The sequence below is a fragment of the Mixophyes fleayi genome, chromosome 12 (assembly GCF_038048845.1).
Source record: "Mixophyes fleayi isolate aMixFle1 chromosome 12, aMixFle1.hap1, whole genome shotgun sequence".
NCBI classification, from domain to species: Eukaryota; Metazoa; Chordata; class Amphibia; order Anura; family Limnodynastidae; genus Mixophyes; species Mixophyes fleayi.
The window spans coordinates 79,967,531-80,111,227 of NC_134413.1; the positions used below are offsets into that span (position 1 = coordinate 79,967,531).

At 46.4% G+C, this 143,697-nt stretch overlaps 9 protein-coding genes across 15 annotated transcripts in view; 5 read left to right on the plus strand and 4 right to left on the minus strand.

Moving 5' to 3' along the window:
- Positions 1-3,767: 3,767 nt before the first annotated feature.
- Positions 3,768-7,431, plus strand: PMF1 (polyamine modulated factor 1). Its single transcript, XM_075192076.1, has 5 exons — positions 3,768-3,980; positions 5,341-5,446; positions 5,925-6,025; positions 6,458-6,653; positions 7,054-7,431. Exons 1-5 carry the CDS (start codon positions 3,814-3,816, stop codon positions 7,114-7,116), a joined length of 633 nt encoding a protein of 210 aa, XP_075048177.1. The 5' UTR covers positions 3,768-3,813; the 3' UTR covers positions 7,117-7,431.
- Positions 7,432-15,280: 7,849 nt separating this feature from the next.
- Positions 15,281-18,722, plus strand: BGLAP (bone gamma-carboxyglutamate protein). The gene is made up of 4 exons (XM_075192197.1): positions 15,281-15,565; positions 16,087-16,128; positions 17,252-17,318; positions 18,082-18,722. The coding sequence occupies exons 1-4, from the start codon at positions 15,505-15,507 to the stop codon at positions 18,212-18,214; spliced, it is 303 nt and encodes a 100-aa protein (XP_075048298.1). The 5' UTR covers positions 15,281-15,504; the 3' UTR covers positions 18,215-18,722.
- A 2,128-nt stretch (positions 18,723-20,850) lies between these two features.
- PAQR6 (progestin and adipoQ receptor family member 6) lies at positions 20,851-42,870 on the minus strand. Of its 3 annotated transcripts, XM_075192723.1 has the most exons (9): positions 39,110-39,235; positions 34,682-34,819; positions 33,257-33,403; positions 30,336-30,463; positions 26,414-26,619; positions 25,632-25,758; positions 25,366-25,462; positions 25,052-25,196; positions 20,851-24,362 (listed from the first exon to the last, which is right to left on the minus strand). In XM_075192723.1, the coding sequence occupies exons 3-9, from the start codon at positions 33,305-33,307 to the stop codon at positions 24,091-24,093; spliced, it is 1,026 nt and encodes a 341-aa protein (XP_075048824.1). In that variant the 5' UTR covers positions 33,308-33,403; positions 34,682-34,819; positions 39,110-39,235; the 3' UTR covers positions 20,851-24,090. The 3 variants fall into 3 exon arrangements, with proteins under 3 accessions (XP_075048824.1, XP_075048825.1, XP_075048823.1); XM_075192724.1 differs by lacking the exons at positions 34,682-34,819; positions 39,110-39,235 and adding an exon at positions 42,670-42,870; XM_075192722.1 differs by lacking the exon at positions 34,682-34,819 and having other exon boundaries at positions 39,110-39,255.
- A 1,255-nt stretch (positions 42,871-44,125) lies between these two features.
- On the minus strand, positions 44,126-60,404 carry SMG5 (SMG5 nonsense mediated mRNA decay factor). 2 transcript variants are annotated; one of them, XM_075192735.1, is made up of 22 exons: positions 60,250-60,402; positions 57,367-57,465; positions 56,660-56,783; positions 56,115-56,271; positions 55,532-55,621; positions 54,961-55,050; positions 54,589-54,667; positions 52,558-52,683; positions 52,322-52,390; positions 51,789-51,997; positions 51,538-51,669; positions 50,206-50,862; positions 49,869-50,038; positions 49,685-49,760; positions 49,398-49,573; positions 48,927-49,085; positions 48,036-48,095; positions 47,571-47,730; positions 47,249-47,339; positions 47,084-47,158; positions 46,112-46,250; positions 44,126-44,801 (listed from the first exon to the last, which is right to left on the minus strand). In XM_075192735.1, the coding sequence occupies exons 1-22, from the start codon at positions 60,312-60,314 to the stop codon at positions 44,718-44,720; spliced, it is 3,087 nt and encodes a 1,028-aa protein (XP_075048836.1). In that variant the 5' UTR covers positions 60,315-60,402; the 3' UTR covers positions 44,126-44,717. The 2 variants fall into 2 exon arrangements, with proteins under 2 accessions (XP_075048836.1, XP_075048837.1); XM_075192736.1 differs by lacking the exons at positions 44,126-44,801; positions 46,112-46,250; positions 47,084-47,158; ... (1 more) ...; positions 47,571-47,730; positions 48,036-48,095 and adding an exon at positions 48,160-48,423 and having other exon boundaries at positions 60,250-60,404.
- Positions 60,405-67,845: 7,441 nt separating this feature from the next.
- Positions 67,846-74,258, plus strand: TMEM79 (transmembrane protein 79). 2 transcript variants are annotated; one of them, XM_075191791.1, is made up of 4 exons: positions 67,846-67,976; positions 69,906-71,132; positions 71,787-72,000; positions 73,192-74,258. In XM_075191791.1, exons 2-4 carry the CDS (start codon positions 70,073-70,075, stop codon positions 73,358-73,360), a joined length of 1,443 nt encoding a protein of 480 aa, XP_075047892.1. In that variant the 5' UTR covers positions 67,846-67,976; positions 69,906-70,072; the 3' UTR covers positions 73,361-74,258. The 2 variants fall into 2 exon arrangements, with proteins under 2 accessions (XP_075047892.1, XP_075047893.1); XM_075191792.1 differs by lacking the exon at positions 67,846-67,976 and adding an exon at positions 68,133-68,369.
- A 15,861-nt stretch (positions 74,259-90,119) lies between these two features.
- Positions 90,120-95,843, minus strand: GLMP (glycosylated lysosomal membrane protein). Its single transcript, XM_075192680.1, has 6 exons — positions 95,694-95,843; positions 94,197-94,454; positions 93,683-93,886; positions 93,316-93,534; positions 92,476-92,753; positions 90,120-91,595 (listed from the first exon to the last, which is right to left on the minus strand). The coding sequence occupies exons 1-6, from the start codon at positions 95,784-95,786 to the stop codon at positions 91,427-91,429; spliced, it is 1,221 nt and encodes a 406-aa protein (XP_075048781.1). The 5' UTR covers positions 95,787-95,843; the 3' UTR covers positions 90,120-91,426.
- A 1,327-nt stretch (positions 95,844-97,170) lies between these two features.
- On the minus strand, positions 97,171-103,668 carry CCT3 (chaperonin containing TCP1 subunit 3). Its single transcript, XM_075192679.1, has 14 exons — positions 103,520-103,668; positions 101,795-101,856; positions 101,662-101,712; positions 101,476-101,538; positions 100,814-100,910; positions 100,615-100,732; positions 100,257-100,443; positions 99,990-100,139; positions 99,423-99,555; positions 99,121-99,202; positions 98,853-99,033; positions 98,431-98,676; positions 98,214-98,345; positions 97,171-97,531 (listed from the first exon to the last, which is right to left on the minus strand). The coding sequence occupies exons 1-14, from the start codon at positions 103,545-103,547 to the stop codon at positions 97,427-97,429; spliced, it is 1,635 nt and encodes a 544-aa protein (XP_075048780.1). The 5' UTR covers positions 103,548-103,668; the 3' UTR covers positions 97,171-97,426.
- Positions 103,669-118,951: 15,283 nt separating this feature from the next.
- On the plus strand, positions 118,952-122,980 carry SSR2 (signal sequence receptor subunit 2). Its single transcript, XM_075191750.1, has 6 exons — positions 118,952-119,051; positions 119,947-120,101; positions 121,042-121,140; positions 121,797-121,905; positions 122,175-122,252; positions 122,340-122,980. The coding sequence occupies exons 2-6, from the start codon at positions 119,947-119,949 to the stop codon at positions 122,448-122,450; spliced, it is 552 nt and encodes a 183-aa protein (XP_075047851.1). The 5' UTR covers positions 118,952-119,051; the 3' UTR covers positions 122,451-122,980.
- Positions 122,981-126,921: 3,941 nt separating this feature from the next.
- ARHGEF2 (Rho/Rac guanine nucleotide exchange factor 2) overlaps positions 126,922-143,697 on the plus strand; it is a 111,114-nt gene continuing 94,338 nt past the window's right edge. For all 3 annotated transcript variants that reach the window (XM_075193570.1, XM_075193573.1, XM_075193572.1), the window contains exon 1: positions 126,922-127,155. The gene's annotated coding sequence lies outside the window, so the exon portion shown is untranslated. The remainder of the gene's footprint in view (positions 127,156-143,697) is intronic.

Consider the following 143,697-nt stretch of genomic DNA (forward strand, 5'->3'; position numbering starts at 1 on the left):
TTATGGGACAGGTGGTTCTTTGAGTGTAGTGATGAGAATACAAACCTCACAATTTCTTACAAGAGGCACCAGCCCTGCTATACATTAACTAGCGATCCTCTGACAGAGCTATTTTGCAGTCAAAACAGTACACCAATATCCAGAGGGGGGGTAAAAGATTTTTCATTGACATTATTTTTTTAACTTTTATCCATTAAAAATAAGGTCTACCAAAAGAGATTTTGTTTACAATGGCGACCAACTTACAACCAGTACACTTTACAGTAATTTATTTAAGCTGAAGTTTTATAGCACACACAAAGTAGTTATTCAGTGAGAATTTATTTTTTTTTGTTTTTTAAGGGACACTAACCTCAAAAAATATCTGTGCCCAATTGTGTTTAGGTATATGAGTATATGCTAGACACAATTTTATCTTATCCCTCTGTGTGGCTTGCGTCGGGGATCCCTGACTCCTCACCCCCCCCCCCCCCCCCCCCCCCCCCCCCCCCATAGCAGGTAAGTACTCTCGGGGTGTTGACAACCCTTGAAATCTGGACTACTGGAGTTGGCCAAACCTTGATCTATTCTAGATTATCTTGTATAGTAGCCTGAGCGATACATTTCTGCAGTTTTATTCTATATTTTAAGTACAGTAACAATCACATCTTGGGATTCTTAGTAGAGACATATGGCAACAAATGAGCGAACACTCTTTCATCCCATTAGAGCTCATCATAGTCCCTAGGTCCACATATGTTAGAATACCCTCTCATTAAAGTAGGGCTCATAATGTTTAGCGTGTTTTAGTGCTCTTAACATTTGCCCGACTCATATAAAGACCTCTTTTAATGACTTCACAAGTGTCCTCATAGTATATACAAGCCCGCCACCCTGAGACCAACCATTTTCATCTAACAAAAGATGTCCATGATTGGTCTGGAGAGGAAATTATCCAATCCTCATTGGTTACTGTCATCAGCCACTGAGAAATTAGTTGGGTTTCAGCCCTCGATTTTCACTTAAGAAGTGTCAGATGGATAACATATTAAAATAAGACCACTCTTCGTGTGTCAGGAACCCCTCCAGCCAGTACAACAACACCCGGAGTCTGCTCTGACAGTCTGGTGTTCACTGGAGCCCCTAGTGGTGGGGACAGACTTGGCCGCAGACTACAGAGGGTCGTGTGATGTGTACCAGCTGTGGAGAACCCAGGAGCAGAGGGTAATGGCAGACAGCGAATCCAGGTCAGGGGTCACTTGCGAGATAGAATCGTCAGAAAACACGCCAGGGGTCGGGGTCACGAGCAAATCAGCAGAAACGAACGTACGAGCCAAAAGGTCAAGGGCACAGGCAAAAAGACAAATCCAGAGTACAGACAGGGGTCATACACGGCAAACAGAGGTCCAAAGGTTTAACACCAACAGTACAGCAGCAGGCAGCAACACAGGGGTCTGGAAGCTACAACCGGCAGGGAGGCTCAGCCCTCCCTGCCTTAAATACTACCAGCAGCCAATCAGATCCTGGCTCTGAAGTATACACAGCCCCCTGCATATGTTTAAATTATCTTTATTAACTAGCCCGCAGGCTAGTGGGGCTGATGTGCGCACGCGCCCGGCTTTCTTTCATTGCGGCGCTGAAGAGGATGCGTCCGACCGTTGCCTTGGCAACGGCTGGATGTGACGTCCCCGGTCGTTAAGGTGACGGCCGGGGAGCCCAGGAGACAAATCGCGGCGGCGGTGAGTACCGCCGCGGCTCGTAACATTGTGTCCCTTGGAGGTATTTAGAATAACTGATTCACTATTAGGACAACAGCAATGAACATAATGCAGCCTACTTTGGGTGGTCTACACCAACCTTGAACAAACGTGGAGATGGCTGCAGAAGCCAAATGTGGTAAATTGTTATTAGAGACGAAAGATCCAGTGTAGGAGGAAATTCCAAAATGAAAGCTGCTCCTTCTGAAAAACTGGGAAAAGCAGTTAATTATTCCATATAATTCATGAGGAATCCGTAAGGACAAGATATGGGAAGAGGATGAAAAGAGTGGTCTTTGAGGTCAATCAATGAGGAAGACAAAAGTAGTGAGAGAATTAATGAGGGGCATAGCCAGACTTTGGAGATACACCGAGAAGATCCTTCCAGATTCCAAGCAATACAACGAAAGCTCCAGAAACTCAATCCAGATAATTGGTCTAGCCGTGAAGGTATAAAACACTGATTGTCATCAAGGAGTTGACCCCACACTGCGGTTCTTTACAAACAAGTCACCAGGTTCCTAGGCGGACGATGATGGAACACTCTTTCATCATAGTTGATCTCATCAATGTTAGGATCTTCTAAGAGGCATTTTATGTGTCCCATACCTTTAAAACAAGTCTGTACTGAACACTGCCTGACAATCCAGTCTTATAGTGACAAACTAAGGATAATTACAGGGATATAAAAGATGTTTCATCGGGATGAGTGAGGAGAAATGTCAGCATAAAATTATGTTAGACTGAAGTTCTAGAATATCAGGATATTCCGGAATGAAAGTTGCTTCATGACATCGGTCATTCAAAGAAATTTGGAAATCAGGAAGAGGAACCTGCACTGCCAATTTTAAATATCGGGGAAAGTGATTACACAGTTAAGGATTCCAAGGAAGAAAAATCGAGATCATCAAGGAATGGATAATGGTCAACATTGACCTATTTTTTTTGGTCAGTCCTTAATTCAGGAGTTCCCCGATCTTTGCTTATAAACGTTCTAAAAATCTTAAGAATACATTAGTTTGAAATGGCTTCTGGATAAGTATGTTCTAAAATGTGAATCTTAGGTTAGCTAATGCTGCTATAGTGAGGTAGATTGGGGGGGGGCACATATTGGTTATTAGAATGCTCTCTGTGTTGTATATACTGTATGTCACTAGGATGCTCTGTATTGTATATCGGTCATTAGGGCGCTCTCTGTATTGTATATCGGTCAGTAGGACGCTCTCTGTATTGTATATCGGTCACTAGGACGCTCTCTGTATTGTATATCGGTCATTAGGATGCTCTCTGTATTGTATATCGGTCATTAGGATTCTCTCTGTATTGTATATCGGTCACTAGGACGCTCTCTGTATTGTATATCGGTCATTAGGACGCTCTCTGTATTGTATATCGGTCATTAGGACACTCTCTGTATTGTATATCGGTCACTAGGACGCTCTCTGTATTGTATATCGGTCACTAGGACGCTCTCTGTATTGTATATCGGTCACTAGGACGCTCTCTGTATTGTATATCGGTCACTAGGACGCTCTCTGTATTGTATATCGGTCACTAGGACGCTCTCTGTATTGTACATCGGTCACATGACGCTCTCTGTACGGTAGTTCGGCCATGAGGATGCTCTCTATTATATAGACGTCACTAGAAGTCTGTTTTTAATATATTTATTAGACTATGTAAAACCAGTCCACATTAGTCAAAGTGCCCCCCCCCAAAAAAAATAATAATTAAATGAGTATCTTTAATTTTAAGCATTTTGATGGCCAATGGATCAATATAACTTATATTTACCATACAATCCCACATAAAGAGTAAAGTAATAATAATAATGAACTATTAAATTCAGGTTAGTAAAAACAATGATGACTTTGGTGTCACTCACACACTAATATATATATTATACTGTGTGAGGAGAATGTGAAATTATTATATATAATTTATTCCAGTCAGAGAGACTATAAGTGACAAGCCAGGGGGCGGGGAATATGATAGACGGGCCGAACAACCAATAAGAATACAGAACGCGGTGGCGGGAAGAAGTTGGGCGTGGTCTGTAAGGAGGAGACCGGACAAGATGGAAGCGGAGGCCAAAGCCTCTTCTTCGGCTATTGCTGGTGCCTCTGGGACGGCGGCGGCGGCCGAGCAGCAGCCCGGCCCGGCTGCAGCCGAGTTCCCCGGGCGGCTCCTCATCTTCAACACGCTGGTGGATAAGTTCCTGGAAGGGCTGATGGAGGCGGGAAGGTGAGGTGGTACCCAGCGTCCTGATTGGATGACGCTTCCTCCTCAGTCACTGCAGTGTGATTGGATGCGCTTTCACCCGTCTGTATAATGTGATTGGCTGTGCGGGCGTTGTCAGTATTAGGTGATTGGCTGTGCATAGAGCATGTGTAACTTAATTGGCTGGACGTAGAATCAGTGTGTGATGTGATTGGCTGCTTGTGTTGTGTACCCAGAATAGGTCCAACAGCTGACAATCTAATTGTTCCCTCACTGAAGTTGCACAATGTGTGTGTGTATATATAAAATATTTAATAAAAATATATATAATTTTATTTATAAAAATACTTTTTTCTTTTTGGTTAACTGAAGTGAATTTAATTCTGTAGGGCAGTCAATTGGTTAATCATACTGAAATAAAATATATTTATGTTTTATGGGTACTATTAATGTGAAAAAAAAATTATTCCATCCATGGTTATTCTCATGGAAATATAGCTGTGCCTGAAATGAATAAGACACATGCCGTGTGTCATCCCTGAGATTCGTCCACATACGTGTGCGTGCCCCTCTTACTATAGCGGCACAGGTGTGCGTGCCCCTCGCCAGCTCTCAAGTCTGTACCCGGCAGATCACAGAAGGAAGCCCAAAAATTTCAATATTCATCATCATCATCACCATTTATTTATATAGCGCCACTGATTCCGTAGCGCTGTACAGAGAACTCATTCACATCAGTTCCTGCCCCATTGAAGCTCACAGTCTAAATTCCCTAATATAGACACACACAGACAGACTAGGGTCACTTTTAATAGCAGCCAATTAACCTACCAGTATGTTTTTGGAGTGTGGGAGGAAACCGGAGCACCCGGAGGAAACCCACGCAAACATAGGGAGAACATACAAACACCACACAGATAAGGCCATGGTCGGGAATTGAACTCATGACCCCAGTGCTGTGAGGCAGAAGTACTAACCACTGAGCCACCGTGCTGCCCCAATATTGTGCCAGTATGGCCAAAAAAAATGTACAAATTGGTCAATTAAATTGGCACACGTGTGGCCAGCATTATGGAGGTCTATAATATACATGAAGTAACCGAAGTTATATAGCGGTCCCGGTTTATGACAACAACTTAAGACGCAGCTGGTGTTTATAGTGACGAGGGGTAGAATAAAGAGGACAACGGCAGCATTTTACATGGCCTTACATACAACAACGATTGTATTTGTGTAGGTCCAATGCACAGTCCCAAGCTAATCCGCTGGGGAAGCAAGAAATAATCAGATCGGCCCAGATGGTACAATTCCCTGAAGTTTCATATATTTGCTATGGCGTCAAATTAACGCCTCACTTCTTTATATCTTGATGTCCCCTCTACAGTTACCAGCGATTCGCTCGGTGTTACCAGAAGTTCTACAAGATCCAACCGGAAATCACCCGCAGTATCTACAACCAATTCGTGTCCCAGCTGCATTCATCCATTAAGGTAAATTGACTCGGAGTAGGGTCTAGTAGGGAGTTGGATTAGGAGTCTTATGCATGGACAACTTCTTGTTGACCACCGATGGGTGGTCTCTCTACGACGAGGAGAAGTTGTTGACCGAGGATTCAGGGGGTGCGAGGGAGAGATGCTTCCTCATTTGAGAAGGAAATCCTAAAATGGCATTGCTATGACCACAGGAGGACCTCCCATGGCAGAGGGCAGGATCTGCTTACCTACTAATAAACATTCGTTAGTCACCATTGTAACTTCTACCAGAAATTAATGACCTTGAGCAATACTTGTAATGGCAGGACTGAGGCATACTGCACCTATTACATTGGTGGACTGCGTTCTTATGGCTAACGGTCAAGCCCTCAGAATGGCTGCGATGCAATGTAGGGGTGTCGTACTTGGGGGGAGGGGGGGGGGGAATCGGCCATGGGGCTGCAGCTAACCTATCAATCTGTTCCTTTCTCTCTAGTCAGAGATTCAAGAAATTCAGGATGAGGGGAACCTGGAGGCACTCTTGGACTCGTTGGACAAGCTGCAAAAAGAGGCTGGAAGCAGAACGGACCTCCAGTGGTGAGTATCGCTATCCCGTATAAAATTAGTGCCGGATCGGGTGCCCTCCTCCAGTCTCTTGCGGAAACCAGGTTTTCGGTGACCAATTAAATGGTTAAAGGGTGGGCGATCGTTGTGATATAGCGGAAACCCGGTCATGTGAAGTCGCAGAGATTTCCTTTAGCCCCAGGGGGTGGGATTAGAATTATCAGAGCAGGGAAGAACCGATCCAGACTTCACCTGCAGCTCTATATTAACTGATCACCCTCCAGTCATTGAGTAGTTAAACGATACAAGCCGTACAAACAAGCAATTTGTATGACTACCACAGCGCCCCCTCCGGGTTCTAGGGAGAAGTGCAATAGAAAATAAAACTCAAGAGTTGGTTCAGTCACTGTCCGTGCTCCATAATTCAACACGCAGAAGGATGGATCTTATTCTCTCTATTGACAGGCGCCCCAGCGGGATTCCAGAGGAAGATCTGCGCAGCCACCTGGTGCCGTACCTCCTACAGCAGCGAGTGTACCTGCGCAGGCTCCTGAAGGAGAGGCGGCAGAGGAACGCCAAGCTGGCGCAGAGCGTGCTGGACGGGAGGAAGAGGATAGACGAGATGCAAAGAGAGATCGAGAGGAGACAACAGGCCTGGCAGGTGAATTGACAAATGCGCTTCGATGAGAATCCGTAACTGAGATTTGCCGCAGGCTTCCACCGATTCCTTAATTTATTAATGGCCGATTTAGAATACTCATCAATTAATCTCATGAATTGTTGAAAAACTCCAGATTTGTTTTCTAAAAAAAAATAATATATATGTGTGTGTGTGTGTGTTTCTCTCTTGTATTCTCAGACTTATTTTAGTATTGTCAGAATTTTATTGCAGGTCAGAACATATCTCACAGGCATCATTTAATGTTACAGAAGTACAATTATGACCAGGAATTATTTTGAGGCCCCTTTTAATGGATGTAAGAGAGTCCCGTTGTACAGTATGATTGTTTGCATGATTTCCAGATGGAATCTTACAGAATATCTATATTTTTCTGTTGTAGAAATTGTCTAAATCACAGAGAGATCTGATTGTCTCCATGCAAGAGTCGAGTGATGACATCTGAGGGTCATCGCTGTATCGATACACGGTCCCAATTCTCCAGGCGCAGAAGAGGCGTCTTCTACACCCGGTCTCCGTACGGAGAGGAGGATGTTACCTGAAACACAGAGACTCCTCTTCTTTCTTTGGGAAACTATAATTGTTAATACATTGGTTTGTTTACATTCCTTTTTTTTGCTAAATTCATTCTCCTTCTTTGCTATACATGTTCAGAGACTTCATTTTACAGGTGCATTGAGGTTTTATAAACTCCGCACAATGACGGGCCAAATGCACAATATTTTTTGTACATAATAAAAATCACGTTTTTGGATTTAAACCTTCTTTCTTCACTTCGTAAGTGTCTCCGCAACTTTTTCCACATTCCTAATGGGTATAGGGAAGAAAACCACTGTATTCTGTGCCGGATGCTATTGAGGAAGGGTCCGCTTATCCGGATTTAGATGGTGGTTCCTATGTTTAACGAAACGGCTAAACCGGCCATATATGGACTGTTCTTGATGCTAGCGCTGGATGATGTGATGCCACATACGTAGACATCGGGCTATTTATTCGGAAGATGACCATACACAGGCCATATCTACGTGCCCTATAGTGGTGCTATAATTTCTCTCTTTTAGGCTGCACCTCCTGTAATACCGTAGAGTGTGAAGCCAGCATTAGTGCTTTTTTTTTCTCTACAGAAGCCTCCGGTTGTCGGGACAGGTTGGTTCACAACAGCTAGTACGCCACAGGTTGCCTACTCCCGCCGGCTTGCTGGGATTTGTAGTTCTACACGCGGTGACGATGGTGTCGGATGAAATTACTGGCGTGGTGTGTGAATTTCCACGTCGACAATTCCAGTGGTGAAAATAATTTCTTCTGACTTTATCCTTATAACTCCTAGACATAAAAGGACTTGCATTTTAATTGTTATCCCTTTTAAAATAAGTGATATCTTGAAATAAGGGTTGCTGGGTGACAATTCAAACAATTGCGCTTAATTCTAAGGTGCTATTTTATATTCTCCCCGTAGAGCCAGAGTTAAAGTGCAGAATGACGGGTTAAACTGTGTACTGTGATATTTAAATATAGCATGTGTCTTTCAGCAGAATACATAAACATTTGGGAGGTTTGGGCTTGTTTACAGGCCTGGCTCAGAATCGCGGTCTCCTATGAACTCTTTCCCCTCCTAATTACACTTGCGGTGGAGAGATCCGGCCACAAACAGACTTCCACCGGTTTACAAAGTTGTCATCTGACCCTGGGACTCGTGGCCAAAATAGGAAACCTGCCCACAGCCAGAGAGTTAACTCTACGTATATCGGGAGCTTGGAAAATGAGTGTGTCTGTTGGCCACATTAATGTGACAGCAACTGAACTATACATGTTGAACTAATATACACTTTATGGACAAAAGTATTTGGCCACACCTGTTAATTATTGAATTGAGGTGTTTCAATCAGACCCGTTGCCAGAGATGTATAAAATCGAGCACCTAGCCATGCAGTCTCCATTTGCAAACATTTGTGATGCAAAATGGGCCGTTCTGAAGAGCTCAGTGACTTCAAGCGTGGTACTGTGATAGGACGCCATCTTTGTAATAAGACGGTTAGTGAAATTTCATCCCTGTTGGATATTCCACGGTCAACTGTCAGTGATAGAAAGCGTTTAGAAACAACAGCAACTCAGCCACTAAGCGGAAGACCACGTAAAATCACAGAGCGGGGTCAACGACTGCTAAGGCGCACGGTGCGTAAAAGTCGCCAACGCTCTGCTGATTCCATAGCTGAAGAGTTCCGAACTTCCACTGAATAATGTAAGCACAAAACCTGTGCGGCTGGAGCTTAATGGAATGAGTTTCAATGGCCGAGCAGCTGCATGCAAGCCTCACATCACCAAGACCAATGGCAAGGGTCGGATGGAGTGGTGTAAAGCACACCGACACTGGACTGTGGAGCAGTGGAAACGTGTTCTGTGGAGTGATGAATCACACTTCACTGTTTGGCAGTCAGATGGGCGAGTCTGGGTTTGGCGGATGCCAGGAGAACGTTACCTGACTGACTGCATTATGCCCACTGTAAAGTCTGGTGGAGGAGGGATAATGGTGTGGGTCTGTTTTTCAGAGTTTGGGCTAGGCCCCTTATCTCCAGTGAAGGGCAATCTTAATGCTTCAGCGTACTAAGTCATTTTGGACAATGCTATGCTTCCAACTTTGTGGCAACAGTTTGGTGAAGACCCTTTTCTATTCCAACATGACTGTGCCCCAGTGCACACAGCAAGGACTACAAAGACATGGTTTGATGAGTTCAGTGTGGAAGAACTTGACTGGCCTGCGCAGAACCCTGACCTCAACCTCATCGAACACCTTTGGGATGACTTGGAACGGAGATTGCGAGCCAGACCTCCTCGTCCAACATCAGTGTCTGACCTCATAAATGCTCTACAGAATGTATGGGCACAAATTCCCACAGAAACACTCCAACATCTTGTGGAAAACCTTCCAAGAAGAGTGGAAACTGTTAGCTCTGCAAAAGGGGGACCAACTCCATATTAAAGTATATGTATCTGAATACAATGTCATTACAGTCCCTGTTGGTGTAATGGTCAACCTCCAAATGCTTTTGTCCATATAGTTTATATGAAATAAATCTTATATACTGTGATCTGTACCTGTACACCATGTTGGACTCCTCTCCCAGGCTGCCTTTGGAAATGTTTGATCTTCTATTAATTGGAGGATCTCTAAGACACGGTGGAGTTCCCGCCTGCACACCCCGCTGGAATTGTTTTACGTTGGTGGGTTAGTTGTTTATGATAGAGGAGAGTAGAATAAAAAAAAATTAGATTAACCTGGAGCTGCCAATTGATTTTTACACAAGATACGGCACGCAAATGGACTTGTGCCCGAAGATGTGAGTGAGTTCTCTGTACAGCGCTGCGGAATCAGTGGCGCTATATAAATAAATGATGATGATGATGAAATGTATGGATGCAAATGGTATGGCCTACAGAAACAATTCAGCATAAGGCGTGACGGAGGCAAGAGAGGAAGACGGAGAGTGGACCGACAGGAGCCCTACAGTCGATGACTCCGTTTTGCAAGAGCTTGCATTCTAAAGGGAGGGGGGGCGATGAGAGACAAAAGAAGGGAACGTGCAGAAGTCTGTAAGATATTGATGCTGCAGAAGCCTTAGCTCCAGATGGAGCAAAGGCCGATTTGGGCAACGTCCAAGATAGGAAAAGACTTTATGAGTGTTTAATTTGTGCAGGCAATCACAACTTCTATCCCCTAGAGTGTTTCTAAGATATAGTCAGATTCATTACTGGAAACAGACTCCGCTAATGATCAAAGCAATCCAAGTGTGGAGATTTAGGCCGATTAAAGCTATTGGAAAGTCGTAAAATGCGCATCACTGACTGCAACGTCAGCAAAGGGGATTAGAATCGCTTAACAACTGTGGGTGGGTGTTTATTGCCGGTCCGGATGCCTACATAGAAATGACAGACTTTGATTGTGCTCGGATACGTTTCCAGTAGAGAAGGGGCAGATAAGTTGCAGATCAGAATACTTACCTGGGGGCTGAACGAGAAACTGAAACTAGATTACAGGTAACATCAAAACAAATCCTGTCAACCTATTTTTCTTTTCCTACCCAGCCGGTGTGGGAAAAATGTATTACCTGCGTTCCCGAACGCCCAAGGGCCAGGTCTGCAAAGATTTAATTTGCAGATAAGGTTGAAAAATGTTACTGCAGCTAAACACAAAATGTATTTTTTCCCCTCTTCATGTCACGTTTTCAGCCTTTGTTGATTACTTGGAGACTATGGAGGCTCAACTATCCCATAAAACGCGTTGGCCACCACACTGTGCTCCAGGCGTTTGGAACGCAGCTGAGAAACACGTGTCTCTGGGCTCTTTACCCAGGTCACAGAGTCCGTCCAGCGGCGATTTCCACTTGAGGTCTGACCGCTCCCAGAGAGCGGAAGGCAGCAAGTGCGTATAATTCCAGAGGGCTGCTCGGTGGCTTTGTACCATGCCATTATACAGTCATAACTTCAGGACACTGAGATTTCTTAACCCCTTCCTGCACTTTCCAGTTAACGGACTCATCAGTGATGGCATCATAGGCTCTATTTAATCTAACGCTATGGGCCTGTTTTATGTAAATTCGTTTTGTGTAAAATCGCTTGCCCGGAAGCAAACCTTACGCCAGAGAACGCAGCAACGTCCTATTCATCTTTGAACAAAGGACCTTTTTCTGTCGGAGTGCCGGCTAAAATCTAGTCAAGCCCAGGTGTGCCAGTTGTGTATGTATGTATGTATGTGTGTGTGTGTATATATATATATATATATATATATATATAAGCACATACACATACAGAGCTGCCTAGAGAAATTCATGGCCCCAGTACAGCAACTCCATGGGTCCTCCCTTATAGTTAAGCATAGTTAAAAAAATGTGGCGACGGACAACATTTTTTTCCCATGCAAGTGGTCGTACAATTGGGGGCGTGGCAGTACATCATTGGGGGCGTGTCTAGCAGGTGAAAAGCACCAGGCCACCCTCTTACAGAAAAATGCATTACTCACACATGCCCCTTTGCTCAGCAGCTTTGCTCACATATGTCCCCTCTGCCCACATGCTTTAATCACACTCGCCCCCCCTCTGCCCAGCACCTTTAGTGACATTTGCCCCTCTCCAGCACCTTTAGTGACACATGCCCCCTCTCCAGCACCTTTAGTGACACATGCCCCTCTCCAGCACCTTTAGTGACACATGCCCCTCTCCAGCACCTTTAGTGACACATGCCCCCTCTCCAGCACCTTTAGTGACACATGCCCCTCTCCAGCACCTTTAGTGACACATGCCCCCTCTCCAGCACCTTTAGTGACACATGCCCCTCTCCATCACCTTTAGTGACACATGCCCCTCTCCAGCACACCTTCTTCTTACCTTATTCTCCACTGCACAGCATGGGAAGATATCCAGCAGCCCGCCGAGTACCATGTGACCACTGCAGTCACATGACCTGGCGTCTGAAGATACCTGAGCTGAAGGGGATTTAGCCACTACCGATCCCCCTGCACTCAATAAAAAAAATTTTTTAAAAAAATACTTTTAAAATATTTTTTTTAAAAAAAAAATTAGGTCTCCAGAGGGGACTCGGGCCACCAAGCAGGCCCAGGCAATTTGTAGCCGCCCCCTCCCCTCTCGGCGGCTATATATATATATATATATATATATATAATTATTTCTCATTTTATGAGGCTAATATCATATTAACAGTAAGGGACCAGCAAAAAAACATTTTGCCGCACAGTAGTGCCCCAGTCCACATCATACCTCATAATTGTGCCCCCAATTCATAGTATGCCTCATAGTTGTGCCCCCAATTCATACTTTGCCACAGTTGCCCCCAGAAACACATAATATGCCACAGTTGCCCCCAGAAACACATAATATGCCACAGTTGCCCCCAGAAACACATAAAATGCCACAGTTGCCCCCAGAAACACATAATATGCCACAGTTGCCCCCAGAAACACATAGTATGCCACAGTTGCCCCCAGAAACACATAATATGCCACAGTTGCCCCCAGAAACACATAATATGCCACAGTTGCCCCCAGAAACACATAATATGCCACAGTTGCCCCCAGAAACACATAGTATGCCACAGTTGCCTTCAGAAACACATAGTATGTCACAGTTGCCCCCAGAAACACATAGTATGCCACAGTTGCCCCCAGCAACACATAATATGCCACAGTTGCCCCAGAAACACATAATATGCCACAGTTGCCCCCAGAAACACATAGTATGCCACAGTTGCCCCCAGAAACACATAATATGCCACAGTTGCCCCCAGAAACACATAGTATGCCACAGTTGCCCCAGAAACACATAATATGCCACAGTTGCCCCCAGAAACACATAGTATGCCACAGTTGCCCCCAGAAACACAATATGCCACAGTTGCCCCCAGAAACACATAGTATGCCACAGTTGCCCCCAGAAACACATAGTATGCCACAGTTGCCCCCAGAAATACATAGTATGCCACAGTTGCCCCCAGAAATACATAGTATGCCACAGTTGCCCCAGAAACACATAATATGCCACAGTTGCCCCCAAAAACACATAGTATGCCACAGTTGCCCCCAGAAACACATAATATGCCACAGTTGCCCCCAGAAACACATAATATGCCACAGTTGCCCCCAGAAACATAATATGCCACAGTTGCCCCCAGAAACACATAGTATGCCAAAGTTGCCCCCAGAAACATAAAATGCCACAGTTGCCCCCAGAAACACATAAAATGCCATAGTTGCCCCCAGAAACATAATATGCCACAGTTGCCCCCAGAAACACATAATATGCCACAGTTGCCCCCAGAAACACATAATATGCCACAGTTGCCCCCAGAAACATATTGTATGCCACAGTTGCCTCAGAAACACATAATATGCCACAGTTGCCCCCAGAAACATATTGTATGCCACAGTTGCCCCCAGAAACACATAAAATGCCACAGTTGCCCCCAATACATTTTATGCCACAGTAATGTCCACAATACATTTTATGCCACAGTAATGTCCCCATTGACTCTTATGGCCTCAGAATTGCATAAAAAATTTTTTTAGGACACTAATAAATTAATAAAAAATTATATCATTTTATACTTACCTCTTCTAGCAGTGATCCGGTCCGCAAAGGTGCTTGGGAGGAACTGCGCAGGCGCAGCAGTTCAGCTCTACTCCGGCTGTCATTTAGAAAAGTCGGACAGCCGGCGTGCCAGGACTCAGGGGGCTGCGTGCCACCCCCCGCGGTTGCCGACCCCTGTCCTACGCTATCACGGGCGAAACGGAAATGAGCGTATGCACGTAGTCGATGTACAGTAAGGGCGTGCCAAGCTCGAGTGCACTGAGCAGGGTCCGATTCAAGCTTTGGGTATCTCTAGGGTACATGATTTTCAGTGGTATCACTTGCACCAGCTACAGGTCAGGTGTAAGTGCTGATGACTATTGATGACGGCTGTTTATACAGCTAGATCACGTGTTTGCATTTGATGTACAGTAGACATTTCTAACATCCTAATAATTGTATTTTTTTTAAAAAAATGCGGTTGCGTGCTTTGCCACTTGTGTTAAAAAACGCAAGTCAGGCGCAGAGTTTAAACGCCAGTGTGTAAACAGCTTCAGTGGCGCACACTGGGTCTCCCGGTAGGAGTAGAGCAAAGGCCATTGTTATCGGTCAGGCACTATCGTACCCTCCTGCGACTTTGTATCGGCTCTAATCGGGCGGATCATTATCAGGAAGGTTGGTAAGTGCGGATAGAAAATGAGTGTAGGAAAAAATCACCGTCTTCCGACCTCTGATCGAATCACGACGGAAGTCGCATGGCATTCGCCCTGGGGATCAACCTTTGTGTATAGCTGGTCGGTTTTTACTGTGCCGTAACCAGTAGGGGGCAGTGTTATCTCATAGTGTTCTCTATAGCCCAGACAATCTACGGCATGTATGATTAATGTGACACCGTGCATGCTGCCATATCTGCGCCGACTTTTCTGTTAACACAATACCTATGGTAAGAAAACAAGCCCGATGCCTGGTAATGAATTGAAATAGCTAAAATAACATTCATAGACTGTAATAGAACACTGCCCCCTAGAGGTAACAAAATTATGAATTGCAATTGCTGTACACTTCTAAAAAAAAATTTTTTACGAAGCACGTTTCAGACGAAGATCCACACATATATTCTGCTTTTGAAATATGTTTTTTTGGGGGGCTTTTTAAAAAGTTATGGACCTGATTCATCTGTGAACGCAACTTACGTTTAAAAAAACCTGCTCGTAACTTGTACGTCTGTATTCAAACACAAGCGGATCTGAAGATACCTTTACCATTTCAATCTGGGAATAAGTACGCGCTGGCTATAGGTGACTTGCCGTATGTAGGACAGAACATTGATATAAATTCAGAACGTGTCCGAAAAAAGCAAAAAAAGATTTCATAGAATTAATTTGCAACTCTTAATATTTATATAGAGTTTATTCAGCTAAAACTGTATAAGATCAGGTCCCAGCTACTTTGTAGTCTGCCACAGAAAGGGTTATTTTGCAACCCACTGATTTTTGGCTTAAGGGGTATTCTCTATTTTCAGTTTGCAATCTCAGACTGATATAACAACATGTATATCTTGTTCTCCGGTTGCCGGCTGGACAACAGAATTGTCGGGTAGGACAAACCCCTGGCGTGGAGCCTGGTCCCTCCCCGGTTGGAGGGGTATAGGGGGGTGCTGCCAGGTCTTGGGGTTTATATTGACGGTCTCGTAATAGGCGGATATAGATTGGGGACACGGAGCAGACACAGTTACTGCTGAGAAGACGAGAACCACAGCCATGAAACTGTTCATCCTCGCTGTTCTCCTGGGCATGGCCGTCCTGGTCTTGGGGCGCAGAGGTACGTAGATCACCCCTCAAATTTTGGGGGATCTCCTGCCATCGTCTCGTGTTATAAATGCTTGTGGACTCGTAGTTTTGTTGTCTTATTGAACATCGCCCGATTGGAAAAATGCATGTGTGTTTGTGAATGGTCTTATCACAATAGTCAAAAGATTGTATATTATATTATTATTATTATTTACTTTTATTTATATAGCCTCAGCATATTCTGCAGCACTTTACAATTATTAACTGGAATGAATGTAGATTGTAAGGATAGAGGAAGACACTTTGCGGTTTCCTATTCTACTATTCCCTCTTTATTGTCTGGACAGTATCTCATCTATTTGTTGCTTGTTTTCCACTGCCATATTTCCTTGAAAGTCTTATCATGCATTATAAACCAAAATGAAAAAAAAAACAACAATATTAAATTATAACGACACATACAGCAGGACAGAACAGACTTATATTTGGATATTTTTGTATATGATGATAGTTGGGTTATTAAATGACCTCATGATGTTTCTGGGTTTCCAGATCCTAATCGCAGCAACGTGGCGGAATCTCGCAGCTCTGAAGGTTGGTGCGGCCCACGTTCTTCCTGTCTTACTGTGCTCTGTAATACTCACTGGCTGCACAGACTTATATACAATATATAAATACATACAGGGCAAGAAAAGATACTGAGAATTACATCCAGTATATAGTAAAGGAGAAGTGGTACTGTGCAGTTATACATGCATACAGAATAAGAAGAGATACTGAGAATTACATCCAGTATACAGTACAGAAGAAGTAATACTGTGCAGTTATACATACAGAATAAAAAGAGATACTGAGAATTACACACAGTACAGGAGAAGTAGTACTGTACAGTTATACATACAGAATAAGAAGAGATACTGAGAATTACACACAGTACAGGAGAAGTAGTACTGTACAGTTATACATACAGAATAAGAAGAGATACTGAGAATTACACACAGTACAGAAGTAGTACTGTGCAGTTATACATATATACAGAATAAGCAGAGATACAGAGAATGACACACAGTACAGGAGAAGTAGTACTGTGCAGTTATACATACAGAATAAGCAGAAATATAGAGAATTACACACAGTACAGGAGAAGTAGTACTGTGCAGTTATACATACAGAATAAGCAGAGATACAGAGAATGACACACAGTACAGGAGAAGTAGTACTGTGCAGTTATACATACAGAATAAGCAGAGATATAGAGAATTACACACAGTACAGGAGAAGTAGTACTGTGCAGTTATACATACAGAATAAGAAGAGATACTGAGAATTACACACAGTACATGAGAAGTGGTACTGTGCAGTTATACATACAGAATAAGAAGAGATACTGAGAATTACACACTGTACATGAGAAGTGGTACTGTGCAGTTACACATACAGAATAATAAGAGATACTAAGAATTACACACAGTACAAGAGAAGTAGTATTGTGCAGTTATACATACATACAGAATAAGAGGAGATACTGAGAATTACACACAGCACAGGAGAAGTAGTACTGTGTAGTTTGCTGCACAGTGAAGGATCAGTGTATCTGAGAGGGTTTGCATGTTTAGAGCACAGGTGACTGAGCTCAGGGAGCAGATGGGTACTACTCAATACACACCCCGTCGTCTCTCACTGCTTCCCACTCACGCTGTCTCTCACCCTCCTGCAGCTTTCATCTCTAAACAAGAATCTGCCAACTTTGCCAGAAGACACCGACGCAGTAACATCCACAATCTGTAAGTAGCCCCCTCCCGGTATGAGACACCGTCCTGCATGATGAGACTGTAGAATAAACTATACTGTAATATCTGCTTGGCACACAGCCGGATCCATCGTCCCCCTATAGTCTGCATGGTGCATTCTGTGTACCCCGTGTGCATCCACAACCCCCCCTTTAAATCATCCCCGGGAAACCTGTGCGTCACCGGTGGAACCAATGGGTGGCGTGCTGAGACTTGTAGTTCCACATCAAGCCGCAGCTTGCCTGTCTCTGTGTGATCAACTATGTTTCCATATCGCGACAGAGAACTGAATATGTTTGACATGGTATTTAGGCTTTCTGCATGACTTAATGCTAGCCATTGCCCTCCGTAATTTGCCCGGTCATGATGTAGACTTAAAGACAAGAGACATAAGGGTATATTTACTAAACTGTGGGTTTGGAAAAGTGGAGATGTTGCCTATAGCAACCAATCAGATTCTAGCTGTCATTTTGCAGAATGCACTAAATAAATGATAACTAAAATCTGATTGGTTGCTATAGGCAACATCTACCCTTTTTCAAACCCGCAATTTAGTAAATCTAGCCCAATAAAGTGCTTTGGATAAAAATCACCCCATTTCTTCTGACATATCTTCCATTCTGACCCAGCCCCTGAAACTTTTACTGTTTTGTGAATGATGTCAGTGACTCTTTCATATCAGATAACCAGCATTTTAGTTGTGGTTGAGGACTGCGGTGTCGGTAAGGAGTGGTCGTGACCGTGTTTCTCCCTGCAGGGTATACGGCAATGTGGCCAGATCTCCCCTGGAGGCCCAGAGAGAGGTTTGCGAGTTGAACCCCAGCTGTGACGAGCTGGCCGACCACATCGGATTCCAGGAGGCCTACAGACGCTTCTACGGACCGGTCTGATGAGATGACGGACAGTCCTCCTCCCCCACGTTTGTCTACATCTCCGATATATACCTTACACTATGCTCCTTCTGCTCGCTGCACGTCTAAGAGACCGGTCCAGGCAGACGCTGGTTCTGTATCCAGCTCTGCACCGGTCGCTTCATTGTATGTGGTTATAGCTAAATAGTGAGATTACCTCAGGGGCAGAATTGCTTTGGGGGGGAACTGTTTTACGTTTATATTATAAAGCTAAGGTGTGAAATAACAGGGGCCCCGACTGCATGTGTTTATAGGGGGCCACAGGGGCCCGCACCCCCACGGAAATAGAACTAGATAACTTCATCTCATTATTGTATCCGTGCACTCGTTTCCGTGGCTCCAACCTCTTCTGCAGTAACCTCTCCCCCACGGGCAAGACCAATGTAGCGTTTTTATGTCAGTGATCTAATTCAGAAAGCTTTACAGACCTCCAGTTCCTTCTGCTGTGGGAATGACTATAGATTGCAATAAATGTCTGTTAATTTAATCTCCTGTTTCTTTTATTTTCCTTGTGAGTACACAGAGGAGAGGTTTCCTCTCTGATTGAAGTGTGTGGTGTTTATAGATTCATATTCCGTGAGTGTGTGTATTCCTGACAGATACATAGTGATATATTATACAGATTATTACTTTACTGACCTCTCTAGAGATCTGCAGAACATTGCTCTGTCCCATCTACCCCCTGACAGATACATAGTGATATATTCTGCAGATTATTACATTACTGACCTCTCTAGAGATCTGCAGAACATTGCTCTGTCCCATCTACCTCCTGACAGATACATAGTGATATATTCTGCAGATTATTACATTACTGACCTCTCTAGAGATCTGCAGAACATTACTCTGTCCCATCTACCCCCTGACAGATACATAGTGATATATTCTGCAGATTATTACATTACTGACCTCTCTAGAGATCTGCAGAACATTGCTCTGTCCCATCTACCCCCTGACAGATACATAGTGATATATTCTGCAGATTATTACATTACTGACCTCTCTAGAGATCTGCAGAACATTGCTCTGTCCCATCTACCTCCTGACAGATACATAGTGATATATTCTGCAGATTATTACATTACTGACCTCTCTAGAGATCTGCAGAACATTGCTCTGTCCCATCTACCCCCTGACAGATACATAGTGATATATTCTGCAGATTATTACATTACTGACCTCTCTAGAGATCTGCAGAACATTGCTCTGTCCCATCTACCCCCTGACAGATACATAGTGATATATTCTGCAGATTATTACATTACTGACCTCTCTTGAGATCTGCAGATCATTGCTCTGTCCCATCTACCTCCTGACAGATACATAGTGATATATTCTGCAGAGTATTACATTACTGACCTCTCTAGAGATCTGCAGAACATTGCTCTGTTCCATCTACCCCCTGACAGATACATAGTGATATATTCTGCAGAGTATTACATTACTGACCTCTCTAGAGATCTGCAGAACATTGCTCTGTCCCATCTACCCCCTGACAGATACATAGTGATATATTCTGCAGATTATTACATTACTGACCTCTCTAGAGATCTGCAGAACATTGCTCTGTCCCATCTACCCCCTGACAGATACATAGTGATATATTCTGCAGATTATTACATTACTGACCTCTCTAGAGATCTGCAGAACATTGCTCTGTCCCATCTACCCCCTGACAGATACATAGTGATATATTCTGCAGATTATTACATTACTGACCTCTCTAGAGATCTGCAGAACATTGCTCTGTCCCATCTACCCCCTGACAGATACATAGTGATATATTCTGCAGATTATTACATTACTGACCTCTCTTGAGATCTGCAGATCATTGCTCTGTCCCATCTACCTCCTGACAGATACATAGTGATATATTCTGCAGAGTATTACATTACTGACCTCTCTAGAGATCTGCAGAACATTGCTCTGTTCCATCTACCCCCTGACAGATACATAGTGATATATTCTGCAGAGTATTACATTACTGACCTCTCTAGAGATCTGCAGAACATTGCTCTGTCCCATCTACCCCCTGACAGATACATAGTGATATATTCTGCAGATTACTACATTACTGACCTCTCTAGAGATCTGCAGAACATTGCTCTGTTCCATCTACCCCCTGACAGATACATAGTGATATATTCTGCAGATTATTACAAATTGCCCCATCTAAGACTCCCGATTTTCTCTAAAAAATGTGGCTAAAACAAGTGTTTTAGGAGAAAAAACATACCATTTTATTGAAAGAAATGGTACTAAAGTGATAGTAGGTGGATGTGACTATTTCACAGTATGCCTCTTGAGCTTTCTCCCCCAGAAACGCTGAGGTAATCCTAGTTCGATGAGGCCTCTCCCAAGAGTGACTAATAGGCGCGCATTTTAAAATGCGCTGTGGGTTCCATAAAAGCGATTTACAATAAATGTGGTCCTAAATCTTACACAATTCCTTTGGGCATTAGGTCCATAAACTGCTATACTCAGTAACAGAAAGAAAATGGGTACAATTTAAAATTAAAATCGGATCATTATTGTCCATTACAAATAATGGCAAAAAATTTAGAAACTGATACAGAGGAAAGGGACACATTTAATAGCTATTTCATTATTTAGTAAAAACAAACCAAAATATTTGTATTTATTTATTTATGTTTTTTTACTAATAATCTCATTATGTTACAATTAAAAAAAAGCAGAAAAGGAGCAAGAGACGCTTTTGGAATGTACCCCTATAAATCCGTCTTTTGTAACAATCCCCGCTTATAAAAAGATAACTATTGTCACGTCAAATCACAAGGAAAAGAGGTTCGTTAAAAAAAGGTGTTAGTGCAATTAATAGAAAAACAAATGACATCGTTTATCAGAGCAGAAAAAAATAAAACAGTATTTTTTCTGGTTAGTATAAAAACAAAACAAAAAAATACATTCAATGGAGCTCAGTATGGTGAAGGCACAGAATTGAGATATTGATAATCTAACGGTAATAAGGCTCAATGCGCCTGCATCTAGAAAGCATATTTATTTAGCTTATATCGCCATCTTTTCTTCAGCTGGCCTTATTTCAAGAAAACCGGGTCAACCCTCTGCAGGTCAAAGGGTTAACGCACTTTTCCTTCCTGTAAGATTATTTTAAAAAGAAGCAGCAGTTTCAGGTAATCTGAAAATTCATCGTCCTGTAATTCAGCAGCAGCAACGCTTAGTCTAATAACTTCAGACAGAAATTAGCCTTAATAATGATACTGACAATACTCCATGCAATGCCTGAAGGCAGGTGGAGTATGGAAGTGTACAAGCATACTCCTTAACACTATAGATAGCAGCACCCATCATATAAACAACCTATCAAACCTCTAAGTCCTGTAAAAAAAAGATTTATCAGTAGTACTCTACTTTAACCACAAGATGGCGCCAGAGACTTTGCTGTTGACAGCCAAGGTCTTCTTAACTCTCGGTGCTGATGTGATCTGGGTGATTGTTCTTATAAAAGTTATTGCTGTATAGTGGAAGCACCAGTTTCTCCACGATTATGACCCCCTAGGTAGTGATCTATAATATACAACTGGGCTACCAAGATCAAAGGGGGTTCAGAAAAAAGGGAAGGCAGCTGTCTAGGGAGTAACAATACACGTGGGAACGGCTTTAGAGCTGAATATATTCAGCTCTGTTGTTACTTTAGAGTGTCAGGAGCAGATCTGCGGCTTTAATGTATGTATCTGACCCAGAGTCAGATAAACGGTGGGGCAAATGGGGATTCCCCCCCCCCCCAACAATTAAGTGGCCCCAAAGCGTCATAACACAAACTGACCTTCAATGCCCTATTTCTCAGTTGGTGACTACCTATAGATTGTAAGCTCTTATGAGCACACTCCCTTTATTTCAGAGCTTGTCAAGCCGCAGGCCAAGAACCCAAAACTAGGTAGACATATAATCTACGACGGGTCCCCGAGATCTTCATCTACAAAATTATTCTGTACTGCAAATGAATAAACTATGAATATTATTTTAATATATGTAAGTATCTACGCCATAAATGACGTGTATTATATTATATTTAACTTGCAGTCCCATGCTACCACCACTGAAGCTGGCTCCCATAGTCCCAGAACTTTAAAAGAAAAAGTCAAGTAGGAATTTGTTTTTTCGTTGCTGAAGCAGCTAAATCATTCGTGTACGCATAATAACTGGAAAAACATCATGAATCAATTAGGAACGCCACCAAAATTTTTAAAAAAATCCTCTTTCTAAATATCACCTTTACAAAGATCCGAAATCTCACGTGCAAATTTACATCTCCGTTCATCCGTAACTCTTGCTGTAACTCTCCACTGAAAGCGGGGCACCCCCGAGTCAGTGAAAGGGTTACTCTGAACCAGCCCCAGGCGGGATCTAGTCCACCCTCATGTTACAAAACGTTTTCCACATTGGCTTACGACATTCTTTGTCCTTGTGCTATACCCCACTCACCCCCCCCCCCCCCTCTTCCACCGGGTGGATTCATTGACATAAGTTTTTCCTTCCGTGATCGGTCTGGCATTTCGCTACTGCCCAAACAGCTGCTAAAGTCCACTAGGAACGCGTCAGCAGCTCAATATCCAATGTACCAAGTAATACGTAGCCTGCAACTCCATATGAAGTCATTACCGCCTCCCATTGACAATAATCCGCCCTTATTGTAATATATTCTACACTTCTGGACCATCAACAACTTTACGCAAAGTTACCGACGCCCCGAAGAACATACCTTCACCCCTCTAAATTTTACCGACTCACAAACCGGTAACTAAAACGCGCGAGGACATCTCGTCCTTTCAACTCAAGAACCAATTTCAGCTCCTTAGACATACACTGAGGTCATATATATTTTGTGTGTGCGTATAAACAACCCTGTATAACCCCCGCGCTGAGTAAGACTGCACACTTCCATATCTCTACGAGGAGTGGGGTTCGAGAACGGCAGACCACCAGTCTTCCTGTTGAAAATGGGATTAAGACTCAGACGAGCTTAAGCCCTGGATAGTTTACTGTATAAGCGCAAAGGGTAGGCACAGTGGCCGTTTTACTAAAGGGGCAAACGCGCAGTTTACCGGGGCCGTACTAGGCTTTCTAATATTGGATACTGGATTGGAGAGGTCCTAAAATGTCTCATATCTCACGCCCGCTGGTCTCCTAGACATATGAAACAACTTAAATAAACAATCAACCTAACACATAGGGGGTAGATTGACCAAACATTCTAAAAATTAAAAAGTGGAGGTGATACCCATTGCAACCAATCAGATTCTAGCTATCATTTCCTAGAATGTACTAGATAAATGAGAGCCTTGAATCTGATTGGCTGCTATGGGCAAAGCCTCCACTTTTTCCGTTTTAGAAGGTTTGATCAATCTACCCCCTAATCCTAGACCTTATATAACCCTAATATTAGCAGATCAGAGCCTTCACCTATCCCCCAGTGCTAACAGAGGTCTGATTTGGCCTTCCCGAATTCTAAAAAACGTAAAAACGGAATCCTCATACGGTATAATTTGCACTTCTGGTAAAGAAACTTTCCTTCATTTACGCTTTTGTGTGTCTTGATCTGCTACCTTGTTCCTATTGGAATAAATTTATACTTTACCCCTTGGGTTCTACAGACGGACACAAAGATTCCTTAATGTCTTACGACAGCCCTTGGTAAGCAGTAGATATACTCACTACTGCAAAAGTAAACAAATATTAGCCCTTTGTCCAGGTAGAATTGAGCTTGAGACCCAGGGTAGAGAGGGGGGAACCCTCCTATGGCTATTAATGCTGAGATGAACACTGGTCCTACAGACATTCCTTCTGCCGAGTTCATTGGTGGCCGAGCGGCACGGTCAATGCTCTTTGACCCTGGCCTCTCCGGGGATGTGGTTCTGGAGGATGGACTTGGCCCACGGAGACCACAGCAGGGCGACAGTGAAAAAACAGATGAGGACGAGGTTCCCGACCACTGAAGTGGACACAACCCCCAAGGTGTTGGCTAGAGAGTCGGCCTGGGAATGTGAGCCGAGCCAGGACTTCCGAGACGACCGGTCGGACAGCACGGCCTCTAGCTGGAAGTGCGTGCCGAGGACGGCGCAGATGTGGAACAGCTGGTGGCTGTGACCTACCAAGAGAAATGTCAGAAGATTACACAGTAACCGATTTTTATAAAGCTTTTCCTATTGAAAAAAAATCTTGCAATTTAGGAGAGGCATTGTCCAAAAGTGATAGAAGGGAAATTAGTTTGCAAACTGCATTTCCGTCTTCAGCCTGAAGATGGCACCGTATGCTCATATATTATATTATTCCCTATACAAATCAGAAATGCATCTTTAAAGGGGCTCCCCACCTTCAGGCGTCTTTTACTTAGTGCATTAAGTTTTGTTTCTATCTCCCGTCTAAGCTTTTCAGCCGTAACGAGAATGAATAATTCTGCCCGAACATATAAGGGGACGAAATAAGCAATATATTTAGCAAATGTTGCAGGAGAGTTCACACAAGCTAATAAATAAACTGAAGGTGGAACTGGGAAAATCTCTTTAAAGTCAAACTGACAGTCCATGTATAAGGAGACCACAGCGAGAGGAAGCCAGTAGGTGGTAATGATAATCCACCAAATATATAGTGTAGATACATTCCGTTTAAGCAACTGGATCTTTCCACTTTATTAATTGGGGGTTCGTCCGGGATCTGAACCCGGGAGTTGGTCACATGAACTGTGTAAATATGAGCTAATTGTATATAGTATGGTTGCTTATGGAGACATGTGATACTGTAAGTGATGTCACCAGGCATGCAAGGTTCTTAACGTACCAAAGTAGTCGAAGCGCCCAGGCGCCAGGCGCTCTGGCAGGTGAGAGGCGAAGAGGAAGCCGGTGAGGAGAGCGAAGAAAAGGTGGTAGAAATGGAGAGGGATGGCTTCGTTCCAGCTACAGTCCTCCCCGAAGCAGAATAGAAGCTGCAGAAAGAATGGACAGAGACGGTCATGTAATACACACTCTGCTCCCAACATTTAGACATCCGAAATTGGGACAAAATAAGACCTGCCCCCCCGATCTGCACAAACCCCGCCTTGGTCTGCTCGGAAACGCCTACTTTTGCATTAAACCCCTCCCACGACGACTCACCCGATAAATCAGAGGGATGTTGTCGAACACAAACGGGTGGACGAAGGCCACCGTGCGGAGGACTTTACTTAACAGCGGCCGGTCTACCTCCAGGAACCTGCAAATGAAGCGAATGAAATAAAATAAGGTTTTATACTCAAGGACCTATCTCCATCTATTTTACTGTTCATAGGCACAGAATGAATCGATAAACCCTAGATACCAAACGGTGGCTAAGAGTACGGTATATTAGGCGTAATATGGTTAAAATAATTATTTCTCCGTACCGGGAGTAGCAGGAAAGACCGGTGCAGATAAAGGTGTTAAATGCAGCGATGGGGATGTAATATCGATGCAGGGCGCTGTTTATCCAGCGATCCGGCATAACGTAGGCTCCGTAGGTGAAGGCACAGCCTGTAAAGGAAACACAATTATCAGTCCTCCAGGTCAGCCAATTACACATAATATACAGTCTACAGAACGAGAGAAGTAGTGCTGAGCAGTTACTATATACTGAGAATTACATCTGGCAGAAGTGGTAGTGTGCAGTTAATACAACTGTCCCTATAGATGGGATAGTCCTGATTTTTGTGGGAGGTGTCAACGTTCACCAACTGGTGCGTAAGGCACTCTGATCTTTTTTGTTGGGGGGATATAATGAATGTGGAGATAATAATCCCAGGCTGTAGGGGCACATTACGGTATTCCCAGGCTGTAGGGGCACAGCACAGTACATACCCAGGTGCAGGGGCACAGCACGGTATACCCAGGCTGTAGAGGCACAGCACGGTATACCCAGGCTGTAGGGGCACAGCACGGTATGCCCAGGCTGTAGAGGCACAGCACGGTATGCACAGGCTGCAGGAGCACAGCACAGTATTCCCAGGCTGTAGGGGCACACCACAGTACATACCCAGGTGCAGGGGCACAGCACGGTATACCCAGGCTGTAGAGGCACAGCACGGTATACCCAGGCTGTAGGGGCACAGCACGTATACCCAGGCTGTAGAGGTACAGCACAGTATATACCCAAGCTGGTGATATACAGGAAGTACAGCACAGTACATACCTAGGCTGTAGAGACTAAGGGCTCCATAGTCCAGGAAGTAGCAGATGTGGCGTGCGTGGGCAGACATGCTGCTGAAGGTGTGTGCGAAGCTGGAGGTGAAGGGGTACAGGCAGATGAGCATCATGTAAACTAAGAGGGGCCAGTTGTAGGACTCCCCGAAAAAATCCAGTGTGTAGGAGAGCAGCAGGAATCTCCAGAGGAAATACCTGGGGAGAGAGGACCATGGACAGCGTTTACTAATGTGTTCTGCAGTAGTCCTGACCACCGAGCCACCATCACCACTAATATAACAACTAGTACTGTATATAATCATCATTCACAGAGTATGGACACCAGTTATCAGTGCAGTATAACCTACCACCTGTAGATGGCAGTGTTGCTACAGCTGTTAATGGATGTGTATTTTTTTCAATAGACAGATCATTTATTCAGTGATATAATCAGACATCAAAGGTAATATAAGCACTACACTCCATAAAACAATTAGTAATTTAAAAAAAAAGGATACCTGTCTCTTAAACACAGTGGAGACTTTTATTTTCCAGGATTGATTGCATGAGAGTGCAGCCTATCCAGTCACTAGGAACCAGTGACATCACTGAGAGTGCAGCCTATCCAGTCACTAGGAACCAGTGACATCACTGAGAGTGCAGCCTATCCAGTCACTAGGAGCCAGTGACATCACTGAGAGTGCAGCCTATCCAGTCACTAGGGACCAGTGACATCACTGAGAGTGCAGCCTATCCATTCACTAGGAGCCAGTGACATCACTGAGAGTGCGGCCTATCCAGTCACTAGGGACCAGTGACATCACTGAGAGTGCAGCCTATCCAGTCACTAGGGACCAGTGACATCACTGAGAGTGCAGCCTATCCAGTCACTAGGAGCCAGTGACATCACTGAGAGTGCAGCCTATCCAGTCACTAGGGACCAGTGACATCACTGAGAGTGCAGCCTATCCAGTCACTAGGAACCAGTGACATCACAGAGTGCAGCCTATCCAGTCACTAGGAACCAGTGACATCACTGAGAGTGCAGCCTATCCAGTCACTAGGGACCAGTGACATCACCGAGAGTGCAGCCTATCCAGTCACTAGGAACCAGTGATATCACTGAGAGTGCAGCCTATCCAGTCACTAGGAACCAGTGACATCACTGAGAGTGCAGCCTATCCATTCACTAGGAGCCAGTGACATCACTGAGAGTGCAGCCTATCCAGTCATTAGGAGCCAGTGACATCACTGAGAGTGCAGCCTATCCAGTCACTAGGGACCAGTGACATCACCGAGAGTGCAGCCTATCCAGTCACTAGGAACCAGTGATATCACTGAGAGTGCAGCCTATCCAGTCACTAGGAACCAGTGACATCACTGAGAGTGCAGCCTATCCATTCACTAGGAGCCAGTGACATCACTGAGAGTGCAGCCTATCCAGTCACTAGGAGCCAGTGACATCACTGAGAGTGCAGCCTATCCAGTCACTAGGAGCCAGTGACATCACTGAGAGTGCAGCCTATCCAGTCACTAGGAACCAGTGACATCACTGAGAGTGCAGCCTATCCAGTCACTAGGAACCAGTGACATCACTGAGAGTGCAGCCTATCCAGTCACTAGGGACCAGTGACATCACTGAGAGTGCAGCCTATCCAGTCACTAGGGACCAGTGACATCACTGAGAGTGCAGCCTATCCAGTCACTAGGAACCAGTGACATCACAGAGTGCAGCCTATCCAGTCACTAGGAACCAGTGACATCACTGAGAGTGCAGCCTATCCATTCACTAGGACCAGTGACATCACTGAGAGTGCAGCCTATCCATTCACTAGGACCAGTGACATCACTGAGAGTGCAGCCTATCCAGTCACTAGGGACCAGTGACATCACCGAGAGTGCAGCCTATCCAGTCACTAGGAACCAGTGATATCACTGAGAGTGCAGCCTATCCAGTCACTAGGAACCAGTGACATCACTGAGAGTGCAGCCTATCCATTCACTAGGAGCCAGTGACATCACTGAGAGTGCAGCCTATCCAGTCATTAGGAGCCAGTGACATCACTGAGAGTGCAGCCTATCCAGTCACTAGGGACCAGTGACATCACCGAGAGTGCAGCCTATCCAGTCACTAGGAACCAGTGATATCACTGAGAGTGCAGCCTATCCAGTCACTAGGAACCAGTGACATCACTGAGAGTGCAGCCTATCCATTCACTAGGAGCCAGTGACATCACTGAGAGTGCAGCCTATCCAGTCACTAGGAGCCAGTGACATCACTGAGAGTGCAGCCTATCCAGTCACTAGGAGCCAGTGACATCACTGAGAGTGCAGCCTATCCAGTCACTAGGAACCAGTGACATCACTGAGAGTGCAGCCTATCCAGTCACTAGGAACCAGTGACATCACTGAGAGTGCAGCCTATCCAGTCACTAGGGACCAGTGACATCACTGAGAGTGCAGCCTATCCAGTCACTAGGAACCAGTGACATCACTGAGAGTGCAGCCTATCCAGTCACTAGGAACCAGTGACATCACTGAGAGTGCAGCCTATCCAGTCACTAGGGACCAGTGACATCACTGAGAGTGCAGCCTATCCAGTCACTAGGAACCAGTGACATCACTGAGAGTGCAGCCTATCCAGTCACTAGGAACCAGTGACATCACTGAGAGCGCAGCCTATCCAGTCACTAGGAGCCAGTGACATCACTGAGAGTGCAGCCTATCCAGTCACTAGGAGCCAGTGACATCACTGAGAGTGCAGCCTATCCAGTCACTAGGAACCAGTGACATCACTGAGAGTGCAGCCTATCCAGTCACTAGGAACCAGTGACATCACTGAGAGTGCAGCCTATCCAGTCACTAGGGACCAGTGACATCACTGAGAGTGCAGCCTATCCAGTCACTAGGGACCATTGACATCACTGAGAGTGCAGCCTATCCAGTCACTAGGGACCAGTGACATCACTGAGAGTGCAGCCTATCCAGTCACTAGGGACCAGTGACATCACTGAGAGTGCAGCCTATCCAGTCACTAGGAACCAGTGACATCACTGAGAGTGCAGCCTATCCAGTCACTAGGGACCAGTGACATCACTGAGAGTGCAGCCTATCCAGTCACTAGGAGCCAGTGACATCACTGCAGTCTGATGAATATTGCGTCATCCTCTACAATGGGCGACTCTCTCTGTGTTTAGGCGACAGACATGATGTAAAAGGTAGGATATTAGAAAACCATATAAGACATAGGTAACTGGTCTATATAACCATATAACAATCTGTTTTACTGCTCTATTCTACATTGGTTGTCTGCGAGGTTTCTAGTATCCCATTGATCATCTGATTACAGACTTCCCAGCTGTCCCTAATTTCTGTAGTCAGTCCCAGCTTTTCCAGGAAAATTTCTGTCCATTTTTCAATATTGGAACAAACACACAGAGAGATCCCCCAGCACACGGCTATAGCCAGCAACAGACCTGCCTTCTCTACTGGAGATAAAAATGCAAAAGTCTTAGTTGCACACATTTGCAGATGTATGTTAAAGCCTCCCTTCCAAGCACCTGCTCTGAGCCTATAAATTGATTGAGCAACTTCCACTTCTGCATTTTTCAATATTAACCATATACAATCCTCACCATTCACTATTATTCCACAGACTTTGTAAGTTAATACTCATTATAGCGTAGCATTTACCATGCAAATAAGCGCAGTATTATTACATGTCGTTATGACATGATTGGGTTATATCGCTCCGAGGTCCGTCAAGACGGTATCGGTCGCGTTTCTGTGCACAGACTCAGCAGTATTTTAGAATGTTGCCAACCTTATGGTTATAGTGTAATAATTCCTGATCTATTACCCACCAGTCCCCCGTCTACAGACCCTGCGGTCCTGAGGACTAAGTCGCACCTGGGCGGGTCTTCTCCACTCACCACGTGGGCAAAAAGTGGGTCCAAATGTTCACAGTCTCATTGGTCATTTGAAAGGAGCTGAGCAAACAGTCCAAGGCGGAGCTTTTGGGGTGCCGGTACCCCGACATGATCCCATCTTCCCAGAATACCTGATATTGAGGAAATGAAGTGTTAATCATGGGTAACTAAGATTGAAGTGCACATTTTCACGTGTAGAACAGATCTGTGTGAAGTTCAAAGTTATCAAGAGATCTGCAGATTATTACATTACTGACCTCTCTAGAGATCTGCAGAACATTACTCTGTCCCATCTACCCCCTGACAGATACATAGTGATATATTCTGCAGATTATTACATTACTGACCTCTCTAGAGATCTGCAGAACATTGCTCTGTCCCATCTACCCCCTGACAGATACATAGTGATATATTCTGCAGATTATTACATTACTGACCTCTCTAGAGATCTGCAGAACATTGCTCTATCCCATCTACCCCCTGACAGATACATAGCGATATATTCTGCAGATTATTACATTAATGACCTCTCTAGAGATCTGCAGAACATTGCTCTGTCCCATCTACCCCCTGACAGATACATAGTGATATATTCTGCAGATTATTACATTACTGACCTCTCTAGAGATCTGCAGAACATTGCTCTGTCCCATCTACCCCCTGACAGATACATAGTGATATATTCTGCAGATTATTACATTACTGACCTCTCTAGAGATCTGCAGAACATTGCTCTGTCCCATCTACCCCCTGACAGATACATAGTGATATATTCTGCAGATTATTACATTACTGACCTCTCTAGAGATCTGCAGAACATTACTCTGTCCCATCTACCCCCTGACAGATACATAGTGATATATTCTGCAGATTATTACATTACTGACCTCTCTAGAGATCTGCAGAACATTGCTCTGTCCCATCTACCCCCTGACAGATACATAGTGATATATTCTGCAGATTATTACATTACTGACCTCTCTAGAGATCTGCAGAACATTGCTCTATCCCATCTACCCCCTGACAGATACATAGCGATATATTCTGCAGATTATTACATTAATGACCTCTCTAGAGATCTGCAGAACATTACTCTGTCCCATCTACCCCCTGACAGATACATAGTGATATATTCTGCAGATTATTACATTACTGACCTCTCTAGAGATCTGCAGAACATTGCTCTGTCCCATCTACCCCCTGACAGATACATAGTGATATATTCTGCAGATTATTACATTACTGACCTCTCTAGAGATCTGCAGAACATTACTCTGTCCCATCTACCCCCTGACAGATACATAGTGATATATTCTGCAGATTATTACATTACTGACCTCTCTAGAGATCTGCAGAACATTGCTCTGTCCCATCTACCCCCTGACAGATACATAGTGATATATTCTGCAGATTATTACATTACTGACCTCTCTAGAGATCTGCAGAACATTGCTCTATCCCATCTACCCCCTGACAGATACATAGCGATATATTCTGCAGATTATTACATTAATGACCTCTCTAGAGATCTGCAGAACATTACTCTGTCCCATCTACCCCCTGACAGATACATAGTGATATATTCTGCAGATTATTACATTACTGACCTCTCTAGAGATCTGCAGAACATTGCTCTGTCCCATCTACCCCCTGACAGATACATAGTGATATATTCTGCAGATTATTACATTACTGACCTCTCTAGAGATCTGCAGAACATTACTCTGTCCCATCTACCCCCTGACAGATACATAGTGATATATTCTGCAGATTATTACATTACTGACCTCTCTAGAGATCTGCAGAACATTGCTCTGTCCCATCTACCCCCTGACAGATACATAGTGATATATTCTGCAGATTATTACATTACTGACCTCTCTAGAGATCTGCAGAACATTGCTCTATCCCATCTACCCCCTGACAGATACATAGCGATATATTCTGCAGATTATTACATTAATGACCTCTCTAGAGATCTGCAGAACATTGCTCTGTCCCATCTACCCCCTGACAGATACATAGTGATATATTCTGCAGATTATTACATTACTGACCTCTCTAGAGATCTGCAGAACATTGCTCTGTCCCATCTACCCCCTGACAGATACATAGTGATATATTCTGCAGATTATTACATTACTGACCTCTCTAGAGATCTGCAGAACATTGCTCTGTCCCATCTACCCCCTGACAGATACATAGTGATATATTCTGCAGATTATTACATTACTGACCTCTCTAGAGATCTGCAGAACATTGCTCTGTCCCATCTACCCCCTGACAGATACATAGTGATATATTCTGCAGATTATTACATTACTGACCTCTCTAGAGATCTGCAGAACATTACTCTGTCCCATCTACCCCCTGACAGATACATAGTGATATATTCTGCAGATTATTACATTACTGACCTCTCTGAAGATCTGCAGAACATTGCTCTGTCCCATCTACCCCCTGACAGATACATAGTGATATATTCTGCAGATTATTACATTACTGACCTCTCTAGAGATCTGCAGAACATTGCTCTGTCCCATCTACCCCCTGACAGATACATAGTGATATATTCTGCAGATTATTACATTACTGACCTCTCTAGAGATCTACAGAACATTGCTCTGTTCCATCTACCCCCTGACAGATACATAGTGATATATTCTGCAGATTATTACATTACTGACCTCTCTAGAGATCTGCAGAACATTTCAATACATTTTAAAGCATAGCCCGTATTGGATGGGCCTATTTCAGGGAAGGCCTGGATCTACGGCACTGTGATACAGCTTTGAGAACTATACTCTGCATTTCTCAGGATCACAATCTAGAAACACCCAGACTCCTGTCAGCCACAGACGTGAAGAAGACGCACTTGTTATAGGAGGATACCAGTGCCGGGGGAGAGGCACTAGGACACTTACCCGGGGCATCTGGTGAACGCTCAGGAGCTGGGGCAGTTTGATGGTGAGCATCTTGATGGCTGCTCAGCCGGGCTCAGGGATGTGGCCAGCCGATCCGATTCCCTCAAACCCCCAATACGGGCTCCTGCCCTTGACCACACATCCGCTCTGCAAAACAGGTTAACAGAAGAGGAAGTGAGACTACAAGACAGACAGTGAATGTCAGAGAGAGGGAGAGCGCATGGACACAGCATGACTGCCAATGGGTCTGGTCCTAGTAAGCTGCACAAACATTATTCCTCTTACATCCCTCACTGTCAGACACCCAAGTATGATATCCAGATGTTCTACGCTCTCTGATCCCAAGCCGCATCCACAGGGGGGGGGCGGGGGGACCTCTCATCTGCCGGACAGAATAAATACCCCCCCCTGTGATCTCTGTATAATTATATGCTATTTAAATATATACTGGTTTTATTTATCCTCTAAATATTCTGTATGGAAATTTAACTGAGCCGTGATCTCTCTTCCTTGTCCCATCTGAGGATATTTGTTGTGAGCGGCCATCTTGGTGCCTCAGCTGAGGAACATAGGAAGCGGCAATGGTTACCCGTGATGTAACAGCGCCCCTCGGTGGTCAGTTCCTTCAGAATGTTCACTTCTTCCCGAGGAGTAGAGTATAAGAGAACATCACTGTAGGGAAGTCCTATGGCTAGGTCAGTGCTTTGTACTAATCAGGGCTGTATGTAAGCATGAGGCACCTGACATGAGGGTAGAGGCATGAGGCACCTGACCCAAGGGAGGAGTCATGTTGGACCTGACCTGAGGGAGGAGTCACGTTGGATTCGACCTGAGGGAGGAGGCATGAGCACCTGACCTGCGGGAGGAGGCATGAGGCACCTGACCTGTGGGATGAGGCACCTGGCATGTGGGATGAGGCATGAGGCACCTGTCCTGTGGGAGGAGGCATGTGATCTGACCTGTTGGAGGAGGCATGAGGCACCTGACATGTGGGAGGAGGCATGAGGCACCTGACCTGTGGGAGGAGGCATGAGGCACCTGGCCTGTGGGAGAAGGCACAAGGCACCTGACCTGTGGGAGGAGTAATGTTGGTCCCGACCTGTGGGAGGAGGCATAAGGCACCTGGCCTGTGGGAGGAGGCATGAGGCACCTGACCTGTGGGAGGAGGCATGTTGGATCTGACCTGTGGGAGGAGGCATGAGGCACCTGGCCTGTGGGAGGAGGCATGAGCCACCTGACCTGTGGGAGGAGGCATGAGGTCCAGAGGTGGGTTCCTTGGAGCATCAGGGGACATCTGGGGTTTCTCCAGTGTAGAATGTAAAACTTCCCAGATGATTTCCTCTGCGCCCACAAAGAGGAACTACACCCATTATTGTACATTAAACTGTATCAGAAGTCAGTGTATTACATAACTACATAATATACCGGATATAACTGGTGTTTATTCTCCCCCACATCTGACCGGTGCCGTCTGTCCTATCTCAGTGCTGCCCGTTGCCACTGTTACAAAGCTGCCAAGAAGACGGTGAAACATCTTACTCTGCGTGAAAGGCTTGTAGTCTCCTAGGTAACACAAATTCACTGTACATACCGGCGGATTGACACAAACTACGCACTAGTATTCTTACTGCAAGTTTGAAAGAAAAATTACTGACATGCTATGCTTTGACTTTTGACCTTTTTGTCCCACATAGGCATGATTTTAGTCACTGACCTCAGAGCTTTTCGCTGTGTGTGATGGAGGAAGAAGAAAAATCTCCGCCATACATTTTATTTTTAATAAAGCTGCAGTCACAGTCTCATTTCAGTAGTTGCCAACATTTTTGCATGTTTCAAGGGACACAAACCCCAAATAGCCATCGATTTATGTTACCCCTCTGAGCAGATTATGCGCAAACACAGAGGGTCACACGCTTCCTGAATTCCGAATACGTCAGTCATATCCACTGCCTTTAACCCCTGTCCCATCTCTGTTATACAGAGGATTGTCACAAGTCAATAAGATTGACAGGAGCGCTCAGCCAAGAGATGCAGTAAATGGATCATGGGGAAGAGAAAGCAAATCGTGGAACTGTACTAAACAGTAAACTTTGCAGCCAGATTTACCAGCATGACCTTAGAAACTAGTCCTATAACAGGAACATGTATATATATCCCTCCTTTAATATATACATTAGAGAAAAGGGAAACTGGAAATATACATATGTATAGAAGGTTAGGGTCCATTTAAAGGGACACAATTTTGACAAATTGTTTTTAATCTTTTAGGCTATTTTGGAGCTGTTTTGTGTTATAAAAATAAAAGGTCAAGTTAACGTTTTTCTGTGTCATTGATTCGGAATAAAAACTGATGTAACTCCAAGAAAAAGGACATTTATCAACTGTAGACATTTAAAGAGACCTCATTTAAAAAACCAAACAATAAATCACCCTCTAAGGCAAGGTCCCCAAGTGAGCCCCCAGCGCCCCTGAATACCATGTACTTAAAATGACCACTAAATATTTATTAGAGGGGCTAATTAAGAGGGGTGGAGTGTTTTGCGAAACGCGTCATTTTGGCCAAACCACCTTCCGCCCATGACGCAATGCCACAATCACATCATTTCACCCTGAGGATGGGCCTAAATATGCAACGGTCTCCTAGTTATTACGTTGGTATTATCCAAGTGCGCAAGATTGCCTAAGAATGCCCCCAAGTAGAGGTAGAGACTGGCGTCCTGTTCTTCCCGACAGAAGAAGCGAATTAATTCACAGGTATGAGGTCTCTTATCCAGAAATAATTTTTCCAAAAAGTACCCCAGATGACCAAAATGAATTATGAATAATTGCTTTCGCTCGGTGATACTGTCGTACACACAGACACTGTTAGGAGCTCTGCTAAACAATTTAATAAGGACAGTCAAAAGTAAGGCTCATTTCGTGTCAGTAGATCGCTGTCAGGTTCCTCAACGTTCCACTGGGATGTAAGATGGTCAAATATATAATCAGTGCTAAATCTTACGGCCGCTAATTAATTCTCTTGCACCTCTCCACTATATCTGAGACTGTCGACCACTCACTCTTCATACAAAGATCTTCAGGACATTGTTCTCTCCAGGTTCTCATCCTACCTGTCAAACCTCTCCACCTCCTCTACCCTTGATACATCAGTAGGAGTAGTACAAGGCTCAGTCCTCAGATCTTCCCTATTTAGACCACTTCTACAGGAAATATAAAAGACGCTCCTACAGATTTCATAATCATTTGGATGATACCCAAATTTGTCAATCCTTTCCGGATCTCTCACCCTCTGTGTTGGCCCTGCGTTACTGGACGTCTCTCTGCCAGTTCATCTTGGCTGTCCTCTCGCCACCTCACTGAGCTAATTATATACCCACCAGCCAACTAAAGTTACCTACCTGACATCATTACAATAGCTCCTACCCCTTAAATTCTCCGCTTAGGGGTCAACCTTGACTCACACCTATCCTTTGTTCCCCACAATCACTCCTGTTACATACAGCTAAGAAACATTTCCAGATACGCACATATCTCACACAAGACACTGCAAAAACCTTTAATTCATGCCCTCATCCTCTCCCACATTGACTATTGCAACTCCCTCCTTACTGGTCTTCAACGAACCAGACTTTAACATCTAAAGTAAATTTTAAATGCAACATCGTTACTAGTTGTCCTTGCAAATGTCCTTCTACTGCGACTCCGCGCTGTCAGTCCCTACATTGGTTGCTGCAATTTACTAAATCCAATCTAAAATGCTTCCACTTAACCGGAGTGCTTGTGTTTTAATAAATCTCCCCCAATCTGCAATTTGCCCAGCTGCTTTCCTGCAGAGTCCTTTTAGGGGTTTTCTACGTCATTTTCTGGTGCAGTGCAGAAAACTGAGACTGGGAGGCAGGTTTAGTAGTTTCCAAGGCAACATGAATGCTATGTACAGATTAACACAGTGTGGGGCTTGGGTAGTGATGTCACTGCATAACTGACATGATGTGCTTTACTATTTAAGGCTTTTGTCCTAGTCTGATTGAGAGAGAAGACAATTTGGGATGTACCCATTTTTTTTTGGGGGGGGGGGGGGGGGGGCGCTAAGGTCCTCTTTAAGCTTCCCTTACCTGCAATAGTCCAAAAAGCCTATTAAATAATATTAAATAATATATATTAATTAATATTAATAATATTAAATAATTTTAGACATAACTGAGCGCACGTCGCCCCTTCTTAGGGTCCAAAGTGATCGTAATTTATCTCCGGATGACGCAGTCACCCGGCTGAACACCGAGTGGCAAGATCTGTCCAGTTCGGTGGCACACGTACCCTCCTGACTCATGTTTGGAGTTGTCACTTGTTAAGCTTAGTATTCCTTTAAGAAGAAGTAGGACAAGCAGAGTAAATGCTGATTTACTGCAGCCGATACAGGACGGGGCGTTCAGAAGTGCAGAGCAGCGCCTGGTACCAGATATTTAAGCGGTATGTTCCAGAGAGAGAGGCACTAAGAGGATATAATTATACAGAGAAGAGAAGGACATGAACTGGGAAAATCAGAACAGAGAGAGGAATGTTCTTACAAAGAGAAACTTTTTGTTACATATGTCATTAAAGTGATACTTTTGAAACTTTTTTTAATCTAAAGTAACAAAAAGGTTATAATAGAACTGATCACTTTAATCTATCAATAAATGCACTTTAGCCATGCTAAGGCTGATTAATTAAGGATGAACTCAAAGCTTCGCTGGACCAATCTCTGGGCACCCCCATTGATGAAAAATCATCCGCCCTTTTCGCCCTAGGCGAGATCCAAGGGGTAGATTTATCAAACCTTCAAAAAACGAAGAGTGGAGGTCTCAATCCCATAGCAACCAATCAGATCCCAGCTATCATGTTCTAGAACGCAACAGATAAATGACAGCTAGCACCTGATTGGCTGTTACGGGCGACGCCTCCACTTTTTCTTTGTGGAAGGTTTTGATAAATCTAAATTCTCTTCCTCCTTTTGCACAAAGCCACGTTCAGGCAATTTGCATATAACTGATAGAGATATAACCAGCAAGTACCGTCTTGTATACAGAAGCCATGTGGTCATGTTATGTATTAAATACACATTGTGACCCCTGGTGTATACACAGTATTATCCTGCCCTCCGCTGCAGACCAACGTATATACAGATATATGTGACAGCATGGGTGATGTGATCTAGTGATCCCAGTGGATCAGACCGAATCGCAAGCAGATCCGTTACTGCTGCTTAGAAACGGACAATAGAGACCCTGGCAGCTTGCGCCCGCTGGCCGGGGTTCAAATGGTGAATACATCTGCTGCCAGTCAGCAGGAACGTGGTAGAATCTGCGTCCGTCAGTAAGACAAAGTATAGGTCAGTAAAAAACAGAGAAATGTCAAAACCGAAGACGTTGAGGTTGTATCGGCTAGTAAACCCCTTTCCTAACCCCCATAATCTTCTTTTCTTCAGTCTAGGAGGAATTTTGGCCTGGCCAATGGAAGCAGCTGCACGTCAGTAAATTTCTTTGAAGTTGTCATTAAATAAAACTGTTGGCAACTAAGTACCCCATTCACCTGCCCACTACTAGCCTCCCCCCCCGTCCTCTCTGTACACACACAGCCAACAAACTGTCACTGGTGAAAGATGGAGCAAAAATAAACGGAATTAGGTAGTTAGAGTGCAAGCTCTTTGGGCCAGGTAGGCTGGGGTATGGGTGACGCATTGATTGCATCCCTGTAGTCACATGCTGGTATATACAGGTACACAGACAGCTACTGCAATAGGGAAAAATCCAGGCGAGCGACAGGGGGGAGTTAGTGCCATCCCAATGCCCGCAGGTAGCCCTCACCCCGACTGACCTGGTCCTGGTGGCTTCCACTGTCATGGGTCCCCCCTTGGCCGCCGGTTGCTCTGGGTGGTGCGGCTGGGTTAGGATGGGACTGAATAGATCTGTTTTCACTGACTGCTTTTTTCACTACATTCCTTGGCTGGGTTCCTGGACCACGGCCAGACCCCCCCTCCCCTCCTCTCTCTCTCTCTCTCTCTCTGTGTCTCTCCCTCCAGGCTGCTATTGGCCGACTGCTTGTAGTCAGGAGATCCGGACTCTAAGACAGTCCTTTGTATTGCCCTGAATCGCCCCCAGCACGGTGCCCCCTGTGTACACACCCACCATTGTGAGCCCCGCAGCCTCCAGTTCCATCCCCGGGGGCCAGCAAAATAAGATGTGACCCCAAACAGATTGTTTCCTCCCAGGGACATAGCTGTCCCCCCACCATATAGTGACACTGAGTATAACTGGCTCCTGACAGGGGGAAATTCTTAAATTCTTACCACAGAGCGACATAAAATACACTGCAATGTCTGTCCCATCTACTCCCTGACAGATACATAGTGATATATTCTGCAGATTATTACATTACTGACCTCTCTAGAGATCTGCAGAACATTGCTCTGTCCCATCTACCCCCTGACAGATACATAGTGATATATTCTGCAGATTATTACATTACTGACCTCTCTAGAGATCTGCAGAACATTGCTCTGTCCCATCTACCCCCTGACAGATACATAGTGATATATTCTGCAGATTATTACATTACTGACCTCTCTAGAGATCTGCAGAACATTGCTCTGTCCCATCTACTCCCTGACAGATACATAGTGATATATTCTGCAGATTATTACATTACTGACCTCTCTAGAGATCTGCAGAACATTGCTCTGTCCCATCTACCCCCTGACAGATACATAGTGATATATTCTGCAGATTATTACATTACTGACCTCTAGAGATCTGCAGAACATTACTCTGTCCCATCTACCCCCTGACAGATACATAGTGATATATTCTGCAGATTATTACATTACTGACCTCTCTAGAGATCTGCAGAACATTGCTCTGTTCCATCTACCCCCTGACAGATACATAGTGATTATTATATATGTTTATTAATGAACTAGTAATTGGGTCACTGATCCCAGGTCACTGCTTCTGGCTTGGAGACAGGAATACATTACAGGACAGTGTAAGTTCCGTCCCTTGCTCATGAGACAGAAGATCGGTCATTGTTCGGGGGGGGGGGCAGTAAAGTGGTCTTTGTGTTTGTATTTTCCGCGCCTCTTTCCTGCTGTCATAAACTCACGGCTCCGGCTGCAATCTCCCCCTCCATCTACCCATCTCGCTCACACAATACACAGTGTTGCTTAAACATTCTAAATATAAATACACAAAGAGTTTATATTTTTAACAGGCGACCAGGAAGCTGGGTCATACGTCTGCTCTTCTCACTAATGTATGATCAGTCACATGTGGTTATACTAATAAAAACATTTAATGACAACATGTAAAAGTGACAAACGTTTTCTTAGAGTTGCTCACTACACTGGTCCATAAGTTATTTTGTTTTTGTTTGTAGTATTATAACATTGATAATCAGCTTCTGTCACACAAAAGACTCCGGGTGCGGTGTCTACGGTGAAGTATTATATTCCTGTAGCGAGAGGCCTTCGCTGGAATGCGGGTGTGTGGGTTCGGGTTACGGGCACATTGTTTCACTATTTTCAAAGAGCACAAACCCACAAAGCTTTTGTTTCAGAGCCTGAGAGAGTTCAGATTCAGGCTTTTGTTAGATCCCTTTTCTAGCAGCGTATCTACCTGTGGACAGGTGCAGGAGAGGGGCTGAAATCAGTGGATCCCAAACTTTCCCAGTTCCAGGCACCCTTAGGGTCTCCGTCATTTTTTTCAAACCACCCACGGTGGCTAAGTGGTTAGCACTTCTGCCTTACAGCACTGGGGTCATGAGTTCGATTTCCGACCATGGCCTTATCTGTGAGGAGTTTGTATGTTCTCCCCGTGTTTGCGTGGGTTTCCTCCGGGTGCTCCGGTTTCCTCCCACACTCCAAAAACATACTGGTAGGTTAATTGTCAATGATGAATGCTTGTGCCTGTGTAGGGTGACTCCTAAACTCCTGAGTGGGGATAGACACCAGCATCTGCTTGGTTGGTGGTAACGCTTTGCCAGGACCCCTTGGCCTTTAATCCCCCTATTCGTCTGTCTAAAGCAGGCCAAGCCAACCTGTGGCTCTCCAGGTGTTGTGAAACTACAAGCCCCAGCATGCTCCAATAGCCACTAAATGAGTTGTAGTTTTACAACACCTACAGAGCCACTGGTCAAACTCTTACGTTTGAGAGAGATAAGCGAATATACAACGCAACTTCTTTTGTTCACCAGAAGACGCATTTGATGGGATAGAAAATCCAATACTTCTATAGGACAACTACCGAAATTACCCTCCGGAGTCTCCAATTTAATTTCCAAGTCTCTTCTCATGGAGGTCCTCTCACTTTACGGGGGCAATATAATCATGCGGTTATCAATAGTATAGCAGTAACCTACTGCAAATACAATTTGCCATTTAGTGTAACACACACACTTCTCTACTGATGTTGGAATAGAAATCACCAGAGGATACTTTTCTCATGTTATTCTGTACATAACAGAAGATCTCAAAGAGATCTCATCTCTAGTCTCTCATGGGGTTCTGCTTTAGTTATTTATAGTGGAATATTTTCTCACCGCATCCTGCTTCTATCATCTCTTCTGGTTGTTAACCTTATTCCATGTAAACGATGGAGACTAAGCACTGTATTGTTGAAGAATTTGGGTTCCTATAATAGGTAAGAGGTAGTTTTGAGCAAGAGAATAAAAAATGGACATCTTGGGACCTTAATTCCAGATCTGAACATCACCCTATAGCTATATCTAGGGTTCCAGACCTTTCGGGAGTTGTATGTTGTTCCACAGTTGAAAAAAAATATTGGCTTCATAGTACTCTAAAGTGTCCCTGTCTTGGGTGACCAGTACTCCAGTGGATCTTAATAGATCCCTAAATAATATAGAACTCTTGCCTTTGGAAGAGTACCACAGTAAATTCCTAGATAATCATCTTACCTTGGAGAAAGTGACTTAGGCCATGAAGTCTTCTCCAAAACCGAAGACCCCTAGGACTTGGCGTAACTTGGTATAACTAAAGGCTAGACGTTGCCCCTGACTTTCTACACAGATACAGGGAGTTTGATGAGACAGATACTCTTCTAGCTTCGCGGTTGATGGTCTAAACCAGGAAAGGTCCAAACACGGATTGATGTACCTCCATTGACCCTATAGACCGCAATATTAAGATTCGCACAAAAGCCCTAGCCAGACGAATGAAGTAATACTTTGTCTCAATAACCCTGACCCAACTGGAGTTATGGGTCATAGGGCAACAGACAGCGCTTTTATCATCATTTACAAGCGGTCCATCCAGGCTTTGCCTCAAATGTAGTGGTCTCTCTCGAAGACCGATTCAATGGACGTTCCTTGATGTAACAGTACAGGCCTTGTTTTCATGCAATGGATCTGACTTATTTACTAACCTTTTAGCTAGAGGAAGGTCCAACTTTGATATCTCTGCTACATTTGCTTTCCAGAGGGGAACTTGTCAGGACTCTCCATTCCCATCATTGTCTGCACTAGTCGTTAAGCCATCGGCAAATGTTATTCAGAAGTCGGGGCCGCAAGCTAGCATTGTCAAGACAACTTGGTGGCCCCGCTAAGGGGCGTTGGCGTATATTCTGGACTGACCGTCGGGTACGTGAGATTATTTCAGCAAAGAAGTTGGATTATTGTCTCCTTGAAATTAACCCCTCATTGGTACAAGAGTTGTTCTTCAAGACGGTTAAAGAAGGGAATTTCACATGGTGGTTTCATGGGGGTAACCTCCCTCTCAAACGTCAGGAGAGAACTCCCCAGCTAATGGGGAGTATGCAAGAGGGGGGGAGGGGTGCCAAAAATATAAAACACAGGACCTATGGGTCCCACTGGTATCAAATTCTGCCGATTGCAATTTCTGCTCAGAGACGTAGGGGCCGATAAACACTCATTAATGAGCCATGACACGACGGATCTCAAATATCCGCTCCCCGTCAAAAAGCCTCTCTCCGCTGCAAAACACAAAAGGCCATTAACCAAAGATCACCGCAGTTAATACGAAGGCTGGTCGCTCATTTAACCCATCCTCATCTTGGTTGCCTCTGAAAAGTTCAGGGGAATTTGGGGGAGTCGCTGTTCAGGTCACCGCCGCAGTGAGGGGGTTAAACTGTTTGAGGACGGTAAGCCGACTTGCTATTCCCCGGGAACAATGGTCTTCTCTCCTGCCACAAATCTCATTAACATTCAGTTTCTCCGTAGAGAAGCATTGCCTAGGGAGCATAGCCGGACGGCCCTCTCCGCTGGAGAATGAACCAACAGTAATATTTCTTGTGAAACTAGGCCCCCTTAACCAAAACACAAATATGTATCTGGACCCCAAGGACTATCCCCGGAAGCAGGGTGTCCCGACTCGTGGAATATGGACGTGAAAAGGAGACACTTAGGACAAAACTATTCTCCGTTCGAGAGCTGGAGATTTATAATCAGGATATTTCACTCTCCAGAACATCAGTCTTTAGAAGTCTTTGCTCCATGAGTGAATACTCAGCAAATTCATAATGAACTTAGGAATTTATGTAATTATTATACAATATACACATTTTATAAAAGTATAAGTGTAATATGGAAGCATTCTAAACGCCAATTAACCATTTGCTGCAAAATGCTACAGCTCTTGTATGTTGACGTGGAGGCGGCCATTTTGTCAACCGAACCAATATTCTGCTTATCGGTTCTAAAGAAACTAAATGACAACAGAGAAATGTCATTGGCTCCAAGAGAATTTGATTGGCTGCAATGTCTTGAATACTGGTAGGGCCACCAAAACGTCTGTCTCCGCTGTGAGGAGTAACGTTCGCACAATAATTATTTCAAAATAAGCCAACATTTAAAGACCCGTGGTTAAATAAAATAGCTGTTTCCTTTATTTAACATTCTTCACAATTTCTATCCATAGGAAAACCATTTGACAAGAACTTAAAGAAAGAAAACGGGATGATGGGTAATGGGAAGGGTGGGTGAGATACAGGACTAGGGACGGGGGGAGGGGATGAAAATTAAGGAATAAGATGGATGTAGGGAAAAGGGGAATTTGCGCTGTCCGGTCACCACATTACACAAGAAGGCGGCTTTGTCGCGGTCCAGTCCATCAGCCAGAGGTCTGGGTAGACCGACGTCCGCCACCCAAGGTTACATGTCAATCACGAAGGTCACACAGAAGAAGATGAGTGCCAAGCTTGCCTTACCAGCCTACCAGCCCCAGCGGCAGATGAGCCCCCTTCTGCCCTCTGTTGCCGCAGCCGGACTCTTACGGAATTATTTTTTTTTAAGCTTGCGGATTTAAATCGGCTCAATTGTAGGATGTTTAAAAAAAAAATAATTCGTCGCTGTCTCCGGAAGCCGCACACAGAAGTAGAGCGTGAAGGTTTTTTTGGGCGTTTTACATTTCGGATTTTCGTTTTATTTTCTCCAGCACTTCCCACGTCAGCCCCCTTCATCCGATCTCCTTCCACTGCTTGTAGAAATCTAGGACGTTCTTCATCTCGATGTTGGATCCCGAGGCGGCCTGCAGCGCGGACTGACACAACAAACGACAAAAGGTGTTACAATACGAGGCGCCTGGCCTACGAAAACACGTCAACACAACAGAGACACCCTGGTTTCCAAATCGTTTTATCTCGGACAAATTGGGAAATCTAATTTTCTGAGAAGGGAACTTGTGGTACTTAGTACTCTGCCAAGTTTACGTCTCATCGTACACAACAAAGTTACTCAGATCAAAACAGACTTAGAAGCACAGAAGTTTCCTGTGTTTACCCCACAAACAAAACTCAACTAAACTTAGAAATTTTACCAGCTGTTTAGCATTTCCATACAGGGCAAAAATAAAATCCTAACACACTTCGAAAACAAATGGATAATGTCATGGACGCAAGTGTTTGTGTGCGGCTGGTGTAAACCAGTTGTATATGAAACAGACAAGGATTGTAAGATGCATTCAGAAAACTATAGGGCCACAAACAGGCTACTTGACCCCCTGACCATTTTTGTTTATTTTTATTAGGGTAAACTGCGCACATTTTGCGGTGAACTCTGCATCAGACTCTTAGCGGCCGTTTTGTGCGATGAACCAAATGTTCAACTTATCAATTCGGCCAGGAACCAGCGACGACACGAAGCGACTCCTGTCTCAGTGTCGTCAGCGGCGCGTAGCGAACGGATAAGCTGCGTTCTCGTGAATAATTGGTTCATCCGCCTCCGTTTTTAAAATAGGACTAGGTCCAAATTCCTGCCAGCGGATGTTTTTATACAGGAAATATCAGGCAGGCAATTTAAGACACACAAATATTTGGGAGAATACTGGAAAGACGCCTAGGATTTTCCCCACATCTAAATTCCTACCCAGATTAAACGCAAGTCGGCTGATCGCAGAGTGTATGATCCTGCAGGTTAACTCCTTGTATGAAGAGAACACCTCTCTGTTCTGTCTGTCATGGGCACTGGTTATTCCAAACAGACCAGGATTACTCTGCGTGTCTTTATCATAGTGGAAATTGCCATACCGACTGCTCAGCCAATGAGAATGACACCCCTAATAACAACAGTGCCCCCTAGTGGTAAGATTCTGATGCAAAATAGAATCCCTGTCCTTGAACAAATCTCGTGGTGCTCAGTAATCAAAACCTAACAAAGCATGCATTCAACACTACCTATTAACCTATTATTTATGAAAACCAGTTTCCCTGTCCGCTAGTTTATATAAATGTTCCCACTGTTTAAAATAAGTATAATGTCCCTTTAAAGACTGCAGAGTCACCCCGTCCTGACGTAGGCCTGCGGATGCCCTGATGAGAGGATGTGTGATGGACGCCCGCCCTGGCTACGTACCTGCATGGCGGAGGAGAAACACTCCGGGTCGTCGAGCTGGAAGCCAGTTATAATGGTGACCATCCCGGCAGTCTCCTCCTCATTGCTGCCTTGCGTCACAGTGAGCTGCTTGCAGCTGTCCAGAATCTTATATAGGTGCCTGCCGGGTAATACAGGACAGCTGATCAAAAACAACAACCACAACCTTACTCTACAGGACACTGTCTACTAAAACTAGCTGCCCCAAAGACTCAACAATAACAAGTCAGACATAGCAAACTGGTGATTTTAGTCTGTATGCTAAAATAAAAAAAAAACGTTGCTGCTATATCTTCTAGTTTCATTGACCAGCTCTCCCCTTCACCCAAGAGCAGCTAGGGAACTTAGATCGCATTGGGAATGACGCAACCCAAGAGTCTACTCTGGCCAATCAGTCTCCCAAAGAGCAAAATTAGAAATGGAAACATGAAAACTAGCTCCGGCCTTAAGCCGTGTTCGTCACAAGAAGATCCAATCAATGTAACTATCACACGGAAAACCCATGTTGCATGCCTGCCAATATGAGTACCTAGCAAAAAATTATTAGTCTCTCACAACCTGTCAACTCTTCACAAGAGGGGAAGCAAAATGACTATAAACATTAGTACTTTTCATACACTATATCCCATTTAGATCCGAAAGATCTTTATCGCACCATAACGTTAATTTTCATAGCAAAAGAAATTAAAGAGCAATTATCAAGACGTGAAAACAGGTCCAGTCACTGAGATACAATACACGATGTTCTTCCAATCAGAAGGTGGCAATACCGCATACAAAGACCTAACTGACAGCTGTATTAAGGCCTAAAAATTGGACTCTACTAAGTGACACAAACAGCCGACAGTTCCCACAAATAAACGTCTGAAGGTTTGGGGCGGAGGGATCACGCCGCAGGGACCCTGCTCCGGTTATTGTCTATATCCGTGGGGGGCCCGGGTGGAGTTCTCTTACCAGGCGTCGGTGTCCTGCCGCTTCAGTTTGTTCCTCTCGAAACCTTTTCCGGCCTCTTTCTGGCAGCGGATATACCTGGAAATGAAATGCGAGACCAGCGTTAACCCTTACCGTGCCGCCGCACAACAATCCTCTTGGCAGCGACGAGGTTAACGGGCTCATTACCGGTTTCCCTTTTTAAACTCGGCCTCTAAGTATCGGATCCCGTCTCGGGCTCCCGCGTTTTCCTTCTTCAGAAAGTCTAATCCTTCTATAACTGGAAAAAAGAAGGAACCAAAGTAGTTGTTGTTACTCCGTATATTCTTTCCCGTCTTACCCTGACTTATCTCGTTCGTTGACACCGTTCGTTGCTGGCCTTGCGCCAAACCTCCATACAAGGTCTACTCTTAACGGAGATGCAACGAGTGTCCCATCTCTCTAACCATAACAAGCAGCTCATATTAAAGGGATAGCGGTAATTCGGCAGCCATTATTAATTCACGTTTACCTGTCTGCGGGATGATAATGATGAAGCGCCCGCTGTTTGCCAGCTGTCTGATGACACCCAGGTGTTGGCACAGAGCCTGAGCGTCCGGTATCAGGTACGGAGACATGGCAGACTGAGACTTGGGCTGCTGTAAGGTGCCCTCTAGCTGCGATACCTCCAACTGCGGAGACGAGAGGCAGGTTTCAGTGTCGGACAATTACTTCTAGAAAAGAATCTAACGGGGCCTCAATGGTCATGGAACTAGATCTAAAGGAGTTCATAAGCTATAGGATGACGTGAGCAAGATCTGGAGAGTCCTGTTCTTCTGTCCGTTGTGCGGTTACACCGCAGCAAAGGATGCTGGGTATAATATTTTGCTATCAACGCATGATTGGCCAACTGGACTGCCCCAGGAAACTGCTGCACGTGTGAACAGACCTGATGGGAATAAATTAAATGAACAGGACTGAGATGTATCCTGATTACCTGAAGCCTTAGCTGTGCCATATCCCTCATCAGACGGTTCCTCCGAGCTTCATCTTGAGCCTGGGAACAGAGAGAGAGAGAGAGAGAGAGAGAGAGAGAGAGAGAGAGAGAGAGAGAGAGAGAGAGAGAGAGAGAGAGAGAGAGAGAGAGAGAGAGACAAGGTGACATCTTGGCAGGGTCACAGTTCACAAAATAGCAGAGGATCTCCTTTCATTTCCCAGCGGAAGTGACAGCGGATATCACTGGCTGTACCAGCTGTCGCCGTCAGTCTGTGAACCCCGCTCTGCGAGACGAGACTCCGCCGGTGGGAATTACCCTCCTCTCTCCATCAGAAGCAGCTACACAACAAATTGCAGAGGTAATACCCCCATATCTTTGCTGGATGCATCTGCAATTCAACAGCTGAAACCCTACTAAAATCTAATACACTCACGTTTCATTACTAAGGCACGTTGCTGGCCGGCAGGGCACGGCAGGACTTGTAGTTCCACAACACAGAGTGCCACAGGGTTTTATAGCCTGCTACATGACCTCTATAAATGGCAAATGCGTGTGCTGCCACCTACAGTCAGATAAAAGGTACTGTAGTATAAACATGGTTTCCTTTGTAACTCAGTCCAGCCCAGGAACACGTACAGTGCGATCCGATAGTGCCGTTCGGAAAGTGGGTCTGGCTGTCGGCTGGGTCACCCACAACAGCAGTCACTGCCAGCCTCATTCTCCTGTTGGCTTTCCAAGAAATGTAATAAACTCTTTTGGGGGTACCAGATCCTGGCACACTGTACCAACCCCCCCCCCCCCCCGGGTACGTACAGCTGAAAGGGACAACAGCGCATAGGAAGCGGAGGTGGAGAAGTACAAGTTGCCAGAAGACGCACGAGCGGCACTCACCATGCGGAACTGCGCCTGGGCCTGGTGGAGAGTGTTGTCCTGCAGAGACTCGGAGATGCTGGTGAAGATCCCCAGGTCCGGGCTGAACTGGAGGACATTGCCCTGCAGCCGGGTGAGGAAGTGGCCGAAGCTGCGGATGTAGCAACTGCGGATGATGGACTGAGAGAAAACAGATTCAGCTTCTAATTGTTCAGAGCTGGTGCCAGTCAGACTAAACCTTCTACACCAGGCCTGGCCAACCTGCAGCTCTCCAGGTGCTGTGAAACTACAAGTCCCAGCCTGCACTGCCAGCTATCGGCTGGCTGTCTCCTGGCAAAGCATGCTGGGGCTTGTAGTGTCGCACCACCTGGAGAGCCGCAGCTTGGCAAGGCCTGCTCTATACAGTCTCAGTCCAACCTAAGTCATTAGATCGGTTACTTCGTCACTCATGATTTGGACATCATGACAAGGTTGACGAGTCCGGCTAGTTACCTCTTCCAGGACGGTCAGAACTGGCCGCTCCTTCTCGAAGTTGACCTTACGGTGCGTCGCCTTCAGGGGAGGCAGGTTCCTCAAAGCCGCGTCCTCCGGTAGCAGTATGTGGTGGGTCAGGTCCGGCTGTTCCGATTCTGGAAGCAGGTTCTGCACCTCGCTGCACAGAGGGATACCTGAGACAGAGAGCATTCCTTACATACAAGTCATTTGTTATAAATAAAAAAAAGTTTAGCCGTCACTCACAATTGCTGCAGAAATGCTGTAACCCCGGATTGTCATCTTACCCGATTCCTGAATCTTGACCGCAGACGGTAACAGATTTAAAAGCACAGACAACCTGTTCCACAAACTCTGGGAACTCTGCAAGACAACCAGGGAATGGATTGAAAACCTTCTAAAAATGTCACCACACCCGCAAATCGCTAAGCGCATGTAAGCGAGCAGAGCTACGACGGGATGGTCTTCTACCTGTGCGCACATTATGATGATGTCCGTGTTGGTTCTCAGCCAGTCCAGGAAGATCTTGACACTGGCCAATAGTCCCTCACTGGTGATCACTTCTAGCCTCTCCTGAAGACTCCTCTCGTTGGGACACAATTTGTTGCTCTCGACACTATCCTCCGAGTCAGAGATTTCGCCTTGGAGAATAAAAATGGAAAGGACAGTTTAAAACTACGGTTACTGAAAGAAGCATCAAAGAGGACAATCAAATACAGGCCACAACGGGAGCTTTAAAGGGATTGCTGTAATCCCAAAACACATTGTCGCTCTATCCAGAAGTTGAAGGACCAGCTCTCGTCTTTACCTTGTTCCACGATGTTTGGTTTCTCCACATCTCCGTTCACTAGTGGCTCTTGCTCTTTGGGGCTGGGTGGTGCCAGTTCAGCTACAGGGTTCACAAAGACGTTGGTGAAGGTGGGGGCCAAACGGAAGCAGCGCTTGGTCTGAAACATCTGTGTGGACATGGCTTGGAGGTTGCTGGCCATACTGGCTTCGGTGGTAGCAGGACCCGGACCGTTTACAGGTGGCTCCTGGACCTCTGTTTTAGCAGAGCTCACTGGCTTGATTTCCAACTTCTCCTCTGAGGCTTTGGGAGCTTCCTTCAAATTCTTTCCCTCCTCTCCAGGCTCATCCTCCATGTCTTCCAGGTCAGACCGTGACTCCTGGCTGTTCATATCGGAGTCAGACTCCATGTCGAAGGCCGCTTCCTCGTCGCTCTTCTCCGACGCGCTCTCCGAATTGTCGCTCCCCTTGGCCGAGCCGCGGCTAGAGTCCGAGTCGAAGCCCTCGCTCAAGTCGCTCTCGTCCACCTTCCTGGCGTGTCTTCTCCTCCTGAGGCAAGAGAGGCGAGAGTACTTCTGGCTTTTCTTGTTTCTAGGCTTGGTTCGTGGCTGTTTGCCGACCTGGTTGACCTCTGGTTCTGCCTCTTTTATCTCGGTGACCTCCCTGGTTTCTGGATCATCTGTGAAAGTCAATCAGGTTCAAGTGAAAAACACTTTACAAAAAGGATGGAAACACATGGTAAACTCCTCCTGTGAAACTCTGATTAACTGATATAGACATACATTAATAGAAGATGGGGTGTCCCTAACCTACGATACAACAATATACCACCCCAGTGGCATCCTCTATACTCAGTTTTCCAAGTCAAGTCACAGAACGTCATGTGGATCTACTGACATGAATCCATCACAAATGAAAGCCGTAGCCGTCCCCTGGATTCTAATGAGTACTCTTAGGGGGGTATTCAATTGTTAGCGTTAACGCTAACAAACGAGCGCTCAAAAAATCTTACCGTTAATACGGTAATTACTCGCGGAATTGCAGCTCGCCGAGCTGAAATTCTGCGAGTAAACTACCGTATTAACGGTTTTTGCGCGCAATATTACCGTATAATATTTTTTGAGCGCTCGTTTTTCAGCGTTAACGCTGACAATTGAATACGCCCCTTAGACCCTACATTCGAGCTAGAAGAAGGAACCGGAACGACGGATTATAGCGCAGCACCACTCGAACAGGACCCTAGGGAACGAGTTATCTGGGTACACTGCACACAAGTACTGACTTAGGGAGAACATTAGGGTTGTTGGGTCTATTGGTTGGCCAACATGACAAGAGAAGGGTCCGGTAGACTCACCTGGGCTGTCGTTCTGGAAGGCGGGCACAGAGCTCTCCTCCAGCTCGGCCTGCAGCCTTATATTGACGTGGTTGACCAGGTGGGAGAACAGGGCCAGCGTAAAAGCTATGGCCGCACTGTACTGCTTGGAATCTGAAAAGAGAGAGAGAGCAGGTCAGAGACAACCAAGTCCTTGTTGACCATGGACCACTGACCCTGCTAATAAACTCCTCAGAGCCGTCCTGTACCCCCCACATTCCAGACATTCTCACCTGCCCGCTTCAAGCTGTGGACGCTCATCAGACAGATCACCACCATCCGAAAGACCAGCAGGTCGGGGAGGAAGGAGTAGCTGCCTTCGTACTCCTCCTCGTCCTCGCTGGCCGAGCTCAGGTTGAGCGACGAGGGCAGGTAGAACATACAGAGGTTGAAGTCCTCCAGGACCGTTTGGCAGAGAGAGGTCAGCTCTGAATCCACCGAGCTGGGGGAGAGAACAAGAGAAACAGCGCGTCACCATTTTCATTATGTACAGAAGCAAGATCTAGAGATAACGGAGCTAGTCTGTGCTCTGATGTCTTCGTTACAAAATCCTAGTGCTGGATATATGTCTCCCCGTCTCTGCAACCACTGCGCTCTCTTACTCGCTTGCAGTCTCCTTGAAGTAACAGACAGAGCACTGCCCCGGCATGACTTAGATGCTGCAGATATTTCTATATTGGGTACTTTTTTTTTATGGGGTGCCTCCTGGGCACACGGTGGGGGACAGTAACCAATTTCTGGGGAGAGGAGAGAGGTCTCTACTCACCTGCTCTTGGGTTGCAGCAGCCTTTGGAGATACATGAAGCTGACCAGCAATCTCTTTATGTCCTTACATCTGTGAACGTGGGAGTGTTTAGCCGTTAATAACTAATGCACATCATTGACGACATGCATATCTAAATACAAGCCTGTGCTAATGACCGTGATAGAGGCCTCTCAGTCTCTGTGCCAGCGATTCCCAGTGGCAAGTTCCCCATTATACAACGAGGGGAACGTCCTCACCTCTTCCTGCTGGGCGATAGCTTCCTGTTCTCGCTCTTCTTCAGCTGACGATACATTTTCGCGGCCTTGTCGTACAGTCTCTTCAAGTTACCGTAAGCCCCGTCGAAGGAGACCTCCGACTGGATGCTGCCGGGGGGAGGGGAAAGAGCAATGACACGGCAGAACCAGAAGAGCTAACAATCCAAGTGACAATCGCTTATACATAGTCCGCTGATCGAGGGAAGAACGAATGACACTCCTGGTTCAATGGCACAGTCTAAGGCATTTCCAAATAAAAGCTTCATCATCAAGATCAAAGAAAACGTGAAAGAGGGGGATGAATACTTTTTGTAGCTCATACAACTTAGCAATAACAAATTATTTTCAAAATAAATTAGCACACACAATTGATGCCAGTACCATCTGCAAGTGTAATGTGAACTACAGCGCCCTCTGCTGGCATATAAAAGGACTACTGTTTAAAGGACCACTACACTTTCCAACAAGTTCCTTCCATTAAATAATATGCAGCTCATATATACACATTTGCAAACATTGCACCTGGGAGCTTTAATGTTGAAGATCCAGCTATTAATTTCATGCTGTGACATATTATTATTTTTCATTATTATTATTAATTTTTATTTATAGGGCACCACTAGGTGTCCGTAGCGCCGTACAGGGACAAACGAGATTACAATACGAGGTGAGACAGCACAGTACAGTAAACAATAATCACAGTAACTCAGTGAGCTCAAAGCACAGCTAGAGGGGCGGAGGAGGGGAGAGGGGAAGGTCCGCCAGCGACGGAGTCCAAGAGGGAAGGCACGGATGACAGGGAGACCCCCAAGGGGAGAGGAGGGAGCGAGAGGGGACGCGGGAAAGAGGGTCCTTAAGGAGGAGGGCTAAGTAGCTGGAGAGCAGAGTTAACAGTGGTGAAGACAGGAGGAGAGAATACCCAGCTCAAAGGAGCGTACAGTCTAAGGGGTGGGGTAGACAGACAGAGAGACACGGGGGGAGAGAGGGAGGAACGGAGGATAAGGATAAGGGGGGAGGAAGAGGCAGAAGAACAGGTAGGGAGTTAAGTGGGAGACTGAAAGGCTTTAAGAAAAAGGTGGGTTTTTAAAGCCCGTTTGAAACTTGACAGATTAGGGCAGGTTCTGATGGAGGGAGGGAGCTTATTCCAGTGGAGGGGGGCAGCACGGGCGAAGTCTTGGATACGCGCATGGGAGGAGGTGATCAGGGGGGAAGAGAGGCGACGGTCATTGGCAGAACGGAGAGGGCGGGAAGGAGCATGAATAGAGAGGAGGGTGGAGATGTAGGGTGCAGTAGAGTTGGCGAGGGCCTTGTATGTGAGTGTGAGGAGCTTGAAGAGGATTCTGTAGGGGAAGGGGAGCCAGTGAATGGCTTGGTAGAGTGGGGAGACAGGTGGAACGGCAAGAGAGGAAAATAAGCCTAGCAGCGGCGTTAAGTACAGATCGAAGGGGACGTATTAATATTTAGTTTGGTTGCTATGCTTATTCCCACTTCTAACACCATTCTGTGTTACCTTCTCTGCAGATGATAACTTTGCACATGATTTAATCCCTAGCTGAGACACCCACGCTACAGGCTTCACGGTGTTAATGGCTTAGGGCAGTGGTTCCCAAACTGTGTGCCTAGGCTCCCTGGGGTGCCTCGGCGATCTCACAAGGGTGCCTTGGCCAGGACCAGTGGTAAGCAAGGTGGAGGACTACTTGGTAATTAGCTTGGCTTAGGGGTGCCTTGAAAATATTATGGAGGTCCTAAGGGTGCCTTGAAATGAAAAAAGTTTGGAATCCACTGGCTTAAGGTAAAGACAGACGGTGTTTAGTGCCATTACTAGAATTGCAATGAATTTTGTTGGACTTTACTGTGAAAAGGTAAAGATTTTTCTGGTCCAATAGTGAAACAAAACCAGACATTTGTTGGGCAAATATTCGCTTTACTACAGATCATGGCATCATCCTTTTAAATTCATTGTGGGACGGAGGGGCGAGCGACGGAAACCGCCCAAGCTGCGGCATCACTCACCAGCGCAGGTAGCAGTAAGTGGCCTCCACGTGGTAGTACTTGCTGCCAGCTAACGTGCCCAGCTGGTTAAACGGCATGCCTGTCACAAGAGAGATCACAGTGGGTGAGACCGCAGGGTGGGTAACCAATACAGCAACACAAATCAAAACAAAGCTACGAATAACATTCCCAATCATATGTAAACGTTTCCACGCCTTTGCGGAACAGGAGACGGTTGGCGTTTTATTTACAAGTTTTACGTATAAAATTGCAAGGTTTTTTTTTGCATGTCCCCCTCTTTTAAACACGGATATCAAACGGTTAAACTGCGCCCACGACGATTAAATAACGACCGTAGCTATGCATTAATATGGATCCTGTATAGAAACTCACCGATCTGGGGTATAACCGTCAGAGCCTGGCAGTAAAATCTCTCCGCCAACTTCTCAGTGTCTACAAGCGCCAATTCATTCTGGTACCGAGCTGCAAGGAGATCACAGACATTGGTATTACACAGACTGCGCGGCGAGCCCCTTTAATCGCAGAGACACCCCGATACGACTACACAGAGCCCCAAAAACATCCTTTCTTCATACGTTTTATTTTTAGATTACAGTAAGTACAGAAAACAATGGAGAAACACTACAACGCTGGAGAGCGCCCAGGTAAAACAAATTAACAGGGCTTGTCCTGTGGGAGCGGAGTTGTTATTAACCTCTATAGAACCCATATTTGGCGATAGATGTTGTGTAATGTGCAGTAATTAGGGTGTCATTGTTCCAGACACTTAATCAGAACTAAACTTTATCTACCACCACGTGAGCAGAACGATCGTTCTCTGGCCTGGTTCAACGAGCGGAAGATGAGACGTTCAGCGACACAAGCGTTTACTGCCGCAGCGTTAGCTAGAACTGAATGTCTGCAGCTACATAAAGAGCGGGTCAGTGGCGGTGATCAATCATACCCAGGTCTCCCAGGTACACCAGACATCTGTGGCACGCCATCTGTGCCCAATCCATCTCTTTGGCGGAGGCGGAGACCAGCTTCTTGCAGCCTGTGACGGGAATACAAAGCAGACCTGCAGTCAGGACGTGACTTATGGGATGGATGCTGCAGTGAGCGATGTCCCTCTCCCTTCTCCAACATTCCACACCCTCCCTCAACACCCACCACCCCCCGGGGGCCCAGCGGCCTCAGGATCTGGCGCCAATGCCAAACACTGTACTGGCTTTTTTTTCTTTTAACTCTAATACAATGCAGGGAAAAAAAAGGGTTTGAAAAGGAAAAACATTAGAGAACGCCCTTCGGAATCTACTTAACGAGTGACCTCTAATGACCCAACGCACCACTACCACAAAGTCGTTAGAAATCTCGCCATACGACATGACACAAACAAAAGTATAAACGCCTTAACGCTCCAACACTCCCCCCCCCTCCTAGATCCCAACAAACACCCTCACGCGCCAGCCCCCAACCAACACTTTAAAGCTCCATTTGCCCCTCCACCACCAGAGCACACGGTGTTCACGTTCTCCCGTTCTACAGACCGATGAGAGGGTCGGTGACGTGGGTCCAGTCTATGCAGTACTGCAGCTCCAGCTGGTAGTGGGACTGGATGTAGAGCAGGAGATGCTGGTAGAAGCCGACGCCAGCGATCAGGTGGGTGCGGTAGGCACATTCCAGGGCGCTGCGGCTGTGGATGTGCTGTGGGCGGAGGGCGAGAGAGAGAGAACCATATAACTAACGTGTTACTGACCATCGCTACCTCCCTCTAGTATGGGGACAACAGTCCAGTGTGTGCGTCGTTTCCTGACCCAAAGAGCATGCAATCTAGTTCTCACACCTGTGAGCCAATAATGATTTATGTGAGCCAATATTCAGCCTATCAAATCGCTTTGTGGCTCATGTGATGTCATTAGTTCCTAGTGAATTGATAGGCTATTAGTCCAGCCTACATGACGACCGCCTCCCCCTGTCTGTCTAGGTGATGGGTACACTTTACAGATACAAGATATTTTCACGGCTTTGTTTGATTTCTCTGTGTCGCGGATCTGAACGGGCCTCATGGCTCGGAGGCACGAGGCGCACTTACCTTCTTATTAGTTTTGATGAGCTGGATGACTTCATAATAGACTTTTCTCCAAAGAACCTCTTCTGCTTTCCTGCCATACTCCACGGGGTGTAAGAACATAAGCTTAACACACAGCTCTCGCAGCCTGCGGGGAAACACGCCATAAGTAACATGCCAGTAACACGTCGGGATTGATGCCATCTCCTGATATACTCTGTGCTGCTGGGGACCCTGCTCCTTCCACTATATAACTCTCAGTCTGTGGCTTCCTGCTGCCTCCATTCCCCTCCTCACATCATGTCACTGCCCCTGTCCTCACTAACACATCACTCATCTCCTGATATACTCTGTGCTGCTGGGGACCCTGCTCCTTCCACTATATAACTCTCAGTCTGCGACTTCCTGCTGCCTCCATTCCCCTCCTCACATCATGTCACTGCCCGTCACATGCAGCACTGTCCTCACTAACACATCACTCATCTCCTGATATACTCTGTGCTGCTGGGGGATCCTGCTCCTTCCACTATATAACTCTCAGTCTGTGGCTTCCTGCTGCCTCTATTCCCCTCCTCACATCATGTCACTGCCCCTGTCACATGCAGCCCTGTCCTCACTAACACATCACTCATCTCCTGATATACTCTGTGCTGCTGTGAGCATTCAGATGATCCCACCACACAAACCACAGTCCACTTCTGCAATATGGAAGATAAAAACGTTTCACTTACTTGTTGCGCAGACTGATATTCTCAGGTTTAAACACCTCTTGATAGGCGGTCTTGTTGGAAATAATGAGATCCAGTCGATGAACCGTCTCCACCACAGTCCTACCACGCAAAACAAAAAGACATTTCTAACACAGATTTACATGATACAATAAGCACAAATCAGCCAGAGAATGTTAGGGGGCATAAGAGCTCCTGGTCTGGATGATGGTTCGTTAAAATATTATTTTCTTTCCCGAAAGCTACATTATCCTATGATGAGGATGGTACGTCTACAGGGATATTTAATTCCTTTGTATAATTATTACAGGTGCAGTTTCATTCAATAATACCCTGTTGCACATCAATCAAACCCTGGATTGGATCATTTAGAAAACGCACTTAATATACTGTATTATCCAACACTCAGACCGCAGCGCTGCCAATGTCTCCTACTGAGGAGACGCAGAACAGTCCCTATAAATAATCCGGTGATAAAACCAAGTTAGCGACGGACCAGCCCGGTACTTATAACGCAGACTAGCAGAAATAGGACACGGCCGACTGCAATGCTGACAACTACCTGCAGGAAGCACCCAATAAACTGCAGATCACCAATCCCGATTAGTTAGTTACCAGCAAAGCAATTAAGGATCAATATAAGTGAAGCCGCTTTTTGACAACAGTATATGTCAAAGCTGATGCTGAATAATCTGCATGAAATAACTGGGGTGTTTATATGTGACATAAGTATGTCCCACCACGGTCTCCGTCATTCCTCTGCAGCAGGATGACATGTTAGGGGGAGGAGCTTATCTGAGAGCAGGCATAGACTGAGTGACAGGTTTGCAGGCTTGCTGAGCAGAGATGCACTGTCTGGATTGGTTGATTCGTAAACAGAGGAGGGGTCAGTGATGTCACAAAACATAAGATGCCTGCAGAATAAGCTTCTATACCTGTATGAGATCCCACCAGGACATGGTCCTAAAGAAGTTGTAGGATGGCAGCTATTCTGGCAGATAACAAGGGTGGGAGGCTCCAGACCTCAGATACATTCCAGTCATTCACCTCACAAACTGCTTATCCCTTTACGTGAACTGGACAAAGCTCCAAGTGTCCTTATACATCCCCTCAATTCTAGCAAAGCTGCAGGTGGATATAGAACGGTCCACAGCGATACTACAGCTACATTATTTAACCAGATATTCCTATCTCCCCAGACTGTGCCTGCTCTACACACCCTCAAACCATCCTACCCCATATCACTGACACCCGCACCATCCCCTGCCCTGTCCTACCCCATATTCACTATCCTACCTCCTCTCACTGTCCCCTGCCCCGTCCTACCCCCCCTTACCTTACCATCCCCTGCGCAGTCCTACCCCACATCACTGACCCCCTCACCATCCCCTGCCCTACCCCATATCCACTATCCTACCTCCTCTCACTGTCCCCTGCCCTGTCCTACCCCCCCCTTACCTTACCATCCCCTGCCCAGTCCTACCCCACATCACTGACCCCCTCACCATCCCCTGCCCTACCCCATATCCACTATCCTACCTCCCCTCACTGTCCCCTGCCCCGTCCTACCCCCCCTTACCTTACCATCCCCTGCCCAGTCCTACCCCACATCACTGACCCCCTCACCATGCCCTACCCCATATCCACTATCCTACCTCCTCTCACTGTCCCCTGCCCCGTCCTACCCCCCCCCCTTACCATCCCCTGCCCAGTCCTACCCCACATCACTAACCCCCCCCTCAATGTCTCCTGCCCCGTCTTACCCCCCCTCACTGTCTCCTGCCCCGTCCTACCCCCCCTCACTGTCTCCTGCCCCGTCCTACCCCCCCTCACTGTCATCTGCCCCATCCTACCCCCCCACCTCACTGTCCCCCCCTTCCCTGACCTTACCATCCCCTGCCCCGTCCTACCCCCTCACCTCACTGTCCCCCCCCTTCCCTGACCTTACCATCCCCTGCCCCGTCCTACCCCCTCACCTCACTGTCCCCCCCCTTCCCTGACCTTACCATCCCCTGCCCCGTCCTACCCCCCCACCTCACTGTCCCCCCCCTTCCCTTACCATCCCCTGCCCCGTCCTACCCCCCCACCTCACTGTCCCCCCCTTCCCTTACCTTACCATCCCCTGCCCCGTCCTACCCCCCCACCTCACTGTCCCCCCCTTCCCTTACCTTACCATCCCCTGCCCCGTCCTACCCCCCCACCTCACTGTCCCACCCCTTCCCTTACCATCCCCTGCCCCGTCCTACCCCACATCACTTACCCCGGCCCCTCACTGTCTCCTGCCCCGTCCTACCCCCCCTCACTGTCATCTGCCGCATCCTACCCCCCCCCTTACCATCCCCTGCCCCCCCCACCTCACTGTCCCCCCCCCTTCCCATCTCATCCCCTGCCCAGTCCTACCCCACATCACTGACCCCCCCCCCCCCCTCACTGTCATCTGCGCCGTCCTACCCCCCCACCTCACTGTCCCCCCCCCCCCTTACCATCCCCTGCCCCGTCCTACCCCCCCTCACTGTCTCCTGTCCCGTCCTACCCCCCCTCACGGTCATCTGCCGCATCCTGCCCCCCCCTACCCCCCCTTACCATCCCCTGCCCAGTCCTACCCCACATCACTGACCCCCCCCCCTCACTGTCATCTGCCCCGTCCTACCCCCCCCACCTCACTGTCCCCCCCTTCCCTTACCATACCATCCCCTGCCCAGTCCTACCCCCCTTACCATCCCCTGCCCAGTCCTACCCCACATCACTGACCCCTGCCTCATCCTACCCCCCCCCCCTCACTGTCCCCTGCCCCGTCCTACCCCCCCCCCTTACCATCCCCTGCCCAGTCCTACCCCATATCACTGACCCCCTCACTGTCTCCTGCCCCCTCACCCCCGGACTCACCGGTACAGCCGCTTGATGTGCAGCACCTTGGCCTCGGGCTCCCCGTCACCGGCTCCCTGGCTCATCTCTCCGGTCACTGCGGATCCCCGGACTCCGCCATCTGTCACCGAAACCTCGCGAGAGCCGGCGCGAGACCGGGAGGGGTGGGCGGCGCTATCCGTGACGTCACTGGCTGTAGGTGAGGGCTGGGCTGTGGGCGGTGCTTAGTGACGTCACCGGGTAGACGGCGCGGTCTGTGTCTGACAACCAAATATACCAATACTGACCTGTGTGCTACTGTATACTGTCCTGTGCCCCCTTCTACCAATACTGTACCAGCCTATACTGACCTGTGCCATCCTATACCAACCAATACTGACCTGTGTGCTACTGTATACTGTCCTGTGCCCCCTTATACCAATACTGTACCAGCCTATACTGACCTGTGCCATCCTATACCAACCAATACTGACCTGTGTGCTACTGTATACTGTCCTGTGCCCCCTTCTACCAATACTGTACCAGCCTATACTGACCTGTGCCATCCTATACCAACCAATACTGACCTGTGTGCTACTGTATACTGTCCTGTGCCCCCTTATACCAATACTGTACCAGCCTATACTGACCTGTGCCATCCTATACCAACCAATACTGACCTGTGCCACCCTATGCTAATATTTATTATATACTAATACTAGCCAGTGACACCCCAGTCAGTGTACATAAATATCCTTTTGGTCCTGGGTCAGGGACGGCTCTGACACTTGGTCGCCCTCCCCTGAGGGTCAGACCCCCCTCACCTGCTACAGGCTCCTCACATAGGAGGGTACCAGGTGACACAGTCCCCTCTACCGAGCTTCTCGTTGGAACATTCCACCATTCACTTGCACCTGAGAGGACCCTACCATATGGCTGAGAGAGGGTGGTCTGTACCCTATAACCTGCAGCAGGCACAGTGGTCAGCATTGTATTATATATCCGCTCCCGAGCTCACTGCCTGGAGCCCACTGACTAATTACGTCTTACGCATGTTTAACATATTGTAATTTATCTCTTCTGTGGGGCCCTTGTAGCCAGGACTACGGTACCATACCAAGTGTATAGGGCCAGGGCCGGGCCCCTACTGGGCTACCTTGGCCTGGGTCACCTGCATTTTTTTTTTCCTTTAAAATGTTCCTAATAGGCTGCTGAGCCGAGTCTGGCCCCCCGGGGCTAAAATGTGCCAGCCCTCCCCCTGCAGGGTTACATCGCTCAGCCAGGCTATTGGTCTGCGGATATTAGACCAACGTCCTATCCAGACTGATTTCTGAGGACCCCCTGCGCTAATCAGGAGATAACACTCGTTCCCCTGTCTGTATGGACAGTCCTGGTGGAAGCGTGTAATGGAAAAGTCTCAAGATGCCTAATAGTATGGGAACTGCACAATACCACTCCTCTTGTACTGTATGCTGGGCCTAGTTCTCAGTATATGTTCTTATGTATGGGAGCTGCACAGTACCACTCCTTTTGTACTGTATGCTGGGCCTAGTTCTCAGTATATGTTCTTATGTATGGGAGCTGCACAGTACCACTCCTCTTGTACTGTATGCTGGGCCTAGTTCTCAGTATATGTTCTTATGTATGGGAGCTGCACAATACCACTCCTCGTATACTGTATGCTGGGCCTAGTTCTCAGTATATGTTCTTATGTATGGGAGCTGCACAGTACCACTCCTCTTGTACTGTATGCTGGACCTAGTTCTCAGTATATGTTCTTATGTATGGGAGCTGCACAATACCACTCCTCGTATACTGTATGCTGGGCCTAGTTCTCAGTATATGTTCTTATGTATGGGAGCTGCACAGTACCACTCCTCGTGTACTGTATGCTGGGCCTAGTTCTCAGTATATGTTCTTATGTATGGGAGCTGCACAGTACCACTCCTCTTGTACTGTATGCTGGGCCTAGTTCTCAGTATATGTTCTTATGTATGGGAGCTGCACAGTACCACTCCTCTTGTACTGTATGCTGGGCCTAGTTCTCAGTATATGTTCTTATGTATGGGAGCTGCACAGTACCACTCCTCGTGTACTGTATGCTGGGCCTAGTTCTCAGTATATGTTCTTATGTATGGGAGCTGCACAGTACCACTCCTCTTGTTCTGTATGCTGGGCCTAGTTCTCAGTATATGTTCTTTTTTATTGGAGCTGCACAGTACCACTCTTCTGGTACTGTATGCAGGGCCTAGTTCTCAGTATATGTTCTTATGTATGGGAGCTGCACAGTACCACTCCTCTTGTACTGTATGCTGGGCCTAGTTCTCAGTATATGTTCTTATGTATGGGAGCTGCACAGTACCACTCCTCTTGTACTGTATGCTGGGCCTAGTTCTCAGTATATGTTCTTATGTATGGGAGCTGCACAGTACCACTCCTCTTGTACTGTATGCTGGGCCTAGTTCTCAGTATATGTTCTTATGTATGGGAGCTGCACAGTACCACTCCTGGTGTACTGTATGCTGGGCCTAGTTCTCAGTAAATGTTCTTATGTATGGGAGCTGCACAGTACCACTCCTCTTGTTCTGTATGCTGGGCCTAGTTCTCAGTATATGTTCTTTTTTATTGGAGCTGCACAGTACCACTCATCTTGTACTGTATGCAGGGCCTAGTTCTCAGTATATGTTCTTATGTATGGGAGCTGCACAGTACCACTCCTCTTGTACTGTATGCTGGGCCTAGTTCTCAGTATATGTTCTTATGTATGGGAGCTGCACAGTACCACTCCTCTTGTACTGTATGCTGGGCCTAGTTCTCAGTATATGTTCTTATGTATTGGAGCTGCACAGTACCACTCCTCGTGTACTGTATGCTGGGCCTAGTTCTCAGTATATGTTCTTATGTATGGGAGCTGCACAGTACCACTCCTCTTGTTCTGTATGCTGGGCCTAGTTCTCAGTATATGTTCTTTTTTATTGGAGCTGCACAGTACCACTCATCTTGTACTGTATGCAGGGCCTAGTTCTCAGTATATGTTCTTATGTATGGGAGCTGCACAGTACCACTCATCTTGTACTGTATGCTGGGCCTAGTTCTCAGTATATGTTCTTATGTATGGGAGCTGCACAGTACCACTCCTCTTGTACTGTATGCTGGGCCTAGTTCTCAGTATATGTTCTTATGTATGGGAGCTGCACAGTACCACTCCTCGTGTACTGTATGCTGGGCCTAGTTCTCAGTATATGTTCTTATGTATGGGAGCTGCACAGTACCACTCCTCTTGTACTGTATGCTGGGCCTAGTTCTCAGTATATGTTCTTATGTATGGGAGCTGCACAATACCACTCCTCTTGTACTGTATGCTGGGCCTAGTTCTCAGTATATGTTCTTATGTATGGGAGCTGCACAGTACCTCTGCTCTTGTACTGTATGCTGGGCCTAATTCTCAGTATATGTTCTTATGTATGGGAGCTGCACAATACCACTCCTCTTGTACTGTATGCTGGGCCTAGTTCTCAGTATATGTTCTTATGTATGGGAGCTGCACAGTACCTCTGCTCTTGTACTGTATGCTGGGCCTAGTTCTCAGTATATGTTCTTATGTATGGGAGCTGCACAGTACCTCTGCTCTTGTACTGTATGCTGGGCCTAGTTCTCAGTATATGTTCTTATGTATGGGAGCTGCACAGTACCACTGCTCTTGTACTGTATGCTGGGCCTAGTTCTCAGTATATGTTCTTATGTATGGGAACTGCACAGTACCACTCCTCTTGTACTGTATGCTGGGCCTAGTTCTCAGTATATGTTCTTATGTATGGGAACTGCACAGTACCACTGCTCTTGTACTGTATGCTGGGCCTAGTTCTCAGTATATGTTCTTATGTATTGGAGCTGCACAGTACCACTCCTCTTGTACTGTATGCTGGGCCTAGTTCTCAGTATATGTTCTTATGTATGGGAGCTGCACAGTACCACTCCTCGTGTACTGTATGCTGGGCCTAGTTCTCAGTATATGTTCTTATGTATGGGAACTGCACAGTACCACTGCTCTTATACTGTATGCTGGGCCTAGTTCTCAGTATATGTTCTTATGTATGGGAACTGCACAGTACCACTCCTCTTGTACTGTATGCTGGGCCTAGTTCTCAGTATATGTTCTTATGTATGGGAGCTGCACAGTACCACTCCTCTTGTTCTGTATACTGGGCCTAGTTCTCAGTATATGTTCTTATGTATGGGAGCTGCACAGTACCACTGCTCTTGTACTGTATGCTGGGCCTAGTTCTCAGTATATGTTCTTATGTATGAGAACTGCACAGTACCACTGCTCTTGTACTGTATGCTGGGCCTAGTTCTCAGTATATGTTCTTATGTATGGGAACTGCACAGTACCACTCCTCTTGTACTGTATGCTGGGCCTAGTTCTCAGTATATGTTCTTATGTATGGGAGCTGCACAGTACCACTCCTCTTGTACTGTATGCTGGGCCTAGTTCTCAGTATATGTTCTTATGTATGGGAGCTGCACAGTACCACTCCTCTTGTTCCCTAGCCTTGAGATATGCATCTCAGTATCTGCTCTAATTCTGATATGATCTATCGCACAATACCACCTCCCTTGTTTAGCATACTGAGTGCAATTCTCAGTATCTGTTGTTCTTCGTTCTCTTGTTCAATATACTTTGCGGTGTCTTTACCGCGTGACGTCTTATTAACATGTATGAAGCGAGAGCTGCGTGTGATGAGTTGAAAGCGTCCTTGGAAATGTTATTTCAATGTCAGCAGCTAGAAGCCTATAGGTGTAGTGTCCCCATTGTCACACTGAGCGGTGATATAAATCTTTATTAGGTTACGTTGTTAAATTGAGCTTTCCGCTTCTTCCAGGTGAGGTCCTATTACTCATATTTTTTAAGAGGTAGTAAACAAGGCTGCGGCCGGGGTTATAGTCCTATTGAGTAAGCCAGGGCATGGATGCATTTTAAATTCACTATTTTTGTTTGTATGTAATTGGACAAATGCACCCTATGTTTACTTATTGGTTGCTCTCTGCATGCTGCCATATCACTGAATAACTCTGCTGCACAGCCCTAGTGAGCCTCTACAGAAATATAATACATGTATTTACAGTTTTCGTGCCTACGTCCATACAATACTACTTGATTTAAGCACAGCAGGGTTGAGGTTTCCCCAGCTCCAGTGCCCCTGATGTCAGTGGTTGCTAGCAGCCCCAGGGGACCGGTTCTGTGGAAGAAATATGTTTGTGTGAAAGTGGCTGGGTTACAAAGGGCCCCGCCCTTCCACACCTGTGTACAGGTGGGACCAACCCAACACTAAGAGATACGGCTATCGCTGGTCCGTGTTTGTTACTCATCAATGTGCTGGTGCCATTTCACATGTAAGAAAAAGGTCAACGCATCTCGTCCAAATTCTCCAGCTCACTGGGAGTGGAATTTTCAAAACTCGGTGGGGTCATACTTGTAGTTCCACCACAGCTTAGTAGCCACAGCTTGCCTGTCTCAGTTGTTGTCATTTGTGGGGTCGAGCGAATTTAGGGCTTTTTTTTTTTTTTTTATACCATTTATCTAATGGAATCACAAAACAAGGCATTAATAGAATAATTTCAACAGAATACAAATATCTTTCCTGGATTCTAACAGAACATCGCCCCCTAATGGACAAATGTTTGTGGAAAAACAAACCCCCGTATTAACACTTTCTCTGCACTTCCAGCAACACCTCGATCTCAAGAAGAGTATCTCCAGGGGTCTAAAATATATCTTATTTTGCAGTGATTTTTTTTTTTCGGAGCATACACTCTATGTGTCAGGGGATAGATAAGGACTGTACTGAGACTGGTGGAATAATTGTCAAACACATTCACAATTCCCCCATTTAAATTGGTTGTTTGGTTTATAATTAAATTTGCAACTGAGGTTTGAAGAGCAAGGACAGAATTTATATGGAGATAAGAGTCCATTGTGCGTTATCCTACGTGGTGATAGCTTGAGAATGATTGTAGATCCTTTAATGTCAGATCTAATCCCTGATGTGGCTCAGTGGTTAGCACTTCTGCCTCACAGCGCTGGGGTCATGAGTTCAATTCCCGACCATGGCCTTATCTGTGTGGAGTTTGTATGTTCTCCCGTGTTTGCGTGGGTTTCTTCCGGGTGCTCCGGTTTCCTCCCACACTCCAAAAACATACTGGTAGGTTAATTGTCTGCTATCAAATTGACCCTAGTCTCTCTCTCTGTCTGTGTGTATGTTAGGGAATTTAGACTGTAAGCCCCAATGGGGCAGGGACTGATGTGAGTGAGTTCTCTGTACAGCGCTGCGGAATTAGTGGCGCTATATAAATAAATGGTGATGATGATGATGATTATAATCAGTGGTTGTCAGGTATTCAGTTACAGCTTCATACCCAATGTGTTTGCCGTGCGTTTCATCTTACTCCGTGACCCCGAGTCCTTTATCCGCGGTTCACGGGAAAAAACAACGCGGTTGGTTCCTATAAACGTAACATATACCGAATTCTACCGCAACCCTAAATATTATAATAACCTCCAGCGGGTCCAAGGAATTGCGTCCTGCGAAATTGCCGCTGATATCGGGAAACCGGCCTGGTATGACAGCCAAATAATGAACCGCGAACCCTAATCGCAATCGATGGGATCATTAATAAATTAACAAAAAGAGGGCTATGTATTTAAAACCTGGGACAGTCCCTGGAATTTAGGGACCGTTGACAACTATGGATTTTCCCACAACGTATTTTAAAGGGTAACCTGTGGCCCTGTCACAACGGGGGCGGCCATATTGTCGACTGCGACAATATTCAGCCTTTTCAGTTCAATAGCAAGTGCCTCAGGTCTTGGTAGTGTCACAGGCTGCTAATTAATTGATTAAGCTGCCTTCTCATGAACAGTGGTTTCAGCCCGCAAACATGGCCGCCTCCATTGTGTGCAGACGAGAAGTAAACTTTAAGTGTGACTGCAGGGATTCCGTGCGAGGAAACAATGGGCATTCTCCTCATCCAGATTTTTTGACAATGCTTCTCTAGGGGCGTAAGGGCACGCCCACTTCAGGGTGTTTAGAAACACCCGAAACTATTCTCTTATATTGTAAATTTGAATTTCAGTTTATACCTCTCTCTGTCACAGTTCTGCACCCCCCCCCCCCCCCAAAATTTTGCATCTTCCCCCTATTGGATAATCAGGCCCTGGTTCTTTCTGACGTTAAATTCTATCCTTAGGTCTCTTTTATACAGTAAAAAATCCAAATAATCTGGGTTTTTTTTTTAAAAAAAAAATTATATATATATTTATTTTTTTATATATTTCTGGAATTAGGTAGTAGTGATTAGTGCAATTTCTTCATCTCACCTTCAGTTCACTTCTAGAGAATTTAATTCAACAAACGCTCTGCAAATTATTATTGCTTAAAAAGTCAAACAGGAAATTAATTCTGTGTTTTGGAGTTTACAGGTCGGTGCATCCAGTACCTGCGTTAATTACAGCTCATTACAGCCTGTTAATAACCATTTCCTTCCTGCACTGCTCAATTCCACCTGGGATTGTAAAATAGTATACTGGGCTGGCCAGGGAACGGTTAAATTTGGTGACTCCGCCCACACTGTGTATTAACCCCTCCTCCTCTGTACAGGTTAGACCTGTGCAGGTAAATAAGGTGTAGAGAGACGGTGTCCTCAGGTCGTGCCCAGGAGCTTGAACGATAAGGGAAGGACTGCGAATACTCGTTGGACTCTAAACCGAGGTACGTCAGCACAAATTTTGGCTTTTTGGGGACTTGTATTTGAGACCTATTAAGTTACCGGGTGAATTCGATGCCCCCTTAATGCGTAACGTCTGCCACTTCCTGTGAGTCACAGGGAGGAATTCACGTCCAGAGACCAAATTCAGCTCGTTGCTATTAGCAGGAATTGTTTCTCCTTTAAAGATAAATTGATATTAGCAGTTTTCGTGTCCTCTAGACGGAGTTAATTATCAGCGCCTTCGTCAAAGTTCATACGACGAGAGGTCACCTATCCTGTTAATGCTTAACACGTTTCGGTTCGTGGAAAAGTTCCACCGAGTCCTCAAACTCTTTCGAAGCCATTAAATAAGAATTTGGCACAATTGTAAGCGTCCGGTAAATCCAGTTCTGTTGGTAAGAGCGAGGTGGCAAGACTCGTGATGAATACATTCCCTGACCTCACTCGTTTACATTTTTACCCGGTGACGAGGTGGAAGTCGAAATTATGTTTTCGTATTAGTCCTATTTATCAATGGGCGAGATTGGGATTTGTCGGTGTCGTTGACCGGATTGATCGGAGACCACTTGAACGGTCGTTGTGATTGGAGAATTCAGATTTTGTTTATCGGACACGTTGCTTTGTCGCTTAGCGTCTATCGGAGCTCTCTCTGCGCGGGGCAACGTAATACCGGGGTGATGAACGCAGCGATGGATATTTAGTAGACCGTAGACTATATGTGTTTATAGGCTTTATATAGATAATAGTCTTCTCTTTATGTTATAGCGAGTTTGGTTTCTTACATTTACAAAGCCCCGGTGCGTAGACGTGTTTATTCTTAAGCTTAAAATAAAAAATCTATTGCAAATTAAACCCACAGAGTGATTTAATCACAAGGTGTGGTGGCTTCATGCAGATTAATGATGGTTTTTACTTGCAACCGACTCAACTCCTGTCTGACTCAGATGCGACATAAGTTTCCTATCCATCTGACTGTAATTCCCAGCAATGTCTCATATTACGACACAATACAGCGCAAGCGTTTAGGGATTTATTTCAGAGATCCGGTTGGCTAATATATTGGTTTTAGAAACTTTAAAAACATAAATTCACTTGACGGCGAGATTTTTTTTTAACGCCATGTTAATCCATTTTAATGCTGTTTTTTTTGTCATTTTCGAGCGGGTTAACTTTCCCCGACATTTAATTACCTTTTTAACGCGGCAGTTTTTTTTTCATGAAACGGTCCTCTCGCGCTCCAGTAAAAGGTCTATTGAAAGTATAGGGAGCGCGAGAGGCAGCTGCGTTAAAAGCTATTCAATTGTTTTATCTCGCACCGCTTTGGTGTGTGTTAAAAATAAAAAAAACTCTCAAAAGTCTTTGAAAACATGTAATAATGTTGAAAAAAAAAGTTAAACGTATGTATATCACTAATGCCTAACATGTAAAAGTAGCTTGTCTTGTGAAAAAATAATCAAATAAAATAAACATAAAAAATAAATAAATAAAATCACTAAATAATCATATTTTTGTATGTTTTTGGTACAAATATGAATGTAGTAATGTGTTTTGACATGGTATGGATGATTCTATGGTAAAAAATAGTTCAATTAAAAAATATGCTAAAGAAAGTACTGTAATGTAGATATTATCAATGTGTAATGCAATCTAATGTATGGAAATGTATGCAAAACCTTTGACCGCGTTAAAACTCCCCTAAACTCTCGCCAACATAACGTGCGGGGGCAGCGTTCCCTCTTTTTCAATTGAATTGCACGAGATTTCGCGCCGCGCTAACTAAAAATGGCCGCTATTGCAGTTACAAACCCGCGGGAGATTTTTTTTTTGTTTTACGCTGCGAGGGGAAAAAAAAAATCTCGCGGACAATTGAATACCCCCCCATAGGTTGTGATGGCACAAATTGATACCTGCTTTTTTGTTTTGCTTAACAGATCGAATTGAAAGAAGCCACCAGGACATAAATGGCAAGGAATCAGTTTAAACCGGAATCAACTCAAAGTTTATGAAACTACTTCTACATCTTCGAAGCCTCCACAGAAGCCAAACGATGTGGATGTAAACGGTGTATTGGGATCGGCCAAAGTCAACGGAACCAAAAATGGACGCGAGGCAACAGGTACTCGTCAACCTGGACGGTTCTCAGGACAAAGCTGAGGGCAACGGGACGGGTCTTGTGTTGAAGGACACGCCAGAGCAGAAGAAGAAGTCTAGAAGTGTCGGGTTCTATGAATTGGACATCCTGAAATCCTCCAATTTGGCTGAAGCCACCGAGGACAACAAGACCGTAAAGTCTGTGGATGTCAAAGATGAGACTTTGTCTCAGAAGAACAAAGATATGACCAATGGGTTCTTGGATCATCCAACGGATGACCCGACTTGTAAAAATGAAGACCAAAGTCCCAACTACTTTGACCAAACTTCGTCATCCGGCTGCAGAAAGCTTAGTAACCCAACCTGCCTTTGTAAAGACTGCGTAGAGAACTATATTAATTTATGTGAAGAAGTCCAGGAACCGATCAACACTGACCAGGAGAACAATGGTGATGTCTCGTTGAGCACCGACCGTGCCTCCTTAAACTCCAACAAGAGCATGAGTGGCCTTGAGACGTCAAGACGTGAAGACTCGTCAGATGATGAGTTTGTGGGCAGCCGGCACGAAGACACCCAGGTTACCCTTCCCTACCCCGATAAGGGTCGCCCGCCGGACTGTATCACCAGGCTGAGCAACGATGGTCTGTATGAGCCTAACCAAGACTCCGCGGGGAAGAGAGACGACAAATACGAAAGAGAGGACAAGATATCGCAAGTTGCTTTCTTTGTGGAGCATGTCCCGCTGGAGGAGCTGTCTAGGGGCACCCAGAACATGGGGCATTCGGAACTGGTGGAGATCGAAAAAGGAGATCCGGAAACGGAGCCTTTAGTCCGTATGTCGCGGAGACCGACCGACCTGGAGTCCCCGCATTCAGGGTTCTGTCGTTGCCACGGAGGCTGCCTGAAAATAGTGGGGTCCTTTGTCACTGCCATGATCATTTTCCCGGCTTTCCTATATGGGGCGTACGCTTGGCTGCCCTTTGACGCCCCGATTATGCCAGATATACCCACCCGGCTGGTGTACACTTTAAGGTGTGCCGCATTTGCCTCATTCCCCATCATACTGGGTAAGGAACGATGTAAACCTGTCTAATTCTTCATAGGTTCCATTACAAGTAACTCATCAGGAAGTTGGGATAAAAACAGGGATATTGTCAGGTAAACTACGATTAGGTACACCCTGTGCGTGTCCACCTTTATTAACAATGATCAACTACCTGCCTCTTCTTTTCTACACTTCTACCATGTATTTGTGTGGTTTTATGCTATTGTTGGAGCCAGGTGCTCCAGATATAGAAAATTCCTTCCTGAGCACCTAGAAAAAGCCAAATGATGCCTCTGGTATATCCCCAGAGGCACGTCAACCTTTTCTGACGCTAATAACATTTGCCAAAAGGGTGGAAACTATGAGAGGAAGGGATAATTCTCTTTAAAAATAAAAGCTATTTTAAACACTTAATGAATAAGACCATGGCGGAAAACTATATATATATTTTTTAAACGATGGTACTGACGTATTGAAAAAACAAATGTTCCCTCCTGATTTTGCAGCTACAATTTCATAGACATAAATCTTCTGCATTATAAATGATGAATTGCTATTTTTATGACTGTTTTCCAGCCATAACAACCCTGATAAAGAGTTTGCTAATTGCTAACAGCATTCCCTGCCTGACCATAAACCTAAGTTGATAATATTTTGCTTTCTGTTCCCTCCCCAGGTGTTATTATCCACGGGATCTCGCGCCTCTGCGTCTCTTCGTTTGACCCCTTCAAACCCCGGGAGCGGGAGGTGACCATCCACCGGCGGTTCGTGAAGCAGAGCACCTTCCTCTTCGTCCTGTACTTCTTCAACCTGGCCGTGCTGGCCACCTACCTGCCCAGGGGTCAGCTGAAATTTATCCCGCTGCTCACCTGTCTCTTCTCCCTGTCTCAGTAAGTGTCCCTGAAATACAACCGTATCATATATATATATATTTATTTATATTTTTTTTAATTATGTAAATGTCATTTCCACAGTCAGTATAGTGCTAAGTATAGAACAGCTCAATCTAATTTAACGCTTTTGCATATACACGGGGACACTTGGAGCAGTGGGAGGACACCTCCCCGCCCCCCACGCAGATTGCCACGCCCCCTCAGGTGCTACACAAAGGCCCCACCCATTGTCAATCACAGTGCCGCTGTGGGCGTCAGTCGCAGGCTAGGAGTTTGGCGCAATGATGTGACATCACAACCCGGCGCCACGGTCCTAGCCTATCACTGACAGTAAGAGCATACTTGACAACTTTTCCTTGTTGGCTTCAGGGAGATCCCGGGAGAGGTGGGCGTGCGGAGACGGGGCTTCACAAATCGTGCCATTTTGGCCCCGCCCCCTAAACAATTGTCACAATTTTGGCCAATTACAACAGGGGCGGAGTTAAGATGATGCAATATTTGCGTCATTAAGCTGAGTTTGCCTAATGGTAGCACTAGATTTATAAATGCATTTGCAGGGGCTGCCATCTTGGGTATAGGTCTACCTCTCGTGAGGTAAAAAGCTTTGCGTAGACAGCAACAGTAGCACTGCAGCAGGCAGACACACGTACCACCTAACAGTCCCTATTTTTACGGGACAGTCAGGATTATCCAAGGCCAAAAGGACGAGACAGGGGCTTCTAGATGAAGTATTTTTCCCACTCTCCACAAGGGGGCGTTGTTTCATTGGAGTCTATGGGCGATGCTTTATTTTGTAAATAATATAACTAACATCTTATTGCGCTGATATTAAACACGATAGATTAAAAAGAGAGGTAGATCTGAGCCGTCGGATCCATTCATTTTAATAAATAAATGACATTGGGAAAACTTTCAAGAAATAAGGCGTCAATCCAGTTATTACGGTTATTAGACGTGGCATCGTGCCTTTACGGTCATAGAGATGCTTAGTGACCTTTTAATACACTTAGAATTTACACAGGGCCGTCGACAAGTATGATGTATATTGGTTCAGCCACACAAAATGGCCGCCTGTCTTGTACGTCGGCTTAAATGGTGTCCATGGTCCTTACATAAGGTTTTGCAGCCCATGAATTCTGTAAATAGATAGGATTCATGTCACTAACAAGCCTTATTCCCTTATTACAGGCTGATTTACTGGCTGTCCTCCGCAGTCGGCCGATCTTTCCGCGGTTTTGGCTACGGCCTGACGTTCCTGCCGCTGGTGGCCATGATGATTTGTAACCTCTACTTCATGTTTGTGGTGGAGCCGGAGAAAATGGTCTTCCTGGGGAGTAGGGACGTTTCCCAAAACTGAAACCATGGCCCTGCCATCCTCCATGGATAGACTGACTAACCCACCACCGTCTGTTACAAAATGGCCGCCGTCGTGTTCCCAGCTCCTTCACCCTGGACCTTTCTAACGTGTGTTATTGCTGATTGTTTCACTCCTCGCTCATCTTTGCACAGTCGTTTCTTTTCACAATGTTACATAACGATGATTTTGAGAGTATTGGGCTGATGTACAGTAGAATAAGCTTTTTACAGGTAAAATGCTATAACCAGTCTGACTTAACATTATATTTATATGTGAGAAAATTTAGCATCCAGATTGTTTTCCTTTTTAAAATAAACAAAACAATGTAGGACAGGATAAATATTACTATTACTATCTTATTAATGTTTTTAAAATGCATGAAAAATGTTTTCATCTAGCCTTGAACTGGGTGAGAAAACATAACTGCATTTGCTAAGTCGGGTTATAAATGTACCAGGACCTACATTTATATCTATACTGATGGTCAAATTATAGGGCAAGGGGTGCTTTAGATAATGTTTCATCTATGTGCAATTAATAACATCTACAAATTTGACAGGAAAAATCACAATGCTAATTTATTTGTGGGTTTAAGGGGAAAAATAGTCCTGTTTATAAACAGCGCCACCTTGTGGGCAAAATGTCATGAAACATAGAACTTGTGTGGACTTCACAGGCAATAATGTTATATATAAATATATATATATAATAATGTGAATGATTTGGGGAAGGGTTTTAAAACATGTTTCAAGGAAGGAAGTTACAGATGTGATCATCAGATTTTTCTTTTTCACTTCAGCTATAAGTATTTGTGGACACTTTCCTTTTGGGTAATGTCATTATAGCTCCTATTTATTAGAACACTTTTATCAGATTGTAAATAAAACTGTGATTCTGATTACTGTGACGATTCTGAGTTAAAATGCAAAATGTACAGTATCAAAGGTTGTAACGGGGTAATGGGTATTTACTACAGACCAGTGACATCGCTGAGAGTGCAGCCTATCCAGTCTCTAGGAACCAGTGACATCACTGAGAGTGCAGCCTATCCAGTCTCTAGGAACCAGTGACATCACTGAGAGTGCAGCCTATCCAGTCACTAGGAGCCAGTGACATCACTGAGAGTGCAGCCTATCCAGTCACTAGGAACCAGTGACATCACTGAGAGTGCAGCCTATCCAGTCACTAGGGACCAGTGACATCACTGAGAGCGCAGCCTATCCAGTCACTAGGGACCAGTGACATCACTGAGAGTGCAGCCTATCCAGTCACTAGGGACCAGTGACATCACTGAGAGTGCAGCCTATCCAGTCACTAGGAACCAGTGACATCACTGAGAGTGCAGCCTATCCAGTCACTAGGAACCAGTGACATCACTGAGAGTGCAGCCTATCCAGTCACTAGGAACCAGTGACATCACTGAGAGTGCAGCCTATCCAGTCACTAGGAACCAGTGACATCACTGAGAGTGCAGCCTATCCAGTCACTAGGAACCAGTGACATCACTGAGAGTGCAGCCTATCCAGTCACTAGGGACCAGTGACATCACTGAGAGTGCAGCCAATCCAGTCACTAGGAACCAGCGACATCACTGAGAGTGCAGCCTATCCAGTCACTAGGGACCAGTGACATCACTGAGAGTGCAGCCTATCCAGTCACTAGGGACCAGTGACATCACTGAGAGTGCAGCCTATCCAGTCACTAGGGACCAGTGACATCACTGAGAGTGCAGCCTATCCAGTCACTAGGGACCAGTGACATCACTGAGAGTGCAGCCTATCCAGTCACTAGGAACCAGCGACATCACTGAGAGTGCAGCCTATCCAGTCACTAGGAACCAGCGACATCACTGAGAGTGCAGCCTATCCAGTCACTAGGGACCAGCGACATCACTGAGAGTGCAGCCTATCCAGTCACTAGGGACCAGTGACATCACTGAGAGTGCAGCCTATCCAGTCACTAGGAACCAGTGACATCACTGAGAGTGCAGCCTATCCAGTCACTAGGGACCAGTGACATCACTGAGAGTGCAGCCTATCCAGTCACTAGGAACCAGTGACATCACTGAGAGTGCAGCCTAACCAGTCACTAGGGACCAGTGACATCACTGAGAGTGCAGCCTATCCAGTCACTAGGAACCAGTGACCTCACTGAGAGTGCAGCCTAACCAGTCACTAGGGACCAGTGACATCACTGAGAGTGCAGCCTATCCAGTCACTAGGGACCAGCGACATCACTGAGAGTGCAGCCTATCCAGTCACTAGGGACCAGTGACATCACTGAGAGTGCAGCCTAACCAGTCACTAGGGACCAGTGACATCACTGAGAGTGCAGCCTATCCAGTCACTAGGAACCAGTGACCTCACTGAGAGTGCAGCCTATCCAGTCACTAGGAACCAGTGACATCACTGAGAGTGCAGCCTATCCAGTCAGTAGGAACCAGTGAGATCACTGAGAGTGCAGCCTATCCAGTCACTAGGAACCAGTGACATCACTGAGAGTGCAGCCTATCCAGTCACTAGGAACCAGTGACATCACTGAGAGTGCAGCCTATCCAGTCACTAGGAACCAGTGACATCACTGAGAGCGCAGCCTATCCAGTCACTAGGGACCAGTGACATCACTGAGAGTGCAGCCTATCCAGTCACTAGGAACCAGTGACATCACTGAGAGTGCAGCCTATCCAGTCACTAGGGACCGGTAACATCACTGAGAGTGCAGCCTATCCAGTCACTAGGGACCGGTGACATCACTGAGAGTGCAGCCTATCCAGTCACTAGGGACCAGTGACATCACTGAGAGTGCAGCCTATCCAGTCACTAGGGACCGGTGACATCACTGAGAGTGCAGCCTATCCAGTCACTAGGGACCAGTGACATCACTGAGAGTGCAGCCTATCCAGTCACTAGGGACCAGTGACATCACTGAGAGTGCAGCCTATCCAGTCACTAGGAACCAGTGACATCACTGAGAGTGCAGCCTATCCAGTCACTAGGGACCAGTGACATCACTGAGAGTGCAGCCTATCCAGTCACTAGGAACCAGTGACATCACTGAGAGTGCAGCCTATCCAGTCACTAGGAGCCAGTGACATCACTGAGAGCGCAGCCTATCCAGTCACTAGGAACCAGTGACATCACTGAGAGTGCAGCCTATCCAGTCACTAGGAACCAGTGACATCACTGAGAGTGCAGCCTATCCAGTCACTAGGAGCCAGTGACATCACTGAGAGTGCAGCCTATCCAGTCACTAGGAACCAGTGACATCACTGAGAGTGCAGCCTATCCAGTCACTAGGGACCAGTGACATCACTGAGAGTGCAGCCTATCCAGTCACTAGGGACCAGTGACATCACTGAGAGTGCAGCCTATCCAGTCACTAGGGACCAGTGACATCACTGAGAGCGCAGCCTATCCAGTCACTAGGGACCAGTGACATCACTGAGAGCGCAGCCTATCCAGTCACTAGGGACCAGTGACATCACTGAGAGCGCAGCCTATCCAGTCACTAGGAACCAGTGACATCACTGAGAGCGCAGCCTATCCAGTCACTAGCAACCAGTGACATCACTGAGAGTGCAGCCTATCCAGTCACTAGGAACCAGTGACATCACTGAGAGTGCAGCCTATCCAGTCACTAGGGACCAGTGACATCACTGAGAGTGCAGCCTATCCAGTCACTGGGGACCAGTGACATCACTGAGAGTGCAGCCTATCCAGTCACTGGGGACCAGTGACATCACTGAGAGTGCAGCCTATCCAGTCACTAGGGACCAGTGACATCACTGAGAGTGCAGCCTATCCAGTCACTAGGAACCAGTGACATCACTGAGAGTGCAGCCTATCCAGTCACTAGGAACCAGTGACATCACTGAGAGTGCAGCCTATCCAGTCACTGGGGACCAGTGACATCACTGAGAGTGCAGCCTATCCAGTCACTAGGAACCAGTGACATCACTGAGAGTGCAGCCTATCCAGTCACTAGGAACCAGTGACATCATTGTAGGTGTACAGATCATAGAATTGCACAATTGCATCTAAAATTATTTCCGGTATAACCACACTATTAGTAGTTTTGAAAAATCTAAGCAGCCTCCAAACCTTTCGCAACCAGAATCAGTATCTTGCACTGATGAGACCTTATATGGTCTGTGAGAGTCTAGATATTGGCTCTTCCTCTTCAGTATCTGCATTAAATGTGGTCATTTACTTAAACATACCTACAAACCCTCTCTGTTTTGGGGAGGTTTATAAGGTATCTCACAGCAGGGAGAGGAGAAGAGTTGAGTCTGACATGGTCCTAGGGACACAGGATGCTATAAGGTCGCTCAATGAATGTAAGTAACTTACTTTAAATAAATCTGCCACACTGACAGCTCGGAGCTCTCCCACCTGACAAACGTGGCACGGTCTAGAAAATGACTATAAAGGACCACGAATTGCAGATAACACGATTACATACGACTGAAAACTTTATAACTTCATGATTTGGGAGCACTAGATATCAAATCCCCAATCATCTTGTGTTTTAGGCTTAATATCCATTTAGTTTAATAGATTTGGGGGTTCCTGGAGTAACCAATTCGGATGCACAGATAAAATGTCAGACTGCAAAATCACTGTATTAATAATCAGGATAAGTTAGCGATGGATTCTGTACCAGCCTGCAGTACATTACCGGCCACCAGGGGGCGCCGTAGTGATATATTCCTCACTAATGTATCCTGAACACAGATATTTCCTCAGTGGGCAGATGTACTAAAGTCTTCACAATTGACCCCGTGTCCATCCACGTCCTAATGGTCAGTCAGTGGCATTTTTTTTTTTTCGTAACATCCCATTTAGGGGTTCGACCATTAGATTTTGGGACTTTTCCACAGAGCAGATCCCCTGTGAGAATCTGTGTTATTATTGCACTGTATAATCCCCCCTTCCCGCCTCACGGTGACAATATCTGCTGTATTGTTGGTGTGTTAATAATACTAACCTCTCTCTGAACCCAGAGTCGGACGGGTTTATATATTAACCGCCTCAATCGATTGGACCTAACCAATCAATACCAGGGTCAGTAGGTTACTTATTGCCAAACCACAAATCAATCCGCTGATATCAGAGATAGTTGTTCAGCGGGGCGTTCTATGGGACATACATTTATCAATGGAATTAAAGGTCTTTATTTGCTGTATGATTGAACGAGCAGCCTGGAGAGAAATATTAGAGAACTCTTTTACTGTTAGTGGTAGATACAGGGCAGGGCTGCCCGGCAGAGGTGGTGCCACACATGAAAGGGTTTGATCGGGTAACAAATCAGACAGGGAAGCTAGGGATAATATCAGAAGAGGGATAGAAGCCCTTTTGTTCTTTGGTAACTAGATTGCAAGCTCTGCAGCACAGAAGGTACCAACGTAGTGCCTCGGTTGGTCAATCTCTGCCACCACTTGGCTCCACCGTTGGCACCTGGACCCCGCTCCCACTTCTTGGGCAATGCTCCTCTCCTGCACAAATTCTTGGTTATTTTCCAATTGGGTCAAATGGGTTAAACGGTGCCTTTAACTACCCATAAATAACTCAGACCTAGGCGTTGGGAGTCTGGAAAACAAGTGTGAAAAGCAGAAGTACAGTGTAATCTCGCTGGGAATAAGGTGGACAGGTAGAAAAGAATGATATTAAACCGGAAAATTGCTTATTTTTAAAAAATAATATAGATTCCTGAGCCACTGGGTTAAAACAGATATATTTCTGGGACCTGCTTGCTTCTAAAGTCATTGTTTGGTAATGTTAGGATAGTATGTGGAAGTGTTTCATGATAAGGTGACCAGGAGAGGGCAGTATTCCATATTTAATATAAAATTTAACTTGAAAACATATATACATTATTAAACCATGTAGGAGCTCTGAGTCCATGGATACCAGATGTTATTAAATTTGGAATGACGCCCTCATGAAAAAACAGTCAATATTTAACTTATGTGCAAAACAGAATACTAATTTGCACCCCTTGCATTGTAACATGGTTTTGTCCAGGAGACTGAAATAAGAAGTTTCTCAAGTTAAGATCCTTAATGAATCAGGCCCTAGGTCTTTATGGCCAGCAACAGATAAGGATTTTGTTTACAAAATTAAATTTTCTTTCCAAAAAAAAGTGGGACATGAAGCTGATAAGCAGTGTCCCCCTGGTTAATATCCGCTGGATACGTTTGGATGAGTTTGCGAATGCGTCCACGTTGCAAGTGACACAGCGCTTTGCCTATTCATTTCTATAGCCCATTTATTTCTATAGCACATTCATTTCTATAGGCCATTCATTTCTATAGGCCATTCATTTCTATGGCCCATTAATTTCAATGGGAAATTCCTTTGAAACGGGTGCAATACAGAAATGAATGGAAGATGATCCATATATTAATCATTTAATAAAAGTGGTCAGTGTGCCTCCTCTTCCTCCCAAAGACTATCAGCCTCACGCTGAAATCGTTATGGCTCTTCCTGGCACCCCTGGTGTGTGGGGAATAAGGACTACTAGGACTGCTGGAGGGGAGAGATTTATATCACAGGGCTCCTAGTGTACTGGTCAGGGGTCGATAAGACCCAGCTTCATTATGGAAAAATAGTAATAAATTGTGAAAATAAAACACAGAAACAATTATTGAGTATTTTTTTTATTATACGTGATAGACGAATATGTCTCCAAAATGACCTCTCATATCAAGTGCTGAAACTGAGACTGACTGTTCGTTATCTTTCTCTAATGATCTTAGTCCAGAATGGTCATATTTACTTAACCTGCATCAGCAGATGTGTATTTATTGACTAAATGAGCGTCTTCTGTGAGAGTAATCCACCTAATCCCTCTCCTTCTGTAGGAGGCTAAAGTCCATTTATTACTGACTCTGCAGATTATTACATTACTGACCTCTCTGGAGATCTGCAGAACATTGCTCTGTCCCATCTACCCCCTGACAGATACATAGTGATATATCCTGCAGATTATTACATTACTGACCTCTCTAGAGATCTGCAGAACATTGCTCTGTCCCATCTACCCCCTGACAGATACATAGTGATATATTCTGCAGATTATTACATTACTGACCTCTCTAGAGATCTGCAGAACATTGCTCTGTCCCATCTACCCCCTGACAGATACATAGTGATATATTCTGCAGATTATTACATTACTGACCTCTCTAGAGATCTGCAGAACATTACTCTGTCCCATCTACCCCCTGACAGATACATAGTGATATATTCTGCAGATTATTACATTACTGACCTCTCTAGAGATCTGCAGAGCATTACTCTGTCCCATCTACCCCCTGACAGATACATAGTGATATATTCTGCAGATTATTACATTACTGAGCTCTCTAGAGATCTGCAGAGCATTGCTCTGTCCCATCTACCCCCTGACACATACATAGTGATATATTCTGCAGATTATTACATTACTGACCTCTCTAGAGATCTGCAGAACATTGCTCTGTCCCATCTACCCCCTGACAGATACATAGTGATATATCCTGCAGATTATTACATTACTGACCTCTCTAGAGATCTGCAGAACATTGCTCTGTCCCATCTACCCCCTGACAGATACATAGTGATATATTCTGCAGATTATTACATTACTGACCTCTCTAGAGATCTGCAGAACATTGCTCTGTCCCATCTACCCCCTGACAGATACATAGTGATATATTCTGCAGATTATTACATTACTGACCTCTCTAGAGATCTGCAGAACATTGCTCTGTCCCATCTACCCCCTGACAGATACATAGTGATATATTCTGCAGATTATTACATTACTGAGCTCTCTAGAGATCTGCAGAGCGCTGTGTGTGACTACGGAGCTGTCTCAGAGCCCAGGTAGCTGTCTCCCTCTCTCTCACACCTAGCACAAACCAGGTGTTTATGTTTCCGACGACCGTCAGGGGAGACTGCGGCTCCGCCTTCTTGGTTGTGATCCAGGAAGAGAGGACGGGAGGGTGATCTGCCGGAGGAATGATGGCTGCAGAGCGGACGCCCAGCAGGAGGAAGCAGTGTATTTTCAGGAGAACCTTCCAGAGATTCCCCTTCGGGAAATGTGAGAGGAGATCTAGCAGCAGCAGCAGCAGCAGCTACGGTGAGTACGACCTCGGAGGGAGCCACGGGCCGTGGCACGCCACCTCCACAGGTAAACGGATCAGTTACAAAGACCCGTGTCCTGTACTGCAATGGATCAGCCTCCCAGCAGAGGTGGTAGCGGCTCATAGATCACAAGGATATCAGCACAGATAGAGTCTTGTGTCTGGAATCAGCAGTATGTAGCGGAACCAATCAGATTCCAGCTCTCATGTTCTAGAATGTAGTAGATAACTGATAGCTAGAATCTGATTGGTTGCTATGGGCAACACTTCCCCTTTTCCTTTATAGAAGGTTTGGCACAAGCCTGGCCAAACTGTGGCTCTCCGGGTGCTGTGAAACTACAAGTCCCAGCATACCTTGCTAGTAATGGCTTGCTATCTACTGGCAAAGCATGCTGGGGTTTGTAGTTTCCACAACACCTGGTTGACCTGCAGGTTGGCCAGGCCTGGTTTACTACATCTACCCCCCAAAAGCGTATCCGGGCAGTTATGTTGTGATGTCACTAGGAATCGCTGTATAAAAAAAAATGGATCATCTATTAGGCAGACTGGGCTCCTGCCTATGGGCCAGTAGGATCTCAGGGGCCCAGGTTAACATAACCCAATTTTTAAGATGAATGGGGCCCAAACCATTATGATAACTGGGGTGATATCAGTTTATCGTCTGTGAGAGACAGTAACTCTGCCTTTTGGGGTATCGATATATCCTATGAATGGAATACGCCTAATTCATAAGAGAGCCTTTTTATGTTATATATGGGAGTATAAATAAATATTTGTTGTTTCCGCATGCTGGCTTCTGTATACGTTTTTAGATAATTTGTTATACGACTATTTGAGAGTCACTCAGCGAGACCAATTTTTCTTTGCATGACGTGTAATTGGGAGGCTGCGATGTCTCCTATTTGGCCCCTCACCTCTCTGTATATCGTTAGCACTTAGGGCCCCATCTCTTAGCGTCAGAGTTCCTCCTTTTTCCTCTGACCTACCCAACGTGTCTTGTGTTCAGCGAACGTAGATTCATTCCCCCTTCTCGGGTGGTTAGGGTTATTGGAAACGTTGGTAGTGGACTTAGCAGCAGACCTCTTTATCTGGAAGTCACCCAACGCTGGTGAATAAGGCTAATGTTAACATCAGCCATATTTAATAAAGGCTGCATTCCTCTGCCACCGGGAAGATATAATGATGATAATTCCATTATTCAGTGTCCCATCCATTCTACCACGTCTCCACCTTCAAACGACTTTAATTTATTGGCTTAAATGACCACCCAGAATTTACAGTTATAACGCGCAAGGCAACGCGCCACTGGCCACGTATTATTTTTGTATTAAACCGTTAGCTCCAGCGCGTAAACCCAGGGACTTTCAATGGAAGATTTGCACAGTAAAATGCAATGTTAGCTTGAGGAACACAATTAATATACTCCTTGCATTACTACTGCATAAATAATGATAGCACAGAACAACAAACGACTACAGAAGTATGAACTACGGTCTGAGGGATATTTCTGTGCTGACAAGGGATTGTAAATAGCTTCGGTGAAACGCGTTGTGTAGTCAGGGAACTCCTCTAGGGGTTTGACTGACGTTGTTTTATCTAATTTCCCTCCCCCTCGTTATTACATGGTGTGGATTTATTCTATTATAAACAATAGAAAGAAAAGTAACTGTCCCTTTATAAAACACAGCCCCACCCCCCCCCCCACCCCCTATTTACAGAGCTCCAGGGACTGAAGACTGTTGGGTCAGGTGTAGTTTGGCTCCCAAATGGTTATTTTGTCCCTATTTTGCCCTGTGGCTTAGACTGGAGTCTGGAATTTTAGAGCAGTGGAATAATCAGTGTACTCACTTGCCATAAGAGCTTACACTCTCACATTGAGGGATTGTCGCTCTTTCTCTCACCCCTCTGCCTTTACACAGGTACCGCCTTGGCCACATACCGCTCTTTGGCCACACCGAAGCTTCCCAATGTCAACTCACACTCCAGACTCAACCTTTCTAACACATGGGACCCGCAAATGCTCTGAAAATACCCCTTTAAGATGTCACACTCCTGAGAAGGGGCGTAAGTTTCGCTCACTCTCCCCTCGGTGGGGGGCCTTAGACTTCAGGTCCGGCATATATAGATAAAACCAAAATAACAGTGAAGCAGAAACATTTCAGAGAGAAAATATGTTAGCAGCTAATGACCCCATTGCTGTTCCGAGTTTATGAATCATGTTAACGAAACACGCGCATCCTCCAAATTCTGTAGAAGACATATTGTGTCACTATGTACGGGTGATAGACAAGCCAAGACATGGTATAACACTATAAACCATATTTTCCTCAGGCTAAATGTAGGATGTCCCAACTGCAGTCCTACAAGGGACACACCCGAGATTCCACCATAACTTTTATTTTATATAGCACCACGGACTGTGTACATCGAAATGGGTGACATCACCTCACCAGGCCAAAACCAGACCCCTCCTGGGGCGCGGGATATTTGGGTATAAGGCTCGTGTGTGTGTGTTATAATGAACTTGCAATCAGGGTTTTCTGTGGTTAATTGGTGCACAATTTATGGAATGGGACTTTCCTGTACTAAAAGTGTCCTTAATTCATGCACCGTTCGGGACTTTCCACTAAGCAGCCTAGGCAGGTACCTAGGCTGGCAATGACATAGCACAAGAAAACGTTTCCATCTGCGTTTGGTCACATTATATAAACCATTCTAGAGAGTCTCCTTGTGATCTCCAGAACTAGTCCCATGATCAGCTAACAAACCGAAATTTCCTGATGAGAACAGAATTCTCCCGACAACCAAAATAAAGGAGAGGGTGTGGTACATCCCTGGTAATTATGGGCGGGTACACACGCAAGATTTTCATCCGGCCATTTCACTTAGCACCTCTCACTCCGCTCATTCCTTGGTAAATGTGAGCACAAACAGGGGAATAAGGATCAACGATCCCTATCAATTGCAACGCCCAGAATGCCCTACTATTCAGAGTGTACGCTCACTGGCATGCAGTACCTTCTCACAGCCTGTAGGTGGTGTAGAGTTCATTATTCTCTAATGAGGATGTATTGAAAAGAGAGGAGGAACGTCCCAAAAATAAAAATACAAAACAAAACAAGTCATTTTATTCCAATGAATTGAACCTCCCTCTTAAATTATAATGAAGCATGCATCTGTCATTTTTCTTAGCTATCCTACTACAAATCACCATCTCTCTAGATGGCAAAAAGTGTGTCAAGTGATGGCAGATGGGGGGAGAATGATGATGTCACAGTGCAGACCGAGCTCAGAGGGGAGTTACAAAGCCTCTCTGCTCACTATATGATGTGCCACGTGACTGTGGTTGCCAAGGTAGCCCAGAATCATAAATCAGTGATAGCAGCTTGAAGTAACTAACCAAGGAAAAATGGTAAATATCAACATTCTCCTTATAGCCTGCCAGAGTGACTTATGTTATAAAAGCACAAGTGATCTTTCCATGAGATTGCCGCTTTAGTGTTTAGATGAAAAAGTTATATATTATAAACATTTTATTAGTAAAAAGAGGTCAGATGACTGGCGCTCCTGGTACTACGAGGAGTTAAACACTCGGCTCTCACTATAAGCTGATTTCCTGTTCTCAGCCCTAAATGTGGTCGGACCGGTTTCCCAGCTGTAATCACAGACACAAAAGCTGTCTCCAAACACCCTGCAAATTTCAAAGCAGGAAGGAAGGTACACAAAACACAACACGAATCACCCACATCTAGGACAAATACCTATTGCTGTGCGACACTGTAAACGTTTTTTTTTGTTTTGTTTTGTTTGCAAGAGGTCACGTGAAAGTGATTCAGAACTCTTACATTCACAGATTGAAAGTGCATCTCACATTCAGAAAGAACTTGGGTTCTTTAAAAGAACCTTCAAGTGGAATAACAAAATGACCGGTAACTTATTTAAAAGCGACCTTCTATCGTTAGCTTTCCGACCAGCAGACACACAAAAAGAGCTGACGTGTATTATAATACGATAAAACACAAACTAAATGCAAGCTCAGAGATTAGACCTATGGGTGTCCCGAACTTTGAAAGCTGGTTGGTGTGCTTTATAGTATTGAACCGGTAAAGAACCAAGGCTTGGGTTGCAGTCTAACATTGACGTCTAGTGTTGGCTCTACACAATGATCAATTGGATCGATCCAGTTGTCCGACGCGGATATCGTTATCGGTCAATGATCAATTGGTTCAATCCAGTTGTCCGACGCCGATACAGTTATCGGTCAACCAATTTATAGGACACGTCCCATCAAATCCAAGTCTGATTTGACTAAGCGCATTTGATGTATTCGGACCCACCCATGCGGTGATTTAAATCTACCAATAGGTTAATACAATTATTTATTTTATCATCATTTGCGTGGAGCCATGAGGTTAATCATAGATGTCAATTGACCGAAGTCTATCCACTTGTGTTACAGACATCAACCATGCCGACAAATCCCAGTACCCACCAGAAAAATGGTCACCCACGGGTTCAGCCATCTCAACGCTCAACGTCCACCAGCCAGTTCATGGAGAAGGTTTGGACTCGGGATTTAGTAGAAGGACACGGCCACCAAGTGCGGAGCCACCAAACACCTTCAATGGAATGTTTGAGGACAACGTGGTTTTGGATCCTATCTTGGGGATGGACCATGTGTCTAACCCAGGTTTCTTTGCTCCTCATCACCTTCCTCAACACCACATGAACTCTATGACGGTCTCGTTGAACACAATGGGACAACAAGACAAGGATTCTGCTTATTCCTCCGTATCCCGGACAGAGAATCCACATCAGGCGGTTTCACCTCCATCTCCCAGCACCTCCAGCATGGGTGAGTCTACATCCCACATTCCCGTCCTAGGTCCAGTCAGAGAGCTCTGTACTGGGGAAAAAAGATATTACGTGTAGTGGGAGAAACAGCCGTACAAGAGATAATCTGCAGAATATATCACTATGTATCTGTCAGGGGTTAGATGGAACAGAGCAATGTTCTGCAGATCTCTACAGAGGTCAGTAATGTAATAATCTGCAGTATATATCACTATGTATCTGTCAGGGGGTAGATGGGACAGAGCAATGTTCTGCAGATCTCTAGAGAGGTCAGTAATGTAATAATCTGCAGAATATATCACTATGTATCTGTCAGGGGTTAGATGGAACAGAGCAATGTTCTGCAGATTTTTAGAGAGGTCAGTAATGTAATAATCTGCAGAATATATCACTATGTATCTGTCAGGGGGTAGATGGGACAGAGCAATGTTCTGCAGATCTCTAGAGAGGTCAGTAATGTAATAATCTGCAGAATATATCACTATGTATCTGTCAGGGGGTAGATGGGACAGAGCAATGTTCTGCAGATCTCTAGAGAGGTCAGTAATGTAATAATCTGCAGAATATATCACTATGTATCTGTCAGGGGGTAGATGGAACAGAGCAATGTTCTGCAGATCTCTAGAGAGGTCAGTAATGTAATAATCTGCAGAATATATCACTATGTATCTGTCAGGGGGTAGATGGGACAGAGCAATGTTCTGCAGATCTCCAGAGAGGTCAGTAATGTAATAATCTGCAGAATATATCACTATGTATCTGTCAGGGGGTAGATGGGACAGAGCAATGTTCTGCAGATCTCTAGAGAGGTCAGTAATGTAATAATCTGCAGGATATATCACTATGTATCTGTCAGGAGGTAGATGGGACAGAACAATGTTCTGCAGATCTCTAGAGAGGTCAGTAATGTAATAATCTGCAGAATATATCACTATGTATCTGTCAGGGGTTAGATGGAACAGAGCAATGTTCTGCAGATTTTTAGAGAGGTCAGTAATGTAATAATCTGCAGAATATATCACTATGTATCTGTCAGGGGGTAGATGGGACAGAGCAATGTTCTGCAGATCTCTAGAGAGGTCAGTAATGTAATAATCTGCAGAATATATCACTATGTATCTGTCAGGGGGTAGATGGAACAGAACAATGTTCTGCAGATCTCTAGAGAGGTCAGTAATGTAATAATCTGCAGAATATATCACTATGTATCTGTCAGGGGGTAGATGGAACAGAGCAATGTTCTGCAGATCTCTAGAGAGGTCAGTAATGTAATAATCTGCAGAATATATCACTATGTATCTGTCAGGGGGTAGATGGAACAGAGCAATGTTCTGCAGATCTCTAGAGAGGTCAGTAATGTAATAATCTGCAGAATATATCACTATGTATCTGTCAGGGGGTATATGGAACAGAGCAATGTTCTGCAGATCTCTAGAGAGGTCAGTAATGTAATAATCTGCAGAATATATCACTATGTATCTGTCAGGGGGTAGATGGAACAGAGCAATGTTCTGCAGATCTCTAGAGAGGTCAGTAATGTAATAATCTGCAGAATATATCACTATGTATCTGTCAGGGGGTAGATGGAACAGAACAATGTTCTGCAGATCTCTAGAGAGGTCAGTAATGTAATAATCTGTAAACTGTCAGAATAAAACATAAAGTAGATGTTTTGAAAAAAACAGGAACACACTTGTACCCTCTTGTGGCCAAAACGTACTAATGTCCGTGACATGTTTGAAGGGGGAAAATTCACGTGACCAAAATGTCTTTCTTCATTGACTCCTAGAGATGGATGTGGGGGTGGACCCAGAGACGGGTGAACGAGCCATGGAGTAGCGATAACACATATTGTGAGGGAGAAGACCTCTGTAGAACATTTCCAAGTCGTTCCTCTACAAAATACACTCTTGGTAGTTTTCGGCTTTGGAAGCATTCATCCAATTTGCGTTGGTAGCCGACGTGATCTGAGGATACGGAACAGGACATCATCCAGGACCACCACATAAGCCACTACCACAAAGCATCTACTGGATACTTCTGTTCCTCAAGGAAAATGCGTCCAAGATTTGGTCTTCTTGTGAACGATTTACACCCTGTACACCAAAAAAATAGAAAAGTTACAGACCCGTGAACCATCATTCATACACGGTACGTGGTTTATGGAACACATAGATCCATCTATTCCGTTACGGAGCCAGACGGTGACCTTCAAAAGACGATGTGGGCCAAGGACTCACAAAAAGTTCTTCTGGGACCTATAGGCTTCGACCAGAAAACCAGGACGTATCTGCTCAATGCATAAAGACCTCCGAAGGCGAGGACATGAGGGGGGCAGTTTTCAGGGGGTGATTGAATTATATTCTTATACCTTCAAACAAAGTATATAGTGGAGTATGTTTTGGTTGCTGGGGGGGGGGGGGGGGAGGGTGAGTGGGTGTTTAGTTTGTTACGAGACGGAGCAGTGGTCTTGTATCTCCGAATGTTCGTCTATATCACACTGTGAGACCACATCACCTACACAAATATCAGACACAGCGATGGACAAGTATTTTAAAGACCAAATTCAAATACAAACCATTTGAATCGTGTTTAATACCATAAAACACGATTATATACAGCACACAATGAACTTTCATCGATCCAAAAGCTGAATTTACTTCGAATATTGGTTATTAGTCTCACGGGTGATCACCTGATACTGCTACAAATAGCCCAGTCACCCGGCCCCGGGAGGGGTAAATGCTCTCCCGCTCAACTTATTGTAAAATAAATTTAGATTGGGTGACAGGAGTTGCTGGAAGCAAAACGTCGCTGTGTGTTGATACTGAGACGCGTTTCACTTCCGTGGAGAAACGCGTTATCTAGCCCACTTCTGTCAATGTTAATAAAAACATATGGAAAATGCATGTAATAAACAGTCCCCATGTTATCTAACTCACGGTTTATTTTGCAGAAATGCGAGAGCAGGGCGCCCTCAATTTTTCCATGGTCCCGACGTCTGGTTGGCTATTATGTTTTAGCGCACCCCTGAGCAATATTTTATATATATCCCCCCTCAGAGCTCTTTTTTTTTTTTTTTTTTTTAAACAACTTTATTTAGATTTTCAAAAGTAACAAAGCACTCAGTGCCTCTTTTTCGGTATAAGTCGCCCTCTTAGCGGCCGCGGTCTCTCCGCTACAAGACGTTTCTCTTGTCTGTTACACAATATTAGAAGTAGGAGCGTACGCTCCCACATCACAACCCCGCCCACTCTGACCGATAAACATGGCTGCTCCCAGCCGTCAGGATTGTAGTACTGTGGAATACAGCAAGACCTAATCATGTATCACAAGATGGAGTTTAACGTGTGTTCTTAATTTTTTTTTAGGATTTAATAATAATAAAAAAAATGCTACGATGATTACTTTGTACCTTTCTGTTATGCACTTAGTAAATGATTGTAATATAGGTGAAAATAATATCTGCGGACATGGGGAGTCCTGATGTCATCGCTTCAAGAATATTTTGGAAAATTTGCCCACCCCTTACTATAAATTATGGATATTAAAAATAACCTTTGAAATCCAAGACCTGTAAATAATATTCTAATTATTTACCGTATCTTATCCAATATAAAAATAAAAAATTAATGGTCCCGCTACTCCTGCTATTTAACTTTGCAAACTCCTCCCACCGCGGCCCAACCTGGAGGCGTGGTTATGGCTAAGAGGCGTGGCTTATTTTGGAAAGCTGGTAGGTAATGTCGCTTAGAACGGAGAAATATTCATCAAATATCATTTTTACAAACTTCTCTCTTTATTCAAAACAAAGTAAATTAAAACAAAAATAATAATTATAAAAAGAAATCAAATTTCAGCATATACAGATAGTACCAAAATAATATAGTGACCAGCAAAATTACAGATAGAAAATAATTTACCAGCTAATGAACCCACGAGGACATGAATCATGGCACAAGTTGTTATATTGCTTAGGTACATTCCCCAGCAGAGCGTATCTAACGGTATCTGCAGGTGAAGTATCCTGAAAATCCCTATGGGTGGATGACATGGAGGAGTGTGGGGCTCAGTGTTCGCACAATTGGATGCAATCTCCCTGTCCTACATCTTCAGCTAATGTTAGATACACTCTGCTAGAGGATGTATCTAACAAAGAAAAGAAGAAAGATTGGCTGCATGTCGTTCCTGCCCAGTCGGATACCGGCTTCTGTCATCTAACCTGCACAAGACAGATATGAGCTTGGACTCAATTATTTTGATAGGCTTAGTGTGAATAATTAAGGGTTAGTCTGATGGATATGCCCAGTGTGTATTAATGGTGTAACTGTGCGATAGGCCTCAAATGGACTGATCATGTCCGTGTAAACAGACCTAAACAACGCAGTCAGCTCGTGGACTCGTTGGGAGTCATTAACCGGTTATTAAACCACCCCAACAAAAATACAAAATATATATCATTACCAGTGTCAGAAAAGCACTTGTAGAGGCCCATAAAGACTTATCTAATAACATGGCAGACACGGGATATAACCTTACTAGTCTAATACTTTTAACACGCGACGATCCAGATGTCAGCGCTAATTGCCACGTAGACAGGTCCAACGCAAGCGGCCTACGCAGCCGGTCAAATCCAATCACAATCTGATCCGGGAGACCACGGTGCCAGCAGGGGAGACTTTACCACGTTATTACACCAGTCTTAGAACTTAAAAGCAGCACAGCGTTAGAAAAGACATGTTCTTCCCTTTTGCTTCGTGGTAGGGAAGGGTGCGAGATGCACGGGGAATGATTGGCGCGGTTAGAACGGGGGGATAGGCAAGAACGTTGGCACCCATCTACGTCTAGACGGGGGGGAAAAAAAACAAAAAGGCATCCGAAACGGTCTCTCTCTTCACCTGGAAGTTTTAAGGGACCGTCAACAACAGGAGACCACAACCCGTAACTTCAAAATCATTATTGGGCCGCTAAGGCGGTGATTATAGAGGTACGGCAAAACCGGGCACAGCCGCGATGCCGGGAGTCCATGTGCAAAATGATTGGGGAGGAGTCTCTCCGTTCTCGACCCCTCCCGCCCGCAGGTCCTAGTTGATGGGCCGGTAGTTGGAGAAGACCCTCTTCTTCATCACGGAGACCACGATGGCTCCCACCATCAGCAGCACCAGAGGGGTGCCCAGGGCCACCGCCATGATACAGATCACCAGGACGGAGAAAGAGTCCCGGGGAGGGGTGCCGTAACCGATCAACGCCGACCTGAAACGAAAGAAGCCCCCCCAGGATTAACAAAATCCCTTGAGATGCAGTTTATAAAGTGGCGCAAAGAGCGATGGTGTAACCCACGGCAACCACATAGCATTAATCAGTCTAGTGTGCGGAACCCCAATCAAATCAGATATCTTATTGGGTGCCAAGGGTTACAGCTCACTGCTCCTTGCACCAGGCTATTAAATAATAATCACACTTAAAGGGACACTAGCCACAAATATAGCACTAAGAGATGTTCATGCTAGATATCATTTAATTACTGGAACTGGCTACGCTTTAATGACATCATACCGCACCCCAGTGATGTCACACAGATCCCTCACCACTAGTGCGTGCCCCCAGGCTATCCAGAGGATTATCACACATCAGTAAGAGTACCAGGAAGTGATGAAAGTTTAATAGGGAAGAGAAGAGAAACAATGGAAACTGGTCTAAATAGTGAGCTTCGCAAGCAAAGTCATCCCTTAAAAATTATATTAAAGTATAAACAACCCCCCTACAAAAAAAATCTATTTTGACCGATTGCAGATTAGAGATGACGGTTTTGTCTTGAGCTAAGACGTCAGAACTTCACTCATCGATGTAATTTAGAAGTTGCTCGCTGCACTGTGCTATATTTCTGTGAATGCTCCCTAATCAATCACATGGCGTCATAAATAAAAACGGGCTGCTAGCTGCGACATAATCTACAGCAGACGATTTATAAACCCAGTTATCTGGCTAAATTTCTCTTTAAAATATATGCAGAATAAAGCTACAGGTAGAGGTCATGGCTGCGGCTCCGAGTCAGTGGTACGTATAGAACGTATAGAGGACAGAGAGGAGGGATTGGAGTTAAGGAAGGAGGATGAGAGAGATCAATACTCACCAGCCTAAGAACTTGTTCTTATCATAGAAGTCACCGTCGGCAATCCCGAAGGACATATTATAGACCTCTAAGTTATAACCGCTGGACAGATCTTCTCCGTAGAAGGCGTGTACAATGCTCCTCAGGCCCAGCGTCCCGTTCACCGCTAGCGGCTTGTACATCTGACACGGGAGAGCGTCAGACCTGGCGCCAATGGCCGACCCGTAAGCCACCGACTTCCACTGAAAGAAGCCCTTGGCCCGGCTGTTGTTGGACAAATCCGGCACCAACTCCACGGACTGTCGGGAAAACACAGCACGGGTTTAGGGGGAAGAGGTAAGCAGGAGGGGCCTGCTGGGACTTTTAGTTCAGCAACAGCTTGGAGAACGTGGTTTTTAGACCAGGCCTTGTGGTTCTCCAGGTGTTGTGAAAACTACAAGTCGCAGGGTGCCCCGACAGTTGTCGGCTGGCTATCAGCTGGCAATGCATGCTGGGGCTTGTAGTTTAGAGCAATGGAGAATTAGGCAAGAGCGACCACTACAAGCTACCAGCCAGTGAGGAAGGGGACCAGTTCATCAACGTAAATATGGTGTTAACAGCAATTTGAAGGACCCAGATAAAGTATACATAGTATATAGTATTTACGATCAATGCTGTATTGGCATTACACCCTAGCAACCAATCAGAAACATGCTTGCATGGTCTAACCTGCGTTGCACAGATAAAAGCTAATTGCTGATTGGTTGCTGTGGCTCAGCACTTAATGCGGATTTAGAGAGTGCAATCTAATGTATCTGTAAAGGGAAAGAAATCCAGGGAGACGTAATCAGGAGGTGAGGGGGGATGAAAGCCAACACGTACCTCAAAAATCGTGGGCGTATACTCGTCGTCGATGGTGCGTACAGACCGCATGGTCTTTCTCCCTGCCTTCTTCTCCAACGTGACCATCTCCAGGGCAAACCTGGAGTTATTGCCCCGAGGGCGGACCCCCGATATGGTGAACTCCAGCTTGGTACAGTTGGCCGTGTGAAGCAGCCGGGGGGAGGAAATATCACGCCCGGGACCCCTGTACGCAGATACCTACGGGAGACAATGACAGCGCTCAGATCCACGGAAGTCGTTATTCGGGACATCCTGCGACTCCAACAAATAATCGTACCAAATTAATTTACTCTACGAGGCCGATTCTTTGTTATAAATGACGTTAGTCTGGCCAATGACGGCTCACCTTGAAAGCCACGCTGCCGTTCTGAAAGTTCCCGTCGGGGTCGGAGGCGTTGACGCCGGTCAGATGGGCGGTCAACGCGGAGGAATTCAGGGTCTCGTTGGCGTTCTCCCACACGAAGTCCGACAGCTCGTAAGGGGGGTAGAAATAGCGCTCGGCCGTCCCCGAAAAATTGCCCGTGTTATTCACATCGTTATATTCAAATATCTAAAAGAGAGATGGAGGGCGATCAAATGTGGTAGCGCTACAAAGAAACAAACCAACCTCTACGGAAGCTTAGAAACAGGTTCATATTATAATGTAATACACTAGCGATATAAATATAAGACATCCTGTAAATTATATCTGTATAAACAGTGAGTTCTGATATCACTCCAGTGTTTAGTATATGGAAGTTATTAGATATTAGAAGTCACCTCAGAGATCTGACAGCTGCACAGAACTTGGGGCACAGAACTTCCGGGTGACTCCATATAACATTAGAGTGTAATAACGAAAGTTCGAGACCCCCACGTACCCTGGTGAAGAGCAGAGCTGTAGAGTAGCGTACGCTCTCGGGGGGGTGGACGGCGATGGCGCCGTAGGGTTCCGGGGACAGGAGTTTAGTCCAGTTGACCAGTAGTTGGCTCTGCTCCGTCTCGGTGTATATGAGGAGGACTGTGGGGGTCCCGATCGTGCTCCACAGGTAGTGGATGGTGTTGCCTTTCCCCACAGCCCGAATGTGCAGCAGGTTCACTGAGGAGCTGGAGGAGCCGGGGTTGTACTGCATAGAAACCTGGAGGGGAAGATAATACTGTTATCACAGAGATGAAGAGTGAGGGGGACAAATGGGGGATTCATATCGGTGGGGAGAGAGTGGAGCGCGGCCCTATGGGTAGTGTCTGACAACAGAGGGAGAGAGCGAGGGAGAGGGGCCCTATGGTTAGTGTCCGACAACTCAGAGAGAGAGAGGGGGGTCCTATGGGTAATGTTCGACTACTGAGAGAGAGGGGTCCTATGGGTAATGTTCGACAACTAAGAGAGAGAGAGGGGCCCTATGGGTAGTGTCCGACAACTCAGAGAGAGAGAGAGGGGGGTCCTATGGGTAATGTTCGACTACTGAGAGAGAGGGGCCCTATGGGTAATGTTCGACAACTGTGAGAGAGGGGCCCTATGGGTAATGTCCGACAACTCAGAGAGAGAGAGAGAGAGAAAGGAGCACGACCCTATGGGTAGAAAGACAATTCCTTTACACCCACAACAGAAGATCCTGATACCTCCTAGAACCATCTGACTGGAGACATAGAGGGAAGTGAGAGTCACTGGGGGGGGTCTGGTCATAGTCACTGCTGCCTCTACTCTCAGCTCCTGTTCTCCTTTCCTGTATATACAGGGGGGGGATGGGGGTGTTATAACCAGCTGGGGGAGGGGGCTGCTGGGTGTATTCAGCATTATTTCCTCAGTCCTGGGGAAGGGTCAGTGTGAGAGATAACCAGGGGTCTAGAGAACATGAGAGCAACATGTGTGTGTGTGTGTGTATGTATATATATATATATATATATATATATATATATATATATATATATATATACATACATACACTCCCCCAGCTAATGGAATGCAGGATATTATATATGATATATATATATATAAATATACATATACCCCCAGCTAATATAATGTAGGGGGGGGGGGGGGGGGGTGTGTGTGTGTATCATACACATGCAACCCCAGGAAATAGACTGTAGTATGTATGTATGTATGTATGTATGTATGTATGTGTATATATATATATATATATATATATATATATACCCCCAGCTAATATAATGTAGGGGGTGTATGTGTATGTATGTGTATGTATGTATATATATATATATATATATATATATATATAATATATACATATATACCCTGTACCTATGTACCTATACACACCCTCAGTACCCAGCCTGTACTATCCCTTCTTACACTGCCCCTGTCCTCCCTCCAGCTCCTACAGGACTACAACTCCCAGCATGCCCCTCTCTCTCACCTGCCGGGTCTCCTCCTGCCCCTCCTCAGTCCCTGTGGCCCCCCGGGCCCCGGCACACAGAGCACCGACCACCAGCCAGAGCCCCAACCTCATCTCTGCCGGCTGCACCGTCCCCGGAGCTACTGCTGGGAGCACGTGACCTCCAGTCAGCTGACCTCCCCGAGGGGCGGGGCCTAGCCGGGACTGTGACTGTGTGTGTGTAACCCCTTCCTGGCCGGGAGCTGGAGAGACACAGGGGGGTCCGGGCCTGAGGGCCAATCAGTGGCCCAGAAAGATAGAGATAGATATATTATATATATATATATATATATATATATATATATATATATATATATTTTCATTCATACTCACGCCATATATATGTATATATGGATCACTACTCTTGCTATATATATATATATATATATATATATATATATATATATATATATATATATTAATAATACTGGTTGTGCTAAAGAATGAATGTAATGTGTGTATGTTTAATGTGCTTCATATTATATATATATATATATATATATATATATATAGTAGTATTAAAACCATCCTTTGATACATCCAAGAGCATCGCCCACTATGGGGGATAATAGAACCCAGAGTCATCAGTGTTCTCTAATTCTCCCCAATGATTCCCATCAGAAGGACATCGGCCCCCATGGACCAGGTTCCCACCCCACATCCAGCGCAGTGATTACCTCTCCTGGAATAAAAGTGTTTCACAGATCACCGTATAATGCAGCGAGGTGCATGCAGTGTACACAGGTAAGTGGGCAGCGGACAGGTAGGTACAAACAGTTCCATTTACTCATCAGGGAACGTTAAGAGAGATCAGACGGCCAGCAGGTCAATCCCCAGGTCAGTGCTGAATGAGAGATTGGGACTGGGGGCGTACGGTGGAAGGGACCGGGCTCCCAAAACGTTACAAGGACCGACCATCACACCAAGGGTAGAGGAGCATGGCTCATACTAAAATAATCATCTAGGATAGGCCTGGCCCACCTGCAGCTCTCCAGGTGTTGTAGAACTACACGTCCCAGCATGCTGATCCATGGAAAGGCATGCTGGGACTTGTAGTTTTACACAGGTTGGTCAGGTTTATCTGACATGGATCACTTATGTTTAAGACTAATCTCCGACCAGCCAGACCCTGTGTCAGTGTTTGGGCCCAGATCGGTACCATGAGTGTCAGCGGTGTGGATTGAAAACATGGACAAATATAATAAGTGTCTACAAAAGTCGGAGCTGTAACTGGGACACTGGTGAGTCCCGACCTTTGCTGCCAGTCTTCTGCAGTATGAAAGGTGCAGAGCACCACCTGCAGGAGGATAGCAAGTACTGCACACATACAATATGCTGCAGGAACCTTTCTGCACTCAGTAATGACAGTATCTTCGTTTCAAATTTTGGAAATATCCTAAAATAAAATACCTTACATAAATTAGGACGAAGGGAAATAACACACATCAGACACGCAGGATGCCAAATTAAATTTTATTTTTGGGAGTACTAAGTGCAACCGTATGTAACGCACCTCCCCCTCTCCCGTCTACTATCATGCCCCCATCCTCTCAGACAGTAATAAATACAGAACGTGTCCAGCCAGACCACAGTATACAGAGAACACGTTGGAAGATGGACCATCTGCCGGGACTTCTCCTCAAAGTGCTGGACAAGCTTCCTGGAGGGACCTGCAATCCGTGTGTTCTACCCCCCCCCCCCCCCCTCCTACGTCTTCACTCCTGGGGGGCCTCAGGGGCTGCGGGTCTGCCCTGATCCTCGCCGCCCTTCCTCTTGTGGCCGGACACAATGTCGTCGATTCGGAGCAGCAAGATGGCGGTCTGTGTGCGGAAAAGACAATTATAAGGGAGCAGACATTGAACAACGCTGCCTGATATAGCTCCATTCTACACTGGAACGCTACAATCCCCAGGTCTTCAGCACATAAAACACTTCTACTAACATACAATGCTATCAACAATACTGTCCCATCATACATCTCACTTGTCTCAAAATATCTCCCAACTCGACACCTCCGTTCTACACAAGATCTGCGTCTCTCTTCCACATCCTTCCATTCCCGGTTTCAGGACTTTTTTTGGGCTGCACCCACTCTATTAAATTCCCTCCCTCACACAATAACTTCCCTCTAGTCTACAAACCTTCAACTGTTCTCTGAAAAAACAGTTCTTCAGGGAAGCTTCTAATATTCCTCAACCACCCTCTACAGTTCTCATAAGCCTTGCATGTGTTCTTTCTACCTCTATTTCCCTAGAGTGCAAGTTTGTGGGCAGGGCCCTCTTACATCTCTGTATTACCCAGTATTGTTTTATTATTGTGTTTGTTCTCAACTGTAAAGCACTACTGAGTATACTGGCGCTATATAAATGATGATGACTAACTTGTGACAAATAAAGCTATTCATAATCGGAGTCACGTGGGGATACTATGGAAAGACACAGCTCAGTTCTCTTAGAACCTGTGAAATCACGGAGGCACGAGGCACCAGTGGAGGTTCCTCACCTCTACTGCTGTTTTATAGGTTTGCAGTTTCACCGCCAGCGGCTCCCAGATCCCCAGATCCTTCATATCAGCCAACACGCCGGCCTCTCCGTCCACGCCCCAGGTCTGGCAGCCGTCCTGAGTGTGCTTCGCCTGTAAAGAAAGGATATAGAGTCACAGGATGCGCCGCCCACGTGTTGGTGCCAGCGAGCAAGAGGCGGCGGAGGGTCAGACTTACTCTGAGCGAGGTTAACACCCGGATTGTGCTGGCTCCGCAGTTCTGGATCAGCGTCCTTGGGATGGCCTCCAGGGCCTGGGCCACGGCCCGGTACGGCCACTGCTCCACGCCGGTCATGACCTTTGACTTCTCGGTGAGGATGTGAGCCACGCTCATCTCGGCCGCCCCTCCGCCTGGCACCAGGTACGGGTCAATCATGACGTTGCGGCAGACCTGCATGGCGTCCTGGAGGTTTCGTTCCACTTCCTGCAGGGAACAAAGACATAGAGATGATCAGCTGCGGCAACAGCACGCTGTGTCTGGCAGCCGAGTGACCACCAGGATCTGGCCAGCCCTGGCTAACACCATTACAGGTCACAGCGGTCAGCCTCACAGTGCTGGGGTCATGGGAATATATAAATATACACTGCTGGGACACTCACTGCTAGGATTTCCTTGCTGGCCCCGCGAAGGATAATGGTGCAGGCTTTGGGGTCTTTGCACTCCGTGATAAACGCAAAATACTCGTCGCCAATCTTCTTGATGTCGAAGAGTCCGGCACCGGTCCCTACGTCCTCCTCCCGGAGCTCGTCTGTGCGGCTGGCGATACGAGCTCCGCAGGCCCTGGGGGGAGACGTGTGGTCAGGTGGGTCTGAATCACTCTCATACATACAGAACAGTAAGCCCCCGGGATCCTCCGTCACACCTCACCTGGCTATTCTGTTGTTGTCGGTCTTGCGGACCCTGCGGATGGCAGTGATGTTGGCTTTCACCAAGTAATGCTGAGCGAGATCTGAAAGAGGAGAACACAGACTATTGGGATCTCTGGAAGGAACATGAACAGCTAATTAATAAAACCATGGAGTTCAGCTGGTCACTGCGTCTATAAAGCAACGGTACCACAGAGCCAAGTTCCATTAGGATGGATGGTAGAAATTAAACACAGGGATTAACTGTACCCAGGTTACTGATGGAAAATGTTCAATTAAATACAGGCAGGAACCAAATCTCACCGGAGATTCCTTTCTCGGTGATCACCAGATCCGGCTTCAGACGGATGATGTCCTCACAGATCTGCTGAATGTATTCCTCTTCCATCTGCAGGATACGGGTAAAGTCCTCCTCACGGGTTATCTCAATCTCCGTCTGTGGAACCAAGAACAGTGCGTGTTAAAACCATTACCAAGTGTCGGCTTTTAAGGTGAACCAGTCCATATGTACCAATACTCTCCCTATATAAATACTACCTATGGATCATGCTGGTCCTCTGTTCCAATAAAACAGCTATGTATGATAGACTTCCATCAGTTTCATGCCCTCCTAAGCTTATCTCCATGGCCCAAAAGAGACAAGGAGAATGGACAACAGGACCTATCAGGAGATAGGTGAACAACTAGAAAAGAGTTGAGACATCCGTCCATGGCTGGTCATTGCGACAACCTATCACTAGATAGGTCTACAACTTCCCTCATGGCCCAGACATAACCGGTGGGGTGGACAAGTTCTCCAGTCTGGCAAGATTAGGCATAGTCTACTATCGGACATGTTCTCTACGTCAAGAGTTGGTGGAGCAATAATACCTGGCTCTCTCCTTTCTTGTACTCCAGGGAGCAGTCCAGGAGAACAATGCGCGGGTTCTTGATGGTCCGCTTCATCTTGGGGTGTGTGACGTCCTTGTTCACCATAACACCGCGCAGAACGCAAGAGTCCTCAATTATACCTCCTGGAATCTGGGGACAGAACAAGACAGTCAGGAACTGGGGAACATTGGAGAAACGCCAAGCACTGCCTGTTACCATAAAGACTGAACACATATTAAAGGTCTCTCTCCTCCCAGAAGGTCTCACCTTTTCCACCTTAGCGTATTTCTTGATGTCAAACTCCTTCCTGCCGTTTTCTTCGAACGCTACTGTCTTGACAGCGTCCAGAGCGATGTTACAGGCCAGGTCCGCCCAGCGTTTGATGGCCTTGGTGTTGACGGCGCTGTTAATGATCTTCAACATCGCCTCTCGGTCGTTTATGTCAACAGGCATGCTGCAAACATAGCAAAACATGGGGTGAACATTAAACGAACCATGCCGGCGTCTTACACAGATAATACAACAACCATACAAGATTTTATTTGGATCGACAAATTAAAAGCCAAACTTTTTTTTCACTAACACAAGTTGTGTGTTCTCTTTCGGAAAAAACAAAAAAAATCACCTTATGTCCTTCAGACTGTCGACCATGTCGTCCAGGGCCTTGCGGTAGGCGCTGATCACCACGGTCGGGTGCATCTGCTGCTCCAGAAAATGCTCAGCCACGGCCAACATCTCCCCAGCTACAGAGACAGAAGCGGGCGATGAGAACACAAATCACCCGTCTTATCCTACCACCCAAATCTCCCGATCCCGGTACACACCCAAAATGATGACGGACGTGGTTCCGTCTCCCACCTCCTCGTCTTGTGTGCGGCTGATTTCAATCATGGATTTAGCGGCCGGGTGCTGGACCTGAATCTGGAGTGAGAGACACAGAGGAGGAGAGTGTTACTCGGAGAGATCCCCATTATATACTGCACCGTGAGCTCACTAATTGCTAAATAACATTTTTTTGGGGGGATGGGAGGGAGAGGGAACTACTTGCAAATTTGCCAGACACTGCAAGACAAAAGTCATCGTCAGGTGACCTCTTCAATTATCGTAATGTGAAATTGGTTCTTGGAAATCAGTGTAGAGAATAGGTGGGGTTTAGCACCCACGAAGACTGATTGATTGTTTTTGGGGGTGACACCCTCAACACATAATCCACCCCCTAAGCTTCTTGTCCCACAACACAATCTAGTTTCTGCATATGGATGCGATACAATCATTAAGGAGCACACAATATCAGGAACACATTATCGTACATCTTTGGTCAGGGACCTGTTAAACCATGAACTTCATTATATAAACCATACAACGCCCAGAAGCTTGATTTTAGTGTTGAAGATATAAGCCGCTGTCTGATTGGCTACTGTGGATACACTAAACTTGTGACATTAAACAAACAAATTATTTCTCTTTAATTAATTAATGAAGTCACCTCTCTGAGAATCGCATTTCCATCGTTGGTCATCACAATCCCACCCATGGGGTCCAGCAGCATCTGGAAAACGAAGATAAGGAACATCAGCCCCGCATTGCCTCTTACGCAAAGTCACGTCCCACAGTCACACCCCGAAATCCCAAAACCAACCCCCCATTTCCCCAGTCAGGTCATCCTAATCACCTTCATCATAGCCCGAGGTCCCAGGCAGGTCCGGATGATGTCTGCGATGGTCTAGGGAGACACACAACAGTTAGAACGTGTGTCCGTCTGGTCACGCGTGACGGGCAGGACAGACAGGACATGACGAGTTTACCTTGGCTGCATTGATGTTTCCAGTCTGGACCTTCCTGCCAGACTCCCGCTTAATATTCTGACCTAAGACGGGACAGAAATAGGGATTGGTCAGACATCGGGGAGACACAACTGAAGGGCAGTGGGGGATGCCTTAGTCCACAATAACCACACACAGTATATACCTTTATATGTGTCATCTCAGCTTTACACTGCAGGGATTAAATCACTATGTAGAGGAAACTAATATTTTACTTTATCAACATATGTAAATAGTTAACGTAAATAAGGCCACACATCACTGGCATACAGGAATTAAATATTATATATATATCTATCTGATGGAGACCACAGCTGTCATTTCTTTGGTTCCTTTCAGCCACCCTCACCCCACCACTGCTGGCCTTTCAAAGCAAGATTGATAGAAATATAGGGATTACAGCAATGCATCATACACAGACATAAAAAAGGGACAACAGCAGCCCTTCAGCCAGGCTAGACACTAAAATAGGGACAACAGCAGCCCTTCAGCCAGGCTAGGCACTAAAATAGGGACAACAGCAGCCCTTCAGCCAGGCTAGACATAAAATAGGCACAACAGCAGCCCTTCAGCTGCATTAGACACTAAAATAGGGACAACAGCAGCCCTTCAGATGCACTAGACACTAAAATAGGGACAACAGCAGCCCTTCAGATGCACTAGACACTGAAATAGGGACAATATCAGCCCTTCAGACGCGCTAGACACTAAAATAGGGACAATATCAGCCCTTCAGACGCGCTAGACACTAAAATAGGGACAATATCAGCCCTTCAGACGCGCTAGACACTAAAATAGGGACAATATCAGCCCTTCAGACGCGCTAGACACTAAAATAGGGACAACATCAGCCCTTCAGACGCGCTAGACACTAAAATAGGGACAACAGCAGCCCTTCAGACGCGCTAGACACTAAAATAGGGACAACAGCAGCCCTTCAGCCACGCTAGACACAAAATAGGGAAAACAGCAGCCCTTCAGCTGCATTAGACACAAAAATAGGGATAACAGCAGCCCTTCAGCCACGCTAGACACAAAATAGGGACAACAGCAGCCCTTCAGCTGCATTAGACACTAAAATAGGGACAACAGCAGCCCTTCAGCTGCATTAGACACTAAAATAGGGACAACAGCAGCCCTTCAGCTGCATTAGACAGTAAAATAGGAACAGCAGCCCTTCAGCTGCATTAGACACTAAAATAGGGACAACAGCAGCCCTTCAGATGCACTAGACACTGAAATAGGGACAATATCAGCCCTTCAGACAGGCTGGACACTGTAATAGGGACAATATCAGCCCTTCAGACAGGCTGGACACTAAAATACGGACAATATCAGCCCTTCAGACAGGCTGGACACTAAAATAGGGACAATATCAGTCCTTCAGATGCACTAGACACTAAAATAGGGACAATATCAGCCCTTCAGATGCACTAGACACTAAAATAGGGACAACAGCAGCCCTTCAGCCACGCTAGACACTAAAATAGGGACAATACAGCCCTTCAGCTGCATTAGACACTAAAATAGGGACAATATCAGCCTTTCCCACTAAAACCTGGATCATATCAGGGTTTCCTACGCATTAAGCACTGAAATCGGGATTAGAGCAGCACATTGGACCCAGAAATCGGGATCCGGGCTCCACACGCGGACATGTAACAGGACAGGTCACATGACTCAGCCCCGCCCCCCGGGGATACTCACTCAGCACGAGCACCGGGCGGCCCATCATCTTGGCGGCTGTGAGCGGAGAAGACGGAGCCAGTAACGGGGAAGAAGCTTCTGGAGAGAAAGAAAGAACAGAGCCGCCTCCTGAGCACACACTAACTCGACCGCTGCGCCGCCTCGACCAATCACCGGCGCCGCTCCCGCGCCTTAACCAATCCCCTGACAGTGGGCGTGGCCTGAGGGGCTAGGCTGCGTAAGCTTGGTTGACAGCTCACTTTCCGTTGGAAGCCGCATGGTAACAGTTACAGTAGTGCGCATGCCCAGTCATGAAGAGACCGCGGTGCATGCAGGGAGTTGTAGTCCCAACTCTAGCTGCCTTGTAGCTATTGCCCGGTAACGCTTTGTCACAGAGTAGCCTGCTCTTCCTACTCCCATACAGGGAACATGGGCCGCCCTGTTGCATGCTGGTAGTTGTAGTTTTTCCTAATCTAATCTGTCAGACTGCTTAGTTACACCCTCAGATTACTATATTAGGTCAGGATGCTGCAGGGTGGGGTGTGATGGGTGTAAAGATGATGGGAACCGGTAAATAAGAGTTTAGGGATGTACTGAGATGAATATCAGAATATATCTCTTTAAAATAAACCTTGAACCATAGAGAGTTATAAAATAGTGACACCTAGTGGTCCGATTATCATGAAAAACTGTAGAATATTACCAGGGGAGGACCATTCTTAATCCATGTAGCAAAATTTGGGGGGACGCAAATAGTTAAATGCTGCACATAAATCTAAAAATATTTATTAGGGAAAATATTGCCTTTTTTGCAAAATCAGTGAATGCAAAAAGGTAAATTAAAAGCACTGAGCAAAGATTTTCTTCCTCCAAAAAATATGCAAAAGGCTCTACAACCTATGAGTGACTTACATGAAGTTATTTGCTGTGTACCACTTGCACAGAGGATTTCTGACATCAAATTATGATCTGTGACATCATAGCTGTCTAAGAGTTTTAGCATATTTGTAAATATGTTATTTATAATGTATATACGTATTTATATATTCAGTTATGTTTTGCAAAGATGCACCATTGGTGTATGCCCAAAGTGTCAGTCATTTTTTGCTGCTTTGTGACAGCACGGTGGCTCAGTGATTAGCACTTCTGCCTTACAGCACTGGAGTCATGAGTTCAATTCCCGACCATGGCCTTATCTGTGAGGAGTTTGTATGTTCTCCCCGTATTTGCGTGGGTTTCCTCCGGTTGCTCTGGTTTCCTCCCACACTCCAAAAACATACTGGTAGGTTAATTGGCTGCTATTAAATTGCCCTTAGTCTCTCAGTCTGTGTTTGTGTATGTTAGGGGTTTTAGACTGTAAGCTCCAATGAGGCAGGGACTGATGTGAATGAGTTATCTGTACAGCGCTGATGATGATGATGATGATGATGATGATGATGAAGGAGGCGACAACATTGGAAGTCGAGTCTACCTTATCAATTAATACATGCGGAGATAACTGCAACACAAAGAGTTAATAAATACAGCAGGAGTCAATCGTTCAATAATAATCTAACGGTAAAATACTTTCCATTTGCAATAAGTGAAAAGTTTCAGACAAGAGGATTTAATTCACTTTTATTTGCTGTAAACACGGTTTATTCTCACAGGGGCTACAAGTAATACTTTATTATCTATACAGCTGTCAGGAAGGAAAATGTAAGATTAAATTATTACTGAATCATCCAGAATATAAGGGGAAGATACCAACTCTGCCAAAGGATTTTGGGGTCCTATAATGAAGCCTATCCAGTCACTAGGAGCGAGTGACATCACTGAGAGTGCAGCCTATCCAGTCACTAGGAGCCAGTGACATCACTGAGAGTGCAGCCTATCCAGTCACTAGGGACCAGTGACATCACTGAGAGTGCAGCCTATCCAGTCACTAGGAGCCAGTGACATCACTGAGAGTGCAGCCTATCCAGTCACTAGGGACCAGTGACATCACTGAGAGTGCAGCCTATCCAGTCACTAGGAACCAGTGACATCACTGAGAGTGCAGCCTATCCAGTCACTAGGGACCAGTGACATCACTGAGAGTGCAGCCTATCCAGTCACTAGGATCCAGTGACATCACTGAAAGTGCTGCCTATCCAGTCACTAGGAACCAGTGACATCACTGAGAGTGCAGCCTATCCAGTCACTAGGGACCAGTGACATCACTGAGAGTGCAGCCTATCCAGTCACTAGGAACCAGTGACATCACTGAGAGTGCAGCCTATTTAGTCACTAGGAACAAGTGACATCACTGAGAGTGCAGCATATCCAGTCACTAGGAGCCAGTGACATCACTGTGAATGCAGCCTATCCAGTCACTAGGGACCAGTGATCTACAGGTGTCACAGATACCCGGCACTGATCTAGCTGTGTCACAGATACCCGGCTCTGATCTACAGGTGTCACAGATACCCGGCTCTGATCTACAGGTGTCACAGATACCCGGCTCTGATCTACAGGTGTCACAGATACCCGGCACTGATCTACAGGTGTCACAGATACCCGGCACTGATCTACAGGTGTCACAGATACCCGGCACTGATCTACAGGTGTCACAGATACCCGGCACTGATCTATCTGTGTCACAGATACCCGGCTCTGATCTACAGGTGTCACAGATACCCGGCACTGATCTACCTGTGTCACAGATACCCGGCACTGATCTACAGGTGTCACAGATACCCGGCTCTGATCTACAGGTGTCACAGATACCCGGCTCTGATCTACAGGTGTCACAGATACCCGGCACTGATCTACAGGTGTCACAGATACCCGGCACTGATCTACCTGTGTCACAGATACCCGGCTCTGATCTACAGGTGTCACAGATACCCGGCACTGATCTACCTGTGTCACAGATACCCGGCTCTGATCTACAGGTGTCACAGATACCCGGCACTGATCTACAGGTGTCACAGATACCCGGCTCTGATCTACAGGTGTCACAGATACCCGGCACTGATCTACCTGTGTCACTGATACCCGGCACTGATCTACAGGTGTCACAGATACCCGGCTCTGATCTACAGGTGTCACAAATACCCGGCTCTGATCTACAGGTGTCACAGATACCCGGCACTGATCTACCTGTGTCACAGATACCCGGCTCTGATCTACAGGTGTCACAGATACCCGCCTCTGATCTACAGGTGTCACAGATACCCGGCTCTGATCTACAGGTCTCACAGATACCCGGCTCTGATCTACCTGTGTCACAGATACCCGGCTCTGATCTACAGGTGTCACAGATACCCTGCACTGATCTAGCTGTGTCACAGATACCCGGCTCTGATCTACAGGTGTCACAGATACCCGGCACTGATCTACAGGTGTCACAGATACCCTGCACTGATCTAGCTGTGTCACAGATACCCTGCACTGATCTACCTGTGTAACATATACCCGGCTCTGATCTACAGGTGTCACAGATACCCGGCTCTGATCTACAGGTGTCACAGATACCCGGCTCTGATCTACCTGTGTCACAGATACCCGGCACTGATCTACAGGTGTCACAGATACCCGGCACTGATCTAAAGGTGTCACAGATACCCGGAACTGATCTACAGGTGTCACAGATACCCGGCACTGATCTACAGGTGTCACAGATACCCGGCTCTGATCTACAGGTGTCACAGATACCCGGCTCTGATCTACAGGTGTCACAGATACCCGGCACTGATCTACCTGTGTCACAGATACCCGGCACTGATCTACAGGTGTCACAGATACCCAGCTCTGATCTACAGGTGTCACAAATACCCGGCTCTGATCTACAGGTGTCACAGATACCCTGCACTGATCTAGCTGTGTCACAGATACCCGGCTCTGATCTACAGGTGTCACAGATACCCGGCTCTGATCTACCTGTGTCACAGATACCCGGCACTGATTTACAGGTGTCACAGATACCCGGCACTGATTTACAGGTGTCACAGATACCCGGCACTGATCTACCTGTGTCACAGATACCCGGCTCTGATCTACAGGTGTCACAAATACCCGGCTCTGATCTACAGGTGTCACAGATACCCTGCACTGATCTAGCTGTGTCACAGATACCCGGCTCTGATCTACAGGTGTCACAGATACCCGGCTCTGATCTACCTGTGTCACAGATACCCGGCACTGCTCTACAGGTGTCACAGATACCCGGCACTGATCTACAGGTGTCACAGATACCCGGCACTGATCTACAGGTGTCACAGATACCCGGCACTGATCTACAGGTGTCACAGATACCCTGCACTGATCTAGCTGTGTCACAGATACCCGGCTCTGATCTACAGGTGTCACAGATACCCGGCTCTGATCTACCTGTGTCACAGATACCAGGCACTGATCTACAGGTGTCACAGATACCCGGCACTGATCTACAGGTGTCACAGATACCCGGCACTGATCTACAGGTGTCACAGATACCCGGCTCTGATCTACAGGTGTCACAGATACCCGGCTCTGATCTACAGGTGTCACAGATACCCGGCTCTGATCTACAGGTGTCACAGATACCCGGCACTGATCTACAGGTGTCACAGATACCCGGCTCTGATCTACAGGTGTCACAGATACCCGGCTCTGATCTACAAGTGTCACAGATACCCGGCTCTGATCTACAGGTGTCACAGATACCCGGCTCTGATCTACCTGTGTCACAGATACCCGGCTCTGATCTACCTGTGTCACAGATACCCGGCACTGATCTACAGGTGTCACAGATACCCGGCACTGATCTACAGGTGTCACAGATACCCGGCTCTGATCTACAGGTGTCACAAATACCCGGCTCTGATCTACAGGTGTCACAGATACCCGGCACTGATCTACCTGTGTCACAGATACCCGGCTCTGATCTACAGGTGTCACAGATACCCGCCTCTGATCTACAGGTGTCACAGATACCCGGCTCTGATCTACAGGTCTCACAGATACCCGGCTCTGATCTACCTGTGTCACAGATACCCGGCTCTGATCTACCTGTGTCACAGATACCCGGCACTGATCTACAGGTGTCACAGATACCCGGCACTGATCTACAGGTGTCACAGATACCCGGCACTGATCTACAGGTGTCACAGATACCCTGCACTGATCTAGCTGTGTCACAGATACCCGGCTCTGATCTACAGGTGTCACAGATACCCGGCACTGATCTACAGGTGTCACAGATACCCGGCTCTGATCTACCTGTGTAACATATACCCGGCTCTGATCTACAGGTGTCACAGATACCCGGCTCTGATCTACAGGTGTCACAGATAACCGGCTCTGATCTACCTGTGTCACAGATACCCGGCACTGATCTACAGGTGTCACAGATACCCGGCACTGATCTAAAGGTGTCACAGATACCCGGCACTGATCTACAGGTGTCACAGATACCCGGCACTGATCTACAGGTGTCACAGATACCCAGCTCTGATCTACAGGTGTCACAGATACCCGGCTCTGATCTACAGGTGTCACAGATACCCGGCACTGATCTACCTGTGTCACAGATACCCGGCTCTGATCTACAGGTGTCACAGATACCCGGCTCTGATCTACAGGTGTCACAGATACCCGGCACTGATCTACCTGTGTCACAGATACCCGGCTCTGATCTACAGGTGTCACAGATACCCGGCTCTGATCTACAGGTGTCACAGATACCCGGCACTGATCTACCTGTGTCACAGATACCCGGCTCTGATCTACCTGTGTCACAGATACCCAGCTCTGATCTACAGGTGTCACAGATATCCGGCACTGATCTACAGGTGTCACAGATACCCTGCACTGATCTAGCTGTGTCACAGATACCCGGCTCTGATCTACAGGTGTCACAGATACCCGGCTCTGATCTACCTGTGTCACAGATACCAGGCACTGATCTACAGGTGTCACAGATACCCGGCACTGATCTACAGGTGTCACAGATACCCGGCACTGATCTACAGGTGTCACAGATACCCTGCACTGATCTAGCTGTGTCACAGATACCCGGCTCTGATCTACAGGTGTCACAGATACCCGGCTCTGATCTACCTGTGTCACAGATACCAGGCACTGATCTACAGGTGTCACAGATACCCGGCACTGATCTACAGGTGTCACAGATACCCGGCACTGATCTACAGGTGTCACAGATACCCGACACTGATCTATCTGTGTCACAGATACCCGGTACTGATCTACAGGTGTCACAGATACCCGGCACTGATCTACAGGTGTCACAGATACCCGGCTCTGATCTACAGGTGTCACAGATACCCGGCTCTGATCTACAGGTGTCACAGATACCCGGCTCTGATCTACAGGTGTCACAGATACCCGGCACTGATCTACAGGTGTCACAGATACCCGGCTCTGATCTACAGGTGTCACAGATACCCGGCTCTGATCTACAGGTGTCACAGATACCCGGCACTGATCTACAGGTGTCACAGATACCCGGCACTGATCTACCTGTGTCACTGATACCCGGCACTGATCTACAGGTGTCACAGATACCCGGCTCTGATCTACAGGTGTCACAGATACCCGGCACTGATCTACAGGTGTCACAGATACCCGGCACTGATCTACAGGTGTCACAGATACCCGGCTCTGATCTACCTGTGTCACAGATACCCGGCACTGATCTACAGGTGTCACAGATACCCGGCACTGATCTACAGGTGTCACAGATACCCGGCTCTGATCTACCTGTGTCACAGATACCCGGCACTGATCTACCTGTGTCACTGATACCCGGCACTGATCTACAGGTGTCACAGATACCCGGCACTGATCTACCTGTGTCACAGATACCCGGCACTGATCTACAGGTGTCACAGATACCCGGCACTGATCTACAGGTGTCACAGATACCCTGCACTGATCTAGCTGTGTCACAGATACCCGGCTCTGATCTACAGGTGTCACAGATACCCGGCACTGATCTACAGGTGTCACAGATACCCTGCACTGATCTAGCTGTGTCACAGATACCCGGCTCTGATCTACAGGTGTCACAGATACCCGGCTCTGATCTACCTGTGTAACATATACCCGGCTCTGATCTACAGGTGTCACAGATACCCGGCTCTGATCTACAGGTGTCACAGATACCCGGCTCTGATCTACCTGTGTCACAGATACCCGGCACTGATCTACAGGTGTCACAGATACCCAGCACTGATCTACAGGTGTCACAGATACCCGGCACTGATCTACAGGTGTCACAGATACCCGGCACTGATCTACAGGTGTCACAGATACCCGGCTCTGATCTACAGGTGTCACAGATACCCGGCACTGATCTACAGGTGTCACAGATACCCGGCACTGATCTACCTGTGTCACAGATACCCGGCTCTGATCTACAGGTGTCACAGATACCCGGCACTGATCTACCTGTGTCACAGATACCCGGCTCTGATCTACAGGTGTCACAGATACCCGGCACTGATCTACCTGTGTCACAGATACCCGGCTCTGATCTACAGGTGTCACAGATACCCGGCACTGATCTACAGGTGTCACAGATACCCGGCTCTGATCTACAGGTGTCACAGATACCCGGCTCTGATCTACAGGTGTCACAGATACCCGGCACTGATCTACCTGTGTCACTGATACCCGGCACTGATCTACAGGTGTCACAGATACCCGGCTCTGATCTACAGGTGTCACAGATACCCGGCTCTAATCTACAGGTGTCACAGATACCCGGCACTGATCTACAGGTGTCACAGATACCCGGCACTGATCTACCTGTGTCACAGATACCCGGCTCTGATCTACAGGTGTCACAGATACCCGGCACTGATCTACCTGTGTCACAGATACCCGGCTCTGATCTACAGGTGTCACAGATACCCGGCACTGATCTACAGGTGTCACAGATACCCGGCTCTGATCTACAGGTGTCACAGATACCCGGCACTGATCTACAGGTGTCACAGATACCCGGCTCTGATCTACAGGTGTCACAGATACCCGGCTCTGATCTACAGGTGTCACAGATACCCGGCACTGATCTAGCTGTGTCACAGATACCCGGCTCTGATCTACAGGTGTCACAGATACCCGGCTCTGATCTACAGGTGTCACAGATACCCGGCACTGATCTACAGGTGTCACAGATACCCAGCACTGATCTACAGGTGTCACAGATACCCGGCACTGATCTACAGGTGTCACAGATACCCGGCACTGATCTACAGGTGTCACAGATACCCGGCACTGATCTACCTGTGTCACAGATACCCGGCTCTGATCTACAGGTGTCACAGATACCTTGCTCTGATCTACAGGTGTCACAGATACCCGGCACTGATCTACCTGTGTCACTGATACCCGGCACTGATCTACAGGTTTCACAGATACCCGGCTCTGATCTACAGGTGTCACAGATACCCGGCACTGATCTACAGGTGTCACAGATACCCGGCACTGATCTACAGGTGTCACAGATACCCGGCTCTGATCTACCTGTGTCACAGATACCCGGCACTGATCTACCTGTGTCACTGATACCCGGCACTGATCTACAGGTGTCACAGATACCCGGCACTGATCTACCTGTGTCACAGATACCCGGCACTGATCTACAGGTGTCACAGATACCCGGCACTGATCTACAGGTGTCACAGATACCCGGCTCTGATCTACAGGTGTCACAGATACCCGGCTCTGATCTACCTGTGTCACAGATACCCGGCACTGATCTACAGGTGTCACAGATACCCGGCACTGCTCTACAGGTGTCACAGATACCCGGCACTGCTCTACAGGTGTCACAGATACCCGGCTCTGATCTACAGGTGTCACAGATACCCTGCACTGATCTAGCTGTGTCACAGATATCCGGCTCTGATCTACAGGTGTCACAGATACCCGGCTCTGATCTACCTGTGTCACAGATACCCGGCACTGATCTACAGGCGTCACAGATACCCGGCACTGATCTACAGGTGTCACAGATACCCGGCACTGCTCTACAGGTGTCACAAATACCTGGCTCTGATCTACAGGTGTCACAGATATCCTGCACTGATCTAGCTGTGTCACAGATACCCGGCTCTGATCTACAGGTGTCACAGATACCCGGCACTGATCTACCTGTGTCACAGATACCCGGCTCTGATCTACAGGTGTCACAGATACCCGGCTCTGATCTACAGGTGTCACAGATACCCGGCTCTGATCAACAGGTGTCACAGATACCCGGCTCTGATCTACAGGTGTCACAGATACCCGGCTCTGATCTACAGGTGTCACAGATACCCGGCTCTGATCTACAGGTGTCACAGATACCCGGCTCTGATCTACCTGTGTCACAGATAGCCGGCTCTGATCTACCTGTGTCACAGATACCCGGCACTGATCTACAGGTGTCACAGATACCCGGCACTGATCTACAGGTGTCACAGATACCCGGCACTGATCTACAGGTGTCACAGATACCCGGCACTGATCTACAGGTGTCACAGATACCCGGCTCTGATCTACAGGTGTCACAGATACCCGGCACTGATCTACAGGTGTCACAGATACCCGGCACTGATCTACCTGTGTCACAGATACCCGGCTCTGATCTACAGGTGTCACAGATACCCGGCACTGATCTACCTGTGTCACAGATACCCGGCTCTGATCTACAGGTGTCACAGATACCCGGCACTGATCTACCTGTGTCACAGATACCCGGCTCTGATCTACAGGTGTCACAGATACCCGGCACTGATCTACAGGTGTCACAGATACCCGGCTCTGATCTACAGGTGTCACAGATACCCGGCTCTGATCTACAGGTGTCACAGATACCCGGCACTGATCTACCTGTGTCACTGATACCCGGCACTGATCTACAGGTGTCACAGATACCCGGCTCTGATCTACAGGTGTCACAGATACCCGGCTCTGATCTACAGGTGTCACAGATACCCGGCACTGATCTACAGGTGTCACAGATACCCGGCACTGATCTACCTGTGTCACAGATACCCGGCTCTGATCTACAGGTGTCACAGATACCCGGCACTGATCTACCTGTGTCACAGATACCCGGCTCTGATCTACAGGTGTCACAGATACCCGGCACTGATCTACAGGTGTCACAGATACCCGGCTCTGATCTACAGGTGTCACAGATACCCGGCACTGATCTACAGGTGTCACAGATACCCGGCTCTGATCTACAGGTGTCACAGATACCCGGCTCTGATCTACAGGTGTCACAGATACCCGGCACTGATCTAGCTGTGTCACAGATACCCGGCTCTGATCTACAGGTGTCACAGATACCCGGCTCTGATCTACCTGTGTCACAGATACCCGGCACTGATCTACAGGTGTCACAGATACCCGGCTCTGATCTACAGGTGTCACAGATACCCGGCTCTGATCTACAGGTGTCACAGATACCCGGCACTGATCTAGCTGTGTCACAGATACCCGGCTCTGATCTACAGGTGTCACAGATACCCGGCTCTGATCTACCTGTGTCACAGATACCCGGCACTGATCTACAGGTGTCACAGATACCCGGCACTACTCTACAGGTGTCACAGATACCCGGCTCTGATCTACAGGTGTCACAAATACCCGGCTCTGATCTACAGGTGTCACAGATACCCTGCACTGATCTACAGGTGTCACAGATACCCGGCTCTGATCTACAGGTGTCACAGATACCCGGCTCTGATCTAGCTGTGTCACAGATACCCGGCACTGATCTACAGGTGTCACAGATACCCGGCTGTAATCTACAGGTGTCACAGATACCCGGCTCTGATCTACAGGTGTCACAGATACCCGGCTCTGATCTACAGGTGTCACAGATACCCGGCACTGATCTACCTGTGTCACAGATACCTGGCTCTGATCTACAGGTGTCACAGATACCTTGCTCTGATCTACAGGTGTCACAGATACCCGGCACTGATCTACCTGTGTCACTGATACCCGGCACTGATCTACAGGTTTCACAGATACCCGGCTCTGATCTACAGGTGTCACAGATACCCGGCACTGATCTACAGGTGTCACAGATACCCGGCACTGATCTACAGGTGTCACAGATACCCGGCTCTGATCTACCTGTGTCACAGATACCCGGCACTGATCTACCTGTGTCACAGATACCCGGCACTGATCTACCTGTGTCACAGATACCCGGCACTGATCTACAGGTGTCACAGATACCCGGCACTGATCTACAGGTGTCACAGATACCCGGCTCTGATCTACAGGTGTCACAGATACCCGGCTCTGATCTACCTGTGTCACAGATACCCGGCACTGATCTACAGGTGTCACAGATACCCGGCACTGCTCTACAGGTGTCACAGATACCCGGCACTGCTCTACAGGTGTCACAGATACCCGGCTCTGATCTACAGGTGTCACAGATACCCTGCACTGATCTAGCTGTGTCACAGATATCCGGCTCTGATCTACAGGTGTCACAGATACCCGGCTCTGATCTACCTGTGTCACAGATACCCGGCACTGATCTACAGGCGTCACAGATACCCGGCACTGATCTACAGGTGTCACAGATACCCGGCACTGCTCTACAGGTGTCACAAATACCTGGCTCTGATCTACAGGTGTCACAGATATCCTGCACTGATCTAGCTGTGTCACAGATACCCGGCACTGATCTACAGGTGTCACAGATACCCGGCTCTGATCTACAGGTGTCACAGATACCCTGCACTGATCTAGCTGTGTCACAGATATCCGGCTCTGATCTACAGGTGTCACAGATACCCGGCTCTGATCTACCTGTGTCACAGATACCCGGCACTGATCTACAGGCGTCACAGATACCCGGCACTGATCTACAGGTGTCACAGATACCCGGCACTGCTCTACAGGTGTCACAAATACCTGGCTCTGATCTACAGGTGTCACAGATATCCTGCACTGATCTAGCTGTGTCACAGATACCCGGCTCTGATCTACAGGTGTCACAGATACCCGGCACTGATCTACCTGTGTCACAGATACCCGGCTCTGATCTACAGGTGTCACAGATACCCGGCTCTGATCTACAGGTGTCACAGATACCCGGCTCTGATCAACAGGTGTCACAGATACCCGGCTCTGATCTACAGGTGTCACAGATACCCGGCTCTGATCTACAGGTGTCACAGATACCCGGCTCTGATCTACAGGTGTCACAGATACCCGGCTCTGATCTACCTGTGTCACAGATAGCCGGCTCTGATCTACCTGTGTCACAGATACCCGGCACTGATCTACAGGTGTCACAGATACCCGGCACTGATCTACAGGTGTCACAGATACCCGGCACTGATCTACAGGTGTCACAGATACCCTGCACTGATCTATCTGTGTCACAGATACCCGGCACTGATCTACAGGTGTCAGAGATACCCGGCTCTGATCTACAGGTGTCACAGATACCCGGCACTGATCTACAGGTGTCACAGATACCCGGCTCTGATCTACAGGTGTCACAGATACCCGGCACTGATCTACAGGTGTCACAGATACCCGGCACTGATCTACCTGTGTCACAGATACCCGGCACTGATCTACAGGTGTCACAGATACCCGGCACTGATCTACCTGTGTCACAGATACCCGGCTCTGATCTACAGGTGTCACAGATACCCGGCTCTGATCTACAGGTGTCACAGATACCCGGCACTGATCTACCTGTGTCACTGATACCCGGCACTGATCTACAGGTGTCACAGATACCCGGCACTGATCTACCTGTGTCACAGATACCCGGCTCTGATCTACAGGTGTCACAGATACCCGGCTCTGATCTACAGGTGTCACAGATACCCGGCTCTGATCTACAGGTGTCACAGATACCCGGCTCTGATCTACAGGTGTCACAGATACCCGGCACTGATCTAGCTGTGTCACAGATATCCGGCTCTGATCTACAGGTGTCACAGATACCCGGCTCTGATCTACCTGTGTCACAGATACCCGGCACTGATCTACAGGTGTCACAGATACCCGGCACTGATCTACCTGTGTCACAGATACCCGGCACTGATCTACCTGTGTCACAGATACCCGGCTCTGATCTACAGGTGTCACAGATACCCGGCACTGATCTACAGGTGTCACAGATACCCGGCACTGATCTACCTGTGTCACAGATACCCGGCACTGATCTACAGGTGTCACAGATACCTGGCACTGATCTACCTGTGTCACAGATACCCGGCTCTGATCTACAGGTGTCACAGATACCCGGCTCTGATCTACAGGTGTCACAGATACCCGGCACTGATCTACCTGTGTCACTGATACCCGGCACTGATCTACAGGTGTCACAGATACCCGGCACTGATCTACAGGTGTCACAGATACCCGGCTCTGATCTACAGGTGTCACAGATACCCGGCACTGATCTACAGGTGTCACAGATACCCGGCACTGATCTACAGGTGTCACAGATACCCGGCACTGATCTACCTGTGTCACAGATACCCGGCACTGATCTACCTGTGTCACAGATACCCGGCACTGATCTACCTGTGTCACAGATACCCGGCTCTGATCTACAGGTGTCACAGATACCCGGCTCTGATCTACAGGTGTCACAGATACCCGGCTCTGATCTACAGGTGTCACAGATACCCGGCTCTGATCTACCTGTGTCACAGATACCCGGCTCTGATCTACAGGTGTCACAGATACCCGGCACTGATCTACAGGTGTCACAGATACCCGGCACTGATCTACCTGTGTCACAGATACCCGGCACTGATCTACAGGTGTCACAGATACCCGGCACTGATCTACCTGTGTCACAGATACCCGGCTCTGATCTACAGGTGTCACAGATACCCGGCTCTGATCTACAGGTGTCACTGATACCCGGCACTGATCTACAGGTGTCACAGATACCCGGCACTGATCTACCTGTGTCACAGATACCCGGCACTGATCTACCTGTGTCACAGATACCCGGCACTGATCTACCTGTGTCACAGATACCCGGCTCTGATCTACAGGTGTCACAGATACCCGGCTCTGATCTACAGGTGTCACAGATACCCGGCTCTGATCTACAGGTGTCACAGATACCCGGCTCTGATCTACCTGTGTCACAGATACCCGGCTCTGATCTACAGGTGTCACAGATACCCGGCACTGATCTACAGGTGTCACAGATACCCGGCACTGATCTACCTGTGTCACAGATACCCGGCACTGATCTACAGGTGTCACAGATACCCGGCACTGATCTACCTGTGTCACAGATACCCGGCTCTGATCTACAGGTGTCACAGATACCCGGCTCTGATCTACAGGTGTCACTGATACCCGGCACTGATCTACAGGTGTCACAGATACCCGGCACTGATCTACAGGTGTCACAGATACCCGGCTCTGATCTACAGGTGTCACAGATACCCGGCACTGATCTACAGGTGTCACAGATAGCCGGCACTGATCTACAGGTGTCACAGATACCCGGCTCTGATCTACAGGTGTCACAGATACCCGGCTCTGATCTACAGGTGTCACAGATACCCGGCACTGATCTACAGGTGTCACAGATACCCGGCTCTGATCTACAGGTGTCACAGATACCCGGCTCTGATCTACCTGTGTCACAGATACCCGGCACTGATCTACCTGTGTCACTGATACCCGGCACTGATCTACAGGTGTCACAGATACCCAGCACTGATCTACAGGTGTCACAGATACCCGGCACTGATCTACCTGTGTCACAGATACCCGGCTCTGATCTACAGGTGTCACAGATACCCGGCTCTGATCTACAGGTGTCACAGATACCCGGCACTGATCTACAGGTGTCACAGATACCCGGCACTGATCTACAGGTGTCACAGATACCCTGCACTGATCTACAGGTGTCACAGATACCCGGCTCTGATCTACAGGTGTCACAGATACCCGGCACTGATCTAGCTGTGTCACAGATACCCGGCACTGATCTACAGGTGTCACAGATACCCGGCACTGATCTACAGGTGTCACAGATACCCGGCACTGATCTACCTGTGTCACAGATACCCGGCACTGATCTACCTGTGTCACAGATATCTACAGGTGTCATTCCTTAATCACTAATAATGGGTAACTGATGCTGCTGCTTTACTCTCTACCTCCAGCCACAAAATAACAGGACAGTATCAGAGAAGAAATAAAGGTATTATTTATTATATTACATTATATATATATATATATATATATATATATATATATATATATTTACATATATATATATATTATGGCATACAGGGTATTATCAGGAGTAGGATATATATATATATATATATATATATATATATATATATATATATATATATTATGATCAGTACAAGAGGGCTGAGCACCAGGTAACTATATAACTATATACTTATCGCCCCCCAGCACCGTGTCACGTGTCCGGCAGTGAGGACAGGACAGGACTACACGTCCCGTGATGCAGCGCGGCGGCGGAGGCCGGATATCCGGCCGGGGGTAGTAGACGTGTCCTTGCTCTGCAGCAGCTTACACTGAGCTGGGAGCCGGCGGGGTAAGACGGGGTCTGTGCTGGGGCCCCTATAACAGCTGGTGGTCTCCATCCATAAACCAGGGGTTCCCTGTACAGTATTGGGTGGTCTGTAATGTATAATAATGGCGGTCCCCTGTATAGTATTGGGGGGGTCTGTACTGTATAATGGGGGGTCCCCTGTATAGTATTGGGGGGGGAGGTCTGTACAGTATTAGTCTGATGTTGGGGTACATAGACTGTATAGTGGTGAGTGAGGGGCCCATGTATTAGTATTAGTGCTTTGTGCCATATTAATGGGTATTGGGGTCTCTCCCACCTCTGTCAGTGTATTAGGAGGGGTCCTGGGGTGGGTACAGGGGGTGACTGGTTATAATCAGGGGTTGCGTGCAGCAGATCAGGCTTTATGTGTGGTGGGATTATAAATTGTGTTTTTCTTAGATGTAAGGTCATCACATTGAAAATGTTATTTAATGTAATATAATTGTGGTCCTGTAGGTTGGTGTGATTAGTATAGTGATCTGTGTGTGTATCGCAGGGTCATAGTGTACATTATACACACTAGGGGCAGACACATCACACCTGAGAGTGACACATCAGCCTTACCTGAGCTCAGGGGTCTAGTAAGTAACTATCCATCGCTGACCCCAAGTTATAAATCAATTTATAATCTTTTTTTTATTGTTAGGTTAATATTTGTATTCCTGTATTGCACATAGTATAGTGTCTGCTTTGTATTTTGTGCATTTTTGTTAAGTGTTTTGGTTGTCATTTAAGGCCAGGACTTCTATAGCTTATAAAGACTTCTTAATATGATGAATGTAACAGGGTCTGTTAAAAATAAATAATAAATATATATTATATGCAGGATCACATCTGTCCATATGTTTTATAACTGATGTCAATGTGTCTGTTGCAGATGAAGATTCTATTGGTTGCGTTTGTGGCGCTGCTGGCCGTGGTGCAGTGCGAGGAGGGGGCCCGGTTACTGGCGTCTAAGTCGCTGCTGAACCGCTACGCCGTGGAGGGGAAGGATCTAACTCTGCAATACAACATCTACAACGTGGGCTCCAGGTGAGGGGACTAAGCCGGCTCCGGGTGTTTGTTTTGTGGAGTAAAATTGGTACTTTTAACTTTAATTGTATGTTATTTATTAGTATCATAATACCGTCAGTCTACAGACTGTGTGATATGTTTTATCAGTTAAGGATATTAGTATGTTATTAAGGAGGTCTTTCTACATAAATATTGGTATATACGTAATGTCAGTTTATTGAGTTCTGTCATGTGTCTAGTGTAATATAGACTTGTAATATTGACGTATATAGACTTCTAACCTGTGAATAATGTATTATATGGCCGTTATATAGAAGTATATAAATGGGTATAATCTCTAATGAGCAGGCACATTTTTTTCATGTTTGCATTTATTTTGTCTACCGTGCGCGCCCCCCTGCCTTGTGCGCGCCCCCCTGCCTTGTGCGCGCCCCCCCTGCCTTGTGCGCGCCCCCCTGCCTTGTGCGCGCCCCCCCCTGCCTTGTGCGCGCCCCCCCTGCCTTGTGCGCGCCCCCCCTGCCTTGTGCGCGCCCCCCCCTGCCTTGTGCGCGCCCCCCCCTGCCTTGTGCGCGTCCCCCCTGCCTTGTGCGCGTCCCCCCTGCCTTGTGCGCGCCCCCCCTGCCTTGTGCGCGCCCCCCCCTGCCTTGTGCGCGTCCCCCCTGCCTTGTGCGCGTCCCCCCTGCCTTGTGCGCGTCCCCCCTGCCTTGTGCGCGTCCCCTCACTGTACGTCCCTGCAGTGCCTTACAAATGAATGCCAATAATAATATTGTCCGCCAACCTAGACACGGTGGAGGTGGAAAGTTTCTGGGCTGAATGACTGTGCAGCCACTAAGTGCCTCGTGCCTCTGTGGTGTCATGAATGGTCACCTCCGCTGCGTGCTCAGTTACGCTGTTACGCTGTAACGGTGTGAGCGTGTAATGTCTGTGCACTACAATCTGATCTTTGTCCCCCCTCTAGCGCTGCTCTGGATGTGGAGCTCTCCGATGATTCCTTTCCCCCGGAGGATTTCGGCATCGTCTCCGGCATGCTGAATGTGAAGTGGGACAGGATTGCTCCGTATCCTTTCTAAGTCCTGGGATAACTTGCTGACATCTGTGTGATCGTTGTTCTGTCGATGTGTCAAATTGTGGCGTACGCTGTAGTGCGGATGACCCATCACCTTACGTCTTACTACAGTCTGCTTATACTGGCCGAGAGCCGCCATATTGAGGTCTGTCAAAGTGGGTGTGGCTGCGCTGTAGATAACGAGCGCAGAGGGCATTGGGGACGATTACAAAAACTGTATGCAAAGGAAAACTGGGGAATACGAGTTCTGTAAATTTATAGGCTAAAATAACAACTATTGTAAGAGTCCGATGTGTGGGATCAGGTGCTTGTTCTGCGCTAAGTCTGATGCTTTTTCTTCTCGCAGTTGTCACCTTTACCACCAAGTCCCGCCCCCCTCTCATGCCAAATTGCCGGGATAAAAAATATTACAAAACTTGTCTTGAATATATCCCATATTATGTTCTAAAATGCTTTGCTCTATTTCTTTAGCTGATTTGTGTGGACTTTCACAGAAATATGGCAGCCAACTATGAGCAACCCATGAATGATTTTATTGTAGCACAGCCCCACCCACATGTCTAGTTTAGTTTGTCTCCCCATGGGTGTAAATGAAGTCTGTCCACAATGCCTGATGATATTGATCTTTAACCCCTCCCGTTGCGTAGCGCTAGCAACGTCTCTCACACCGTGGTCCTGCGGCCTCTGAAAGCCGGCTACTTCAACTTTACCTCCGCCACCATCACTTACCTGGCCCAGGAGGGGCTACAAGTTGTGGTGGGTATTCTCTCTCTCTCTCTCTTCTATAATGTTTTGTTTGGAGCCTAGCATAGAACTGTTGTCGATGCCCCGCCCTCATTCATGCTAGGAAAGGGGGAGGGTCGTTGACAACTGCACTGTGTTAGCTTAAGGTCGGATATTTCATAAATCATTTTTAGAAATCTGTATTGATCCCATATTTTCAAATCATCTCGGGGGAAGGGATTGTTGGTGCCTAAAATTTTGTGGCGTGGATCTGTTTTAAATGTCTAAATCTTTGGGCACAGGTGGGGTACACCAGCGCCCCCGGACAGGGGGGAATCCTGGCTCAGAGGGAGTTTGACCGAAGATTCTCTCCTCATTTTGTAAGTAGATTATGAAGTTACTTTGTGGCCGTTCTGTACGAGACGCGGCCGTGCCCGCTGACCCTCTCCTCCTTTGTCGTTACTTAGCTGGACTGGGCGGCTTTTGGGGTGATGACGCTCCCCTCCATCGGTATCCCCCTCCTCCTGTGGTATTCAAGCAAGAGAAAGTACGACACCCCCAAGCCTAAGAAGAACTGAGTAGGTTCAAATATCCAAAGAGCGGACGTGGGGCGACTTGTGTGAGAGGGGCGTACACAGCTGCCTTCACCCTGCACCCATCTCTTGTCCCAAACGCCCCTCTCCCCGTCTCTGGATCACCAGACCCCCTCTGTAAGTTGGATATACACCTGTTATTGAGCAGTGTAAAGGAACTGGTAATATCACACGTTCTGCTCTATCCGTTCTTGTCGCAACATCGTCCGATCCAGTAACGTCAATCCGAAAGAATATATATTTTAAATATTGGTTTGTATTCAACAAGCCGATGATCAGCGTTATGTGCCACCCGATGCCATATCGATGTTCACAGCCACACACAACCTTCTCAGAAACTGAATTCCCATTTGTAGGACAAATCTTCTTTTTCCACGGAAAAGCTTTTTTTTTTTTAAACAGCCCGAATCGTGGTTTAATGTGTCCCGATGATACGAGCGCTGGGGCTCTGAGCGGTCCTGTGTCTCTCAGCCCAGAACAATGGAGGGTTTTTCTAATAAAAGGAAAATGAGATACTCCCTTTGTCTGTGTTATTATTTCCATGTCTGTCAATGTTACCCCAGGACCCGTGTTGTGTATAATACCAGTGGGCCGGTGACTCTAGATACGTTGACGATCAATTTACACAACGATATAGGAACAAAGTATTGATATAATACATCTATAAACTAGTAAAGTATCATTAGGACCCTTTCATAGATAAGGATGATGAATGTGCCATCCAATAGTAATAAATGAGGATGATATATATCCTGATCAGCCAGTGCTGTGTGACAGACTTTCACAGAAATATGGCAAGTGGCACGGTTTATCCTCCACTTGATATCAAAATAGATGGCCGCAACCAGGTCAATTGTTCTTTAAATTCGCATTAGACGTTGCCCGTCCCGGTGTAACTCTGTTCCTGTCTCTTAGTCATTGTCTGCTAGCTATTGGCTGGACCCCCCCCCCCCCAGTGCTGATCTTTCCTCTCCATCAGGTAAGAGGCTGCGTATTGTGCTCCACATAATGTCAGGCTCTGCAGGGGCAGCGGCAGGAATGTGTTGGTGGGTGACAGAAGTGCTGCTCTGCTGTCATCTCACAATGATGTCTGTATACAGAGAGCCCCAAGCGTCAGCCCCCGATCTGTGCTTAGCTGAGCACTGGGGGCTTAAAGGGCCACTGAGCCGAAAATAGATCTCGAACCAGTGGAAAGCAGGAAGCCACAGACTGAGAGTTATATAGTGGAAGGAGCAGGGTCCCCAGCAGCACAGAGTATATCAGGAGATGAGTGATGTGTTAGTGAGGACAGGGCTGCATGTGACAGGGGCAGTGACATGATGTGAGGAGGGGAATGGAGGCAGCAGGAAGCCACAGACTGAGAGCTATATAGTGGAAGGAGCAGGATCCCCAGCAGCACAGAGTATATCAGGAGATGAGTGATGTGTTAGTGAGGACAGGGCTGCATGTGACAGGGGCAGTGACATGATGTGAGGAGGGGAATGGAGGCAGCAGGAAGCCACAGACTGAGAGTTATATAGTGGGAGGAGCAGGGTCCCCCAGCAGCACAGAGTATATCAGGAGATGAGTGATGTGTTAGTGAGGACAGGGCTGCATGTGACAGGGGCAGTGACATGATGGGAGGAGGGGAATGGAGGCAGCAGGAAGCCACAGACTGAGAGTTATATAGTGGAAGGAGCAGGGTCCCCCAGCAGCACAGAGTATATCAGGATACTGAGACTAATATAGTGGAAGGAGCAGGGTCCCCCAGCAGCACAGAGTATATCAGGAGATGAGTGATGTGTTAGTGAGGACAGGGCTGCATGTGACAGGGGCAGTGACATGATGTGAGGAGGGGAATGGAGGCAGCAGGAAGCCACAGACTGAGAGTTATATAGTGGAAGGAGCAGGGTCCCCTGCAGCACAGAGTATATCAGGAGATGAGTGATGTGCTAGTGAGGACAGGGCTGCATGTGACAGGGGCAGTGACATGATGTGAGGAGAGGAATGGAGGCAGCAGGAAGTCACAGACTGAGAGTTATATAGTGGAAGGAGCAGGGTCCCCCAGCAGCACAGAGTATATCAGGAGATGAGTGATGTGTTAGTGAGGACAGCTGCATGTGACAGGGGCAGTGACATGATGTGAGGAGGGGAATGAAGGTAGCAGGAAGCCACAGACTGAGAGTTATATAGTGGAAGGAGCAGGGTCTCCAGCAGCACAGAGTATATCGGGAGATGAGTGATGTGTTAGTGAGGACAGGGCTGCATGTGACAGGGGCAGTGACATGATGTGAGGAGGGGAATGGAGGCAGCAGGAAGCCACAGACTGAGAGTTATATAGTGGAAGGAGCAGGGTCCCCCAGCAGCACAGAGTATATCAGGAGAGGAGTGATGTGTTAGTGAGGACAGGGCTGCATGTGACAGGGGCAGTGACATGATGTGAGGAGGGGAATGGAGGCAGCAGGAAGCCACAGACTGAGAGTTATATAGTGGGAGGAGCAGGGTCCCCCAGCAGCACAGAGTATATCAGGAGATGAGTGATATGTTAGTGAGGACAGGGCTGCATGTGACAGGGGCAGTGACATGATGTGAGGAGGGGAATGGAGGCAGTAGGAAGCCACAGACAGAGTTATATAGTGGAAGGAGCAGGGTCCCCAGCAGCACAGAATATATCAGGAGATGGGTGATAGTGAGGACAGGGCTGCATGTGACAGGCGCAGTGACAATCCTCTTGTGCCTTTCATGCATGTCTTTGTATCACCAGGCAGTGTGGTTTAGTTTCTGTGCCCTGAGGTGTGACACAAATTTGATACACAAGGACTGTGCAGGACAACACAACAAGTCTACCTGATGCTACAAATACATGTCTGAGAAGCTCAGAAGCAAAACATGTATTTAGATAAACCTGCAGGGGACATACAAACCAATAAATAATAAGTCATTTGAGGTTGGAGAATGGTTTTTAAGCCCTAGTTCTGCCAATATTTTATTCCAAATGCTTTTTTTTCCCCTTCTAATTCAGACTCCTCATACATCCGGATCAGCAGGATTGTCAGGAATAGACGGCTATAAAATGTTTTACTGCATTTGGCAATGAAAAGGGAGCTCTGGGTAACTCTTAAAAAAAAAACATAGGTCCTAGTGCGGAAGTCCCACCATAAATATCAATCTTCCCACTGGACGAAGCTGCTAACAGTATGAAATATTAAGGAAATATTCCTACTTTTCATTAAGGGATTTAATGGGACAAAAAATATCTGACCCATGGCTGCTTGTTGAGCGTGTGGTCACTAGGGGGAGCCAAAATACACTGGACATTCTGTTTAACCCCTACCTGCAAATATGGTCTATTTTTATTTCAAATGCACTAATAAGCAATAATATATTATTAAAATTTTCTCCAACCTTTTCTTATCAACATTTTATTGGACTAATGAATAATACAACCAATATCAACTAGATGAAACAGCAATAAAGTTATTTCATTCAAACATGTCCGAAAACAGGATCTAAGTTGATACAGTAGCGATTAGAAATGGTCTAAAGTAAATACAAGAGCAACAATAACAGAACAATACACTAATAAAATATATCTCAGTATAATGATATAAATGGTTATACCATAAATCGGTGAGAGAACAGTTAGATCAGACTTGGTGCTTGGCTCCAGGTGGAGTCAGTCAAGTGTTTCTACCCATCTCTCTGATAATGCTCTATATCAGTGTTGGCTAACCTGTGACACTCCAGGTGTTGTGAAACTACATGTCCCAGCATGCTTTGCCAATATATAGTAGTTTATTGCTGGAAGGGTATGCTGGGACTTGTAGTTTCTCAACACCTGGAGTGTCACAGGTTAGCCAACACTGCTCTATATCAAGCATGGCCAGCCTACGGAACTCCAGGTGTTGTGAAACTACAAGTCCCAGCAAACCTCGCCTGCAATTGGCTGGCTACTGGCAAAGCATGCTGGGACTTGTAGTTTTGCAACACCTGGAGAACCATAGGTTGGCTAGGCCTGCTCTGTATATCATTTAGGGGGGCCCAAATCAGTATCTTGCTCACGGTCCCAAGGGCTCTGGTTCTATGTCGTGCCGCAAATGATTTTACTGCAAAAAAATGCCAAGTTGTGGGAAACAGCAATGTCACACCTAAATATACCATGAGCCCCAAGAGCTTACAATCTAACCACCACGCAAAATGTCCCCCGCCTGCAAAAAGGCTTAATAAATTAAGATGTGTATTTTGTTGTTTTTTGTTCTGTGATTAAGGCAGGGTAAGGTCGTGATTGACACCTTCTGAATGCCAAGCTTTCCAGGGGATGAAGACTTTTAGAAGTTTGAATCAAAGCCTTGAGCTGACTTATGTCTTCAACCTGGGCGAGAGGAGGGGGGAATGATTACACAGAGAGGGAGGGGTGGAGGAGGGAAGGGAGGGTGATAGAGGACAGGAGTTAAGATCTCACTGTTCAAAGATTACTGAATGTAGAAGGAGAGAAAGTGGAGCCAGAGGAAGCAGCTGCTGGGAAAAGTTTGGATGAGCCCAGAGAGAGAGAGAGAGAGAGAGAGAGGGGTTCACGGGAACAGGAAGATGAGTAACGCTGGGTGACAGCATCCTAAATACCAGGATTCGGGATTTAATCACTGGAAAATCAGGCGCCCAAGGACAACGACTGCCAAAAGAGGTCCTTCGCCCGCTGGGGATGATATGAAAGGTAAGCGATTGTCTAAACGGTTACCCTGGCGTAAGCCAAGATTGTCTGTGAAGCATCGGCGACCGGGACAATAAGCCTGGACTTGTAAAAGGGGAAGCGACGGGGATAATTCAGGAAGCTTTTGTAAGCTCTGGGGAAGGAGGGGGGGGGGTCAGATGTTGTATTAATTGTATTATTTTGCAACCTGTGCCATCCGTAGACTTGTAGGTCCACAACGTCCGGAGAGTCACAGGTAGCCGTCCGTTGCTCGTGTCCCAATCGTCAGCTCGGAGAAGTATATTTGTAGTGATGTTTTGTGTACGGTAGAGAAAGCTAGCACTGGTCCGACCAGTGCCACCTGCGTTAATTAACTGGTAATTAAGTTAGATCTTTAAGCCACTAAGTGAAATGTTGTGGTTCTTATCACCATGAGAACCTGGCATCTCTGGGACGTTATACAGCTCTCCGCACACATGTAGACGCTCAAAATGTATAAATGTAACGTGTGTCACCCGTGTGGAGCGAGAGAGGTGCAGAGGACTGTTCTACGCTCAGTTGTAGTCCGTCAATGGTGTCCTTTTCTGCGTTGATGGAGCGGCCTACCGGCAGAGGTGGTAGGGTTAATTGTCTGAGGTTGTCAGGTGCAGGATCTGGAACATAGAATAAGGCCGGGATTAAAATGAGACTAACAATAGATAAGGGACAGGTTGTGCTATCTGGGTAGCGGTCATCTGGCCCTTTAAGAGTCGATCAATAAACAGAGCACAGGGAGCACAGATCTCTTACAGCCGTGGACTCATTGTTTGCTGTGTAACAGGTCTCTGAAGATATATCATCCGTCGTTCCCACGTCTGACATTCAATCACGAAGTTCCGGGTACCTGGTAATACGCTCAGGACGTGACTCTGTTACCAGTTCCCCGTGGAACAGGTGTTACAAGCAGCTTGTGGCTGTCCAGCTCTTGGGGAACTATAAGTCCCAGCAGGCTAAGCTTCCTCTATATAAGAGAATTAATGATCATAGCATTTGAAATAAAACGTGTTGAGGGTTCATAATATTCAAGATGTTTTCTAAAATCTTCTGTCTCCCCATGAGATCCTTAGAGGAAGAGTAGACAGCGTTGGTTCTTTTAGTGCAGGTCTGTGTATAACTCAGAGGCATCGCTGAACATGTTAGAATGCTAAGTAAAGGTGTTCTGTATCCCCCAGCCTCTCGGACATCTCTGAAGACCGCTTGCCATGGTCCGATGCCTGGCCACACCAGATCGAGTGGCTGGAAAGGAGATGAACCCCAATTCCACCTAAGGCACTTTACATTTTATTTAGAGCAGCCCTTAATTGACCTTAATATATATGAAAGGTGGCGTATTACTGAACTGAATAACTGGAGTGTTGGAGAAATATGTCCACTATGCTCTACGTCACTTCTCTGCGGCAGGATGAGCTTCTTTAGCACAGCAGACAGGGAGTGACTGACAGGCTTGTAGACATGCACTGCAGAAATGTGGATTCACACAGGGTGAGGGATGTCACAGCAGCTCAAACAACTGCAGTCTCAGCTTTTTGACCACTATCAGATTTCATAATGTCCTATGTAAATAGTTCACATAGAAATGAGAGAGAGAACCCAACATTTTTTTCATGGTGTCCTCTGGCAATTACGCAGATGGTATTATTGCAGTACTCTCACAAGTTGCCTGTCAGTCTACTCTCGCTGAACCATTTCTAGCAATGAATCTGAAGTGAAATAACTATTTTTCCATATAGAACCTTGCATTTAATTATACACAAATTTTTGTAACTTGTGATCATTCAGCGGGGTCATAAGATATGTAGTTTGGTGGCAACTACTGACAAAGCGTACAGCTCTCAATTAATGTCATGGGTTATGCTAGGGCATTGAAAATTAGGTGGAATTACATGCCCCAAATATTCTCCTATATCTTCGAGGAGGGAGGACTGTATTGCCTTCCCTTGTTGTGAATGCCAAAACATCTCTATTTGCTCAGAAAGTCATTCAGAAGTTAATTGGCGCATGCTGTCATATTATTGCAAAAGTCTGTCCCACATCTCAGGTTACTGGCTTTAACCAATGATGTGCCCTGTTAGTAGCAGTGTATCTATCTATAGGTGGGTAACTTAAAAAGGGAGAATTGTGTCAGTCTCTGGGTTAATGGGCATGCTATCAAAGGGGACTGTACGCATGAGGGTTTTATAACATACTTAAATAGGCTTATTGACAGGAAGTCTCAGGTGCAATGAGGAAATTGTTCCTCCTTGATCAGTCACTAATGGCAAATATAGTAATTGCTCATAATTATATATAATATAATTATAATATATATGTGTATGTGTGTGTGTATATATATATATATATATATATATATATATATATGTTGTAGTTATTAGGAGCCCTTAAGCCATACTTGCCAACTCTCCCGGAATGTCCGGGAGACTCCAGAATTCTGGGTGGGTCTCCCGGACTCTTGGGAGAGTATGACAGTCTCCCGCATCTGCCCACTTCCTAGTGAAGTGGGCAGAATTAAATCCTAAATGCTGCGATTTACCGGGAATATGGCACTGTAAAATGACGTGTTTGCGTCATTACGTCACGGGGCGTGACCAAAATGACGCGATTTTCGGAGCTCAGTGGTTAGCATTATTGGCTCACAGCGCTGGGCCAAGCGGTCCCATTCCGACCAGCGCCCTATTTGCCTGTTTTTGTGGGTTTCCTTCTACACCTTAGTAGGTTAAGAAGCTTCTGAGAAAATGAACCCTAGTGTGTTCTTGTAGTAAGAAATGTAGATTGTAAGCTCCCCAGGCCACGATGTGTACGATGAAATATCCTCTGCAAATCACTGCGTAATATGTAAAATAAACGTTAATAAATGAGCTGATTCGTATGTTACACGCCCTTCCCGTGACGGTTGTATGTCCCAGTTGCGATGGGAGATTAGAGGGTAAGATGGGCGGATACAGGCGGAGGGACGGGGTGACGGGTTTTCCGGGCAGGTATCTGGAGTGCCAGGGACTGGGCTAGGCACCGTCCGGCGCTGGGCACCACTGAAGGCCGATTTCTGGATGTGAGGAGGACACAGGATTAATGATTAGAGGAGTTTGGAGACTGTACATGACTTCAGTGTTTGAGCTCAGGGTGTGAGTGTCGCCTCTTGACTGATAAGTGGCGTGGCCGATCGCCGTACAAAGTTGAGAGGTTTGTAGATAAGCTTAGACGTCTCTCCTTTACCAGCCCGGGGTTATGTATAAAACAGCTTCCGTCTTACGATCACAATCGTTTTTAATCTTTATCATTTTATTGCTTGATAACCCTGCATCGGTGCCCATCGAGAGTTGTACCATAAAGAAGGATTGACAATTTACTGACAGGTTTACTGCAACATTTGCGAACTTCCTTCTCGAGTGCCGTACAAATATTAATGATTTTGGCGATAATAGTCCGTTGACCTCATTGTTTCTCAATAAAACAATCCGTGTACGACTTACGCTCTGCTTAAAAGATACCGCCTGGGGAATCTGTGCATTTTTCATCATAACTTCGCGATAGAGGGCGCTGTTCCATTGACGTCAGGCATGGTGGGCAACACAGTGGCTCAGTGGTTAGCACTTCTGTCTCACAGCACTGGGGTCACGAGTTCGATTCCTGACCATGGTCTTATCTGTGTGGAGTTTGTATGTTCTCCCCGTGTTTGCGTGGGTTTCCTCCGGGTGCTCCGGTTTCCTCCCACACTCCAAAAACATACTGGTAGGTTAATTGGCTGCTATCAAAATTGACCCTAGTTTCTGTGTGTGTGTGTGTGTGTGTATGTGTGTGTGTGTGTATTAGGGAATTTAGACTGTAAGCTCCAATGGGGCAGGGACTGATGTGAATTCTCTGTACAGCGCTGCGGAATCAGTGGCGCTATTTAAATAAATGCTGATGATGATGATGATACTTCCCAATAATTCCGTACCTACTGTCGGGACAATGTGGCCGTGTCCACGGACTGATGGGGGCTCGTCTACACCCTAGATGGCTACGTCTGTCCTTTAATTATCCCCCTTCCCCCAACATTCTGGACAAACTTGTCCCCAGGAGGGACAGAGAGCTAAATTCGGAATTGTCCGTTTAAAGGTATATATAATTGTACAAACTTAGGTGCGTACCCAAGGAACTGTGCCATGTACTTCGTATCCCACCCTTATTTAATATAACATCTGGCAGCTCTCACTGCAAAGTGACCTTATCTTGCGTACGTTCCCAACGTATAATGAACTATGTAAGTGAACCTATCATTGACTGACGTAGATTTTACCCTATAGGGCTCATTTGTTCTGCTTTGGAGCGCTCGGGGAGATTGGGTAATTCTGACCTAGGCTAATTGGCCAATTAGCAGATCAGTGGACGAGATAAGTGCTATACATAATCCTTTGTAATAAGCTAGTTGTGGACATGACGTCATTGGCTATGGGGGAGCAAAGGATTCTGGGATCCCGCACCTACCTCTCTGGCTGTTTGATATAAGACATGAAAAGGCGAAGGCAGAGTCGTATTACTGGCTGCTGTCTATTGTTGTGTAACACAATGATGAGAAGGAAATTAATATCTGGTGGTCGGACCCTGGAACGCGGAAACTGCCGTTACCGTGGGTGGAACTCGGAGCCTCTTAACCCAGTCACTGCTGGAGGGAACCTTGTGGTGCCTCAGATCATGCACTGATTCGCTTACAGCAGACCTAGGCAGGTTTACGGAGCTACAAGTCCCAGCATGCCCTACCAGACGAAGAGTCCCACAGAAGCTGGAGAGCCACAGGTAGCCTAAACCTGCAGTGTGCAACACCCAATTTACCTGTGCGTGCAGTTTTATATGACAGTATGCCCATTTATAGAAAATAAAGGTGCTTGTTAATTATAGGGGTACCACTGTAACTCGCCAGCGCTGGACAACCTGCGATTTGAAATCTCCCCTGGGAAAACTCCACCAGCAGGGTATTCTCCGCAGGCAGCAGAAAGGGGCTTGATCCAGGAGGTTGGAGGGAGCTTGTGGGTGGCACCAACCCAGGTGAGAATGTAGCCGACTGCGCTGATCTTGGGTGTCCCCGTTAGTTCCGCTGTTGCGGCGCCGTGCAGCAAGTGACACAACGTCGCACATCCTTGAACGTTTGTGGCCAGCCAGGCACACTTCTCCTGGCTGAAGGTGGTTTGTATGCAATGTGGCGCCCGTATAATTAACAAGTACAAAAATAAGCCTTATTTATAAACAGGGCATATGTTCCTGAGCACATGTGGTGGAAATAATCAAACGCAGATACTACACCAAATGTCCTGATTTCGACGGGGCAGTACCTTATCGAAGACCCAGAAATGGGCGGGGCTTGTGTGCAAATGGACAGAGTTTCATCCCAAAGAGGGTCTTTTTTGAGTGGGGCCAGGCTTGGGGGAACTAGGGGTGAGGCATATTTAGTCCAAATATCACAAGTTTGAATGTTGGGAGATCAGCGCTGAGTCGGAGCTTCCATTTTATTGTTACCATTTGTCAAACCTATGGCCCTGTGTTAGTTTTAGTTTACTGTACAAAGTGAGTTATTTAAAGCTAATTGCTTCCTGTATTTATTCTAAGCCTCTATTTACCAGGGAGGCCCATGGCTTGGGAATGACAGCTTGAAGCATAACCAGCCAAACATACATATTTGCTAAGACAACATGGTGACAGTTAGGTTCATGAATGGCTTTCAGTGGAGGAATATGTTTAGTTTGGTTGCTGTGGGTAACAGGCTTTGCTATACTGCCTTGTCCACTCCCATTTCAAAATCTATCTTGTGGCTCTGGTGTTGTGAAACTACAACTCCCAGCATGCCCTGCATGCACTCGCCTGGCTATCTACCAGCAAAGCATGCTGGTAGTTGAAGTTTCACAACACCTGGCGAGCCACAGGTTGGCCAGGCCTGAGTTAGCCCTAAGGATGCAAACTGCAGCGCACGGTGATGATGTCACAGGCAAGAGACACATCCTGTTCAGTGCTGCTGTCAGACTTGAAAAGTTGCAGTGGATGATGGGAGTTGTAGTTTAGTGCAACATTCATTGCGCACATAGTAGTGATGTCACTCCAGGCTGCTCTTTACCCACTTAAACTGCATTTGGAAATGGATAAAGCAAGAAAACGGCTAATGGTATTCACAGAAGTTCCAACAAAAGGTATTTCTGTGTTCTCCCTGTATTTGCGTGGGTTTCCTCCGGGTGCTCCGGTTTCCTCCCACACTCCAAAAACATACTGGTAGGTTAATTGGCTGCTATCAAAATTGACCCTAGTCTCTGTCTCTCTGTGTGTGTGTGTGTGTGTGTGTGTGTGTGTGTGTGTGTTAGGGAATTTAGACTGTAAGCTCCAATGGGGCAGGGACTGATGTGAGTGAGTTCTCTGTACAGCGCTACGGAATTAGTGGCGCTATATAAATAAATGGTGATGATGATGATGAGGTCACTGAGGAACACAGTAATGACAGCAGTTTTCCGCAGTTGGCCCTAAATTCGGGGCTAAACACTGTCTCATAGGGAACTGATTATAGGCTGCATCTTCTTATCAAAGTTAGTTCAATCCACAAAACGGCCACGTCAGTGTGTGCCACCCAGTGGCTGGCTGCCAAATTTTAGCGCAGGGGGCAGCATATTAGGAACATTTTAAAGGAACAAAAAATGCAGGTAGCCCACTATGGAAGTGGCCCCCGGGCCAGATGCCCCTCTGCCCAACAAGTCCCTGGTGCCACCACTATGACTTGCTATCCAGTCGGCTGCCCACCGAGTGACCCGTGACTGTTTGGCATCCACGTGTGTGGTCAGCCAAGGTGCCTATTCAGTTGTGGTGACAAATGGTCCTTTGTCCCGGCAGAATGCCATTGTCTTTACCACCCAAGGTGCCTTCTCGTGCTGCTAATAGTGAGTTTCAGGGATTGTAAATGTGAAGCAGAGACACAGAATTACACACCTGTACCACACAATTGTCACACACAGAGAGAGCCAGGCAGCCAGGCATAGACTATAAACTTCCAGCCGATTCCCCTGCTCATAAAACAAGGAACTATAATGTATTATTATCCGTCCATGGGGAGAGACAGGGCTAATTATTCTGGGTAGGGCGTGATGAAAGGGCTTCTGCGGGTTTATAGCCCCAGGCTACCCATGAATTGTTGTCTGCAGCTTTTCTATACAGTACAGTTTAGTTACACAATGCCTGCTGAGAATACCACACATTATCTGGTTACAGGCAGCCAGGAATTCATGACACAACATAGAAATCAGTATCTCCCCCGAAGGGCTTGCAATCTACTGGTGCAATGGAAGTTGTTTGCAATCCAGCGGTATATGGAGAGACCCCGTCCAAAGGGTTTAGGGCAAAGTAGTTTAACGGGAGACACTGACCCAATGAGCTTACAATCTGGTGGTATAATGAGGGGCCTGTCCCAATGAGCTTGCAATCTAATAGTATAAATGATGACACTGCTGCTGTAATGAAAGACCCTCTCCCAAGCAACGAGAAATGTAGTTGGTATAATGAGCTCACAATCTAGTAGTATAATTAGATATATTAACGGGCTTTAAATATAGTGTTATAATTTTTAGACACAAGAGAAAGGTGTTTAAGGTCTACTGATATAACGGATCATCCTTCCACAAGAGGCTAGCGATCTACTTCTGTAATGGAAGATGCTTTGCAAAGGAACTTACAAACTAAAGGTATGATGGAAGATCCTGTCCCAAGGAACTTACATTCTAAAGGTATGATGGAAGATCCTGTCCCAAGGAACTTACAATCTAGTGGTATAATGGAAGACCCCGTCCACAATTTAATAATGTCCTGAGATACTGATCCAGTGAACTTACAATCTAGCACGTTAATGGAAGACCCTGATCCACAGAGTACATCGCCCAGCCACAACAGCTTACCATCTAGCTGTGTAATGGGAGAGGCTGCCCCAAGGCATTTAAAAATCTAATTTTAGAACATGAGACTTTCCCGAGCCGCTGGCATTATACTGGTATAACGAGAGGGTGATCATAATATAAGTCTTGTGCACAGAGAAGTGGTATCAGACCCATTAATATGATATCGTTGTACAGGTTCAGGCAGTGTACAAGTGTAATTAGACTCTCTGTGTAATCGGAGTATACTTACAGGAATTATCAGGGACATGTAAAGAGCTTAATCCCCTCACAGTTCAGCCCGAATGCGGATCCCTTCATTTGTGTCTGCGGTGCGGTCGTCTATAGTGAATAGAGTTGGTGCTACGCAAAGAAGAATTTATAGGGTCTGTGTGGACCCCACTCTTTTATACCATACTTCCCAACTTTTCCTCTTTGACTTCAGGGAGATCCCTGGGGAGGTGGGGGTGCAGGGGCGGGGTTTGATGAATCGCATCATTTTGTCCCCGCATCCTAAATGATTGTCACAATTTTGACCAATTACAGCAGGGGGCGGGGCTATGATGACGCAATATTTGCGTCATTAAGCCCTGCCCTCGCCACTTGTCTATTGCGGGGGCGAGAACCGGGAGGTTGCCCTGTTCTCCCAGAAGCCCGGGAGGTCTCCCAGAAATGCGGGTGTCTCCCGGACATTCCGGGAGAGTAGGCAACTATGTGTTAAAGAAAAGCAGCTAATGAATCTCTAGAGACTGAAGTGTCTTTTACATTTCTGTCTCCATTACTGAAGTTATGTTGCATGTCAGTCTTTGATTAAATCTTATTCTCCATGAAAATGGCCACCTCCATAGGCATCAATACATGGACATAGGACGCAATTTCTGAACTGTGTCATCATGCCACAGATGGCGAAGCCAACCACGTCTTGTACTGGCTCAGCATCAGGGAGAATGCCAGACTCTTCAGGGAGTGAGGGAGATCACCCCTAGTTCAGGGAGTCTCCCGGACATTCAGGGAGAGTTGGCAAGTATGACATATATTGGGGTCAGCCATTGTTTGGCCACCCTCAGTGGAGTCAGCCATTTTTTTTGCCCCACACACATCGGGGTCAGCTACTTTTTGCCCACACACTGTGGAGGTCACACATTATTTTGCCCACACAATGGAGTCAACCACTTTTTTGCAGAAACACAGTGGAGTTAGCCATTTTGGTCTTTTCTTTCTAACTTCCTTATATGCTTATCTCTGGGAGGTGACCTGAAGCTGCTGCCATTGTATTCACTACAGGGAACCCAGCACAAATGGAACTATGCACAATCCCCGGCTAATTATACAAAGAACAAAATAATATATTTAGTAAATGTTGCCACAGGGTGCATACAAGCCGACAAATCAAAGCGATCAGAAGGCGGAAAGCCCCTTTAAGGGCACTCGGGGATGATTCCCACGCATCCCGCTGCTCTCCATGAGCTCATCCGTGTACCAGGCCTAACATGTCCTGAAATCTCTGCATACAGACGGAGCTGACATCCTGGACACCTCACGTGAGGTCGGTGAGGTGTACTGACTCCGCGCCCCCCTCTCCGGATCCAGCCTTTGTCCAGTGATCCTAGAGGAAATACCAGCAGATAACTGTCTGTTTCCTCCGAATACAGCCATATTCTGTGATAAGCGCTGTCCCGGCTGATTGGGAGGTTAACCCTCTCAGGGGCAAATGCAGGATTAGTAGAGGGTGGTTTGCACAACACGCCACCAGTGGGCATGACCAGCATGCATGGGGGCTTGGCTATAATATTAGACAGTGCTTGGCTGCTCTCCAACTCTTCCTACCCCCATAATATACATGGGCAATGCTGCGTGCACTACTGTTAGGTGCACGCAGCTCTGCCTTTTCAAGCAGAGCTGTGTGAAGCAGGAGCAGGGTCCAGCCCCCTCAATTATACAGTGCCCCAAGCTTGGAGGGGGGTTTCCATGCACTAGGAAACCCCCCACCGGTTTGCCTATGCCTCTCATCACCGGATTGCAGGCACCCCCTGTTGGGTCAGATCTCTGCAAACTGCCTGGGAGGCTGTAGGAATGTTTTTGGCTCCCGCTCTTGTCCCCAGTAAGATCTTTTGGCAGCAGGTGAATAGAGAGGGTTCCAGCTCTGCATAGTTATTGTCCTGGTGTTTGCATTGATGCATCAGCCAGACTGGGATTATCCAGGGCTTGTGCTAAAAAACTGAAACAACAGTATCAATCCCACCCCAGGAAGCGAGGTGTGCAAGGGAGAATTACTTCCCACCAGGAATAATTTTAAATGACTTTTAAAGATCAGAAAAAGGCACGCGGTTCACCGTGAATCGCATTATTTTGGCAAGGGAATTGTGGGATGCTGGAGACTTGCCTGCTGTACCGGGAGTCCGGGAGATCGACCAGGATTTCGGGAGTCTCCCGGACATTCCGGGAGTGTTGGCAAGTATGTTTTTACTGACACATAAAAAATGGCTCCCAAGTTTTAAAATCATTAAAGCCGTACACAGTCCCGCCTCCTCCTAAAAGGGGAAATGGGGGCGGGGTCATGGCCATATCACATTAGGCGCTGTGGGAGTGTCTATCGCTTCTGAAGTGCTAGGCCGCCTCCAACTCCCCTCCAATGATAACACCCTTGCATTGCAACTTGGACCAAAGCCACCTTGGCGCCGACCACGAGACGGCGGCACAGTTGCCTCCAACATGGGTCCCTGGTGGCCAAGATGGGTAGTGCGTGCAGATAGGAGGCGTGGCCTGAACCCATCAGGGGGTGTGTCCTCATTTTTCATTCTGGATTGTTGTTAGGTGGGCTGGTATAGCGGGTACACGGGGACATTCATTTCCATGTTGTACCCCAGAATTGCACACTTTTATTTATTATGTATTTCCGCGTTGTCTGGTTCTGTGTGGAAATTCTGGTTCCAAACTGAGATTTTTTTTTTTTTTTTTTAATATAAAATCTTTATTTATTAATCTCCTTTGTATTTGCTGGCTGGCAGCACATGCTGAGGCTTGTAGTTCAATGACAGAAAATAGCTCGGAAGCTTTGAGTTGTTCAGAAAGCGAGGGAGAGGACACCGTGTTGCAGGAATAAGATGGATCTGTAGGGTGGTAGAGGGGAATCTTCAATGGAGGGAGGAGGGGGATCCCAGAGGAGGGGGCCTCCAGGAAGCCGGAGCTGATAAGACGGAGGGTGGGTATGTCAGTCACTGTGGCAACCAACACAAAGTGTACACAACAGTACACGGTGTGCAGACTGTATCCTGGTGCTGCAGATTATTACTGTCCTTTTTCTGTATAGTTGGAAGAGTGCACAGTACCACTTCTCTTGTTCTGTATGCCTGGTGAAATTCTTAGTATCTGTCCGTCTGTATGTTTAGAAGTGTGCACAGTGCCACGTGTTCTGTATGTTGGTTGTAATTTTCACTATTTGTTCGCCTGGTATATACAAACAACAGCACAGTACCACTTCTCTTTCCCTATTTACTATATGGACAATTGCACAGTATCACTTCTCTCAGACAGTCTATGTATAACAGTCCCACTGTGACTCTTATGATCTGGGACCACTACCTCAAGGTCTCGGGGTGACCGGGGAGATTTACACGGTGATCTAAGTGACCTCTGCTTTAAATATGCAGATGTATATGAAACAATATAGAGCAGATTCGTTATTTGGGGGTATAGGGGGCAAACTCATACCTCCCAAAATTTCAGTCCCCCGACAGCAGTACAGGGGGGCGTGGTAGGGGCGTGGTCGCGCTGAAATCTGGACAGTTGGGAGGTATGCTATATAGAGGTATATTTTGGTGGCATGTAAGCATATAATGAGGGGTAGTATGTTGGCATACTGGCTATATGGTGGGTGTATGCCCAAAATGTTCTGATAGGTTAACTGGCAAAATGGACCCTAGTATGTGTTTGATAAAGAACGATAGGGTGTATTTATGATCCAGCGGTGAAAACATATATTTCGCAGAACATCTTGTATTGTTGTTAAAAAATAAGATGTTTAAAAGTGGGGAAGTAAAAGTAATTGTTTAATTGATACTGTCCAGTATCACTTTTCTTAAGTATGCCGAATGTAATTCAAAGTTTATGTATGGACAGTTCCACTGTGCCACTTCTCTTGTTTTCCATGCTGGGTGTAACTCTCGGTATCTGTTTTGATTCTGTATATTGGAATAATTGCACACAGTACAACTTCTCTTGGTCTGTAGGCTAGATATCCTTTTCCTATTCTGTTTGTGGGGGCAAAATGCACAGTGCCACTTCTCCGTCTCCATATGCTGGATGCAGTTCTCGGTATCATAGTATTATGTACTGTACGTACACAGTACTGCTTCTCTTATTTGTTTTACGATGGATGTAAGCCTACGTACTGTGTGTGATATTGATCCGTATGTACGGACAGTTCTCTTGCCCTGTATTCTGGATATAATTTTCAGTGTCTATGTTGTATGTGTATGAATGTGCACAGTACAACTTCTCTTATCCTGCATGCTGTGTAAAGCTGGCTACACATTTATCATCATCATCATTTATTTATATAGCGCCAACATATTCCATAGCGCTTTACAATTGGGGACAAACACAGTAAACTAATAAATAAACTGGGTAAAACAGACAAAGAGGTGAGAAGGCCCTGCTCGCAAGCTTACAATCTATGGAACAATGGGAGTTGACACATGAGGTTAAGTCTACATTTTGCATTTTGGCCCAGCCAGACTGCAAAGGTAAAAGTGACTCATAAGCTAAATGATCCTGTCACACAGCGATGTTGGACGGGGGGTAGTTGTCTTGTGTGAAATTGTGTAACGGGTGGTAATAGGGTAATGTAGTGAGGATAAGAGGGTGGTTGAGGAATATTATAAGCTTGTCTGAAGAGGTAGGTTTTCAGAGAACGCTTGAAAGTTTGTAGACCAGAGGAGTCTTATTGTGCGAGGGAGAGAATTCCATAGAGTGGGTGCAGCCCGAAAAAAGTCCTGTAACCGGGAATGGGAGGATGTGATGAGGGTGGATGAGAGACGCAGATCTTGTGCAGAATGGAGTTGCCGAGTTGGGAGATATGTTGAGACAAGAGAGGAGATGTATGTTGGTGCAGCTTTGTTGATGGCCTTGTAGGTTAGTAAGAGTATTTTATATCGGATTCGTAGAAAACAGGTAACCAATGTAGAGACATACAGAGTTATTCATATCACATGATACACAACCGTTTGGTCAGATATTGCATTAGTGTGTACGCTCCCACGATCATGTTTTATCGTATCTGTTGATTTAGTTTTAGAAACTTCCTAAAAATCACCATCAACGATGGAATGATGTCAGGTAAATATGGCAGTGTGCACACACTCACCACCAGCAGCGTGGGCAGATATCTGTACAGTGTGCAGAGTCACCATCGTTTCAGCAGATAGTTATGACAGATGGAGATCACAGATCTGCAGGTAAGTAGTGTAGGTGTGTACACAGGAATCTGCGTGATCATCGGTCCTTTCAGTCATTGGTGAAATGTTACAGAGATCCCATCTGTACCCAGCTTTAGTTAATATTTGCTGATGTCTATCTCACGTTGGGGGTTATGGTGTCTCCTGTTTGTGACTTTCAGGCCACATTATGCTGCTTACAGGACACGGTCAGTGGATTTAATGAGTATTGGCCTCTCCTGCACAGACCACTGCACCTGGGCTGAATGGGCAGATAAGACGGGTCCAGCTGTCAGGGGGGAGAGGAGATATTGGATATTTCTCTCTGTGTTTGAAGCAGACAGGTGGACAATTTATGATCATGATGCTTCGTTTTATACCGGTGATTACAGATCAGCAGCCGCATTAATAAAACTCACTGAGACAATCTACGTACATGGGGATACACCAAGGTTACAGCATCAGCATTATCGGCCTGAGACCGGCCCCTCCGTCTCCAGTCAACGGTCCCTCCGTCCCCGGTCCCTCCGTCCCCGGTCCCTCCGTCCCCGGTCCCTCCGTCCCCAGTCCCTCCGTTCCCATCACCATTTATTTATATAGCGCCACTAATTCCGCAGCGCTGTACAGAGAACTCACTCACATCAGTCCCTGCCCCATTGGAGCTTACAGTCTAAATTCCCTACTATAGACACACACTCACACACAGACAGACACAGACTAGGGTCAATTTAGATAGCAGCCAATTAACCTACCAGTATGTTTTTGGAGTGTGGGAGGAAACCAGAGCACCCGGAGGAAACGCACGCAAACACAGGGAGAACATACAAACTCCACACAGATAAGGCCATGGTCGGGAATCAAACTCATGACCCCAGTGCTGTGAGCAGAAGTGCTAACCACTAGGCCACTGTGCTGCCCAGGTCCCTCCGTCCCCAGTCACCGGTCCCTCTGTGCCCAGACACCAGCAATTCTGGCCTCCAGACACCGCCCCCCTGTCACCGTCTCTCCATCCCGTGACACCATTTAGTACAGTTCCATGATTTCCTTTCTCTTCCAGAATCCCTTCATCTCCTCCCAGAGCCCTTCTGTCCGTCTAACTGAGGTTCGGTCATCCTCTCACAAACACAATAATTGGGAAGTGACCTAATAGCAAGGGTATGTGGCTTTACATTTTTAATTATTGCACTACAGGAATTGTCCGCTGATCATTTGCATTTATATTCCCGGGTGGCCATTAAGCTGATCTGCAGTGACGATAGGTAGACTAATTACACCAAAAATACTATTTATTAAACTAACAAACCCCCCCCCCGCCCCCCCCCCCCCCCCACACACACACTCCCCAACTAGCAGTATGTTCTTGATCCTATGTTAGGGACTATATTACTTCAGACCTGCGTTCTCCAGATATGTGACCAGTCTGTGGTAATTTGTTTATTAAGATACAATGGAATCTGAGACCCTCGGGCATGAAATTTCACACATTCTTAGCAGAATTTTGCTTCAATTGTTCCCCGGTTCTCCCCCCTCTGTTAAATATCACTTATCTTCAGCAATATAGCATTTCTGAACAGGGATATTATTACCATATCGGGAGATAGAGCATAGACAAACCGAGGTGGGGGGGTTTCCTAGTGCCTGGAAACCCCCCTCCAAAGCCTGGGGCACTGTATAATTGAGGTGGCTGGACACTGCTCCCGCTTCACACGGCTCTGCTGGAAAAGGGAGATCTGCACCTAACAGTAGTGCACGCAGCATTGTCCATGTATATTATGGGGATAGGGAGAGTTGGAGAGCAGCCAAGCACTGTCTAATATTATAGCCACGCCCCCATGCATGCTGGTCACGCCCACTGGCGGCGTGGTGTGGAAACCCCCCCCCCCCCCCCCCCCCCTCTACAAATCCTGCGTTTGCCCCAGATAGAGGGACCCTAGGGGTTGTGGGACCATCTGCAGGCCTAGGTAAATCTATACACGGATTCTCCAGCTATATAACATAACACAGACATGTTTTCCTCACTGACACACAGATAACGTGACAGGGCTTCCTGTGTGTAAGGTGAGATCCTTGCATGTATTTACGTGATCTACCATTAAAGTTTAATGAGCCAGCGCGTGCGTTGTGGTCTGAGGCTGTCGTGTTTCATAGCTGACGAGTCCCGTCACCTCCTCTCTGACTGAACACGAGTGTGATCTCCTGGGACGAGTGTTTGTCACACGCTCTGACGTGGTCTCGTTCTGATGTGGCCAAGGAATTACCAATCCAACTACACCCAAAATATTAGACAGGACTAATTATCTAGAATACCATACAGTCCTCACGGCCACCACAGCTTTTGAAGTTACAATCCTCAAATATTTGTAAAGAAAGTCACAACAGCCATTTTGTTGACTATAGGCCTGGGACATTTTGGGTGTGATGGAATTGCGTTCTCGCCGGTGGTGGGGCAACATTAAAACTAGACTGGGGGGGGGGGGGGGGGGGTCAATTTACTTAGCCATGAATGTTCACATCCAAAATTTAACAGAGGTCAGTAATGTAATAATCTGCAGAATATATCACTATATATCTGTCAGGGGGTGGATGGGACAGAGCAATGTTCTGCAGCTCTCTAGAGATGTCAGTAATGTAATAATCTGCAGAGTATATCACTATGTATCTGTCAGGGGGTATATGGGACAGAGCAATGTTCTGCAGATCTCTAGAGAGGTCAGTAATGTAATAATCTGCAGAATATATCACTATGTATCTGTCAGGAGGTAGATGGGACAGAGCAATGTTCTGCAGATCTCTAGAGAGGTCAGTAATGTAATAATCTGCAGAGTATATCACTATGTATCTGTCAGGGGGTAGATGGGACAGAGCAATGTTCTGCAGATCTTTAGAGAGGTCAGTAATGTAATAATCTGCAGAATATATCACTATGTATCTGTCAGGATGGTAGATGGAACAGAGCAATGTTCTGCAGATCTCTAGAGAGGTCAGTAATGTAATAATCTGCAGAATATATCACTATGTATCTGTCAGGAGGTAGATGGGACAGAGCAATGTTCTGCAGATCTCTAGAGAGGTCAGTAATGTAATAATCTGCAGAATATATCACTATGTATCTGTCAGGAGGTAGATGGGACAGAGCAATGTTCTGCAGATCTCTAGAGAGGTCAGTAATGTAATAATCTGCAGAATATATCACTGTGTATCTGTCAGGGGGTAGATGG

Excerpts from the sequence above, each read along its gene's own strand:
- TMEM79 (XM_075191791.1), top strand. The coding sequence starts at position 70,073 with ATGGACGCGAGGCAACAGGTACTCGTCAACCTGGACGGTTCTCAGGAC. Across the intron at positions 71,133-71,786 it reads CTCATTCCCCATCATACTGG|GTGTTATTATCCACGGGATC; the intron begins GTAAGGAACGAT and ends TTCCCTCCCCAG. Across the intron at positions 72,001-73,191 it reads TGTCTCTTCTCCCTGTCTCA|GCTGATTTACTGGCTGTCCT; the intron begins GTAAGTGTCCCT and ends CCCTTATTACAG.
- SSR2 (XM_075191750.1), top strand. The coding sequence starts at position 119,947 with ATGAAGATTCTATTGGTTGCGTTTGTGGCGCTGCTGGCCGTGGTGCAG. Across the intron at positions 120,102-121,041 it reads ATCTACAACGTGGGCTCCAG|CGCTGCTCTGGATGTGGAGC; the intron begins GTGAGGGGACTA and ends TCCCCCCTCTAG. Across the intron at positions 122,253-122,339 it reads GAAGATTCTCTCCTCATTTT|CTGGACTGGGCGGCTTTTGG; the intron begins GTAAGTAGATTA and ends GTCGTTACTTAG.
- BGLAP (XM_075192197.1), top strand. The coding sequence starts at position 15,505 with ATGAAACTGTTCATCCTCGCTGTTCTCCTGGGCATGGCCGTCCTGGTC. Across the intron at positions 15,566-16,086 it reads CCTGGTCTTGGGGCGCAGAG|ATCCTAATCGCAGCAACGTG; the intron begins GTACGTAGATCA and ends CTGGGTTTCCAG. Across the intron at positions 16,129-17,251 it reads GGAATCTCGCAGCTCTGAAG|CTTTCATCTCTAAACAAGAA; the intron begins GTTGGTGCGGCC and ends ACCCTCCTGCAG.
- GLMP (XM_075192680.1), bottom strand. The coding sequence starts at position 95,786 with ATGAGGTTGGGGCTCTGGCTGGTGGTCGGTGCTCTGTGTGCCGGGGCC. Across the intron at positions 93,535-93,682 it reads ACGGCAGCGTGGCTTTCAAG|GTATCTGCGTACAGGGGTCC; the intron begins GTGAGCCGTCAT and ends TGTCTCCCGTAG. Across the intron at positions 91,596-92,475 it reads AAGAACAAGTTCTTAGGCTG|GTCGGCGTTGATCGGTTACG; the intron begins GTGAGTATTGAT and ends CTTTCGTTTCAG.
- PMF1 (XM_075192076.1), top strand. The coding sequence starts at position 3,814 with ATGGAAGCGGAGGCCAAAGCCTCTTCTTCGGCTATTGCTGGTGCCTCT. Across the intron at positions 6,026-6,457 it reads AGCAGAACGGACCTCCAGTG|GCGCCCCAGCGGGATTCCAG; the intron begins GTGAGTATCGCT and ends CTCTATTGACAG. Across the intron at positions 6,654-7,053 it reads GGAGACAACAGGCCTGGCAG|AAATTGTCTAAATCACAGAG; the intron begins GTGAATTGACAA and ends TTTCTGTTGTAG.
- PAQR6 (XM_075192724.1), bottom strand. The coding sequence starts at position 33,307 with ATGCTCACCATCAAACTGCCCCAGCTCCTGAGCGTTCACCAGATGCCC. Across the intron at positions 25,197-25,365 it reads ACATCCCTCTGATTTATCGG|CTTCTATTCTGCTTCGGGGA; the intron begins GTGAGTCGTCGT and ends TTCTTTCTGCAG. Across the intron at positions 24,363-25,051 it reads TGGGCGCTTCGACTACTTTG|GTCACAGCCACCAGCTGTTC; the intron begins GTACGTTAAGAA and ends TTCTCTTGGTAG.
- SMG5 (XM_075192735.1), bottom strand. The coding sequence starts at position 60,314 with ATGAGCCAGGGAGCCGGTGACGGGGAGCCCGAGGCCAAGGTGCTGCAC. Across the intron at positions 47,731-48,035 it reads TGGCACAGCTAAGGCTTCAG|TTGGAGGTATCGCAGCTAGA; the intron begins GTAATCAGGATA and ends TCGTCTCCGCAG. Across the intron at positions 47,159-47,248 it reads GAGTTTAAAAAGGGAAACCG|GTATATCCGCTGCCAGAAAG; the intron begins GTAATGAGCCCG and ends TTTCATTTCCAG.
- CCT3 (XM_075192679.1), bottom strand. The coding sequence starts at position 103,547 with ATGATGGGCCGCCCGGTGCTCGTGCTGA. Across the intron at positions 100,911-101,475 it reads GAAATGCGATTCTCAGAGAG|ATTCAGGTCCAGCACCCGGC; the intron begins GTGACTTCATTA and ends CTCTCACTCCAG. Across the intron at positions 99,203-99,422 it reads CACCGAGAAAGGAATCTCCG|ATCTCGCTCAGCATTACTTG; the intron begins GTGAGATTTGGT and ends CTCCTCTTTCAG.